Consider the following 144179-nt stretch of genomic DNA (forward strand, 5'->3'; position numbering starts at 1 on the left):
TTTCTTTTTCTCTATCGTCTGCTTCTGGGAAAGCCCTCCTCTGATCAGGCTCTCCTGCTTTTTCACCTTTTTTGAGCCCTTCGTCACCGTTACTTTCGTCAGGCTCTTTATCACTTTCAGCTGCTTCAGGTTCTTTGTCACCTTCAGCTGCTTCAGGCTCTTTGCTACCCTCAGCTGCTTCAGGTTCTTTGTCACCTTCAGCTGCTTCGTCGCTGTCTGAACTTTCTCCTTGGTCTCCCCCAAGCGAGTTGGTCTCTTCGTCCTCAGAGAATATCTCTCTCTCTCCCGTTTCTGCCTGTTCGCTTTCAGTTCGGTTTTGCTCTGTCTCAGCACTCAGCACTGTTTTGTCAGGCACTGGTAGTTTCAGCGCTTCAACTTCCTCATCTGTGGGACACAACACCTTCTTTGTGTGACTGGCGTGAATCCAGTTGGGAACCCCCGCACACTTCACAGCGGTAGTTGTCGTCAGGATCACTTGGAAAGGGCCTTTCCAACGGGGTTCCAGACACGACTTTCTCACGTGCTTCTTTACCACGACCCAGTCACCTGCTTTCAGTGCGTGTCCTGGACCTTGGATCGGTGGCAAGGTGGTCGCTTCCACCTGGTGAGAGAAAGAGCGAACCACGTCAGCTAGACCCTTGCAGTAGTCTAACACCATATCATCTGTAATATTCAAAAGTGCGTTTGCGGGAACTGCAGGAAGTCTCATAGCCCTGCCCATGAGAATTTCGTGCGGAGACAATCCAGTCTTTCTATCAGGGGTGTTTCTCATTGACATTAGCACCAAGGGCAATGCGTCAGGCCATTTCAGATTTGTCGATGCACATATTTTTGCCATTCTTGATTTCAGTGTACCATTCATCTGCTCCACCAGTCCTGATGCTTCAGGGCGATAGCTACAATGCAGTTTTTGCTCAATGTTCAGCGCTTCGCAAAGTAACTTTATCACCTCGTTATTGAAGTGACTTCCCCTATCTGATTCTAAAGAGATCGGGAATCCGAAACGTGGTATTAACTCTCTCAACAATAGCTTTGCAACTGTAAGGCTGTCATTTCTACGTGTGGGGTATGCCTCAATCCAGTGACTAAAAATGCACACAATCACCAACACATACTTCAGACCTCCATGCACAGGCATCTCGATGAAGTCCATCTGCATTCGACTAAATGGTCCACTGGCTCTGCCAATGTGGCTCGCGTTCACAACCGTTCCCTTTCCTGGGTTCATCTGCTGGCAAGTGACACATCGATGGCAAACTGCTTCTGCAGCTTGACGAAATCTGGGGTTAAACCAATCAGTTTTGAACAATCTTATCATGGCATCTCTCCCTAGGTGAGCTTGCCCATAATAGAACCGCGCAAGCTGTGATAAGAGACTATTTGGCAAAACAAATTTTCCCTCATTTGAAACCCATAACTCATATGGTCTTTTTATACATTGTGATTTAATCCAGGAATCTCTTTCATCCTCCCTGACATTATTCTGTAATGCTTTTAATTCATCTATTGTATCTACGACCTTCAAGGCAAATGCTTCAGCTGGTTCGAGCTCTGGTTCACTTATCGAATTCCATTCATCTCTGAGTAATATACAATTCAGGGCACAAAATCTTGCAACCTGATCCGCATATGCATTTCCCAGAGAAACATAGTCTTGTCCTTTTGTATGAGCACTACACTTTACCACTGCAACTTCAGCTGGCATTTGAATGGCATGTAACAATTCCCTTATTCTCTCCCCGTTTTTCACTGGGGATCCTGAAGAAGTCAGGAACCCTCTCTGTGACCATAGTTGTCCAAAGTCATGCACAATCCCAAACCCGTACTGACTATCAGTGTAAATGGTAACTTTCATCAATGCAGACAGTTGACATGCTCTTGTGAGGGCTACAAGTTCTGCTACTTGAGCAGAATAGACTCCTTGAAGCCATCCCGCTTCCAGGACACCTGTTACAGTGCATACAGCATATCCTGCTTTCAAAATTCCCATCCCATCTCTTAGACATGAACCATCAACGAAAACAATTTGGTCGTTTTCATCAAGCTTAGTATCCTTAATGTCAGGTCGAGGTTTTGTGCAAAATTCAGTCACCTGAAGGCAGTCATGCTCGACGTCTTCAGCGTTCTCAATTTCAGCATTTTCTCCAGGGAGCAAGGTTGCTGGATTCAACGTAGTGCACCTTTTCAGCTGCACATTCGGTGAGCCCAGAATTATCGTTTCATATCTTGTGAGTCTTGCTCCAGTCATGTGCTGCGTTCGGGAGCGGGTCAAAAGTATCTCAACTGAGTGAGGGACCATGACTGTTACTGGGTGTCCCATCACTATTCCTTCACTCTGAGTGAGGCTGATACCAACTGCTGCTACGGCGCGCAAACACCCTGGAAGTGCTGCTGCGACCGGATCCAAAGTAGCAGAAAAATATGCTACTGGTCTGTTTACGCCACCATGGGCTTGAGTTAAGACAGACAAAGAACATGCATCACGTTCATGACAAAACAATGTGAAAGGCTTTGTGTAATCAGGCATACCTAAAGCTGGAGCCCTGCACATGCATTCCTTCAATTCAATAAAAGCATCCATCTCATCTCCTTTCAGCTCAATTTGATCCAAAGCATCCTTCTGGGTCAGTTTCAGCAAAGGCTTTGCTAGAGTCGAGAAGTTGGGAATCCACTGGCGACAGTAGCCCACCATTCCCAAAAACTTCCTCACCTCCCTCCTTGTCTTTGGTGGACTCATTTGAAGTACACTCGTTATTCTTTCCTTCATTATTCTCCGTGACCCTTTCTCTATCTGGTGACCCAAGTATTTCACTTTCTACTGACAGAACTGCAATTTGGAAGGAGACACCTTATGTCCATTCCTTCCCAAATGGTTCAACAGAGCAATGGTATCGGCTGTGCAGCCACTTTCTGTCTTTGATGCAATCAATAAGTAATCAACGTACTGTACTAGAGTTGACTCGAACGGCAATTCTAATGCTTCCAAGTCTTTCTTTAGAATCTGATTGAAGATTGATGGTGACTCAGAAAACCCTTGAGGAATTCGACACCAACTGTACACTCTGTCTAAGAATGTGAAACAAAAGAGAAATTGGCTGTCCTCATGAAGAGGCACCGAGAAGAATGCTTGTGACAAGTCGATGACTGAGAACCACTCGGCATCGCAAGGAATTTGAAACATTATCACAGCTGGATTTGGTACGACAGGGCAACATTTGACTATGATGTCATTTATTTTCCTCAAGTCCTGCACAAGTCGGACCTTTCCACTTGGCTTTATTAGTCCCATTATTGGTGAATTACATGGACTGCTTAACACTTCTTTCAGTACCCCCTGTTTTACAAATTCGTCAATAAGTTGGGCAACTTTCATGAGAGTGTCTTGTGCCATGTGGTATTGTGGGGTCTGGGGAAAGATTGCATTGGGCTTTACAGTCACTTTCACTGGTTCCACTCCTTTCATCAATCCCACCTCTTTCCCTGTCATATCCCACACTTCCCTTCCGACTGTTTCCCGTAATTCAGCTGGGATATCTTCTTCAGTTATCATTGGGAACAGACAAATCAGAGGGTAATCTTCAACGACAGTTTCCATCTCATCCCCCTCTACACTGTCCTCTTCTTCCCCATCACTGCTCGTCTGGATTTTTATTCCCTCGTTCGAACACATAATCGAACATCCCAACTTGCACAATAGGTCTCTCCCTAATAATGCTATCGGGCTTGAGTCACATACCACAAATTTGTGTAACCCTTGATAGTTACCAATGCTGACTGGTACTGGATCTGTTATTGGGTTTGTCAGGTGCCTGTTTGCTACTCCCACCACTTGAACTGTACTCCCGGAGAGTGACAAATTTGGTACTTCACTGCTCCTAACTGTTGAACGTGTGGCTCCCGTGTCAACCAAGAATGAGACACGATGACCCATTACTCTTCCCTCCACGTACGGACCCTTTTGATCAACTTCCAAGGATGCTGCAAGCACACAATCTCCTTCTTCTTCTGAACTTTCACTCTCCCATACATTGTTTATTCCACTCTCACTGTGTAATGGGAACTGTTGTACGGTGCCATTTGAACTCATTACCTGACCCGAGACCTGTGGAGGAACCATCACTTGCTGCTGACTCATTGGTGCCAAGGGTATTTGCATTTGCTGATTAGGTACCATGGGTAACTGCTGTTGCATTGGCTGCATTTGCGTCATCTGCATACGAGGCATCTGCATCTGCTGCGGCTGCATAGGTTGTAATCCCTGCAACTGATTTACGGCCTGAAAATTTGGGTTTGGACCTCTCATTTTCGGTCCCCTCATTGTCTGAAATGCATTGACATCATTGTTTTGCTGACCAACACCTGCACCTGCACCTTCCTGCACCACCATCGGGCACTCGCGTTTCCAATGACCGACAATTCCGCACACGTGACACGGCATCACCTTCTTCATTGCCTGCACACCAGTCACAACAGTGTTCAAATCCGGACCATTATTCACAAAACCTCCTCTGCCTCTGCCTCTAGGCTGTGACTGAAACGCCATGTTTCCCTGCAACTGCGGCTGCGGTTGCGGTACCTGTTGTTGGAACCCTTGCAACCCTTGCAGACCTTGCAAACCTGTCTGAGCTGCCTTAAGCTGCATCATCATCACCTTCTCTTTCAGCTTTTTCTGTTTCACCTCAATTTCGTCGCTACAGTATTTCGCATAATTCAATACTTCGTCAATCGGTTTCGACTGCCAGCAAATCAAATGCGACTTTTTCATCTGACTTATCTCTGGTCTCAACCCTTCCACAAATCTGAACACAAAATGAAGCATGTCCTTCGCCTCTATTGTTTCCGTGCCGCTGTAGTTCTTGAACGCCTTTAACAACCTCTCATAGTAACTATGAATCGATTCTTTAGCCTCTTGGGCAGTTCGATCAATCTTCTGCCAATCCACATTTTTCGCGGGTACCTTCGTCTTCAAATGCTCAATCACCTTATAGTACAAGCTCATCACCATAGGTGATGGTGCACCCGTCTCCCTGTCTCTCTCTGGTTCACTTGTCGGCCAACTTACCGCTCTTTTGCAATCCTCCCACAAATCTGCTGGAACCACAATCTCAAATAGAGTGTTCAGGTCTTCCCAGAGACATTTTGCAAGCTTCACAAACCTATCAGTCTGTTGATACCATTCAATCGGCTTCTCTCTCAGTTTGGGAAAATCGTCCGTAAAAGACTGAATATCGCTTCTGTGCCATGGTACATGTATTAATTTTCCCCCTGCTGTTTCCCTCATTGGTAACATGGTTACTGCCTCGCTACTCTGTGGCCTTTTCTCATTGTGCTCTGTAGCACTGTCCCTCCTCTTTTCCTTTCTCTTTACCCACCTGCTTTCCCACTTGTCTAAGCACCTCCACACTTGTGCACTCTGTAGCAGTTCTCTAAGGTGCGCCTTCATGCCCGCTGACCTCATATGTTCAAAATCTGTGGTCCCAAAATCCAACCTGTAGCTTCTGCTCAAGTGTTTTGTCTTGTCTATGTCAACCCCGTTTTTGTCGGCTATTTCCTGCAAGCTCTTATGTACCTTGTTCACTTCCTTCGTAATCCTGGGACATAGATACCTCAGTTCTTCTTCCGAGTAGGACTCTAACCTATTCACACCCATAGTCCCTTCCACCAATTCTTGTGCTCCAATGTTCAGCCTCATCCTATTCATATAATCTTCTCCCTTCCCACTGGCTGAGCTTTGTGTGGAATTCAGACTGTTGAACCACTGTATCAGCTGTTGCGCATTCAACCCCATAAGTGTAGCATTTACATCGACTGCTATTGATGGTTGCGGCAACTTTTCAGTGTTCGATGTTAGAGGTATTATCAGTGGGGGACTCGACCTCACCATTGTTGAATGAGCACATATGGGACTAAACTCCATCAAGGACCCAGATCCGGTTGGCTGAGCCGCTATCGGAGTTATCCCTGGAGTGTTTTCTATGCACCTTCTTTCCGTCCCATCCTGCAGCATTGATCCCTGACCGCTCATACCTAAGTTAGGCTGACTGTGCAGAGGTACCGGTGGACCTACAGTAATGGGCAGTGATATCGCATCTGGGTTTTGTCCATTTCCCATGTTCTGAGGCATGTTCATTCCCACACCATGGGTCATCATTGCCGGCATGCCCATCTGACTCCCCGTCATTTGAGCATGTGCTGTTCCCCCCTGCATCTGCTTTTGAGGCATCAAAAACTGGGTTGATTCGGCTTGTGCCAATGTCTGGTTGTGACCATTCTGTACTCCCCTTACGGTTTGTTCTAGAATCATCCCTGCACTGTTGTCACTGCTGTAGTACCCTGTCATCTGCGGCTGATAATTTGCTGCTGGTTTCAACATGGGCACATCTGGGTATATTCTCCTAACCTGCGGTATCTGCGGGGTGAACGGTAAACTCGGGTCCTTAGATCCCGATGATGCTCCTGAATTCTGAGTTTCACTGTTCTGTACCGGTGCCGGAGGGGCAGAACTGGTACTTGGACCTTGTCCACTCTCCGCATAAGGTGGTGGACGGTCGTTCAGCAATTGCATTATTAACTCCTCATCCTCTAACTCCTCTTCTCTTCTCAACTTTTCCTCTTCCTCTCTATCCTTGGAACACTTCCTGTCTGCCTTACAGGTAGCTTTCTTACCTGCCTCCCCTTCTTCCTTAGTAATTGCGGGAAACAATTTTATCCCCTGCAATACATCTGACCTCCACACCTTCTGTGCATTATCCCACCTAGCGTCCGCTAGTGTCTTTTCTACCTTTCTCATTCTGGTCTCGAACTTCTTTTGCTGTTGCTGTCTAGCCATTAGTTCCCAAATCGCTAGAGCCTCAAACTGGGCTGGCCTTGGAGGCACCTTCATGTCGTACATCGTGAATCTCAAATTCTCTAGAATCCTTATATTGAATGTCCCATGTATCGGGAACGCTACGCTCCCATGTTTCTCTGTCAGTTTGTGCCATTGCTTTAGCCAAAGACACGGAGCTACCCCCTTCTCTTCCATTACAATGTAAGCTGGTGTGCCTTCGGGCGGCGTTTCCTCTCCTACGCTCGCTTTAATGTAAGACTCCCCCTTCATCGCACTCCTAAATGCCTTAAAGAATTTCATTTTCTTGTCCTTTTATTTCACAAAGTTTGTAATCAATAGGTGACTTTGATTCCCGGAATACTCTTCGCTTGCCTTTCCCCTTCCAATCGAGCCCCACGGACTGCGTCCAATCCGTGCGCGACCCTTCTCTGCAACCAACCTATCCCAGCGCGGCTCCTAGTGACGTCACACTCACACACACTGCGGCTGACAAAGCCTCGCGGCTAGTCCTCCTTCACTCAGCTCCTCTCGTAACAACTTCTGGCGTGTATCGCGAGCTACCAAAAATAAAACAGATCTGTCGGTTTACTACAGGAAGGGTAACACAATCGCTTCAGGACCTTAGGGATTTTTCACTAGCCTCGGCAGTTATTCCATCTTTCTCGGTCCCCACGTTCGCAAGCAAATCTGACCCGCAGACCTACTCTCAACTTGTCAATGATCTATTCTAGTGCACTTAGAATTTTGTCAAAGCCCGAAGTCGAAGTTTCTTTCACTCCCTAACACACGTACCGACTCGTTGACCACGCCCGATCAACCTACTAAACCGCCCAGACCACAACATAAAACAACATACTCCGGAGTCTCTTGACCTCGCAGGGCCCGTCTCAACAACAACAACCACGTGGACCTTTTTATGCACAAAGCGCCACACGCACATGAAGTTCGACGACTTCCCTACTCTCACCCTCGGAGTCGCACCTCCGCTATTTCTATGAAGTTCGACGACTTCACTACTCCTACACTCGGAGTCGCACCTCCGCTATCCTCTAAAAAAGGAAAAAAAATCCTCGCAACCTTCTCACACAATCTGCGGCAATAAGCTGTGCAAGCGCAAAACCCTAACTTCACTCATACCATCACTAGTACCGCCAACGCCGATTCCACACCTCCATTCTCTCCATTCGCAAGCTCCGAGATCCCGGGAAAGTCGCGGTGGACCTAGCCCATCATCATTCTGTCAATCTGTTTTACCCAAGAAAAATCTAATTCAACTTCTCGAGTGGGGTCTCAAAATGCGTAACCGTTAATTCAACACCATGTACTTTAATAGTACAGGGTCCCAAAAGACGAAACCGTCCTCTGCTACCATCTACTGATAGAGCGGTACGTACTAGTAATTTACCGGTACTTTGGACGCTCTTTAGGCCGATTAATCTTTTGACTAAGTGGGACTCTCTGTACCCTATATCGATCAATTGCATCAAATCAATAATCAATAACGAACATAAGCAATACCTTGATCGACATAACACTTAACAATTAATCCAGAATACATTTTCGGCGAACCCTGACCTTTCAGTCAGGAATAACCACACCAGTTTATTCAAAGTTAGTGAATTTTATTTCTCTATATTAACAAAGCTAGCACAATATAGATGTGTCTCAACACCAAATGATAAACATATATGAACATTAATAGCTGTCCATAACGTCGAAACAAGTGCAATTTATGTAGCATTTGAATAACAAGGCATTCGATAATAGCAATGCAAATCACTAATACGATAATCTGTAATGAGCTAATTGCATACATTTAGTCAGCATAACAAGATCTCAAATTGCATTGTGCGACATAAGGAATCCTCGTCTAACCTCGAATTAGCATCGGCATGTGGGACTTCATGCAAAAACAATTTAGCAACATTAATTTAGAAAACTCCTAACTAGGGCTCTTATCAAAATCAGCAGTTGGTTACCTAAAAGAAACACAATGCAATTTTACAATTTCCTTTCATATTTACCAATTACGATCAGCATACAAGGAAGTCTTCGTCTCACAGGTACCGTTCTTCGGTCAGCATGGGTACCGTTTCGATCAGCATGGGACGGGGCAAAGGGGCAGGGGTGGACGGGGCAATTGCCTCACGGCGGCAAGGTAAAACTACTACTTCATGCAAGGGATCAAAGTTAAAGTCTCTAGGGCAAGAATCATTAAAGTCTCTTTCTCTCGATTAGAGAAAGCATCAAAGTCTCTTTCAAAATGGCGTCGCAGCAAAGTGGGCCATAATAGCTGCAAAGTCTACAAAATGGCGGGATGTCCAATAATGGCTGCAAAAGCAAATGGCTACCTTCTTCTCGTGCACCTGGTTTTTATAGACAACAGTTCAAATCCAGTAGGGTCTTCCATTGGAGGGTTCATAGGTTAGCTTCAAATTATCCAATCAAAAACGACAGTTCTCAAGCTTTTACTTAAGCATACATTATCCTTGGAGATGGGTACGCAAGTTGCAACATTTTATGCCAATTAACTCACTTTCAGAGCTTCCATTGTCCGCACCTGCAGATCGACCTTGGAGTAAAGAGAAAATATGCCAGGCTGGCACGAAACCTTAAGATAAGCATGTGAACGATCTCAGTGGAAAAGTACAGCTTCAAGCAGAAATACACGTTTAATAGCACATTGGAAAAATACGAGCATCTAAACCGTGAGACCAGGCAACTAGGCCGAAGCCTGCACTAAAGTAATGCTAAGCTAAAACATTTCAAACAAGCAAATCATAGCACACGTTTACGATTATGTCGGATTAGTGCAATTCTAATACACCACGTTATATAAAGCACGCTTATAAATGTTGGCAAACTACTCTGAGGGCACATTTTGTCCCCGTACAATCTTTATTAGTTCGGTTAAAGTCACACATGATTATTTCACACTACGTTTACGCGTTAATAAATGTAAAACCTTCATTTTCTGCTTCATCAAGTCCATGTGGTTTTTCAGTGGCCGCAGAGGCAATTGACGTATGCATGAGTTTGGTGCTTCTGTATACTAATTGGATGGCCCGGAAATTATATGACGTTGCTGCTACACAGCACGCACTTGGTGCAGGTTATTCAACTCTTCGTATTGTTTTTGATTTTTTAATGGCTAAATGTGTCTTTTTAGTTTGGTATCAGGCAGTGTTGTCTTCATTAGTCTTGATGAGGCCCATATTGACGGGCCGAAACGCTTCAACACTTTTGGATTTTTGCGCGGTTGGGCATAGAGTTTAGTCTACCTTTTAATGCCACTCTACGCAATATAAGAAGCTCTGAGAAGAAATTGAAAGGCTTTCAGCAATTGCTTGTATAGGAATCTACAATCATTGCAGTCAAGTGGATTACGACTATAATCAATCAATCAATCATAGTATTTATAAAGCGCGCTATGTACCCGTTAGGGTTTCGAGGCGCTGAGGTGGGGGGGGGGGTGGAGAGGCTGTTTAGCGGTCGAAGAGCCAGGTCTTAAGGAGCCTTCTGAATGTGAGGAGGTCCTGGGTCTGGCGTAGCGGAGTGGGGAGAGAGTTCCAGGTTTTGGCGGCGAGGAAAGAGAAGGATCTGCCGCCGGAGGTCTTGCGCTGGATTCGGGGTACGATGGCTAGGGCGAGGTTGGCGGATCGGAGTTGGCGTGTTGGGGTGTAGAAGTTGAGTCTGGTGTTGAGGTAGGAGGGTCCGGTGTTGTGAAGCGCCTTGTGAGCGTGGGTAAGGAGTTTAAAAGTGATCCTCTTGTCTACTGGGAGCCAGTGGAGTTCCCTCAGGTGTGGGGAGATGTGGCATCGGCGGGGTATGTCGAGGATCAGTCGGGCGGAGGCATTTTGGATCCGTTGGAGTCGTTTGATGTCTTTGGTAGGGATGCCTGTGTAGAGTGCGTTGCCGTAGTCAAGTCTGCTGCTGACGAGGGCCTGGGTCACCGTCTTTCTGGTTTCTGTTGGAATCCACTTGAAGATTCTGCGGAGCATACGAAGGGTGTTGAAGCAGGAGGAGGAGACGGCGCTGACCTGTTTGGACATGGTGAGGGCGGAGTCCAGGATGAAGCCGAGGTTTCTTGCGTGGTTGGCAGGGGTGGGCGGGGGACCAAGGGCGGAGGGCCACCAAGAGTCGTTCCAAGCCGAGGGAGTGCGCCCGAGGATGAGGACTTCCGTCTTGTCGGAGTTGAGCTTCAGGCGGCTGATGTTCATCCAGTTGGCGATGGATTTAAGTCCCTCGTGGAGGTTGGTTTTGGCGGTGAGCGGGTCATTGGTCAGGGAGAGGACGAGCTGGGTGTCGTCGGCGTAGGAGATGATGTTGAGATGATGTTGGCGGGCCAGTTTGGCGAGGGGGGCCATGTAGACGTTGAACAACGTAGGGCTGAGGGAGGATCCTTGGGGGACGCCGCAGATGAGGTTGGAGGCTTTGGAGCGGAACGGGGAGAGGCGGACTCTCTGAGTTCTGTCGGAGAGGAAGGATGAGATCCAGTGGAGGGCTTTGTCTTGGATCCCAGCTTCCTGGAGGCGGGTCAGTAGGGTGCGGTGGCAGACTGTGTCAAAGGCGGCGGATAGGTCGAGGAGGATGAGGGCTGAGGTTTCGCCCTTGTCCATTTGAAGTCTGATGTCATCTGTGGCGGCGAGGAGAGCAGTCTCAGTGCTGTGGTTTCGTCTGAATCCGGATTGTGAGAGGTCCAGGATTGAGTTGTCTTCGAGGAAGTGGGTGAGCTGAGAGTTGGCGATCTTCTCGATGACTTTGGCTGGAAAAGGGAGGAGAGAGATCGGTCGGAAGTTTTTGAGGTCGTTGGGGTCAGCCTTGGGTTTCTTGAGAAGGGGTTGGATTTCTGCGTGTTTCCAGCTGTCCGGGAAGGTGGCGGAGGAGAAGGAGAGGTTGATGATCTTGCGGAGTTCGGGGGCGATGGTGGCGTTTGCCGAGTTGAAAACATGATGAGGGCAGGGGTCCGTAGGGGAGCCTGAGTGGATGGTGTTCATGGTTGTTATGGTTTCTGCATCGTCCACGTGGGTCCAGGCGGTGAGGCGGCAGTCGTGGGAGGAGACGCCGGGGGTGGGGTCTGGCGGTGGGCTGGAGTTGAAGCTGTCGTGGATGGTAACGATTTTCTGGTGGAAGAAAGTGGAGAGGTCGTCGCAGAGTTTCTGGGAGGGCGGGATGTCGTTGGAGTTGGCTTTAGGATTTGAGAGTTCCTTCACGATCCCGAAGAGTTCTTTGCAGTCGTGGGCGTTGTTGTTGATGCGTTCGGTGAAATGGGTGCGCTTGGCGACGCGGATCCGTTGGTGGTGTTCACGGTTGGCGTTTTTGAGGGTGGCGAGGTTGTCGGGTGTGCGATCTTGGATCCATTTCTTTTTGAGCTTCTGGCAGATGCTTTTGGAGGTTGTAAGGTCATCTGTGAACCAGGCTGGTTTTTTCTTTCCTTGGATGGCGGTGTGTTTCTTTAGGGGGGCGAGGGTGTTAGCGCAGTCGAGGATCCATTGATGGAGGTTGATGGCGGCTGTGTTCGGGTCGGTTGCGTCGGGTGGAGGGTTGTTGGTGAGGGTGCTGGCCAGTTGGTCCTGGGTGATTTTGCCCCAGCGGCGGTGGGGAGGTGGCTGGATGCGGTGATGTTCTGTGATTTTCTTGTAGGTGAAGTGGACGCAGTGGTTGTCGGTCCAGTGGAGTTCGGAGGTGTGGCTGAAAGCGATGTGGTTGCTTGAGGTGAAGAGGGGGTCCAGGGTGTGTCCGGCGATGTGGGTGGGAGTGTTGACTAGTTGGCGGAGTCCGAGGTTGAGGAGGTTGGAGGTCAATGAAGTAGTGTTGACGTCGGAAGTATTTTCTAGGTGGTAGTTGAGATCTCCCAGGAGGATGTAATCAGTGGATGCTAGGGCGTGGGAGCTTGCGAGGTCTGCGATGGTGTCGTTGAAGGGGGCTCTTGGTCCTGGAGGGCGGTAGATCAGGGTTCCTCTGAGGGTTGTTTTGGGGTCCGTGTGGATCTGGAAATGGAGGTGTTCGGCTGTTTTGAGGGTGTCGTCCGAGTGGGTGTGGATTTTGAGGGTGGCTTTGTGAACGATGGCTATTCCGCCGCCGATCCCGTTGGTCCGGTCTCTTCTGGTGATTTTGTATCCGTCCGGTATGGCGATGGCGATGTCCGGAGCAGAGGAGTCGTTCCACCAGGTTTCGGTCAGGAAGGCCACGTCAGGTGTAGTGGTGTCGAGCAGGTCCCAGAGCTCGATGGCGTGTTTTCGTGAGGAGCGGGTGTTGATGAGGATGCAGTTCAGGTGATTGGGGTTGAAAGTTTTTGTAGTTGGATTCGTCGTCCTGGAGCAGGAGAAGTTGCAGGTGCGACAGGAGAAAGGTCCTTTAGTGAGCTTCGGGGATGCCCGGAAGCATTCAGTGGAGGGCCCGGGGTTGAGGGCGCAGAGCTCTTCGGCCGAGAAGTGGGCACGGGAGGCGCGAGGACCAGGGGGGGTGGCGCTGGGCGCGGTACAGGCACGGACGGGCGCAGACGGGCTTGCCTCTGGCGCGCCCGCTGCGCGCGTCCGCTGCGCGGACGCGCAGCGCCAGCCATTAAGAAGGGAGGGGGGAGGGGGGAGGGGGGAGGGAGGAGCAGCTGGGAGGCGGGAGGCGGGAGGGAGCGGCAAATGGGGGCGCGAGGGGGGCGGGGCCGCAGGGAAGCAGCGGCTGGGGTCGAGGAGCGCACAAGGGGCGAAAGGCACAGAAATCGGGCAAAAACAGTCACAAATGCAGGAAAAAACACAATATGGACACAATACTGGCACTAAATACGAACGGGGAGACAGCAATCAGGGGGGCACAATGGGGCAAAAAGCGCCGGCGGCGAGGCGCAGAAAAGCGGAAAAAAGCTGAAAAACAAACTTACGGGACGGCGGAAGCGGCACTCAGGTCAAGTGAGCCCACTAGCCACCAGGGATGAGGCGCAGGAGGATGCCTGCGGGTGGAGGAGGGCCTCGAACACGCAGACGGCAGCGTGGTCGTGGGGCAGAGGCAGAAGGCAGCAGGTTGGTGCTGCGGTCGTGAGGGGCGAGTTCAGGACCTGAACCAGGTCCGAATTCGCTCACTGGCGACGCGCAGCGCCAGCCATTAAGAAGGGAGGGGGGAGGGAGGAGCAGCTGGGAGGCGGGAGGGAGCGGCAAATGGGGGCGCGAGGGGGCGGGGCCGCAGGGAAGCAGCGGCTGGGGTCGAGGAGCGCACAAGGGGCGAAAGGCACAGAAATCGGGCAAAAACAGTCACAAATGCAGGAAAAAACACAATATGGACACAATACTGGCACTAAATACGAACGGGGAGACAGCAATCAGGGGGGCACAATGGGGCAAAAAGCGCCGGCGGCGAGGCGCAGAAAAGCGGAAAAAAGCTGAAAAACAAACTTACGGGACGGCGGAAGCGGCACTCGGGTCAAGTGAGCCCACTAGCCACCAGGGATGAGGCGCAGGAGGATGCCTGCGGGTGGAGGAGGGCCTCGAACACGCAGACGGCAGCGTGGTCGTGGGGCAGAGGCAGAAGGCAGCAGGTTGGTGCTGCGGTCGTGAGGGGCGAGTTCAGGACCTGAACCAGGTCCGAATTCGCTCACTGGCGACGCGCAGCGCCAGCCATTAAGAAGGGAGGGGGGAGGGAGGAGCAGCTGGGAGGCGGGAGGCGGGAGGCGGGAGGGAGTGGCAAATGGGGGCGCGAGGGGGGCGGGGCCGCAGGGAAGCAGCGGCTGGGGTCGAGGAGCGCACAAGGGGCGAAAGGCACAGAAATCGGGCAAAAACAGTCACAAATGCAGGAAAAAACACAATATGGACACAATACTGGCACTAAATACGAACGGGGAGACAGCAATCAGGGGGGCACAATGGGGCAAAAAGCGCCGGCGCCGAGGCGCAGAAAAGCGGAAAAAAGCTGAAAAACAAACTTACGGGACGGCGGAAGCGGCACTCGGGTCAAGTGAGCCCACTAGCCACCAGGGATGAGGCGCAGGAGGATGCCTGCGGGTGGAGGAGGGCCTCGAACACTCAGACGGCAGCGTGGTCGTGGGGCAGAGGCAGAAGGCAGCAGGTTGGTGCTGCGGTCGTGAGGGGCGAGTTCAGGAGTAATGGCCGACGTAATCACTACAATTTCTGAGAGAGGAGAATATTGTGGGGCAATGTGCTTGAGATTTTTATTAGATGTTGTATTGTTTTCCATTTTTATGTATCATATATTGTATTTGCTTTGTTACGGTATGATTGAGATGTATTTTCCTTTTTGAGTATTCGGATTCTTCGTCCTGTTCTAAAATGCCTTAATAAATTGTGTAAAGAAATCAGACTACCAAGAGAGTAATAATAACTCTTTGTTGACGGAAATCGGAGTATGAATCAGTCCCCTTCCTACGACCAAATTTTGTTTGTTTCTGTTTCGGCTGCTGAGTGACAGCAGCAAGGAGCTGTGCACTTGTTTAAAGTGCTCATGTCTTGCCACGGCCAGCTAGACATGTGCACTTTAAACATCATAAAACAGCTGGGTTAGAGAAGGCACAGGCCTCCAGTGCTCTGGTGAGCGCTGAGAGAGTCCGCCTCCACCAGTCCTGATGCTGGTTTCATGCTGGTTATCAGGATTTAGTAGCACTGTTTCCTAGTCCCCACGCAGGACCCACGACAAGGAGGATGCCGTTACAGAGATGGAGACCCATCGCGTCAGGTAAGTGCTTTTTTAATATATTATTATTGTATTCCCATCCCCCACCCCCCTGCCATAAATACAAACCAGCCGCCACTGGGATCCACGTCTGGGCAAACCCTTGACTACTTAGGGCATTGCATCAAACACACAAAAGAAGATGAGAGGAATGATTGAGAAAACCTAACCACTGACAATTGCTTGGTGTAGCATTACATCCCATCAATCTTTTGCCCACCATGCCACATCAGTTTGGACCCAGCCATGTGCAACTTACTCAGGAACCTGCTCCAATAGGAACAATCTAGCGGGGCTGCCAAGCGATGTCCTTCCTGAACTGCAACCCAGGATGGATTTTGCCTCAATTGGGAATCTTCAGTTGGGTGTAGTTTGGTTCAAATGGCACATTGAGCATGGGACACAAATCTTGGCATACCCTTCGCCACTTAGAAAATCAAATGATTAATTATATGTTAACCTTATTAAAATGTCAGTTCTCCTGAATGTAACACTTTTATATAACTGTATTCCCTTAAAACTCGAGAAAAAGGAATCCGAAAAATCACAAAGTGATAATAACAGTTTTATTTGGAACTCCAAAGAATCAAGTATGTCATAGACGAAACTAAGCAAAAAACTAGAAAAGGGCACTTAGATCTTCCTGACTGTCAATTACGTCACAGAGCTTCCCAATTGAAGAGTTTCACAACATTAGTCTCTTAGCCAGATAATTTTAAGTTGATGTTTCAAGGAGTGCTCGAAAGTTTTGCGGAATAAACTTACTTCCTTTATAAATTGCTATACTAATTGAAGGTCAGAGGCCAGTCCTCCTCTGCTAAATTAATGTCATGGGCTTCATGTAAATGTGGGCAAAACACTGCTTTATATATGCATGCTATATTGGCCTTAATTTGTATGCCTAAACTATAAACCTTGTGTGAAATATTTAAGTGTTTATCTGGAGTATCAATATGTATGAGTTCATCAGTTGGACCAGGGCCAGCTTTAGCGCTGGTGGCGCCCTGTGCAACAGTCTTTTTTGGCACCCCCTCATCCCATGATCACCGCCTCAGATTCACTCATTACAACCTGGCAAATGTGCCCCTCATCGCTCCATGGCCCCCCTTTTACATACATTCATTTGTTTTAAAGAGCTTGTAAAGGCTGGCTTTACTAATCCACTCAGCTTTCCACATAAAATATAGTTCTGTTCTTTGCAGCCAGCATATTAAACAACCATGATACTTTGAGTCATGGCTGCTGCTAGACAAAACTCCCATCTCTCTTCCCAGCAGGAACTTAATCACAAGAGTTATCTTGACATTTTAATTGTTTCCTGAAGGCTGGACGCACAAGGAACTTTTCAGCAGATGCTTTTAAATTGCACGTTTTGTAAGCTATTGCTAAACACTGTGCCCCCCGAGGTCAGAGCTCCCCAATCTAGGTCAGCATCCGGTGTGGCCGCAATGCTTGCTCCGCCCTAAAGCCGGCCCTGAGTTGGACTCATCACCAGAAACTCCTGGGAAGTCTGATGCACTATTGTCAATTCTGCTGCACTGTCTATCAGTGCTCTTGCTCAAGTACTGTTTCACAGAGGTATCTGTAGCTGGCATGGCCAACTTCTTAAAAAGTTGTGCCACTTTTTTCTTCTTAAAGTGAGTATTAGAATCGAAACCTTTCTCATCCCTCTTTACAACAATTTCAGGCTCTCTTCCTGATTCACTTTTCTGTTTGCTATATTCTTCTCTTCTTCAGTACTAAGCCCGACCCCCTCTCTCTATCAGAATGGGAAGAACAACGGTCAGTATATTGGTACTGCTCTGGCTTTTTAATTTTATTGTGATCCCTCAAATTGTATCCATCCTGGCCAGTCCCCTGGGCTACCGGAGATCCAGTCAGTTTTTTTATTTCTCCCCCTATGTGTCTTTTTAGCTTCAAGTGCAGGTTTTCCCATAGCTAAACACTGAATCTCACCCTTTACTTTAAAATACAGATTGATGTCTCATGTACCTAATGTATCATGACCCACAGATGTATAAACCTCAGATATCATTTTTTGTAATTACTGTTCATGTTCCTGAACAGGAGCTGCTGCAAGACTTTGGCATTTAGCCAAAGCTCACGCCTCTCCAAGAACTATGACTGAGGAAACCATACAAAAATGTTCCATCAATTTCATACCTGAGTCCAGGAATGATGCAGCCTGTGCTCATTTTGTACTTGTTTTAATACTTCTGGAAGAACCTCTGATGAGAGCGCACCATACATATTACTGTAGATACACACAAAAATACTTCCCCTGGTGTTGAACTTCTCTTCTAGTGGAACCATCCCAAGGGGAAGACAGATAGTCAGAACTCTATGCTTGTCATGGGGTGTTGTGTGAGGGTAAACTGCTTTCGTCTGGCTGGTCTTGCAGCCAATTCAGAAGGCAATTTCATCAAGTGTCTTTCCCATGATAGCTTTTATTGCCTGTGGAATGTCTGCCTATAGAGCAATATGTCCCAGTATGACTGGTCGTACTGGAGTTTGTATAGCATCCTTAGTTCATTGTGCATATTGTATACATTTCCTATAGATGGGGACTATATGATTTAAGACAACTAGGGCAGCAAAACGTTGGTGCTTTGGTTGTGCATATAGTGTATAACCAGCAAATAGAGGCCATGTAACCACTTCATTACTCAGCAGATGAAATACAACATTACTGTGTGTACGTCATAACTCAGCAGCAAATTAATTTTGGTGGTCTTGGTAAGTCAAAGACATTTTCAGGTACCGGTATTCACTATAATGTGCAGGAGGTACTACTGGGTTGAATGCCCGAAATTGCCCTGAGACAGATCTAGAGCCACAAACTTCACCCATGAGTAAAATGGTTCAAATGCATATCCCTTATATGCAACCAGTACAAATGTAACCGCCCCCTTCATAAGAGGAACCTCTATTCTTGAAATGTTCTGTAACTGCCTCTTGGTAATTAACTCCTATCACAACAGTGGCTGCCATTTACATTGAAAGGATTCAATAAAACATGAGATTAACAATACAAAACCACAGATGGGGAGTAACATTTTACATGTCAAACTTGTGGTTTTCTTGTTTTGTCTGCAGAAGGTAATCATGATTACAATTGACATTTCTGTGTGTTTCTAATGATGGTTCTTTTGAGTGTGCTCATCCAAAGACTACTCATAGGCCCAAAACATCCTGATGCCAACGCCTGTCATCATGTTAAAAATCCTGGTTTCTAAGTTCCAGATCTGCAGGAATTGAGATCTCAACCCAGGGGCGCAGGACTTAGTTCAGTGCACCATCACTGAATGGGTAATTCCGGTTTAAGTACAGCCCCACACAACTCACTGGGAATTCCTGCAGGCATGGTGCTTGGGTGTTCTGGTTTACTAACAGTCTCATAAAGGGTTTAGGAGATCAGTGGTAATTCAAATCCAAATTCATTCTTAAAATAGCCCACTCAAGCATGCCACAAAGACAGCCATTATGGCCCTAATTCCAAGTTTAGGTGCTTTTTAGTACACCTATTAAATGACGATACCATGGGGTATGTTATTTTTCAATGTGGTGAATAGCACCTATTACAAGCTTATGGGGAATAACACGAGGATTTTGGTATCTAGCACTCCAAAATCCACATGGTACGGTAATTAGCATACACATTTCCCCTGTTAAATTATTGCAGGCTTAACCTACCAACATTTAATGAAACTTGAGGTAGGTAACACATGCCATAATTATCAGCTACATTAAATACCTTTTAACTCATAATTCTGAATCATGCGTAAACATGGCTTTACGCATGGGTCATAATTAGCTGACCCACTCGTAATCAGCCCCTATGTATTTAAAGTGTTTATTTAAATAGTCTAATTCAGTTGCTTAGTATATGGATAACAAACACACGGAATATAATTACTTCACATATGTATGTTACTAGTAGTGAGAATGAAATGAGCAGTTCTAGCTTGTTTTCAGAATGTTCCTAGCATCCTATCCCCCTAGCTCTACGTCTATGTGCTGCACAATGAGAGCATGGAATAGCTAACTTGCTAGAGTTTCTAGTGTACTTGTGTACTGCATACCAGTTCACAACGGTTCAGCTCTCTTTAGCAGACTTCAGCTGGGAGACAGTGTTCCTTCAGAAGGAAAACCTACAATAGCTTGGCTTAGTTCCTCTCATCACTGGATCCACTCTTGGCAGAGTGGATGCTCCAGCAGTCTGTCAATACCTCTTGTGCAAAGGCCTCCCCTACTCAGTGGTCAATTCCAGGGGTTCAGATAGCATATTGACTACTGATTTTAAGTGCGTATTACAATCGGTCTACATCTGCAGGAGAAAAATATGTCAACTAGTAGTACATGGTTATCTTATGGGTTAATGCTAAATCTTGAGATGCAGAATTTGAATAGTTTGTGTCAGGCTTTTGTTGCTTGTTATAATAATAAATGCATTTTTAGTAGAAAATTATACTTTTACAAGTTCTGCAAAAGATAATTACAAGATGAACGCGGACTAAAAGCAGACAAGGTAACTTAACATTTTAAAAATGGAGCCTGACTTCGGAGTTCATGACAGAAGATTGCAAAGGTGTTTAAGAAAGTTGACGGGAGGCATAAAAAATGCAATCAAATTCATGTGTTCAACAGTCACATGTTTGTGGGTTGCATATCTCTCTAAAATTATTGATCAGGTTAGGTAATACTACCCTTGAAATGTTTTTTGCAAGAAAGTAAGGTAAGCTCAGGATTTACGATATTTGTAGGGGTGAACGTAACTCAGGTTATATGCCGCAGCATAATTCAAAAACATTTCAGTAAAATGACTCAATAGTACATGGAATTAGGCAAGGAGTGTAATTCAGCATTAAGCACTATTAGTGCACAAGTCAGGCTTGCATCCAAAATGAACACGAGGATACATTTTGTGCAAAGAAAATAGAGCTATATACAACAGAACATAAACAAAAGGGGCCAGAAGCTGCTCGCACTCGCTAAGTTTGTTGTTCGTGTGCTTCTTTGGTAGGATTAGTAAAAACATTTTTTATCACGTTTCGACTATTGGCTTGATCAAAGATAAGTCCCGTGATTACACCTGACTTAGTACTCTTGGAGCACAGAAGTCGTTCAGAGGGAGCAGGCTTCCTGTGGTTCCAAGGCAAGATCTAGACAGAAAGGGTACCATGGGAAACTAGATTGTTCATTAGTCAACTTGATGGTGAATGCTAACTACCAAAACATATATCACCTCCAATTTCTATATGCAGCTTTAACATTTGGTATCAGTACATGGAAAACGTAATGCACTATTGAAAAAGTCACTACATTATCTATTCGAAATGGAAAACACATTCTAATTAATATTTACTAGAGTTACTTTCGCATTAAAAGAGAACTCACATTAAAGTGGGAACGCGTGTTTTTCTATTTTTACAAGTATAAAGTCATTGCTTGCACTATAAGAAGAATTGTCAGATTTTCTTTAAAAGCAAATGCATTTTCAAACACGCATTTTAGCGCATATAATCTAGATAAATAAGCATAACAAAACTTGTATTATATTTCTTTTCGATCACATGGAAGCCTGTAATCTCCTTATCAACACCAGCCTCTCATTTCCTTATGACAGTCCAGTTGTGACATCTCTAGTAACCTGTAATAATGAAATAACATAGCTGCTCAACAATGATAAATTATTACAGTTGTGTTTATAACCTCATAATGCCAGCTGCCAGAGACAGCAGCCAAGGTGAAAGGCAGGTCACCGAGAATAATTACACCTGCAGTTTAGAAAACAAGGGCTTCATGTGATCTGCATTTCTTAAAGGAAAAGACATCAGAAGAAAGAAGATATTGAAGGCAATATTTAATTTTTGAACACTATACTCCATTCAGGAAAGATAGAACTGCTCTGTACATTCCTAAGAGCTACTGCAATTTTTTTATTGCTTTGTGAAATAAATTACTAACTGCTTTTCAGTGTGTTAATTTTTTTTTTACCGATTCTACTTTTATTCTACAATTCAGCAGCCATTCATATGAAAGAGCAAGAAACGTAGGGCCTGATTTAAGAAAAGTGGTGCTGCACGCACTGCAGCACAACTTTTCTTGCGCCCCTTAGTGCACCACTAACGCCACCATCTGTGCACTGTACGTAAGAAATGACAGACCATGGCGGTAGTTAGGGAACTAGCGTCAACATTTTTTACGCTAGTTCAGAGGTTTGCAGGATTAGCATTAAAAGTGTTGATGCTAATCCTGCTGATCCCAATGAGACCCATTGTAAACAATGGTGTGCCTTCTTTTAATGCCTGCTCTGAGCAGGCACTAAAAGTGCAGAAAAAAATAACAAAAAGAAATCTCTTAGATTTCTTTGGCCCATTTTTTGCCCCCCCCCCCCCCCCAATGGGGGAAAACCCCCTCTGCATACATGCGTAGCGCAAAGGGTTACAAAGTGGAGCAATGCACGCATTGCGCCAATTTGTAAATTTGGAGCAGCACCTTTGACCTTGTTGGGCCACATTAGCATAAAAAAAATTGATTCTAATGTGGCACAAGGAGGCATTAGGGGCTGTTAAATCTTCCCCTCAGCATTTAAGCAGTTTCTGGGTAGATTAACAATGAGGCCATGTTCTATAGGTGTGAGAAAACAGGGCTGATTGCAGAGTCCCCCAGACTTTTTGCCCCCATTTTTCACTTTTTGCTGGTGTTTTCCTGACTCTAATGATACTCTGGGTACTGCCAACCAGTCTCAGGGCCTGTGCTCTATGCAAATAAGGCTAATTATAGTTGGCTGAGTCAACGTAGTATATTGTAGGGCACGTAGGTTTAGGGACCCCAGCATAAGTGGTGCCCCCATAGGTGCTCTGCTGAGGTGCCCAGTGTCATTTTAAAGGCAGGCCTGTCTTGCTGGCTGCTTTTAAATTAAAGTTACATGCAATTTCGACTTTAGAATTAAAAGTAGTTCCAAAGTCTTAAAATACCATATTTTTACATATAAGTCACCCCTACGGTGTGCCCCATGTGCCCCTAGGGCTGAGTGCCCTGTAACTATAAGCAAGGACCTTTTAAAAATAGTATTCTAAGCCCTGGTGAGGTAAAACAGCCAAATTAGTTTTTCCCTCATTGTAGTGAATGGCCTTCATAGGCTAGAATGGGGACACTTCATTTTAATCTTAAAAGCCCCCTTAAGCAACAGATACCACAAGCTTGGTATCAAATTAATAGTTATAATAAATTCCACAACTTCCAGTTGTTGGATTTAATATAACTTGTTCAGGTAAGGAGGTTTAAACTTTACCTGAAAAGTTGCCACCTTCAGCCCTGTAGTGTTTTTGTTTCTTTGCTCTGATTGGCCAGCCTCTGGCAGCCTGGCCAGGCTGCCTCTATGAGGTGTGAAGTGGCTCAACACAAAGAGATGTGCCTGGGGAGGAGATCTCCCCTCAGCAGATGGGGAAGCAAAAAGGGGGAGGGCTGTCAATCTGGTCTTCAAGGGGAGGGAAGGACATTTGGAGCAACACCCTCACATTCTGCAAACCCAATTAGGTGCCCCCTTGATTAGATTAGGAGAGGGCAGAAGAGGGGTGTGTATAGGATTTTTAGCCACACCAGCGGGTGGGCACAGCCAGATGTAACCTCCAAAAATCACTTTCAGCCATGATGGCTCCCTGGGATTGATTTTGCCACACTTCCCAGGAAGTGGTCATCAAAGGGGGAAGGACCCTGCCCCTGATTGGAGAACCAGGACCCTCTGTTTTTCACCCAGGAGCAAGGATAAAACTGGCAGACCTGCACCCACACCTCAGATCCCTATCAGATTCCAACAAGGAAGAACTACAGAACAAGAAGGACTGCCCTGCTGGACCCCTGACCTGCACCTGGACACTGCACTCAGAAGGACTGCACCAGCTGCACACTTGGGATTCACCACAAGAAGGGCTTTGCCTGGCTTCAAGTGGTTCAAGGAGGGACTCCCTGTGTGCTACAGGTGAAAACTTGCTAAGCAGAGTCCCCTGCACTAACTCCTGAAGAATCTGACCAGCTGACCACTGTCCAGTTGCCAAAAAGGAGTTTGCTCCAGGTGCATTCTGGGAGTTGTAGTTTGCACCCTCAAGGAGCATCTCAGAGCTTCTGGAACCTTGGGGTGAGCTGTGAACCTTAAAGGAACCTCAAATGAACAACTGGAAGAAAATTCAGAAGTTTGGAGAAATCTGGAGAACTTTTGTCAAAAAGCTCAATATAGAGACCGACCCGCTGCGGCAACTCTAGCCGGCTTGCCTCAACCACGATCCGGCCTGACTTGCAGGTTCGTCCTGATGAAGAAAAAGTGACTAAGTGTGAACGTAGGAAGTTGACCGGGACCTCCCAGGCAGTGTATCCAAAGAGGGTTCCAAGGACGTCTAATCAACATTCAGGTATGTCCCGATGAAGGATTTTCACATCGAAAAAATGACTAAGTCAAAGGTAAAAATCTCCACCGAGGGCTCCCACGACGCGTATCCAAGGAAGAGTTCCAGGAGGTCGGATTGGACTGGCGACTTGGTCCTAAGGTAAACTTTTGACCGAGGCCTCCCGCGGCCTGTAGCCGAGCTGGGCTCTATCCCGGTCGGCCTGAAACTTTGATTTTGCCCTGGTCGAGGTGCGACCAGATGACCAGATTGGCGCTTTTTGTTTATATGCGCTAGAAAGCATTAATGCTTTAAAAATTCATATCTCCGGTTCTCCTTGTCTGATTTTATTCGTTTTGGTGTCATTTTAAAGATAAAAATATAATCTATTTTTATTAATTGGTGTTGGATTTGTAGTTTGTTCTGTGTTTTACTTATTTACTGTTTTGTGATTTTTAAATGCTTTACACATATATCTCCTAAATTAAGCCTTGTAGCTCGTTGCCAATCAACCAAGGGTTGAGCTAGTTTAATTTACTGAGACCTAACTGGACCTAAGTGGAGGTTAGTGGCCTATTGCTAAGTGTAGGTACTTACCTGCCCTTACCAATAACCCATTTTCCAACATTTTTGGCAGCAACAATGGGATCCAGTACTTGTGTTTAATATCACACTACAGTTTTAAATGAAATAAGTTAAAAATCCTCTAAAATTGACCTAGAGCAAAAGTATTTTTGATTTTTCAAATTTGGACTAATTGTTTAATTATTTAATTATTTATTTTTCTAAATTGTTCTGATCAATTGGTGCCAAAGTTTTTTAAGTGACACAAAACTTAAGGGAGACCATGGAGCTTGATCTGGTTAGCCTATCCACACTTACTGCAGCTGAGCTTAGGGTGTTGTTAGAAAGAGGGGATTACCTGCTACTAACAACCTTAAGAAGGCTGTGATGGTTAAGTCCCTTGAAGCCTGGGTAGCACAGAAAGAGACAGAGGAAGCTTCAGAGGTAGGAATGGTGAGGGAAGATGTCCTCTCCAACCTCCAGGAGGAGGAGGATGATTGCCTCATTGTGATATCAACAGCTAGTGCCCCATCCAGAGCTAGTGGGAGGGGAGGGTCTGTGGAATCAGACCAAGAGGAATCAGAACTGGGCCTCAGGAAAAGGGAACTTGAGGCCCAGGAAGCCCTCATAGCATGCCCTTTGCTGTCACCACAAAATTCCATCATGTTATCGATTGATGACTACCAAATCTTTATACTGTACAGTGGGGGGTTACTGTATCCTATGTGTTACAAACACCAGCAAAAATGAACTTTGAAAGTCTCAGCTTGCAACTTAATTTGTTTTGTACTTACAGTCTGTTTCTAAAGACTAAGACCCTCATTATGACCCTGGTGGTCTTCTGACCGCAAGGGCCACAGTGATGGTTTCACCACGATGGGCTGGCAGTGAAGACCACCACATTATGAGTGTGGCGGGTTGAACTCTGCTAACCCGCCACATTCCCGCCTGTACCAGTAGGGCGGTTGGCCCCGTTGGGCCAGAGATTAGCATTTCCAACCAGGCGGTCCAGTGAAGATCGCCAGCGGTATCAGGAGTCGGCTTTCCACCAGGGTTTCGGCAGCGGTAGCACCACCACAAAAACCCTGGCAGAAAGGCTACCAGTGACTGGAAATTTCTTTCCTGTCACAGGCAGATGACTCACCCACCCCCCAGCATGCCTAATAACCTCCACCCCCTCCATATGAGAACCCCCTCCTCACCCCCTACAAGAACAGAACCCCCACCCCCTTCTAGCACAGCACACCCTTCCCCCACCCCCTTCCAGAACAGTGCCCCCACTCCTCTTCTAGTACAGCACCCCTCCCCACCCCGCATCAGAATAGCACCCCTCTCCCCCACCCCCTTCCACAACAGCACCCCTCTTCTAGCATAGCACCCCTATCAGAACAGCACCCCCCTCCTAGTACAGTGCCCTGACCCCCTTCCCCTCATACACGCACACAGGCACCCAAATGCACCCTACTTACACTCATTCACGCACCCCGCATACACTTATTCATCAACACTGTCATACATGCATTCACTCACAAGCATCCATCTACGCATTCACTCACATGCATACATACACGCACTTACTTCAACATTCCTACACCCACTCACATCAACATTCCTACACGCATTCACTTCCACATTCATACACACACTCACTTCAATATTCCTATACGCACTCACTGCAACATTCAGGAACGCACTCACTTCAGCATTCATACATGCATTCACTTCATTATTCATGAACGCAGTCAACCACGCATACACACATGCATACCCATACCCACACACACATACACACACCCATGCATTCACACATACACACAGCCATACACGCACGCATACACACAGCCATACACACATGCATACAAACACGCACACACACTTGTATTTACACATGCAGACAATACCCACTCACACACTCATACACAACACCCTACACTCTCCCATCCCCCTCCCCTGTCAGACAATCAACTTACCTTGTCCGGCAAAGAGGTTGCCTGGCAGGGAACCAGCGCTTCCACTGTCGACAGCGCCCCACCAGCAGGACACCGCCAGGCTGTATTGCAGGTCGTAATAAGGCTGCTGGAGTTCATTTGGCAGGGCTGGGCTGGTGGTGGAACTGCCCCTACGCCTCTGACCGCAGGCACGACTACTGGAGGATTTCCACCCAAAATGTGGTGGAAATCCTTCAGTACTCTTGATATGTTGAGCGGAAGACTGCCAGCAGTCTTCTGGCACCAGCGGCGTTGGCTGTGTTGTGAAAAGACTGCCAAATTCGTAAGGAGCACCTAAATGATCATCTGCTTACTCACTGGCTGCAACTCAGAGAACATTTCTAACAAAAAACTTCCATTTTGAAAGTATGTGTGTTTTAATGTCTTTTAGAGTCATTGCTAAATATCTTTGACTATGTTCCAACACTGCACAATGTCAATCTTCATTAAAAGTGAACATGAAGGGCAACAGGGAGTAGAAAAACAAAACAAACTTCGGCCTGATTTCGGCAGATAGGCTACTCTGTCACAAACATGATGGATATTATGTTTGGCGTATTACTGGTGACATTAGATCTAATGCACTTGCAATTGAAAGGGCATGATATATGTCAGGTTTGGAACAGAGTAACCTATGTGCCCAACTCTAATTCATGCCATTACTTACCTTGGCACTCTTCAGACAGCTTCTAAAACCAGTGCTCCATGTCCAGAACGTCCTTGTGCTTATGACACTGACCACCGTTGAGGCGTTTATGAACCTACAAAGCAATATGCAAGGTGTGGTCACATGATTGTTTGATTATGGGATTTCAATCAAACTATGGATTGCACAAACTAGGGAACTGCTGAGGGAGTGATCTGCCATATATATTACTTAGAGCTGGGGCATGAAATACTCCACTGGCATTTCAAACAAGAGACAACAACCTGTTTACACAAATTAAAAATGTAATTGCAAAATTATTTTTCACCCTATCAGTCTGCATCTTCCACATATAGTAAGAGGAAACCAGTCAGACAGGTCATTCAGGTGGTTTATCACAATTGTAAATGCAGAGTAAATAAAATAGTATTCCCCTTTTTGGGCTCACAGGTAACTCTTACAGACTTTTCATCCCTATGTTATTGCCCACCCCACATTCAGATCCAACAAACAGCACAGCTCAAAGTCACGCTTTGGAGATACATTGCAGTCAATGTGGCAGGGAATGCTCTGCCTCCTAGGTTAAAATTGCATGGCGACCTGTCATGCAAACACACTCACAAAAATTAGCAGGCAAGGGACAAATTCAATGATTATTTTGAGAAACCAATATTGGCTCTTGGTTTCGAGAGGTAAAGTTATTTACTCTTATTTATTTCTTTTAATTATAAACAACAGCATCCGATTCATAGGAAAGCAGCCTATCTCTAATTCTATAACATTAAGCGAAGATATATACAATTCTATATACATTTACATTTATAACAAACATATATAACAGACAATACATGGAAGATTTCAAACATAAGAAAACATGTGCCCAACTAGAACACTTTATATGATAGTCACTATAACACGATAAACAATGTGATCTAATGCCATAAAGTGACCAAGGGTCTTGCACCCAGCTGTACAATACCTAAATATTATTTAGAAAGGTATTATGTAGTGCTAAACAAATTTTGTAAATCAATTCCTTATCACTCAAGACCCCTTGGTCCCACTAAAAAGATGTCAACGCGTTTCGGCCTTAACACTCAAGGCCTCATCAGGACTGTCGGAGGGCACTGGCACCACTACAAAAATTGAACAAACAAATTAAAATCAACCTAATTTAATCAATCTCTACACCAACCAACACCACATGTGACAAGTATCAGTAACAAATTCAAACTACTAGATCCCAGTGTCCCTTTGCTAGAAACTCTATATTGCTCTTTAAAAGAAACTCCCATTTAGTAACTATATTTCATTGGTTTATGTCAATCCCAAATTAAACCAGAACCGTATAGCCATTCCAGGGTGCATCACTTTCTCTGTCACTAAGTGGTACAACAATGTAACTGGCTTCAACATTTTCCATGGTCCATTTGGAATTTAGCATTGTCCTTAGAATTTCCATCACCTTTTTATCAGCCCTCTTTTTCCAGTAGTTTAGTTAGAAAATAGATCAGACATAGTGCAAGGAAAAAAAATGTGAATGGGGAAATACTTGAACATTTTCTTTGCCTCTGGTAATCTCTTGCAACACCAGGCTGATCCTTCTTAATGACAAACCTACTGTTTACAGATGTCATCTTTATGTTCACAAACACTCAATGGAGCAATTAGAACTGAAGAATACCTTTAGAATGAGTCATTTTACAAGTTTTTTGGTTAAAAAAAAGGCTTTTGAGTGAATGTGCAATGTTTGTGGTGTGATTACTAGCCAGATCTCCAATGCAGGACACTTTGGAGATTACACATAAATCTGGCACATACAAAGTCAGTAATGTGAAGACATCTATCTGAAAGATTTTTGGCATGTTAAGTCCGGATTGTCATGATAAGTTCTGTAAAATTTAAATCAACAAAGTATGAGACACAATGCAGTTCCTAGTCTCCTGAGCATGCTGAATCTTTAACCTGTACTTGACATTCAACCTTTGACTTTGTACAATGTCTGAAGCAATGAAGCGCAGGTTGGGATGAAATAGTAGGTTATTTATAGATTTAAATAAAAAAATGCAACTTGCAGTATATTTACAAAATGTAAAATGACTATATTTAAATTGTGCTGATTACAGTTTTAATTGTGGCACAACAATACCACTTGACGTGACACCACATTTCTCAAAGCACTGCACCTTATCTCTAACAGCTCCACAATTGCTCTACTATTTATGTTTTGAAGCATGTAGTTGGGCCCCAAAAAATCCAATGTTCACTCAAACCCAGCACAATGTTTAACTTTCAGATGGTATGTCCTCAGCTTTATTGCCAATAAAAAATGAAGAATGAAGAGAAGGAAATTCTCAGCAGTAACAAAGTAGGAGCTCACTCTCTAATAGAACGTTCATTGGTCACAGGAATTGTCATTGGGCCATTAGTTATAAAACTAGAAATCGTTTAGTAAAAATATTATTTTTTATTGGTCAATAGAGAACTTGACATATCAGTCATGGCAATGTTTGAAAATATTAATTGACATATACCATCGATATTTTTAAATGTGTGTTTTCGCTTTAAAATAAAAACAACAATAAATGTACAAACACAGTCCACAGTACAGAAATGTCTGAGAAGTAGGAACAAAGAGTTGGGATGCAGAGCTGTTACATGATTGCAAATATTTTGGAAATATATATAAAGAATAAACAAATAAACCACATGAACCACAATATTACAGTTCCACTCATAATAGACAATTAAAATGTATGTTAAGCTACTACACATCCAGTTCACCTAGACATGCAACTGTTGAATTAATTCAAGTGAAATTCCACTTCCAATCAAGTTAGCTCTTGGCTTTCAAGAGTATTTAGACATTGTGGAGGCCAGTCAGGAACAACTAAAATAGGAAAAGGAAACAAAACCAAGCTACAAAGTCACACCCCCACATTTTGCAATATTAACTAAAACTGTACTGCACAAGGCATCAGTCTACTTTATAAATAAAAGTGCAAAGCTTAAAAGAAGACTCAACTACAGCCATAGTCACAGCCATAGTGACAAATTGAAAGGTGGCATGGGAGTTTTCTTTATTCAGGAAGAACTATTAAAACATATATTGCATACTTATGTCTCTATTGGTAACATTGATTACCCATTCCAAAGCAATTCTAGATTTATACCTATTTATGACTTTCTGCCCACTTCAGAAACTAAGATACAAAATGGGAACAATATTCCTTCCCTAAGCTTGAAGTGCAGCTTGGATCATTACCACATATTTCTACAATGCATGAAAGATTGTAAGGGATGTGCCTCAGAAATTATTCTCATTTATGGAACTGATTCACAAAGGTAAACTTAGATCAAAAGTTTACGTTTACACCAAAAGTCTAAGTTTAGACTTAAAGTCTAAGGTTATTAGTAGTAAAGCCAGACCTTTGGTCTGAGTTTAAACATCTGGTGTAAGTTTAGACCAAAAGTCCAAACTTAGACCAGAAGTCTAACTTTACTCATAGTAAACTTAGACTTCTGGTCTAAGTTTAGATGTGACCATTACCTAACCAAGGGTTCATAGAGGGCCTCACATAGGTTGATGTTTGCGTGGGTCAATGCTGGAGGTCTACATGTGACAAGTCCCAATGACTCACCTCATGGGGTGTAAGGTGTTTGTGTCTTCTCAGGTATACATAGCTCTGTCACTCTGGTGAACTGGCACAAGTGTTCCCACTGTTGATGGAATGTCATTCAAATGAAGAATGAGGCAACGCTGTTATTAGTCCACCCTTGACACACTCCACGCAGGCCACTTCAAACCATGCAAAGTAGTCTTCTGTTGCCTTCTAGACATGATGTACTGGTGTGTGTAGCTGTAGTTGAACAAAGAGTGATCCTCCGGGCCCTTGAGGGGCTCATTAAGGTGTCCCCAAGTGCATCATGGAGAGACTGAGTCACAACCTATTCCTAATTTCCTGGCATGGATACTTGCTGACAAAATGCCAGGAAACAACTGTTAAAGTCATGTTGTTGGTGAGGGGTGTCCTGATACCAGTAGGCTTCCATTTTGGAAGTGTGGTAGCGGGTGGCAAGTTGGGTGTAGGGGAGCGGAAGACTATACATCTAGTTGTTGAGCATCACATCATCAAAACAGTAAAGCTTTTCCACTTGCACAAGATGTGGGCTCCTTTAGTACTGTCAATCTCCCTTTGCCAACAATATCACAAATGATTTAACCTCTGAACAGAGGACCACAGAATGTGTGCTGAGTAGACATGCCCTCAAATGTCTGGTAACATAGAACATGAAGTTGTACATGTACCTTTGAAACACAAGTCAAAGGGTAAGTGCACAGCAGAGATGGTTGCCCTCACAGTCGTCCATAATTAGCAATGTTAGGGGGGTTAATTAAATTGCACCCATTGCTTGGTTTATAATTGTGTATATCAAACATGTAACTGTCAATGTATTGACAAAAACCTATGTGCAACAATTGCCCAGCTCTGCATATTCTTGACGACTCATTAACAAATTAGCACACATCTCATCATACTTAGGATGCATGACATCAATGAAAATGTAAATGTGTGCAGACATAGCCAGTGCTTGGTGTAACTTGTAGATCACTGGTCCATATCTCTAACATGTACATGTGGAATCATCACCATCATCCTTTGCTATCAGTAATGGATATGCAGGTTATTTTACAGATGCTGCCAGTACAACATCAGTGAAAAGGATAATATCATCCAGGGGTTTAGCAGACATCCTGGCTCCAGCAGTCAAACCCACTTCCATCCGCCGGTCAGGTAAGTGTCTCATATTATGCGATAACCTATTGATAGAAACCAGGTCACATGTGGATCATCTGTTGAATTGAAGATGTTATTTGACCAATACATGGGTTGCCCTGCATCATATTGTAAGCCACATACTTGGCCTGTTGCAAACTCAGTCTCACAGGTGGTGATGATGAAGATCTGAGTCCAGATGGCGGAGCAATCCGACTGGCAACCCCACTTCTCTTCCAAGTTGCCTTGTCAGCTTCCAGAACAACACAGGATGGGAGGCGGAGGAGGAAGTAGAGGAGGAGGGAGATAAGGGGCTGAATCCAAGTAATGTGAAAGCCAATCCCATGACCACACCATTTGGCCCATGCAGCTCACAAACAAAGCCCACATCTGCTGTGTTTGGCATCGTGCCTCCTTCTACAACACAGAGGACTGCCAATTCCCTACAGGCCCCAACCCACAGCTCATCACTTCACAGCCCTCACATCCAGGTCAGACATGTTGGTTTTCATACACCCTCTATGGAAAACAAACTAGTCACAGGGAGGGGGAAAGAAAAGTCCAGGCCAAAGCAAATGTCCAGTCATCTGTCATTCTGGTCACCCTCTTTCTCCATGACAATGAGATCCTCTATCATTGTGGCCTCATCCTGGCTGGCCATAGTAAGACCTGACACCCCACGGGACTGAGACACATGAGGGTTACGAGGGGTAGGAAAGAAAACAGAGTGGGAGGAACGACAGGGAGACACATGGGAGGGACACTTAGACAGGGCAGAAATCAAGGCTCCACCCAAAGTAGTGAGGATGGCATTGATGGAATCCAGGGAATGGGTCAAGTCCTCTCAGGTCCTATGCCGTTTTTCTATTATCTGCTGAGGACCCGCTCCCCCTCAGATGCCACCATCCCTTCCTAGGATGCAGCCACGGGGGTCACAACACAGTGAGGGGTTTGGGTACCACAAGAGGGATGTGGGGTGTTGGCGACAACGGAGCTCCCAGTGGCAATAGGGCAGACACATGGAGTGGGACTGGTAGGAGGGGTGGCATCTATGGGCCCCGTTGACTGGGGGCCTCATGTTTTAGGGAGAGGATAGAGCCAGGGACAGATGTTGGAGATTTCAGCTCTGGGGACACCTCTGGCTGATCAAAGTCTTTAATGTCTGGGGAGAGGTGACATCCTCCCTCTCCTGGCCAGAGGTGTCCAGATCAAGGTCCCCTTCTAGAGTCTCTATAGCTTCTATCCAGGCATTGTCCTCAGTGTCTGTCCGGGTGGGCGCACTTCTCCTGCCTGCAGATCGTACTCTCTTCTTCTTCAGTAGACAAGAGAGGTTGTGCCCGCTGTCGTCCCCAGGTAGCTTTCCTCAGTCCTCTCCTTGGTCTTCTTGGCCAGGTTGGTCCACTGAAATGGAAGTGAGAACTTTATGTTGTTGGTGTCCAAATCATAGCAAGGCACATGAGTATCAGAAGCAAAATCTGACTTTGTCATCCTTTGATCTCACTGAACATTTGCAGGTGACTTCGATTCCCAATAGAATGTGTACTATCACTAATATGTCCAGACATAATTCACACATTGACATCTTTCACAATTGTGGGTAGTATTGCCTACTGTAGTGACAAAGCCTAACGTTAAGCAAAACCTGAAAATCTTCTCCAGATTCTCAATGACCATAAAAGCTGTACATGTGAATTATTGGACTTTAGTTCAAGATACCCACATATATTGGGACAGAGGTATCCTGTACTCACTACCTAGTTCTCTTCACAAGTCAATCTATAAGTGGAAATGGAACATGGTCTGGATTGAGCTGTCTGCCCCAAAGCCATGGACCTGATTCACAAAGGTAAACTTAGACCAAAAGTCCAAACTTAGACCAAAGGTTAAGCTTACAATGAGTAAAGTTAGACTTTAGGTCTAAACTTAGACTGGTGGCCTAAAAATAGACTTTTGGACTAAGGTCGCCTTTGTGAATATGTTCACATGTGTCAATGATCACCATGCCAAGTGCGTGTCATCAGCTGTGTAGCATGGTCTGATTCCACATAAATACTTGAATGGGTGTACAAGTGCAAACCAGCCAGTGGTCCTGACCTTTGCTGAGCTGTGAGTACATGCATTGGAGGATGCCTGATACTATCTGCCAATCTACATGGCATGTGCCACATTTGGCAGTTCAAGAATGCCTGTTGGTGCTGCACACTACTTGTCACATGTGCAAAATTGGCTAAGCTAGTTAGCTATTAAATGAGACCGATGAGCCACTGTTGTAAGGACAAGGGCAGTCGTTCAACCTTGGGGATTCCGGAACCATTTTGTGAGAGGCAGGTATTCCAAAGTCAGACAGTACTCCAAGATACAAGAAATTATATTTTACACTGATGATACACACAACCAAGGCATGCATGTCACAGCATTTGACACAAGAAATGTGTCTACCTGACCTCACACTGGACAGTGTCAAGCCCATCCATTTGCCATTGCACCCAGCAGTGATAAGGCCATTGCTTCCCCAGTCATGGTGGAGGCATTGCATTTCCTCACATAAAAGCATGAGTGATGGCTATTTCCCCTGTGCCCAGCAGACTACAAGTCCAAGAATACACTTTGGTCAGTGCTTCCAAAGTAATCCCATGGGGCATTGGCCCTATGACTGCTGCTACAATTGCTTTGATTTTGTTGAAAGAGACATGAGAGGCATAGAAAGAGCATGCATGTCACAGCAACCAACACAAGAAATGTGACCCCTTGACCTCACACTGGACAGGGACTGGCCCATCCATTTGGCATTGCACCCAGCAGTGATAAGACCCTTGCTTCCTCAGTCATGGCGGAGGCATTGCATTTCTTTACATAAAAGCATGAATGATGGCTATTTCCCCGGTAGTGACCAGCACTCTACAAGTCACAGAATGCACATTGGTCTGTGCTTCCAAAGTGTTCCCATGGGGCATTGGCCTTATGACTGCTGCAGCAAATCACCAGATTATGTACATGATGATATGATACATGTTTTTACAGCTCTGTTACCACTAACAACATGCTACCAGGCACTGCATGCAGGCAATGCACTCAACAGATCTATGCTGATCCAACTTCTCCAGCTGAGCATGGAGAGTCGACCAGCCTGTACACAAGACCCTCCTATACAGTGGCGTGAGGCGGGGTTGGTGCACATGGAGCTGGGAGGAGTGCCCCAACAGTTCTCGGGCCCTCAGACGCACCCAACGTTTCAGATCCGCCCGCTGGTGGTTTATGTCAACTGCACTGCAGCGCTGAGCAATCTATTCCAAGATCCTGGCACACGCTGTATTGCTCAACTGGTCCTTGTGACCCCTATAAAGCTGAGGCTTGTGGTTCAGCTTGTGGGGGGTGCCCTCTCCTCAACACCCTCAGCCATGCTGGGGGAAGTAAGGTTGGACTAAGCAGCAGGATGGCAGTGGAGCCTCTCTGTAGCAGAGGATAACTCAGAATGACTAAAACATGGCTGCCTGCACATTCCTATCAGAGATTTCTTGCATTCCATTTCCTCTATGTCACTTACTGTTAATTATCATTGGGTTCCAGCCCGTCATCGGTTTCTACGCCCAGATTGCAGATTATCCATACCTGAAGCGCACACTACAAATGTGGAGCATAGGATCCACTCCACACTGTAATCAGAATGGAAATCCTCAAAAAAAAATGTTGAAATGAAAAATAGAAATCAAATGTGACATATGCAAGTGTCTAGGAAGGGCAAGAATACTGAGGGAGGTATGGAATTTTTTGTGGTTACACTTTACACTACAGGACTTCCCAGTACAGTTTTGCACTTTGTATTGCATTATGGTACATGTGGTCAACATATCTTACTCACATCTTGGGAAATTGTGCTGTATCACCAATCCAGGTTCAGGTTGTGATGTTGATCCCTGGACACATAGTAACAAGTACACCAAGGGCCAGAAGAAGAGTTTAAGACTGGGAAGCCATTGAAACACTGACTATTTTCCCACACCAGCCCCAATACAGAAACTGTAAGTTCAAGTGTGTAGCTCATGCAGGATTGCTGATTTTGAACTGGTTGCACAAATTGGCATGCCAGTTCTGAAACAATATACCACAGTGAGACCTGCCCCCTCCCCTTCAGTGCCTGTGACAAAGGACATGCCCACGTCCTACACACTGCTGGCAGTGGACCCTCAATCATTGTACCTGGGGTACAATTACTACACTGCAATATCTCATGGCAGGAAATTCACCTGGTTACAGGAAGAGACCCTCAGATGTGGCACCTTCACCTCAATGGGCAATGCCCTTTGTGGAGCAGAGGCCTCTTGTGACACAATCTAGGGAAGTCTCACACATTCTTAGCTTTGATCCCCAGAACCAATGAAGCCTTAAGTGAAGTTTGACACCCTAGTCCATGACAGATACACATGATAACATGCACAGACAATCTTTTGACTCCTGGGGACAGCTGTTGTACACAGACATCATTTATGAGTCTCATAGATGTCTCAGGATGGCATACGCGGACAGAGTGTTAAATGTCCACCAATCATCATTGACAACAGACTGCAAACCACATGAGGCCATGCCACAACATGTTGCTCAGGTGAAAAAAGTGTCAACTAGCTGGTCGCGCACCTGTGTTAGCGTGTCTGGCCTTATTTGGCTTCTCTTCATTAATATATATATACGTTAGAGGTTCAATGGACCTTTTGACTGAGCTTAGAGTAGTTTCCACCAGAAGACTCAAATTCAATTACCAGTCGATAACAATATCATAGGGCCAATAATCTTGGGAGTCAGTAATTTCTACACACATGACCCCTTTGGCCATGAATAACCGCACCTTTAAGTAAAAGTTGGAATGTTCACTATATTAACAATGCTAATATCACATAACTTAGTCTTAAAATCAAAGGGTAAACATATAGAAACAATACCGGTTGACAGAATCTTCTCAAGAATCTCAATTTAATCAATTCATGGATCACTACACATTCTAGAGTTAGAGTACAAATCAATAGCAAGAATAACTCTTCTTTCTACTTTTCTTCTTTCCTTATTTTTACACTTAGCAGCCATGTTCTTCTTCATCCCAGCATGCCTTTCTTTTTCCCTGCATGCCTTAGGACCCTTTTCAAAAATGGTGCCTTTCCCTATATTCTCCTATGATTCTTTCCCAATCCAAAATGATTTCTTTTTTCTTCCTGTTGGTCATTTCCGGTTTTTTGGGTATGTAAGGAGAGTGATTCTTGTTCTCCTTGCGCTGCAACACTCCCTTTGGTGGTGATCTTCACTCCTGTTGTTTTTTTCTCCAGTTTTTTCCCTTGCTTGTTCCAGTTTCTTCCAGTATTGTTTTCTTGTTGGAATATTTACCTTCTTGCTTATTTTTGTTCCAGGGAGTTCCCTGCTATAGAGGTTTTTCCCTTTGGGGTTTTTCCTCTGGGACTCCTTCTGGAGGGCAAGGACTGCCTTTTGGCGTTCCATTGTCAGCAACACCTAGGCTACCAGAAAGAGACGCCCTTACCTTGGTCTAGGCAGTACCTACAAGGATCAAGCCCACTCTGCAATTCCGATTCGCCAGAAACATAAACAACGAGTAGCCCATGACAGATTGCAGCGCCAAACGAACTAGACTTCATCGAGCAATATGGAGAATACCTCAACGGCTGCTGCAGAATCCAACCAGTCACTACTCTTAACCATTCAACAGCAAGCCCAGGAACTGCAACAACTACAAAATGAAAATGCGGCTTTATGACAAGTCTTGGTGTCCCGAACCACAGATGTCCCCACTGTCTCTGCTACTATGCCACGTTTTTCAGGAGATCCAAATAAGCTATGAGAATTCCTTGATGCTCTGACAGTCTATTTTGCCTTCTGACCAATGCAATTTGCGCAGGATAAAACGAAAGTGGGTTATCTAATCAGTGCCTTGTCTGGTCCTGCCTTGGCCTGGGCCACTCCATTAGTAGCCTCCAATGAATCTGTGATGTCTGACTATTCAGCTTTTGTCACTGCATTTAAACAAATGTTTAAACACCCGGGATTGGAGTCATCCGCAGAAGAAGCTTTATGTGATATTCAGCAATGTACCCATTATGTTCTCCAATATATAATGTGCTTTAGACAACTGGCAGCAGACACGACATGGGTAGAACATACTCTTGTGACTCTGTTTCGTAGAGATCTTTGAGATGAAATAAAAGATGAACTAGTACATTGAGCTAGAGTGGAAGATTTACAAGGACTGATGGACTTAGCCCTCTCCATAGAGTATTGTCTACAGGAACGCCGTCTAGAAAAGAGGAAAACTCGTTGACCTTCTCATACAGGAAACCCACGTACAATCGTCCATCATTCTGAAGAGTCTCAACCTGAATTAAGAGAAGCAATAGAAGGGGAACCAAAGCAAATAGACACTGCTCGTGGCCCTCTCACTGCTATTGAGCGTGAAAGTAGATGGAGAAAAGGGCTATGTCTATATTGTGGAGCTGCTGGCCACTTGCTTCTTACTTGCCCAGTCCGTCCAGTGAAGTACTCAGGGAACGCCAATTCACATCCTCTTTGAGAAGGGTGGGGACGGGATTCTCTGAGATACCTTCTATCTGTTCTTCTAAAGAAGATGCAACGGCCTTGTTTTTGTTTCCTTTTTTCCTGCAGTTGCCAGAAGGTCGGGAAGAAAGAGGACTGGCATTATTAAAATGTGGAGCCAGTGGAATTTATCTGGATGAGACCTGGGCCACGAAACAAAAATTCCACGACTACCGAAGGACATTCCACAACAGGTTCATTCCGTAGATGGATCCTTATTAGAGTCCGGTCCGGTCACCAGTATTACTCCTACCCTATGTCTACACTTTGGAAAGCATTAGTAACATGTCTACTTTGATTTAATCTCCTCTCCTAATCATACAATAATTTTAGGAATACCCTGTTTTCCACGGCACAATCCTTATATTAATTAGGAAACCAGAAATATTTCTCTGTCTTCCAAATTCTGTCAAGACCATTGTTATGCCTCCAAAACCTATTGGTCTCCTAAGAACATGTTGTCCATAGAACCCGAATTAGGGTGTTCCATAAACTCTATTCACGGGGTACCCTAACCACTGTCTGGATTACATAGACGGGTTCCAAAAACACATGAAATCAGTACTACCTCTCCATAGAGACTATGATTGTACCATTCTCCTGGAACCTGGAGCGGTTGTCCCCTTTGGTAGAATGTACTCTCTTTCGAAACCTGAAAAGAAGATACTCAAGGAATACCTGCAAGAAAATCTACAGAGTGGTCTCAGTGCACCATCTTCTTCTCCAGCTGGGGCTCCCCTCTTCTTCGTGCTCAAAAAGACAATGGATCTACGTCCCTGTATAGACTTTTGTGGATTAAATAAAATCACTATAAAAGACTAATATCCACTACCTCTCATCAAAGACATATTGGAAGCTGTTGGAGGGGCACAGATCTTTTCAAAGTTAGACCTTCGGGAGCATACCATCTTTTAAGGATTAAGGAAGTTATGAGTGGAAGACTGCTTTTCGTACACCTTTTGGTCATTACGAATATAGGGTAATGCCCTTTGGTTTAACAAACACCCCCTCTATTTTTCAAAGATTCATGGATTCAGTATTTTCTGATCTGTTAAATCGCACTGTCGTGAATTATTTAGATGATATCTTAATATATTCCAAACACCCCGAACTTCATACCAAACACGTAAAGCAAGTACTAGACAGACCTATGCAACATCAACTCTACTGTAAACCTGAGAAATGTGAATTTGACAAGACAGAGGTAAAATATTTAAGATATCACATTAGTCAGGTCGGTATCTCCATGGATCCAGAGAAAGTGCAGGCCATCCTGGATTGGCCGTCCCCCTCGTCCATCAAAGAAACCCAGTGTTTTTTTTAGGACTGGCCAACTTTTATCGACAATTTATTTCGGACTTTGCTCAACAAAGTAGCCAAATCACACAGACTCCTAAAAAAAGAAAGTTCACGAAACAGTTTCATCTGGATGGATGTGGCTGAAAATGCTCTCCAAAACCTAAAACAAGCTTTCACCCAAGCCCCTATACTACGGCATTCAGACACCAGCAAACAATTTATCGTAGTCACTGATGCTTCAGCAAGAGCTATTGGGGCAGCATTATTACAAAGACAGGACGACGACTGATTAGAAAATCCGATATTTTATCTCTGATATATGCTCTCTGATTCTGAGCAAAATTAATCAGTGTTGGAAAGAGAACTTCTATCTCTAAAAACAGCTTGTCAAGAGTGGAGACAATTCCTTATGGGTTCTAAGGAACCATTTGAAGTGAGAACAGACCATCATAACTTACAATGCCTATAAAACTTTCAGTGCCGGAACAGTCACCAAGCCCGTTGGGCTTTCTTCTTTAGTCAATATTTCACCTATATTCCAGGATATTAAAATATCTTGCCGGACGCTCTGTCTGGACGCTACCCTGAAAGTACAAAAACCCCTTCACAACACCTCATTGAACCAGACTAAATTATTGGTATAGTCCAGTCTTTCCTTGATAAATTATGGTCTGAGTACTCAAACCTCTTAGAAGAAGAGATGAAGGAGTTGCGTCTAAAAAAGTCAAGGGGACTACTTCCATAAAGACACATTGGGGGTGATTCTGACTCTGACGGGCGGCGGAGGCCGCCCGCCAGAGTTCCCCCCTCCAAAATACCGCTCCGCGGTCGAAAGACCGCTGAGGGTATTTTGGGTTTTGCACTGGGCTGGCGGGCGACCGCCAAAAGGCCGCCCGCCAGCCCAGTGCAAAACACCCTTCCCACGAGGACTCCGGCTCAGAATTGAGCCGGCGGAGTGGGAAGGTGCGACGGGTGCAGTGGCACCCGTCGCGAATTTCACTGTCTGCAATGCAGACAGTGAAATTCTTTGTGGGGCTCTCTTACAGGAACAGGATGGCGGTATGGGGTGTCAGAATCCCCATGGCGGCGCAGCGAGCTGCGCCGCCATGGCGGATTCTTTTGGGCAGCGGAAAACCGTCGGGAGACCGCCGGTTTTCCACTACTGACCGCGGCCAAACCGCCGCGGTGGACCGCCGGGGTCAGAATGACCCCCATTATTCCTACCTTCTAAGATAGTGCAAAGAAAAGCACTACAAATGTGTCACGACTCCCCTGTGGCCGGTCATCGTGGTATCAAAGCCACACAGGAATTACTCTTTCAGTCTTTTTGGTGGTCTACACTTAAGCAAGATACTGAGAGTTACGTGGTATCTTGTTCCATCTGTGCCCAAGCTAAGATACCCCATACGAGGCCTGCAGGACTACTTCAACCTTTACCAGTTCCACCTGTCCCTTGGCATACTATATCAACCGATTTTCTGTGTTCATTACCACCCTCAGGAGGAAACCAAGTTATCATGGTGACTGTAGACTCATTTACAAAGATGGCTCATTTTACTGCCTTGAAGAAGGCACATCCAAAGAATAAGACTTCAGGAAAGAGGTCTTTCGTCTCCATGGCCTCCCTCAAGTTATTGTTTCAGAACGTGGCCTTCAATACATATCACATTTTTGGAAGCATTTCTGTAAAACACTAAATATCGAGGTAGCCTTAACTTCTATATTCCATTCTCAAACTAATCGGCATTTGGAATGTCTAAATCAAGGACTCGAGCAATATATCCGCTGTTTTTGCAATACCACTCACAGTAACTGGTCCACGTATTTACCCATTGCTGAATTTTCCTGTAATAATAGGGCCTCAAAAGCCATTCCTTTTTTCTGCTCATTTGGATTTCATCCCAAATATTTTCCTGTTAATCCTAAAACCGCTTCTACACTTCCTGCAATCACCTCCTTTTCCCAAAAATTACATAGATTATGTAGTCTAATCTTTGTTTCCTATGGACCACTGCCTGCTCTGAAAAAATGAAATGAAAACGTTTCATTTTTTAGTTTTGTAATGCATCTCATTTTCCTTCAAGGAGAACGGGCTGCATTACAAAAAAAAAAAACTGCTTTATGTAAAAGCAGTCACAGACATGGTGGTCTGCTGTCTCCAGCAGGCCACCATCCCTGTGAGTGATGCCACTCACAAGGGGGTCGCAAATTGCGACCCACCCCATTAATATTAATGAGGTGGGCCTTTGCGACCCCCTTGCGAGTCGCAGATGGCGTCAGGGACACCATCCTACATTCTGGATTGCGACTCACAAAATGCCAGTCGGTCTGACTCGCAATTTGCGAGTCATAATCCAGATTTTTGCTACATTTGGCCCTAAGTCTCTTCCCAATAGGGATACAGAACTTGAATCGCACACCACATATCCAAGCAATCCTTGATAATTTCCGATTTCAACTTGCACTGGCTCTGTGATTGGGTTGGTCAACTGTCTATTCTCCACACCCACAACATGAACTGTCCTGCCTGAAAGAGGAAGATTCAGGACTTCTATGCTTCTTGCTGTAGAGCGCGTAGCTCCTGTATCCACTAAGAATGAGACCTTGTAGCCCATCACTTTCCCCTTCGCAAAAGGTCCTCTCTGATCTACTTTTAGGGAAGCGGCAAGCATAAAAGCTCCTTCATCCGAACTGTCACTCATCCATTCTTCGTTTATTTCATCCTCACTGTAAAATGGAAACTGATGCACTGTGTTATTACTATTGTCTTGTCTTTGACCTGTGACCTGCTGAGTAAGCATCACCTGATGCTGCTCCATCGGGGCTTGAGGTATCTGCATTTGCTGTCTAGTTACCATAGGGACCTGCTGCTGTACTGGTTGTAATTGGGTAAATTGTGCGTGTGGCACCTGCATTTGCTGCACTGGTAAGAAATTCTGTCCTTGATTCTGAACATTAGCAATGAATCCTTTCATTCTTGGGACTTTCACAATTTGAACTGTACTGACATCACCTTGCTGAACAACACCATCCTGCACCATCAATAGACACTCCCACTTCCAGTGTCCCACGTTTCCGCATAAATGACACAGTAACATCTTTTTCATTCCCTGCATGTCATTCTGGACAACCACAGTCCCTAAGTCTGGACCACGCATCATGTCAACTCCACGCCTTCTACCTTTCACTTGAGGCTGAAACATAACAGCTCTCTGCTGCAGCGGCATAGGTGGTACTATAGCCCCTTGTACTCCTGTTTGGGCTGCTTTTATTTGCATCACCATTGCTTTTTCTTTCAACTTTTTCTGCTTCAATTCAATCCCATCGCTACAGTATTTTGCATACTGCAACACCTCGTCAATTGGTTTCGCCTGCCAGCAAATCAAATGATTCTTAATCATCTGCCCTACTTCTGGTCTCAAACCTTCGACGAATCTGAACATAAAATGCAACATGTCCTTCGGCTCAATTGCTTCCTTACCACTGTACTCCTTAAATGCTTTCAACAATCTTTCATAGTAGGTATGTATTGACTCTTTAGGCTTGGACCGTTCTATCAATCGGCTGCCAATCAATGTTTTTGGTAGAAATCCTTGTCTTCAGAAACTCTATCACCTTGTAATAATTTTTCATTACCTCGGGTGAAGGTGCACCTGTTACTTTATGCCTTTCAGGCTCACTTGTCGGCCAGTCTACTGCTTTCTTACACTGAACCCACAAGTCAGCTGGCACCACTATCTCCAATAGCGTGTTCAAGTCTTCCCACAAACATTTGGAAAGCTTCACAAATCTCTCTGTCTGTTGATACCACTCAACCGGCTTCTCTCTCAATTTTGGATAATCATTTGTAAATGACAATATATCACTCCTGTGCCATGGAACATGAACACACTGCCCTCCTGAAATTTCTCTAATTGGAAGCATCTTAACTGATTCTCCATTGTCTACACCTTCAGACCCTTCTTGTGAATCTCGTTTTTGGTTATCTTTTTTCTTTGTCCATCTACCTTCCCACTTCTCTAATGCTCCCCAAATCTCTGCACTCTGCAGCAATTCTCTCATGTGCCTTCATTCCTGCTGATCTTATGTGTTCAAAATCCTTTGCCTCAAAATCTAATCTGTAACTTCGTTTTAAATGCTTTGTTTTCTCAATCTCAATATCATGCTCCTCTGCTAATTCTGCCAATTTTGGATGTATTTTACTCACTTCTCTTGTAATCTTTGGCCATAAGTACCTCAGCTCTTCTTCGGTGTAAGATTCCAATATGTTCACACCTATTGTTCCCTCAACTAATTTGGTTGCTTCTATATTCAACCTCACACAATTTATCTGATCCTTGCCCTTAGATGCATTTTGAGGTGTATTTAAACTATCTAACCACTCACTCAACTGCTGAGCTGACAATCCCTGCAATGAAATATTACTCGCATTTGGCACTGGTAGCTGTTGCACCACTTCACCTGAAGTTTGCGGGGTCAAAAGTTTCAAACGCTGACTCGCATTCGGGCCATTCACTGTATCTAGAAATGCTACAAGTAGACTAAGATCCATTAAAGGCCTAGATCCATTGAAAGTCTGTCCTGCAGATGACATCATTTGCACAGGATCACTCACTCCCCTCCTCACGAGACTGTTTCATTTCATTCTGTTCTCCTGTGTCTGATTTCTCCGGCCAAATAAGGGTACCACTGGATCAATAGTAATTGGTAGTGATATTGCATCTGGAACTGCCCTAACACTTGCACCTTGCGGGAAGGTTACCCCATTGCCTGATTCATGACTGGTGTAATATCTGACTGTGTTCCTGTCAGTGGTGTAAACTTCAGCAAACCCTGCGCTTGTGCTGCAGGCAATAACATTGGTGTTGGATCTGTCTGAACCAACATTGACTTCGGAAGCACTTGCTCCCTCGGTACCATTATGCTCGAGACTGTCTCAAGAACTGGCACATCTGGATAAATTATCTGCACCAAAGGTGGATGTATCTGCGCTTGAACTACAGTAGTAGTTCCTGCATTAGGTGTGCTCTGTACTACCCGTGGTATTTGTTTGCCTTCTGCCTGTACAGCTCCCTTGGCTCCCTGGGCTTGTGCCAGAGCAGCTGTAGTGGCGCTAGTACCTAGACCCCCCAAATAGGTTATTAAAGGTGGAGATCGATCTCTCAACAGCTGCGTAATGAGATCCTCAACATCAGAATCTTCATCATCAGCATAATACTTTCTCTTTTTCTTTCTTCCTGCACTCACATCCTCTTTAGCACTATCTTCCTTCTCTGCCTCATCTTCCTCCATAATTGCAGGAAACAATTTGACATCCTGTAATGTCACTGCTCTCCATTTCTTTTGTTCCCAATCCCATCTAGCTTTAGCTAATGATTTCTCTACTCGCTTCATCCTCCTTTTGAACTTCATCTCTTGTTGTTGTCTGGCCACTAGATCCCAAACCACTAAAGCTTCAAACTGTGCTGGTCTCGGTAATGGCTTCATGTCGTACAATGATATTCACAATTGATCCAAAATTCTCAAATTAAACTTTCAATGCTCCGGAAACGCGAAAGACCCTTGGTTTTTAGTTAACTTACACCATTGCTTCAACCACAAACACGGTGCTACACCTCACTCCTACATCACAATGTAAGCCGGATTTTCCGGTGGGATGGGGTCGGCTCTCCCACTGATGCTTTAATGTAAGTATCACCCTTCATCGGACTCTTAAATGCCCTAAAAAAACGTCATTTTGCCTGCTTTGTTTACTTTTGATTCAATAATGAAATGACTTTTTACTCCCAAGATTCCCTTCATCCTCTTACTCAACCAATTACCTCTTACGGATGGCTGCCAATCCGCTCGCTGCTCTTCTCACTAACCAACCTATCCCAGCGCGGCACACTCTGACATCACACTCACACACAGCGGCTGACAAAGTCTTGCGGCTCATCCTCCTCAACTCAATTCACACAACTAATGCAAATTATTGTGAGCACTAACCAAAACCAATAACTAAAACAAACCTGCTGGTTTAATACAGTAAGGGACACAATTGCTTCAGTGACCTTACGGATTTTCACGAATGGCTCTGTTGGCTCATATAGCTATTCCTTTTTCTCAGTCTCCCACATTCGCAAGCAAAGTTTGACCCGCAAATTTTTACTCTCAACTGATCAATGGTCTGTCCTGGTGCAGATAGAACGCGCCAAATCTCAGTTTAATTTTCTTTTACTCAATTTTTACACACAATGATTTGTTGACCACGCCCAATCAACCTACTAAACCAGACAGATTACAACATATAACCAAGTGTCTCCTACACTTGTCAATATACTCCGGAGTCTTAGACCACGCAGGGTCCGTACATCACCAACAACCACGTGGATAATTTTTTAGCACAAAGCACCACACACATATGAAGTTCGAAGACTTCCCTACTCTCATACCACAGAGTACACACACTCCTACTGACCTCAACTGGAGTACGCACACTCCCCACTTACCTCACTGTGACGGGTCGGACCGTTCCGACCCGCACGCAATTGCGCCTAGTGCTGTCTCTGCTGGTGGTGACCCGGAAGCAACCCAGAGGGCCGCCCTTCCTATTGGCTCTACGTGGTGCCAGCGGGACAAGAGGGCCGTAAAAGGGGAGGTCCCGGAGCATCAGGGGGAGATCGTCCAGAGCGGAAACCTCCAGGAAGCGGCAGAGGAGCGGACCCAAAGGAACGAAAAAACCAAGGAGCAGAGGAGTCTACGGTCGTCAGGAGTTCCTGGGGAGAGAACCTGACTGGAACCAATAGCCCTCCCGGTCCCAACCCGGGACGAAGATCTCCGGCCCCGGGAAGCAGACGCCTAGGACCTGCCACGCTTCAGGAGAAGCGTGGCCAAGCCAGGTACGGAGCTAGGGACGGGTAGGGAGGGCGGGAAGCGGGAAGAGGAGGTGGTACACGGGGAAATAACACGAGCACGGGCACTGGGCGGGAAATATAGAAAAGGGGGGGATAAGACAAACAAATGGGGAAACACTATGAGCACAAACTAGGTGATTGATCAGGAAAGAAACAGTGGCAGTCCCGGCAGGAAGGACCAAATAGAGAGATTAACAACACAAAGAAAAGAAGACTCAAGAGCCTAAGAAGAAGGGAAAGAGGAGAAAGACACAGGAGAGAAATAGAAAGCAGTCGGAAGAAACACCCAAACAGACAGGGATAAGAAAAGACAGAATACAGGAGAAGAAAGGAAAGACCCGAAACCAGGGCTAAGGAAGAGCCAGTAAGAAAAGACGAGACAAGAGCGGAAGACAGGAAAAGGGAAAGAGAAAGTAGAGAATATGAACCTAAAGTGAAAGGAAGAGAGAGAGAAAAGGAAAAGAGAGCATTTAAGCAATCACTTACCGTGCCTATTCTTCTTCTGTCCCCACATGCTTCCCGAGAGGCCCATGGAGAGGAAAGAAAGAACAAGACGAGATTAGCACCCAGACGAGAGGAGACATATGCAACCAACTACCTCAGACTTACTCATCAGAAAGTACTCTGTAAAACAACAATAAACCATATTTACCTATAGACACATTCAGTCGGGTGTACTTGATATCGGTCAACCTACGACACTCACATACATTACAATTCACCTGCGATTTTGCTTAAGCCTGTGCAAGCCCAACCTACCCCTTTCACACTATCTCAATATGCGCCGAGAACATACCCAACATTACTAGCAGGATTCAGGATCTGGGAAAGTCATTTCTGGGCTTAAGGGGACATGATCCTTGCTACAATTGCCATTTCAGAAAAAACTAAATTCAAATCTCATAAAAAATACGAACAACTAACCCTAACTTAGACTAATACCATAGCCAGTAATCACCACATAACTCGTTATCCAAGGAAACCAACCATCAAGCTGATACCAAAAACTGATCCTTAGTAAGTAAACTTACAAGGGGACGCGTATAGGTCGATGAACCTTTTGAATCGCATGGAGTATCCTAGTCATGCAGTGACCACTGAACCAGTAATCAACATCAATAAACAAGATAAACACTTTATGGAACGACAATAGAAACCATATTAATCAAAAATAACCACTACTCATGAAAAGGGTTAACAAGTTTTATTCCCTATTGCTTACAATTCTAATTATCTGATAATTCAAATCAATTCTTTATTAATTCATCAGTTATAAGACATTATTTCTAAAACATTTGCAGCAAAGCAACACCATAAGCTATGAATATTCAGCATTAATAATGTAATTCAGCAAATAAGTTCGTCAGCCATTTGTCACCGTCAACGTCACCCCTAACAACTTACCTAACCAAGATTACCATTAGCATGGGGGTCTTCATGCAAAAACAATTTTGAGAAAACATTAATTTGGAAAAATCTACCTGAGTGTGAATCTCTACAAAACAGAGCAGTTGGTACCTAGAAGGAAAGGCACAAAATCGTCAGTCACATTTTCATAGCTACCTATCCAGGATGGATCAGCAACAAGTCAGTCTTCGTATTCAGGTAATCAATAGTCAGCTACAGGCCAGGCTCACAGAGTGTGAGCCCAATATCAGCACCTCAGACAGCGTCTCCTGACATCATCAAATTTCTTCCTGCAGTTCTGATTCCTCACCTCTTGTCATGACTTTTTATTAGGGTCTCCCAGTCCATCCCACTTATTGCTAATTGGTCAATCAGTCAGAAGATATGAATCTAACCTATAGTTTTTATTTACCAAATCATATTCTTATATTTCACAAAACGCTGATTAGTTCTTCTTGCGATGAGGACATCATCCGGCTCTTCAGGTATCAAAATTGTTGCACATGGTTCTCTAGTCAGTGCTTCCATTGTTCAAGTCCTGGAAAAGTACATTTAGCCTACACTACACATAATTGTTTCAAATTGTTTTCACCATCTCCTGTCTGTCGGTACATTGCAGAATGTTCTAGCTAAGTGACTTGAACTCTGAGCTGTTCAAGGTCTCTGCTTCCAGTTACCAGTCCTTTGCAAGGCGTTCAAATTCTCCATGTTCAGAGCGAGCAAGGCCCAGTGAAACTAGTCCTCAGGTACGGCTAACTTAAACTATTGAATTCATACAAAATATAGGTTATACATCTCATTATGACATATTAGTACATTTTTCTCATATATTTTTCATTATTTTGCACATTTAGTCACTTTAGTACATGTGGTGATCACCCCCCGAGGGCACATTTCTAAACACGCACATTATTTTCTACTATTAATTTCTCTATGCCTTTTTCTCATTAGTATACAAACATATAAGTCATTAGAAATTTCTTAATTAACATATCTGCTCAAACACGCCAAACCATGTCCAAGGTGATTTCAGGGGGAAAACTGTATATGGCCAGGACATCTTGGCTGGACATCCCAAAGAGGTTTATCTTTTGTCTAAAGATCCTCTCTATTCTCCTCGTTTGTGGATCCCCAAAGCAGAGTCAGCCTAAAAATGTATTAAACAAAATTGTACTTGAACTCGATGTGCTATCCCCTCAATCTCTACCCTTTTTTGGCCTTTTCCTGTTGCAGGCACCTTGGCCACCCAAACAAATGAGGTATCATTTTTATCGGCAGACCAATGGGAACATTGGGTGGTAGGAAATTTGTACTGGCGCAGTGATCTTACTAAGAAAGGTGTTGAAAATGTTTGAGCTTTGCAGAGGAGTCTGGGTAAGAAAATGTTGGAGGATCCATGCAAGCCACACCTCCCTGTTCTCTACCCGGTGTCTAGTTTTAAAAAGTGTCTGGGTTTGGTAGGTTTCCCTAGATGACTAAAGATGCCGGTACCAAATGCAGGTGCCCTTCTGCAAAAACAGAACAGAACCTGGTGAGAGCCCCACAAGTCCCACATTCTGAATTCCCCTAGTTGTCTAGTTTTCAGAATTGTCCAGGTTTGCTAGGTTTTTGTTGTTGCCGTCTGAGCTACAGGCCGAAATCCACAGCTTGGCACTTTGCAAAAAACAGGAGGTTTTCTTTGGGAAAATGTGATGTGTTCATGTTGTGTTTTGGAGCATTTACTGTCGGGAACACTAGGCCTACCTACACAAGTGAGGTACCATTTTTATATGGAGACCTGGGAGAATGCTGGGTGGACAGAAATTTGTGGCTCCTCTTCGATTCCAGAACTTTCCATCACCGAAATGTGAGGAAAAAGTGTTTTTTGCCAAAGTTTGAGGTTTGCAAAAGATTCTGGGTAACAAAACCTGGTGAGAGCCCCACAAGTCACCCCATTCTGAATTCCCCTAGCTGTCTAATTTTCAGAAATGTCTAAGTTTGCTAAGTTTTTCTAGGTGCCAGCTGGGCTAGAGGCTAAAATCCACAACTAGGCACTTTGCAAAAAACAGATCAGTTTTTATTGGGAAAATGTGATGTGTCCATGTTGTGTTTTTTGTAATTTTCTGTCTCAGGCACTAAGCCTACCGATACAAGTAAAGTACAATTTTTATCAGGATACTTGGGGGAATGCTGATTGGAAGGAATTTTGTGGCTCCTCTGAGATTCCAGAGTTTTCCATCACAGAAATGTAAGGAAAAAGTGTTTTTTGCCAAATTTTCAGGTTTGCAAAGGATTCTGGTAACAGAACCTGGTGAGAGCCCCACAAGTCACCCCATTCTGATTTCCCCTAGGTGTCTAGTTTTCAGAAATGTCCAGGTTTGCTATGTTTTCCTAGATGCTGGCTGAACTAGAGGCCAAAATCCACAGCTAGGTACTGTGCAAAAAGAGGTCAGTTTTCTTTGGGAAAATGTGATGTGTCTATGTTGTGTTTTAGGGCATTTCCTGTTGCGGGCACTAGGCTTACCCCACAAGTGAGGTACCATTTTTATCAGGAGACTTGGGGGAATGCTGGGTGGAAAGGTAATTTGTGGCTCCTCTTTGATTCCAGAACTTTCCATATCCCAAATGTGAGAAAAAGTGTTTTTTTGGCCCAATTTTGAGGTTTGCAAAGGATTCGGGGTAACAGAACCTGGTGAGAACCCCACAAGTCACCCCATTCTGAATTTCCCTAGGTGTCTAGTTTTCAGAAATGTCTAGGTTTCCTACGTTTTCCTAGGTGCCAGCTGAGCTAGAGGCCAAAATCCACAGCTAGGCACTTTGCAAAAAACAGATTAGTTTTCATTGGGAAAATGTGATGTGTTGTGTTTTGTGTCATTTTCTGTTGCGGACACTAAGCCTACCCATTCAAGTAAAGTACCATTTTTATCAAGATACTTGGGGGAATGCCGGGCGGAAGGAAATGTGTGGCTCCTCTGAGATTCCAGAACTTTCCATCATCGAAATGTGAGGAAAAAGTGTTTTTGGCCAAATTTTGAGGTTTGCAAAGGATTCTAGGTAACAGAAACTGGTGAGAGCCCTACAGGTCACCCCATTCGTAATTTCCCTAGGTGTCTAGTTTTCAGAAATATCCAGGTTTGCTAGGTTGTCCTAGGTGCTGGCTGAGCTACAGGCCAAAACCCACAGCTAGGCAGTTTGCAAAAAACAGGGCAGTTTTCTTTAGGAAAATGTGATGTGTCCATGTTTTTTGTTTTGGAGCATTTCCTGTTGTGGACACTAGGCCTCCCCACAAAAGTGAGGTACTATTTTTATAGGGGGACCTGGGAGGACGCTGGGTGGAAGACAATTGTGCCTCCTCTTAGATTGCAGAACTTTCCATCACCGAAATGAGGAAAAAGTGCTTTTTGTACCAAATTTTGAGGTTTGCCAAGTATTCTGGTGACAGCCCCACAAGTCACCCCATTCTGATTTCCCCTAGTTTTCTAGTGTTCAGAAACGTCCAGGTTTGCTAGGTTTTCCTAGATGCCGGCTGAGCTAGAGGCCAAAATCCACAGCTGGGCACTGTGCAAAAAACAGGTCCGTTTTCTTTCGGGGAATGTGAGGTTTCTATGTTGTGTTTTGGGGCATTTCCTGTTGCGGGCACTAGGCTTACCCACACAAGTGAGATACCATTTTTATCAGGAGACTTGGGGGAACGCCTGTGGAAGGAAATGTGTGGCTCCTCTTAGATTCCAGAACTTTCCATCACCGAAATGTGAGGAAAAAGTGTTTTCTTGGTCCAATTTTGAGGTTTGCAAAGGATTCTGGGTAACAGAACCTGGTCAGAACCCCACAAGTCACCCCATTCTGAATTCCTCTAGGTGTCTAGTTTTCAGAAAGGTCTAGGGGCCAGATGTATCAAGCGATTTTGCATTCGCAAACGGTGCGAATTGCAAAATTCGGCCGTTTGCGAATGCAAAAATGCCTTTCAGAATGTATGAAAGGCATTCGCAGTGCAATTTTAAGGAATCGCTAAAATAGCGATTCCTTAAAATTGCGACCCCATTTAGAGAATCACAAATTGCGATTCTCTAAATAGGAAATCGCAAATAAGGAATCCTTATTTGCGATTTCATAAGCACACGTATAGCATTTCCTAAATGCAAATTGGGCATTTAGGAAATGCAATTACCACCAACAAAAGTTTGGTGGTAACCATGTGCAAATTTTAAAAATGCATTTTAAATGCATTTTTAAAATTGACATGTAGCGCACACATGCCCCTAAGGCATGTGTGTGCTTCACATGTCCGTAAAAATATTTGTGGGATGCAGCAGAGGGGGCCTTAGGCCCTCAGCACCCTGGGATTTGCATTTCCTAAATTGCTAATTCCTAACTGGAATTCGCAATTTGGGAAATGCAAAACCATTTGCAGCAGGCCCATAGGTGCAAATGGAGTTGGATTCTCTATTTGCGATTCGGTAATAGCATTTGCGAATTTTAAGAAATCGCTATTACCGAATCGCAAAAATCATACAAACCATTTTGCATTTCTTAACTAGCGATTTCTTAAAATTCGCTATTTAAGAAATGCAATTTGGTTTTTTGATACATCTGGCCCTAGGTTTGCTAAGCTTTCCTAGGTGCCAGCTGAGCTAGAGGCCAAACACCACAGCTAGGCACTTTGCAAAAAACAGATCAGTTTTCACTGGGAAAATGTGATGTGTCCACGTTGTGTTTTGTGTCATTTCTTGTCACGGGCACAAAGCCTACCCATCTAAGTAAGGTTCCATTTTTATCAGGAGAATTGGGGAAATGTTAGGTTGAAAGAAATTTGTGGTTCCTCTTAGATTCCAGAACTTTCCATCACTGAATTGTGAGGAAAAAATAGTTTTTTTCCAAATTTTGAGGTTTGCAATGGATTCTGGGTAACAGAACCTGGTGAGAGCCCCACAAGTCACACCATTCTATATTTTACTAGGTATCTAGTTTTCAAAAACTAGGTTTCCGTAGGTGCTGGCTGAGCTAAAGGTCAAAATCCAGAGGTAGGCACTTTCCAAAAAACATGTCATATTTCAATGTAAAAATGTGATGTGTCCATGTTGCATTTCCAGTCACGGGCATTAGGCCTACCCACACAGGTGAGGTGCCATTTTTATCAGGAGAGTAAGGGGAACACAGAATAGAAGAACAAGTGTTATTGCCCCTTGGCTTTCTCTACATTTTTTCCTTCTAAATGGAAGACGGTGTGTAAAAATAAAACTCTGAGAAATGCCCTGTAGTTCACATGCTAGTATGGGGACCCAGGAGTTCAGAGATGTGCAAATAAACACTGCTTCTCAACACCTCATTTTGTGCCAATTTTTGAAATACAAAGGTTTCCTTGATATCTATTTTTCACCAAATGAATTGCTGCATACCCGGCATTTAATAATCTGTAAACTTTGCACTGGTAAAGTGGACTACTCACCCATTAGGGTATCAAGGTGCTGTACGCAGACTGCTGTGGAACCCCTCCTGGCTTTTCCCTCTGCAGCACCCACTCCTGGACAGCCCCAGGGATCCAAGTGCTGTGAGAGCTGTTGTGGAAATTAAGCAAGCTGTTGCCAAGAGTGGGACCCATTAATTAGATGAGGCACTGAGGCGATAATTATCTGGTCCAAGGAAATTGAGCCAAAGACCCACTGAGGTGGGAATTTAACCCTGGTCCTGGGCCAGATCTCTGCATTAGGGTCTGCTGCTCTAACCATTGTGCCACACTTCTCCACATGTAAACCCACTGCACGGTGCAGCTCCTTTATTGGCTCTGCGTACCCAGGGGTCTTGTTGAACCTACAAGCCCTCTATATCCCTGCAACCAGAAGAGTCCAGGAGACGTAGCGGTATATTGCTATTGAAAATCTGACATCACAGGAAAAAGTAACAGAGTAAAACGTGGAGAGAAATGGCTGTTTTTTTTCACCTCATTTTCAATATTTATTTATTTCAGCTGTTATTTTCTGTAGGAAAACCTTTTAGGATCTACAAAAATGACCCCTTGCTGAATTCAGAATTTCGTAAACTTTTCAGAAATGTTTAGCTGTCTGGGATCCAGCATTAGTTTCACACCTATTTGTGTCACTAACTGGAAGGACGCTAAAAGCACAAAAAATAGTAAAATGGGCTATGTCCCACTAAAATGCCAAAATTGTGTTGAAAAATGTGGATTTCTGATTCAAGTCTGCCTATTCCTGACAGCTGGGAAGATGGTGATTCCAGCCCACAACCTCTTTGTTGATTCTTTTTTAAGGGAAAAAACACAAGCCTTCTTCTGGAGCCCTTTTTTCTCATTTTAAAAAAAACACAAAATCTTCGCTTTATTATGGTTAATTTCTTGGTCACACTATGGAAACCCACAAACTTTGGGTACCTCTAGAATCCATAGGATGTTGGAAAAAAAGGACTCAAAGTTGCGTTGGTAGCTTATGTGGACAAAACGTTATGAGGGCCTAAGCGCAAACTGCCCCAAATAGCCAAAAAAAGGCCTGGCACATGAGAGTGAAATGGCCTGGCAGTGAAGGGGTTAAGCACAGCATTACTTTGACAAGAAAAACATTACATCATTCTAAAATGATCATTTGCCTCTCCAGGGAATGCAAACTTACTATACAGTGACAATAATCTATTTCTTCATAAATACATACGTGTAAAAAAAGAAATGGAAATTCTCAACTACGAAGGCAGGTCTGTGAGCCCCACCTTCATGTCCCTGTTATGCAGTTATATAAAGTATTGCGTGTAAAATAGTGCATATTACAGATTGCTATCTCTGCTTCATTTTGAAGGATTGGTTCGTTCGCTTAATGATACTTGACTTAATGATATTGGTTGTTCAGTTCTGTTTGGTATTGTTATAAGTATCAAATGCTACTAATTGATCTTGTGAGATCCCTTAATTTAACATGTCTGAATATGTATGTAGAATTCATAAAACTTGTCTTTGCTTGGTAATTTCAAAAGCCACTTCATAAGTTGAAAGTACATACTGTAGTGTTTTCATTGACACACTTGAAAATAGCAATGATATTTTTTTCATTGTGTCTCGTCAGTTTAGTTTGTAATGACTAATGAAGTTTGGTTTGCATAGTTTTACCAAACCGTGCCAATAACCTTCAAATCTTTCAACTGCGCAGTACATTTTGTTGGTATGCACATTGTTGGTCAATTTCATATTAACTCATGTTCTCCAAGGGTCAACATCATTTTTTGTAGTAGCAATTAATGAGATTAGTTACTATGACTAGATCGGGGGATAATTTCAACACTTTCAACATACTACTACTCGAATAGCCATTTTGATGAAGTACAAGAAATTATTACACATGGGCTACGAGAAAAAAAAGTATGCACGGGTTCTACAAATTATAACCTTTCCTGTGCATACAGCTACTGGATCAAGAATCCAGCAGAAATGAATCCTACAATACTGTGTATGACCTTTTACGTTTGTAACCTAAGATACAACTTGTCATTTAGAACATGTTTAGGGATAACTGCCTAAGAAGAGAAGATTCTCAGAATCCAGTGAACTATGATAGAATGTGATTACTAGTGAAACTGATCTCTAAATGTCTGGTGCACCCAGCTCAAAAGTGTGACTTGTATTGATCCATGAGGTATAACTACACTAGAAAAATGAAACTGAGGCCAGCAAACATTTTATCTGTGTGAGTGCCTTCAATCCTGAAGGCAATAGACTAAGAACCTAGAACGTAACACCTGGGACATATAAGAGACAATAAACAAAGAGCCACCTACTATTCATGCTTGATCTGAACAGGAGCATAAGGGGCTATATGGCATGGAGCACAGAGAACAAAAATCTTTGCAGTTCATTACAACACAATGGTGTTTGGATCCTGCAGTGGGGCACAACATATGTGGCAGATGCTCGATATGTAAATTCACAATTAGCACTAAGGCCCTCATTACGAGCTGGGCTGGTTTTTGATGTGATAATCATCGCATGGGTATGTTAAGGCACTGATGTTCTTGTAATTTATCTATGTGATAATTATCATCTATTATGGGTTTTGCCCCTGGAATGGGTCATAACATACATATGTTGGGGCTTACCACAACAAAATCTGCAAGTCTCAGTAATTACCAGGCATTATTCTCCCTTTTAATTCTGGTAGGTTTGACCTGATAAAATTTAACAAGGGATGTACTTTTCATTGTATGCATTATGTACAAAATATGTCAAAAAATGATAATACACATAGGTGGTCATTACAACCCTGGCGGACGGTGTTAAAGCGGCGGTAAGACTGCCAACAGGCTGGCGGTAAAAAAATTGGAATTACGACTGTGGCGTAAACCGCCAACAAAGACAGCCACTTTAACACACCGACCGCCACGGCGGTACAGACAAACAGCTTGGCGGTCACCGCAAACAGACAGGCAGAGGACAATGTACCGCCCACAGTATCACAACCTACCAATCCGCCACCTTTTCCAGGGCGGATTCCCCGCGGACAAAAACATGGCGGAAACAGGACTTCGAAGGGGAAACGCTCACCTCTATATACCCCACGAGGAATCCGGACGCCATGGAACCCGAGCTGCACATCCTGCCAGCTCTCCTCTTCTTGCTCCTCTACCAGGAGCACGAACGCCGGCAGCGAAGACAACAGTGAGTACTGAACCTACGACACAGGGGAGGGGGAAGGGAAAAACAGGGACACACACATGCAACACCCCCACCCCCACCCTCACCCACTACAACACACACACTAATACATATTTATACATTATAGTTACACCCCCAACCCCCCGGAAGAATGCAAAGACAAAAGGAAATGAGTGTAACCATAGTAATATATTAAAATCAAGTACGCAAAAATATATATACACCATAACAAATTATACACCAAGCCTAGTAGTCCTGGTAGTGCTCCAATGAAGTCCGTGGAACACTGGGCCCACACGGTATGGGCGAGGTCCACACAAGATCCCGGACCATGACGGAGAGAACACTGCAGGGGCACCAGAGAGCAAGAAAACAGACACCTCAGGGGAAGGGAAAGGGGGGCACCTCAGCTGGTTGAGTGCACAATGCCAAATCCACGAGGGGGCCACATGCCCACTGTTCCATCCTGGGGAGTTGAAAGCCACAGTCTCTCAAGTCTATACAGTGGGTGGGTTGCCCACTGTGCCATTCTGGGGAGTGCAAAGCCACAGTCTCTCAAGTCTCTACAGTGGGTGGGTTGCCCACTGTTCAATCCTGGGGAGTGCAAAGCCACAGTCTCTCAAGTCTATACAGTGGGTGGGTTGCCCACTGTGCCATCCTGGGGAGTGCAAAGCCACAGTCTCTCAAGTCTATACAGTGGGTGGGTTGCCCACTGTGCCATCCTGGGGAGTGCAAAGCCACAGTCTCTCAAGTGGATGACAGTCTCCACTGGTTCTGGAGGGGGCATGGTGCCCAGAGTGCTTCATCCTGCTAAGGACAGAGGTAGTGGATGCCATTCTCCACTGGTTCTGGCAGGGGCATGGTGCCTAGAGTGCTTCATCCTGCTAAGTAATGAGGTAGTGGATGACAGTCTCCACTGGTTCTGGAGGGGGCATGGTGCCCAGAGTGCTTCATCCTGCTAAGGACAGAGGTAGTGGATGACAGTCTCCACTGGTTCTGGAGGGGGCATGGTGCCCAGATTGCTTCATCCTGCTAAGGACAGAGGTAGTGGATGACAGTCTACACTGGTTCTGGAGGGGGCATGGTGCCCACAGTGCTTCATCCTGCTAAGGACAGAGGTAGTGGATGGGAATATCCACTGGTTCTGGAGGGGGCTCTGTGCCCAGAGTGCTTTATCCTGCTTGTGACGGACTCAGTAGCGTCAGTACCCTTGGCGCTCATGGGCAAGCTGTTCAGAGGTGCTTGTAGTGGCAGTGCCCTGTTTAGCAGTGCTTGTAGTGGCGGTGCCCTGTTCAGCGGTGGTTGTAGCGGCAGTGCCCTTTTCAGCGGTGCTTGTAGAGGCCGTGCCCTGTTCAGCGGTGCTGAGGCGGCAGTTTCCTTTGCAGTGACTCATCTGTTGGCAGTCCTCTCTGTCCCAGCGGGGCTTGTGCTGGCAGTCCTCTCTGTCCCAGCGGGGCTTGTGCTGGTGGTCCTCTCTGTCCCAGCGGGGCTAGTGCTGGCGGTGGCCTCCTGGGCAGCAGGGCAGGTGCTGGTGGTGGCCTCCTGGGCAGCGGGGATGATGGCGGTGGCCTTCTGGACAGCGGGGATGATGGCGGTGGCCTCCTGGACAGCGGGGATGATGGCGGTGGCCTCCTGGGCAGCGGGGATAATGGCGGTCTCCTCCGCCGTGCTGCTCTTCCCAGACTTTCCGGGTTTCTTGTGGCCCTTCCCCACCTTGGAAGGTGTCGCAGCTGACTCCACACTCCCACCGGGACCCCTGGGAGTGGCTTTGGTGGCTGGAGTCTTCCCCCTCTCCCGCCGGGCACTGGCCAACTTTTGATGCTTGACAGGTGGGAGACTGTCTGTGCTGTGGCTCCGTGACACACTGGCTGCCCTGGTGGCCTGTGCACTCCAGATTCCGGTGACTACAGGCACCACTGGTCCCGGAGATGTTGTGGCTGAGGTGCTAGGTTGGGACCTGGAGAGTCAGGCCCTAGGACACGGACGGGGTGGGGGAGGTGTGGGAAAGAGGTCAAGGTTGGACAGGAAAAGTTTTTGGGAGACACTGGGACGGGTAGCTGGAGGGGGTTTGGGAGTGGAGGAAGAGGTTGTGGTTGTAGGAGGTGTTCGTTTGGTGACTTTGAGTGAAGGTGCATGCGCTGGAGGCTGTTGTGAGGTGGATGGCTGTTGAGTGGGTGTGTGGCTGCGTTTGTGTATCTTGGGATGTGGCGTCACAGACACACTGGGAGAGGACACAGGGGACATGTGAATGGTAGTGGGGGTGGTGACTGCACGTGAGCGGGGTGTGGTGGTGTGGGTGCTGGTGATGGCAGTAGTGTCTGTAAATGTAGTGCATGCAGGTGTGAGTGTAGACGAGACTGGGAGGGAGACGATGAGGTGGGGGACACAGTGGAGGCAGTGGATGTTGGTGTGTCTGCATGTGTGTGATGCTTGCGTGAGTGCCTGTGGGATGTGTGGTGCTTATGTTTGCCTGAGCTTCCCCTGTGTATTGACGTGTGTGCATGCTGGTCTGAAGGTGTGCTTGGGATAGGCTGGGGTACAGGTGATTGGGTCTGGGTGGAGGAAGTAGGAGGGGGAGGCTAGAGACAGGGACAATGGCTGCCATCAGTGCTGAGGCTAGAGTCTGAAAAGCTCTCTGAAGGGCCGCCTGACCAGAATGAATGCCCTCCAGGAATGCATTGGTTTGTTTCAACTGCCTTTCGACACCCTGGATGGCATTCAAAATGGTAGACTGCCCAACAGTGAGGGACCTGAGGAGGTCAATGGCCTCCTCACTGAGGGCAGCAGGGGTGCCTGGGGCAGGGGCTGAGGTGCCTGGGGCGAAGGTGATGCCCACCCTCCCGGGTGAGCGGGCACTGGGAAAAGGCTGAGGGGCTGCTGGGAGGGTGGTGCTGGTAGGGGGGGTGGCGGCTGTACTTGTAGATGCGGGGGGCACGGATATTGCTGCCACCACAAGGGAGCTCCCATCAGAAGACGAGTCCGTGACGCTGGTCTCAGCTCCTGTCCCTGCCGTGGAGCTCCCCTCGCCCTCCGTCCCACTAGTGAATTCAGACTCCGTAGTGTCGCCCTCCAGGGCCATGTGGGATGCAGCTCCCTCGTGCTCCGGTGCCACTGCTCCTCCACCTAATGATGCTAATGCTCATGCGCACAAGAACAGGGAGACCAAGACAGAAGAAAGACATGTTGAGTGCATGCATTACCACTACCGTTGGCGGACACAACAGACACAGAAGCCCCCATCACTACGCCGCGCTCTTGGGCTCCACTGTTCAATCCCTGGGAAATGGCCTACTAGGCTATGGACGACATCTGCACACATGGATGACACAGGGGCATGACTAGGTGTACTTGGCACTCTACAGAGGTGGGTTGGAGTACCACATGGGCTGCCTTACGGAGGGACCTTGCCTACTAAACTCGCCCTGGCCTAGGGAAACCCACAGCCCACCTCCCCCACCCAGACACCTCCACTGCGCTCAAAATCGGCAGGATGAGAGTGTACTCACCCCCTTGTGGCTGCTGTGATGCCCTCAAGCGCCCATCCAACTCCGGGTATGCCACCGCCAGGATCCTGAACATCAGGGGGGTCATGGTGCGACGGGCACCCCTCCCACGTTGGGAGGCCATCCCCAGCTGAGCCTCTGCCATCTTCTTGCTCCAGCAGCGAATGTTCTCCCAATTTTTCCGGCAGTATGTGCTTCATCTGTGGTAGACCCCCAGGGTCCGGATGTCCTTGGCGATAGCACGCCAAATATCTTTTTTCTGGTGGGCGCTGACCTACATGAATTGTACATGGGGAAAAGAAAAGTTATTACCAACTGCACCGTCACAGTCATTGGCCCCCATCCCTACTCTTGCCATGTGGCACATGCACTCACCCTCGTTTCATGCACGCCGCAATCTCCCACCCCTTCTTGCATCCACCCCACTCCACACAGGCATAGCCCATACAGCATGCTCCCAGAGTACTTACCTGTTTCTCTGGAGGACCGTAGAGTAGCGTATACTGGGGGAGGACCCCTTCCACGAGTTTCTCCAACTCCTCCGATGTGAAGGCAGAGGCCCTTTCCCCATACACTTGAGCCATTTTCTCTTCCAGACCGAGGTAACAGCAGCACTTGCAGAGTAGGTCCTCTCCTGTCTGTCGAAGATCAGGTATCGAGTGATTGAACAGATCGAAAATGGCAGTCACGTCCGCGGCGGTGCGTACCGTCACCGCCGGCGTACATCGTCATTGGCTCCTGGGACCCATAGGGTCCAATGTTAACCAATGCAGCATTGCACCTCAGTCTTCGACCGCCTACCGCGACGGTGTACAACGCCAGCGCAGTTACCTCACATCCCATTGTCCCACATTAGAGGTCAGGCAGCCGCCATTTCAGGGGCCCACATGGCTTCATTTTTAAGTGTGTCACACATACCTAGGCCTAGACTCAACACACATACAGGCCACTTTTCGGATTATAATTTGTGTTCTGTGTAAGCTGTGGGTAGTGAGTTGTTTGACTCTGTGCTCGCTGTTGTCCTTCATAGGCACCGTCCGCTGGGACATGTGAGGAGATGGCGACATCCTCCAATGTACCGACCGCTGGTGGACCTGTCGACAATGGAGGAAAGACATGTGATCATCACATGCAGGCTTGACCGTGCCACAATCCAGGAACTGTGTGCTCAGCTGGAGCCAGACCTGATGTCAGCTATCCGCCATCCCACAGGAATCCCCCCTCAAGTGCAGGTGCTGTCAGTGCTCCATTTCCTTGCAAGTGGGTCATTTCAAACAACAGTGGCCATAGCATCAGGGATGTCCCAGCCTATGTTTTCAAACGTGTTGTCCAGAGTGTTGTCTGCCCTGCTGAAACACATGCGGAGCTACATCGTTTTTCCTCAGGTGGAGGATTTGCCCACAGTGAAAGGTGATTTCTATGCCCTGGGACATATCACTAACATCATAGGTGCCATTGATGGGACACATGTGGCTTTGGTCCCCCCCGCAGGAGTGAACAGGTGTACAGAAACCGGAAGAGTTATCATTCCATGAATGTGCAGATGGTGTGTTTGGCAGACCAGTACATCTCCCATGTGTATGCCAAGTTCCCTGGCTCAATGCATGACGCCTACATCCTGCGGAATAGCACCATCCCTTATGTAATGGGTCAACTCCAGAGGCACTGTGTGTGGCTATTAGGTGAGTACCTGGAAGCAAGACAGAGGGAATGGTTGTCTGGGTTATCCCTACAGGTTAGTGTGTGTCTAACAGTTGTCCCTCACCATTTGCAGGTGACTCTGGTTACCCCAACCTTTCATGGCTACTGACCCCAGTGAGGAATCCCAGGACAAGGGCAGAGGAACGCTACAATGAGGCCCGTGGGCGAACACTGCGGATAATCGAGCGTACCTTCGGCCTCCTGAAGGCCAGGTTCAGGTGCCTCCATATGACAGGTGGATCCCTTTTCTACTCACCAAAAAAGGTGTGCCAGATCATCGTGGCCTGCTGTATGCTTCACAACTTGGCTTTGCAATGACAGGTGCCTTTTCTGCAGGAGGATGGTCTAGATGGGCGTGTTGTTGCAGCTGTGGAGCCTGTGGACAGTGAAGACGAGGAAGCAGAAGAAGAGGACATGGACAACAGGGACTCGGTGATCCAACAATATTTCCAGTGAGACACAGGTAAGAATACAAACCTGCCTACTACATGTACTTTAACACTACTACCTCTCTACTGTCTGTCGTTTTCACCCAGTGTATGGTCACTGACTTGTCACTTTCCCTTACGATTTCACAGATGGTGAGGGGTGATGGCGGAGGAATGTCCATGGCTGAGTCCAGTCTATTAGTCTCACAGGTGCATTGCCCAAATGGGCATGGGAAGTGGAGCTCTGGCAGTTTAAGGATGGACAGGGTGACAAAGTGGGACAGAAGGATGACATTCAGGATGGTCTCATTTCTTGGCGGGGGTCTTGGCATCGTTCTCTGTCTTTGTCCTGGATCTCAGGGACCGTTTGCGGTGTGGTTCTTCCTCTGCAGGGGGTGGAGTGCTGGTGTGGTGGTCCTGTGGCAGTGCCTCCTGTCCACTAGTGCTGGCGGAGGTGAAGGGCAGTTCATCGTCCATGCTAGTGTCAGGGGCCCCTTGTTGTGCGACAGTGTCCCTCCTGGTGTTGAGTACTTCCTTCAGCACCCCTACGATGGTGCCCAGGGTGGAATTGATGGATCTGAGTTCCTCCCCGAAGCCCAAATACTGTTCCTCCTGCAGGCGCTGGGTCTCCTGAAACTTGGCCAGTACCGTTGCCATCGTCTCCTTGGAGTGGTGGTAGGCTCCCATGATGGAGGAGAGGGCCTCGTGGAGAGTGGGTTCCCTTGTCCTGTCCTCCCCCTGTCGCACAGCAGCCCTACCAGTTCCCCTGGGTTCCTGGGCCTCTGTCCCCTGGATCATGTGCCCACTGCCACTGCCCCAAGGTCCCTATTGTTGTTGGGGTGGTGGGTTAGCCTGGGTTCCCTGTAGTGGTGGACACACTGCTGATTGACGTATCCTGGGGACAGAGGTATAGGCCAGCTGGGTGGGTGCTGTGCTGGTGTTTCCAGAGGGGGGAAGCTCTGTGGTGGCCTGTGACTGTGTCAGGGGAACCGACTGTCCTGAGGTCCCCAATGGGCCGGGCTGGTCATCTAGATCCAGTTGGCCAGAGCTGCTGTCATTACTGTGGGCCTCTTCAGTTGGTGGTGTGGACATGTGTGGACCCTCCTGTCTGGTGACGTTGGTTAGGGGTCCTGCAGGGGTATAAAAGGATGTTTATTACATCTGTGTGTGGCATGGTGTGCAATGGGTGGGTGACCGTGTACCCCAGTGCTTGCATTCCTGTGTGGAACCTTGTGTGATGATGGTTTAGGGGGGTGTATGGGTTTGTGCAGTGGGCATGCTTTGGTGATGGGTGTCCATGCTTTAGTGTTGCAGGGCTTGGTGTTGGGATGTGTAGTTTGTGATAGTGGGACATCTGTGAGGAGTTGGAGTGATGGGGGTGAGGGTGAGGGTAGGGGTATGTGATGGCATGCAGGTAGGGTGGGGATGTAATAGTTGACTTATGTAAAGAAATGGCTCCCTGTTGCAGTTACCCCCCACTTTTTGCCTGATACTGATGCTGACTTGACTGAGAAGTGTGCTGGGACCCTGCTAACCAGGCCCCAGCACCAGTGTTCTTTCACCTAAAATGTACCATTGGTTCCACAATTGGCACAACCCTGGCACCTAGGTAAGTCCCTTGTAACTGGTACCCCTGGTACCAAGGGCCCTGATGCCATGGAAGGTCTCCAAGGGCTGCAGCATGTCTTATGCCACCCTAGGGACCCCTCACTCAGCACAGACACACTGCTTGCCAGCTTGTGTGTGCTGATGGGGAGAAAATGACTAAGTCGACATGGCACTCCCCTCAGGGTGCCATGCCAACCTCCCACTGCCTGTGGCATAGGTATGTCACCCCTCTAGTAGGCCTTACAGCCCTAAGGCAGGGTGCACTATACCACAGGTGAGGGCATATGTGCATGAGCACTATGCCCCTACAGTGTCTAAGCAAAACCTTAGACATTGTAAGTGCAGGGTAGCCATAAGAGTATATGGGCTGGGAGTCTGTCAAAAACGAACTCCACAGCTCCATAATGGCTACACTGAATACTGGGAAGTTTAGTATCAAACTTCTCAGAATAATAAACCCACACTGATGCCAGTGTTGGATTTATTAAAAAATGCACACAGAGGGCATCTTAGAGACACCCCCTGTATTTTTCCCAATTGTTCAGTGCAGGACTGACTGGTCTGTGCCAGCCTGCTGCTGAGAGACGAGTGTCTGACCTCATGCGGTGAGAGCCTTTGTGCTCTCTGAGGACAGAAACAAAGCCTGCTCTGGGTGGAGGTGCTTCACACCTCCCCCCTGCAGGAACTGTAACACCTAGCAGTGAGCTTCAAAGGCTCAAGCTTCGTGTTACAATGCCCCAGGGCACTCCAGCTAGTGGAGATGCCCGCCTCCTGGACCCAGCCCCCACTTTTGGCGGCAAGTCCAGGAGAGATAATGAGAAAAACAAGGAGGAGTCACTGGCCAGTCAGGACAGCCCCTAAGGTGTCCTGAGCTGAGGTGACTCTAACTTTGAGAAATCCTCCATCTTGCAGATGGAGGATTCCCCCAATAGGATTAGGGATGTGACCCCCTCCCCTTGGGAGGAGGCACAAAGAGGGTGTACCCACCCTCAGGGCTAGTAGCCATTGGCTACTAACCCCCCAGACCTAAACACGCCCTTAAATTTAGTATTTAAGGGCTCTCCCTGAACCTAGAAACTAGATTCCTGCAACTACAAGAAGAAGGACTGCCTAGCTGAAAACCCCTGCAGAGGAAGACCAGAAGACAACAACTGCCTTGGCTCCAGAAACTCACCGGCCTGTCTCCTGCCTTCCAAAGAACTCTGCTCCAGCGACGCCTTCCAAAGGGACCAGCGACCTCTGACTCCTCTGAGGACTGCCCTGCTTCGACGACGACAAGAAACTCCCGAGGACAGCGGACCTGCTCCAAAAAGACTGCAACTTTATCCAAAGGAGCAGCTTTAAAGAACCCTGCAATCTCCCCTCAAGAAGCGTGAGACTTGCAACACTGCACCCGGCGACCCCGACTCGGCTGGTGGAGAACCAACACCTCAGGGAGGACCCCCGGACTACTCTACGACTGTGAGTACCAAAACCTGTCCCCCCTGAGCCCCCACAGCGCCGCCTGCAGAGGGAATCCCGAGGCTTCCCCTGACCGCGACTCTCTGAAACCTAAGTCCCGACGCCTGGAAAAGACCCTGCACCCGCAGCCCCCAGGACCTAAAGGACCGGACTTTCACTGCAGAAGTGACCCCCAGGAGTCCCTCTCCCTTGCCCAAGTGGAGGTTTCCCCGAGGAAGCCCCCCCTTGCCTGCCTGCAGCGCTGAAGAGATCCCTTGATCTCTCATTGACTTCCATTGCGAACCCGCCGCTTGTTCTAACACTGCACCCGGCCGCCCCCGCGCCGCTGAGGGTGAAATTTCTGTGTGGGCTTGTGTCCCCCCCGGTGCCCTACAAAACCCCCCTGGTCTGCCCTCCGAAGACGCGGGTACTTACCTGCTGGCAGACTGGAACCGGGGCACCCCCTTCTCTCCATTGAAGCCTATGCGTTTTGGGCACCACTTTGAACTCTGCACCTGACCGGCCCTGAGCTGCTGGTGTGGTAACTTTGGGGTTGCTCTGAACCCCCAACGGTGGGCTACCATGGACCAATAACTGAACCCTGTAAGTGTCTTACTTACCTGGTAAAACTAACAAAAACTTACCTCCCCCAGGAACTGTGAAAATTGCAGTGTCCACTTTTAAAATAGCTATTTGTGAATAACTTGAAAAGTATACATGCAATTGAAATGATTCAAAGTTCCTAATGTACTTACCTGCAATACCTTTCAAACAAGATATTACATGTTAAATTTGAACCTGTGGTTCTTAAAATAAACTATGAAAATATATTTTTCTATAACAAAACCTATTGGCTGGATTTGTCTCTGAGTGTGTGTACCTCATTTATTGTCTATGTGTATGTACAACAAATGCTTAACACTACTCCTTGGATAAGCCTACTGCTCGACCACACTACCACAAAATAGAGCATTAGTATTATCTATTTTTACCACTATTTTACCTCTAAGGGGAACCCTTGGACTCTGTGCATGCTATTCCTTACTTTGAAATAGCACATACAGAGCCAACTTCCTACAACTTACCAGAGTCCAGTCCGCCATCTACTCCTGTGAGGCCCTCAGGATGCAGAATTGTCAAGCCCTGCTCCTCCCATGTTGTTAGTTGTGGGGGAGGAGGTGGGGGTCCGCCGCCAGTCCGTTGAACCGCAAGGTGGTGTCTTGAGACCACGGAACGCACCTTCCCCCAGAGGTCGTTCCACCTCTTCCTGATGTCATCCCGATTTCTTAGATGCTGTCCCACTGCATTGACCCTGTCGACGATTCTGCACCATAGCTCCATCTTCCTAGCAGTGGAGGTGTGCTGCACCTGTGATCCGAATAGCTGTGGGTCTACCCGGACGATTTCCTCCACCAATACCCTGAGCTCCTCCTCCGAGAACCTGGGGTGTCTTTGCCGTGCCATGGGGTGGTGTGGGTGATGTGTGGGGTGGGGTGATAAGTGTGCTGATATGTAGTGGGGTGTTGTGTGAGGTGCGTGGAAGTTATGTGGGTGATGGTGTTGTGTGCTTGTGGATGCTAGTATTGTTGATGGTGGTGTCTCTTTCTGCTTCTTTCTCAATTGTGATCGTAGGGGTTTGTGGGTGATGTGGGTGTGTGTTTTATATTGTATTGGGTGTGAGGGAGTGGTGTGTGTATGTGTATCTGGTGTGTGTATTTGGATTTGTCCAATGTGGCTGTGTTTTGTATGTGTGTGTGTATTTTGAGCGTGACGGTGTGTACCACCAATGGAATACCTGACCTTTGGTGTGGCGGACTTGTATGGGTGTCTGAATTTTGGCGGATTCCTTGCTGTGGGTTATAATAGCTGTGGCGGATTTCCGCAGCCGCGACAGTGTGTTGGCTGTCTTCTGCACGGCGGTAAGTGGCTTTTACTGCCAATGTTGTAATGAGGGCCATAGTTCCGATATGTGCAGCAACATTTAGTTACTGCACGTATCAGCAATAATCAGCTTCTCATAACGAAGGCCTAAGACATATGAATAGAGAGGTCACAAACATGTGCTTGACACTTTCCCAAGTTGTAACACCATGATTGCAGAATATGGTGTCTCCTGTTCTTGTTAACTGTTCTCCATTGGACAAACCATCCCAATAATCAAGCACACGATCTGCCAACACAAAAGCCGAGTGCACTGCTCAGTGACTAATGCACTATTTGTGTAGCAGTTACACGCAAATAATCACGCTACTGACGTTCTACAATGACATGTGGTGGAGGTGATTGTAGTATCTGCACACATCAAGAACTAGTCTTGCAGACTAGTAAGTCAAGAAGCATTTATTATGTACATCATCCATACAGGTCTAAGCAACGACTGCCTAACAATCCTTTTTCAAGTAACACAGTCTAAGGCTACATCAAGACATTCTAGAGCTTGCTCTTGATTATATGATATGCCCATTTCAATGTACAACATATACCAAAAATCTCCCTCCTGTAATCAAAACTCCCATGGATAAAACCAAGAGATGAAGTGGCAATACAGACTAACCTAAGAAGTATTCTAATCTAAGATCAAAACGTACAAGACAATAGGAAGGTATAGTAGTAACACAGTTCTACCAGCATTTAATCCACAGGACATAAAATATGCTTGAAAACTAAATTAAAGAATAATACATTCTTGAATGTGCCATGCCCGCAGAGCTACATACACACAAAATACTGATGGATAATCATTTTACAATTCAAAGGAAGGATTCTCCTTACTGATTGACATAATCTTGCAAGTAAGTTGGCCATTTCCAAATCCCATCACCCCTCCTGTCCATTACATAGTCATGTACACCCTGATCAACAATTACTTGTTCTGCATACCTCAACCACTGCCTTACATTTATTCCCTATAGCAAGTTTTATATAATTCTCCGAAGTAAAGATCTGAAATACATTTTTTGTTTCATATTTACCCGTCATGTGATTTCACAGCATGCTTAAGCAATTTTAAACATATTTACAACTTTAAAAACTCTGATAAATTTAGACCACAATTCTTATCCCACAGGAGCTTTCACTCAATCACCCATCTTTACTGTCAGCTCCTTCACTTTGCTCTCTCATCAAAATCCCTTTTTGTTTTGTTTTATTTTTCCGGCTCCTTTTACCTCCACTCACCTATCCCATTAATGCCCTTATTCAAAAAAATCTATTCTGGACACATCATAAAACAGGATAACTTTTGTTTAAGGAATTTGAACAGAGTTGTTTCAGTTGAAGAATGACCTCATACATGACATGCTGTAATGATATCTTGCTATGCTTTCCTCCAATCTAAGTTATTAGCTCTTGCTAATTGTATACTTTCCTGTTTTATTAATCATTTCTACACATTCATCTGTCTCAGGATGGTACACAGAACTTTTGTCATGTACAATCAGCAACCTTCAAGATATAACTCTGTGTCACTTGAACAAAACTGAGTATCATTATGTGACACAATACATTTAGGGAACCTCTCCCTCTCAAACACTTCTTCCAAGAATTTAATAGTACCAGATGATATGTCTTTGACACATGAAACTTCAACCCATCCAAAAAGGTCCATTAGTACTATTAAAAAAAGTATAGCATGCCTGCCTTTAAAATGACCCATAGAAAACTTCCTGACCTTGAGTATTTTGTCACTACTGTTGCATTTCAAAAAACCCTAATCTCTTAGCACTTGTTCAGCTTCCAAGTCAACACCAGGGCACTAAACATTGGCTCCTATGCACTTCTTAGACTTCACAATACCCATGTGGGCATCATGAGCTAATTACAAGTTTCAAATATGCTAAAGGTCACTATCAATTTTTTGATCCCTAACTGAACACCTTTATCATTTGATCATTTTCCAAGATTTTTCCACCTTGGATGATTCAGCAAACTTTATGAACTCTAAAACATTGCTCAAAACAGGATCCCTGCTCAATTCCAGCTCTTCATCCTCCATTGCCCCAAATGTTATTTCACAGACATTAACCTTTTCCTCCACAAATTCTTCAGTACTTTCTGGCTCATCCTCTTCTCTGACCAGTGTTGATAAACAATTTGCAAACAAACTGTTGAACTCCAGAAATATACTTCACCGCAAGGCTATATTCCTGTAGAGAAATCATAAACCTTCAAATCCTCTAAGTAGCATCCAAGCCTGTTTTTAAAAAAATATCCTTATTTAACAGCTTGATGTTCCCCAACTTAAATTATTAGGTTTTGTCAGGGCTTAGTAAATTGCCAATGTCTCCCTTTTGACGACATAGTAATTGCCCTCCTAATACTTCAAAAGTCTTCCAGTAAAAGTAAGTAAATGTTCTGTACTTTGCCTTCAAAGACCTACGGATACAAGTAAGCAAATGTTCTGTACTTTGCCTTCTCAACTCCCACTACTTTTGCACATGTCTGTCATAATATTAATCTCTGCATAAGGAACAAATGCTTGCAAGCACAGTGCTGTTTCTAAGTAATATCTCAGCATGTCAAATTCACTCTGTCATGCACCATTGCACACAAATTCTTTCCTGGTAATATTCCCAAATTGGAGACTTTGCCTGCATAGTTTCTGATAAATTTGCTACTGGATCAATCATAGAAATTAAGTTAATTCCTCCTTATTGTAAATGTCTTTTATACCTATAACAGCACCCAAAACAGGGAAATATAGCATAAGTATTTTATTTCATTAGCATTAAATACTATTTCTGATTAGAAAGCTAATTTGCTTGTGATTTGAAAATGCGTGACTGTAATTCTTGAAATTCTTCAGGTTTCCAGAGTTTACCTCCTTAAAATTAAAGACCACTTATTCTGATACAATGTCAATGCAGTGACCTACTGCTGTGAGATAGACAAACACTGAAGTACACAAAAAACTGATTGATGAAATGCTTGAAATAATCTAAGTCACTAGTAATTACTTGGTCCGTATCCTGTCTGTTATTATTTTGCACACTGTGCCACCTAAGTTTGGACCCAGCCATATACAAATTAGCCTTGACCCAGCTCCATTAGGATCGGTCCAGCCCAACTGCTAGGCCCATCCTTCCCTGAAATGAACCACAAACAACCCACGTCTGGTTTCACACTTATTAGGACTCATTTGTTGGGTATAATTTTGTTCTGATGGCACCCATGTTGTGCATACCCGTCTCACTTTCAGTGTCCAGCTCAAGTACATAAAAAAGTGATGGTTGGAATGCCTGAATTAATCTGGGTCACCGGCAAGTAGCTGGGCTGCATCCCACTTCATTGTTATTTTGCACATCATGCTTTTCAATTTGTACCTAGCCATATGCAAATCAGTATTGACCCTGCTCCAATACGAAAGGTCCAGTTGAACTGCATGGCTAGAACCTCCCCTAACTGGAACACAAGTAACCCAATTCTGTTTTGTCCTTATTAGGGCTCATCAGTTAGGTAATACTTGGTTTCAGTGGCATTATGTGCAGGGGACCCCCATCTGGGCATACGCATCCCACTTATGATGTCAAAGTAAAGTATTCAAAAAGAAGATGGCTGGAATGCTTGAATTAATCTCAGCCACTGGTAATTGTTCTGGACTGCATTCAGTCCATCATTATTTTGCACACCATGCCACTTCAGTTTGGACCCAGATATATGCAAATCAGCATTGATCCTACTCCAATAGGAACAGGCCAGCTGAACTGCCAGGCAAGGTCCTCCATCAACCAGAATACAAGCATTCCAAGACTGGTTTCACCCCTATGAGGTCTCTTTAATCAGGTACAGCTTTGTTCCAGTGGTACAGTTTACATGAGACCCACATCTGGACATACCTGTCCCACTTAGAGCCAACACCAGGTCAGTACCAATTGAGCTACCTGTGTGCAATTTCAGGGCTGTCCATAATGATAGTCATGATGTACAGACATGTGCATGCACACATATTCATGTGTAACCAGCCTAATGACTAGGGGTGTGAGGGGAGCTCTGCCCTGCTGGCAGAAGTAATAGAGTTTTTGGAACTCTGCACTCTGCTTGGAGCATGGACTTAGTCCAAAAACTCTGCTAGCTCCAACAGTGGGGCGGAGCTCACCCGGTGCGCACTGCAGCCCAGTTATGGGCTGCACAGCGCAAGCACAGAGAGTCTGCGATTGTGCTGTGCAGCCCATAACTGGGCTGCAGCGCACACCAGAGCAGAAGCCAGAGGGAGACAGCCGCTGCAGACTCGTTGCCTTCGGACGACGAGGAGAGGATGACCCCCTAAAAGACCCAGGTAAGTCATTGTCTCCTTCTTTTTTCATTGTTTGTGCACATTAGTGCACAAACAAGGACTTGAACGGTACTGGTCTGAATTCAGACTCAGCCCTTAGGCAGCAACAAAAAAAAGTTGCCATTTCAGTCTTCTTGTGCACTGGCCTGCCCCGTGCGCACTACACACAGGACAGGCCGGTACACAAGAGGCCTGAAATAGCAGCTTTCTCTGCCTACGGCTCTTTCTTGAATGTGGCTAACCAGGCCCGACCCTACTTATCGCTTCCAAGATGTGTTGCATTCAGTGCTCCGCAGTCACAGAACTCTGCCTCCATAGCATTCCAAAAAGGTTTTATTCAACTCTGTGGAATTCCGTGGAGTCGGCCTCCATGAACTCCACCCAAGCCTACTAATGACCCTTACTCAAGCAACGCAGCCGTGGCTTTATCTTTAAATGTGGATACTAACAGCTAACATGCTCAGTTCAATTACTATGGTGGTCATTCTGACCCTGGCGGTCTTTGACCGCCAGGGCGGAGGACCGCGGGAGCACCGCCGACAGGCCGGCGGTGCTCCAATGGGGATTCCGACCGCGGCGGTAAAGCCGCGGTCGGACCGGCACCACTGGCGGGGTCCCGCCAGTGTACCGCGGCCCCATTGAATCCTCCGCGGCGGCGCAGCTTGCTGCACCGCCGCGGGGATTCCGACCCCCCCTACCGCCATCCAGATCCCGGCGGTCGGACCGCCGAGATCCGGATGGCGGTATGGGGGGTCGCGGGGCCCCTGGGGGCCCCTGCAGTGCCCATGCCACTGGCATGGGCATTGCAGGGGCCCCCGTAAGAGGGCCCCTACATGTATTTCACTGTCTGCTGCGCAGACAGTGAAATACGCGACGGGTGCAACTGCACCCGTCGCACAGCTTCCACTCCGCCGGCTCGATTCCGAGCCGGCTTCATCGTGGAAGCCTCTTTCCCGCTGGGCTGGCTGGCGGTCTGAAGGCGACCGCCCGCCAGCCCAGCGGGAAAGTCAGAATTACCGCCGCGGTCTTTCGACCGCGGAACGGTAACCTGACGGCGGGACTTTGGCGGGCGGCCTCCGCCGCCCGCCAAGGTCAGAATGAGGGCCTATGTGTAGCCCGGTGTCAGAAAACCAGGCTACTTACGGCGCCAATTCACAGAGCGAGAAGAGCCCCGGGGGTCCCACAGAGAAGGACGCAGCGGAAGCAGGGAACCCGGATATCTGGGTTCCCAAATGCCTCAAAAGAAACAACGGACAACGCACGCACGTCTTGGAGAGAGAGGAAGACGCGGGGAGGAAGGACACCGAGGTCGCCGAGGGAGAACCAGCTACCGGAGGTGCAGTGACGTCCAGAGATGACCCCACGGAGGGACAGGAAGGTCCCAGAAAGCAGGAGATCCACCATGTCCCTGGAGGGGCGTGGCTACAGCAGGTACGGTCCTGCCTAAAGGATAAATTAAGGGCTATAGTGGGAAGGGAGGAGGGTGTAGGAGGTGAGTAGAGGGGGGTTGGGAGGGGATTTGGGAGTATAAAGTGTTTCCAGCACGAGGGGAAGCACTAATCACCTAAAACTGAACAAGAGTGATTATATTGTTGGGAAAAGGGTTTTGGAATCCACAGAGGTGAAGGAACAGGATCCTATAACTCATACCCATCAATTCCTATATTTCTTTTCCCTTTTTCCTTGGATTAAAGTCTTATACCACATCACCACCACTCACTCTCTCACTCTCTCTCTCTCTCACTCTCTCTCTCTCTCTCTCTCTACACCACCTCCTAACACTAAATCATACAAACCAGTCACCCAGACATTCCACTTACCTACCTTTCGTTCCTTTTTCCGGTCTGCCTGACGACACCACTGCCGGGGAACCACCATCTGCTACCGGGGACCCTGCAGAAGAAAAGGACAAAGGATATCACCAACATGCCGAGAAAAGACAGCGACTGTTACAAAGACACCAGTAATTTACAATAAAACCAATTATATCCAATCTCCCATCTGAGTGTCTCATTGTTCCCTATCGCTATACCCACTGCCACAGTGGTGTCAGAAGTGGGATGTGAAGTAGCGATAGAGGATAGCCCATTGAGAACATTATAGAACTGAATCCCACCATAGAGGATATGATACAACAACTCGCCTAAGGCCAGCTCATCTTCAAATGGTATGGGAAGCCCAACAAAGGGAAGCCAAGGAGGATAGAGAGGCCCTCCAGAATGCACTAAAAAGCCAGGCCACTGTTATGGCAAATAATCAGTTGGTGCACGAGACAGCCCTCCAAAAGTTAACGGACACCATTGCCGCCAGTAAGGTCCACCCCAACGTACCAAGTTTGGTCCTCCAAAAATTCCAAGAGGGGGAGGTCCCCGGTGCATTCTTTACAAACTTCAAAAGGATGGCTTCCTCCGACCAATGGCCCGAAAAGCGATGGGGTCGGTATGTAGCTCCCTTATAAACGGGCATCTTACAAACAGCATATCAGGCAGCCAATCCGGATGGGACAACCCCATACAAAGAAATCAAGAAGAGTATCCTGTAACGTGTGGGACACGACACGGAGTACTACCACCTAAGATTCAGTAAAATAAAATGGGCCCCCACCGAAGACCCCAGGACACTGTATTATAGGGTAAAGGACCTATGACTTAAATGGCTAGGGCCAATAGGAACGGAAAGGGAAGACGTCATAAAAGCAGTCCTGCTGGAACAGTATTTGGAATCCCTTCCCCCGCTCACATGTAGTTAGATCCGACAGCACCCTAACGTCGATACCACAATGGTCATTGACCTGGCCTGCGCCTACCACCGGTCGACTGAGTTCAAGAGTGGACCTGCTCGGTCCTTTTCCCGAAAGATGGTTGAAGACACTCCTTTGCCCAGAGCAGGTGAAAAACCTCCTATGCAGCAACCCCAATGCTACAGTTGTGGTGAATGGGGACACATAGCTCGGGCATGCCCTCGTAAGGAGGACAAGACAGAGCCCATGGAAATTGGGATAACACGGGGAAGAGTCATTTGCACAGGGAAGGGCAACCCCAGATATATGCAGGAGATAAGAGTTAACAGCAAAACCATTAAAGCCCTAGTAGACTCAGGATGTAGTCAGTCAGTCCTTAGAACAGGTTTGGTTGAACTACCCGAACATCAGCCACAACAATGGGTTTCCATATGCTGTATTCACGGAGATAAAAGGGAATACCCCTTGACCTCAGTTCTTCTCGAGTTGGAAGAGAAGCAGGAGGAGGTCCCAATGGGGATTATGGACCTCCTGGTCGAGGAGTGTATCATAGGGATGGATTATATACTGTACATTTTCCAGAATTATTACAGAGGGTACGAACAAGAATCCAGTTAGACTCTTGGTGGGCAGAGGCTCCCTTTTCGGACATCCCAATAGAGAGCGAACCTCCCCGTTATAGACCTACTAAACGGGAGAAGAGGCGCGAAAAGCAACTATATTGGACACAGGAGAAGGAAGAGAATTCAAGGAAGGTTTTGGGCACTGTCCTGACCCCCTTACCCTCCTTTCGTAGCAGTCAACGGGAAGACCCGTCCCTTCAACATGCTTGGAAAGGAGCCAAAACTGAAAGAACAGGCGAGGTGGGTCCCTATTTCCTTATAAGCAAAAATCTCCTGTACCGAGTTATCAAACATGATAATCGTGAAAAAAGACAATTAGTAGTACCCGAGCCATACCGAACACAGGTTCTCTACCTTGCTCACAATCAACCGGGGACATTGGGGTAGAGAGAAAACGGAGGAATACTTATTACGTCGGTTTTATTGGCCAGGAGTTTATGCTCATGTCCGACAGTTTTGTACCCAATGTCCCAAATGCCAACTAGTAGACCCAGGACCCCAGAGAAAAGTTCCCTTACAACCCTTACCGATAATAGACATTCCCTTTTCCAGAGTGGGAATGGACCTGAAAGGCCCCCTCCTCCCATCCACCAAAGTGCATACCTACATTTTAGTCCTCGTCGATTTCACCACCAGGTATCCAGAGGCCATACCTCTCACAAGTATGACAACCAGGAATGTAGCCCAGGCCATGATTGGCTTCTTTTCCAGAGTCGGGTTCCCTAGCGAAATCTTAACTGATCAAGGCACACCATTCATGTCAGCCTTAATGGCACACGTCTGTAAACTATTGGGAGTCAAACAACTTAAAACATCGGTATATCATCCACAAACCGATGGCCTTGTCGAAAGGTATAACCGTACCATAAAATCATTGTTGAAGAAAACCGTCTCAGAATCAGGGCGAGACTGGGACAGGAAGCTCCCACTGGTCCTCTACGCCATAAGGTCCCACGAACAAGCCTCTACGGGACACAGGCCCTCATTCCGACCCTGGCGGTCATAGACCGCCAGGGCCGTGGGTGACGGAAGCACCGCCAACAGGCTGGCGGTGCTTCCTTGCCCATTCTGACCACGGCGGTAAAGCCGCGGTCAGAAACCCGGTCCGGCGGTTTCCCGCCGGATTTCCCCCGGCTGGGCGAATCTGCCATGGCGGCGCTGCAAGCAGCGCCGCCATGGGGATTCTGACCCCCTTACCGCCATCCTGTTTCTGGCGGTTTTTACTGCCAGGAACAGGATGGCGGGAATGGGTATCCTGGGGCCCCTGGGGGCCCCTGCATGCTTTTCACTGTCTGCCTAGCAGACAGTGAAAAGCGCGACGGGTGCAACTGCACCCGTCGCACACCGGCAACAAGGCCGGCTCCATTCGGAGCCGGCTTCAGTGTTGCAGGCCCCTTTCCCGCTGGGCCGGCGGGAAAGTTGGAATGGCCCCAGCGGTCTTTTGACCGCGGGGCGGCCAAATGGCGGTTCCCTCCAGCCGGGCGGCAACCGCCGCCCGCCGGGGTCAGAATGACTCCCTTAGTCCTTTCGTGCTGGTCTTTGGCCGACAGCCCCGTAGTTTATTAGATATGGAGGCCGAGACATGGGAAGAAGAAGAAGAAGGCAAAAAATCCTTATTAGATTACGTCCAAGAACTCATGTCCCAACTACAAACGGTATGGGAAGACGTTCGTAACCATATGGAAAGGGCCCAGAGCAAACAGAAGAGTTATTATGATGTGGGTGCTAAAGTAAGACAGCTCTAGCCCAACGATAAAGTCCTCATATTACGTCCCAGCTCCGACAACAAGCTATTAGCCAAATGGCAAGGTCCCTATACAGTTGTAAAACCGGTCTCTCCTGTTACATACCTCGTAGAATTATCTCAAAACCCAAGAAGAGTACAGATTTATCATATCAACCTGCTTAAGAAGTGGGAAGAACCCACTATTCTTTTACCCCCTGTAGCGATGGGTTTTATGGTAACACCAGAGAAACCCGTAGATATTGAGCTATACCCCACAAATCTAGGTACATCCTCGGAACGTCCCCAGATCAATCCCGATATACCAAAAACCCAACAGAGACAGCTGTATAGCCTCCTGGCTCAGCATACCAGATTCTTTCCGGGAAAGCCCGGCAAGACAACCTTAATACAACACCATATCAAAACCCCAGAGGGTCAAACAGTACGTCTCCAACCCTACCGTATCCCAGAGGCCCAACGACATCTAATTGAGCAGGAAATAAAAAACATGTTGCAAATGAAAGTGATAGAACCATCCGTCAGCCCCTGGTGTTCACCGGTCGTATTAGTCCAGAAACCGGATGGCTCGATCCGTTTCTGTATTGACTTTTGCCTGCTGAATGCCATCTCCCAATTCGATACATACCCTATTCCCCGGGTCGACGATTTACTTGAAAAATTAGGCAAGGCCCGATATATGTCAACCCTCGACCTAACCAAGGGGTATTGGCAAATACCACTGGCTCCAGCGGACTGGGAAAAGACGGCTTTCTCGACACCCTCAGGGCTTTACCAGTTCACAGTGCTTCTGTTTGGCCTGTATGGTGCTCCTGCTACCTTCCAAAGGTTAATGGACCACCTCCTAAGAACCCTCCAACATTGTGCAGCCGCCTATTTAGATGATATAGTAATCTTTAACGAGTCTTGGGGAGCCCACCTCGACCACCTAAACCGTGTTTTCCATGTCCTAAGTGCGGCAGGCCTTACAGCTAACCCGAAGAAGTGTCACTTAGCCCATGACCATATCGCATACCTCGGGTACTTTATAGAGTAGGGACAACTGCGGCCTCAGAAAAACAAAGTGGAGGCCATCCAACAGGTCCCAGTTCCAACAATAAAAAAATTACTTTGTTCCTTTTTGGGGTTAATAGGCTATTACAGACGGTTCATACCCAATTATTCCACAATAGCAGCACCCCTTACCGATCTGTTACAGAAGAACCAACGATCCAAACTATCAGTCTTGACTGCAGATCAAACGTCTAGTTTTCAACATCTAAAATCCAGCCTCATGAATGAACCAGTCTTAAGATGTCCCGACTTCACCAAACCCTTTCACCTACAAACCGATGCCACGGACGTGGGGTTGGGGGCAGTATTGTCTCAAGCAGATGAAAACGGGCATAATCACCCTATAATATTCATAAGTAGAAAGCTGATACCTCGGGAACGACATTATCCAATGATCGAGAGGGAGTGTCTAGCCATTAAGTGGGCCATTGAGAATCTACAGTACTACCTTCTGGGTCATTCCTTTATTCTATATACCGACCATGCTCCTCTCACCTGGTTGGCCTCCCACAACAACACAAACTCACCCATCCTCAGGTGGTTTATGGAACTCCAACCCTATTCATTTCAGGTTCGTCATATCCCAGGGGATCTCAAGTGTACTGCGGACTATCTATCCCGTTATCCTTGGACATCAGAACTGCATCAGTCCCGTTCTTGGGAAGGGAGATGTCGCCGGGTGTCAGAAAATCCAGCTACATACAGCACCGATTCACAGAGCGAGAAGCACCCCGGGGGTCCCACGGAGAAGGGCGCTGCGGAAGCAGGGAACCCGGATATCCGGGTTCCTGAATGCCTCAAAAGAAACGACGGACAACGCGCGCGTGCCTTGGAGAGAGAAGAAGACGCGGGGAGGAAAGACGCCGAGACCCGAGAAGAGAATGCTACTGAGGAGGACGCGAACGAGAAGAGCACAGACATTGACGAGGAAGAACCAGCTAACGGAGGTGCAGTGACTTCCAGAGACAACCCCACGGAGGGACAGGAAGGTCCCAGAAAGCAGGAGATCCTCCACGTCCCTGGAGGGGTGTGGCTACAGCAGGTACGGTCCTGCCTAAAGGATAAATTAAGGGCTATAGTGGGAAGGGAGGAGGGTGTAGGAGGCGAGTAAAGGAAGGTTGGGAGGGGATTTGGGAGGATAAAGTATTTCCAGCACAAGGGGAAGCACTAATCACCTAAAACTGAACAAGAGTGATTATATTTTTAGGAAAAGGGTTTTGGAATCCACAGAGGTGAAGGAACGCAATCCTATAACTCATACCCATCCATTCCTATATCTCTTTTCCCTTTTCCCTTGGATTAAAGTCTTACACCACATCACCACCACTCACTCTCCCACTCTCTCCCTCTCTCTACATCCCCTCCTCACACTAAATCATACAATCCAGTCACCCAGACATTCCACTTACCTACCTTTCGTTCCTTTTTCCGGTCTGCCTGATGACACCACCGCTGGGGAACCACCATCTGCTACTGAGGACCCTGAGGAAGAAAAGGACAAAGGAAATCACCAAAACGCAGAGAAAAGACAGTGACTGTTATAAAGACACCAGTAATTTACAATAAAACCAATTATATCGGGTAGGTCGCTTCCCCGCCGCTGCAGCTCCACCTGCCCAGGCTCCTGCCACCCCCAGCAGACCGTAAGTACTCCTTTGCGTTCCCCCCGTCCAGCCCCTCATTTTCTCTTCTGTCTTCTGTGCTCTCTCCCTTGTCTAAACTCCTTTCGTTTTTCTGCTGTCCTCTGTCTTAGTCCAATTTCCTTAGTTTTTCTGCTGTTCTCTGTCTTTGTCCATTTTCCTTCATTTTTCTGCTGTTCTCTCCCTTGTCCATTTTCCTTCATTTTTCTGCTGTTCTCTGTCTTTGTCCAATTTCCTTCGTTTTTCTGCTGTTCGCTCCCTTGTCCATTTTCCTTCATTTTCTGCTGTTCTCTGTCTTTGTCCAATTTCCTTCATTTTTCTGCTGTTCTCTCCCTTGTCCATTTTCCTTCATTTTTCTGCTGTTCTCTGTCTTTGTCCAATTTCATTCATTTTTCTGCTGTTCTCTCCCTTGTCCATTTTCCTTCGTTTTTCTGCTGTTCTCTCCCTTGTCCACTTTCCTTCGTTTTTCTGCTGTTCTCTGTCTTTGTCCAATTTTCTTTGTTTTTCTGCTGTTCTCTGTCTTTGTCCATTTTCCTTCGTTTTTCTGCTGTTCTCTCCCTTGTCCATTTTCCTTCGTTTTTCTGCTGTTCTCTCCCTTGTCCACTTTCCTTCGTTTTTCTGCTGTCCTCTGTCTTTGTCCATTTTCCTTCGTTTTTCTGCTGTTCTCTCCCTTGTCCATTTTCCTTCGTTTTCCTCTGTTCTCTCCCTGTCCTTGCTCCTCATTTTGCCTCCATCTCCTGTGAACTTTTCCCTTTTTTTTCACACTTTCCCTTATTTCTGGGCCCCCTGCCCTCTGCTTTCCCGCCTCCGCCACCCGTGCGGCCCTGCCTCCCCCCTTCTCCCATTCGTAGCCCTCCCTCCCGTCTCCCGCCCCCAGCTGACCCCTCCTCCCCCCCACCTCCCTCTTATGGCGGCCGCTGCGCGGCAGAGACAGCGACCCTTGACCCTAGGGTAGGTTCCCCCGCCGCTGCAGCTCCACCTCCCCAGGCTCCTGCCACTTCCAGCAGACCGTAAGTACTCCTTTGCGCTCCTCCCTGTCCAGCCCCTCGTTTTCTCTTTTGTCTTTTGTGCTCTCTCCATTGTCCCAACTCCTTTCATTTTTCTGCTGTCCTTTGTCTTTGTCCAATTTCCTTCGTTTTTCTGCTGTTGTCTGTCTTTGTCCAATTTCCTTCATTTTTCTGCTGTTCTCTGTCTTTGTTCATTTTCCTTCGTTTTTCTGCTGTTCTCTCCCTTGTCCATTTTCCTTCGTTTTTCTGCTGTTCTCTGTCTTTGTCCAATTTCCTTCGTTTTTCTGCTGTTCTCTCCCTTGTCATTTTCCTTAGTTTTTCTGCTGTTCTTTGTCTTTGTCCAATTTCCTTCGTTTTTCTGCTGTTCTCTGTCTTTGTCCATTTTCCTTCGTTTTTCTGCTGTTCTCTCCCTTGTCCAATATCCTTCGTTTTTCTGCTGTTCTCTCCCTTGTCCATTTTCCTTCGTTTTTCTGCTGTTCTCTGTCTTTGTCCATTTTCCTTTGTTTTTCTGCTGTTCTCTCCCTTGTCCAATTTCCTTCGTTTCTCTGCTGTTATCTCCCCTGTCCATTTTCCTTCGTTTTCCTACGTTCTCTCCCTGTCCTTGCTCCTCGTTTCACCTCCATCTCCTGTGAACTTTTCCCTTTTTTTTCACACTTTCCCTTCTTTCTGGGCCCCCGCCCCCTGCCCTCTGCTTTCCCGCCGCCGCCACCCGTGCGGCCCCGCCCCCCACTGCTCCCATTCGTCGCCCTCCCTCCCGCCTCCTGCCCCCAGCTGACCCCTCCTCCCCCCCACCACACTCTTATGGCGGCCGCTGCGCGGCAGAGACAGCGACCCTTGACCCTAGGGTAGGTCGTATCCCCCGTCGCTGCAGCTCCACCTGCCCAGGCTCCTGCCACCTCCAGCAGACCGTAAGTACTCCTTTGCGCACCCCCCTGTCCAGCCCCTCGTTTTCTCTTCTGTCTTCTGTGCTCTCTCCCTTGTCCAAACTCCTTTCGTTTTTCTGCTGTCCTCTGTCTTTGGCCAATTTCCTTCGTTTTTCTGCTGTTCTCTGTCTTTGTCCATTTTCCTTTGTTTTTCTGCTGTTCTCTCCCTTGTCCATTTTCCTTCGTTTTTCTGCTGTTCTCTCCCTTGTCCATTTTCCTTCGTTTTTCTGCTGTTCTCTGCCTTTGTCCAATTTCCTTCGTTTTTCTGCTGTTCTCTCCCTTGTCCATTTTCCTTCGTTTTTCCATTTTCCTTCGTTTTTCTGCTGTTCTCTCCCTTGTCCAATTTCCTTCGTTTTTCTGCTGTTCTCTCCCCTGTCCATTTTCCTTCATTTTCCTCTGTTCTCTCCCTGTCCTTGCTCGTCATTTCGCCTCCATCTCCTGTGAACTTTTCCCTTTTTTTTCACACTTTCCCTTCTTTCTGGGCCCCCCGCCCCCACCCTCTGCTTTCCCGCCACCACCACCCGTGCGGCCCGCCCCCCGCTCCCATTCGTCGCCCTCCTTCCCGCCCCCAGCTGACCCCTCCTCCCCCCACCTCCCTCTAATGGCGGCCGCGCCAAAGGCGCATCAAAGGCAAGCCCGTCTGCCCCGTCCGCGCCTGGACCGTGCCCAGCGCCAGTACCCCTGGCTCCCAGCACTCCCAAACCCCGCAGCACTGCTACAACGCCACCTCCCTCCACGCACTCAACCCGGGACGTACCACAACCTGCTACCAAGCCAGCCCGAAACGCACTCATGGACCCTTAGCATGTCAAACCTGCAAGCATACCTTCCACTGCGACTGCACCCCGCCCACCAGCCCACACGCCAATAACCACCTCAAGTGCACGCTCCGTCCACAAGCACGCCATTAAACTATGGGACCTCCTGGACTCTACCGCACCGGACGTCGCCTTCATCACTGAGACCAGGATGAACGCCTCATCGGCCCCCGACATCGCCATAGCCATCCCCGACGGCTACAAGATCGCCAGGAAAGACCGCACCAACCAAGTCAGAGGAGGAATCGCCATCATATTGAAGAACTCCATCGACGTCACTACCTCCAATGAAGACACCCCCCTCGCCGCCGAACACATGCACTTCCAGATCCACACCGACCCCAGGACCACCCTCAGAGGAACTCTCATCTACAGGCCCCCTGGACCACGCACCCTTTTCAGCGAATCCATCGCAGACTTCATCTCCCCGCATGCCCTAGCCTCGCCAGACTACATCCTCCTCGGAGACCTGAACTTCCACCTGGAGCAGAACAACGACACCAACACCACCACCCTGCTCGACAACCTCGCCAACCTCGGTCTCAAGCAACTGGTGAACACCCCCACCCACATCGCCGGACACACGCTCGACCCCATCGTCTCCGCCAGCAACCATGTATCCTTCAGCCACTTCTCCGAAATACACTGGACCGACCACAGATGTGTCCACTTCACCTTCAGACGCAAGACTCTCCACCTTCGCACACAACCTATCTCACGCAGACCTTGGAACAAAATCTCCACAGAACAGCTACTCTCCACTCTCAACCACAACCAACCTGCGCTGACAACCTCGCCCCCCTCAGATGTCTCCCAAGACAGACCAACACCAGGAAACCTCAATGGTTCACAGACGCCCTCAAAGAATCCAAGAAAACCTGCCGTACCCTTGAGAAAACCTGGCGCAAAGATCACACCGCAGAAAACATGTCAGCCCTCAAAATCGCCATCCGCGAACACCACCAGCTGATCAGCACCACCAAAAGAGCATCCTTCAAAGAAAGGCTGGACAAGAACACTCACAACAGCAAAGAACTCTTCAACATCGTCAAAGAGCTCTCCAATCCCAAAGCCAGCTCCAACTCCATCACGCCCTCACAAGAACTCTGCAACTCCCTCGCTACCTCCTTCCATCGAAAGATCACTGACCTACATGACAGCTTCGGTCCACAGACCCCGATGACCACCACGGAACCCACAGCCCCAGCCGTCACCCTCAACGCCTGGACACCCATCAGCGCCGAAGAGACCAAAACTACCATGAACACCATCCACTCCGGTGCCCCCTCGGACCCTTGCCCACATTACATCTTCAACAAAGCCGACGACATCATCGCCCCCTATCTCCAGACCATCATCAACAGCTCGTTTGCATCTGCCACCCTCCCCGAGAGCTGGAAACACGCGGAAGTCAACGCTCTCCAGAAGAAACCAACGGCGGACCCCAGCGACCTGAAGAACTTCCGCCCCATCTCGCTCCTCCCCTTCCCGGCCAAAGTCATCGAGAAGGCCGTCACACAAACAACTGACAATCTTCCTCGAAGACAACAACCTGCTCGACCCCTCCCAATCCGGATTCCGGGCCAACCACAGCACGGAAACCGCCCTCATCGCAGTCACCGATGACATCCGAACTTTGCTGGACAACGGAGAAACAGCCGCCCTCATCCTCCTCGACCTCTCGGCTGCCTTCGACACCGTCTGCCACCGCACCCTAATAACCCGCCTCCGCTCCACCGGTATCCAAGGACAAGCCCTCGACTGGATCGCCTCTTTTCTCTCTGACCGCTCCCAAGGAGTCTACCTCCCGCCGTTCCGCTCGGATCCCACTGAGATCATCTGCGGCGTCCCACAGGGCTCCTCGCTCAGCCCTACTCTCTTCAATGTCTACATGAGCCCCCTCGCCAACATCGCACGCAAACATAACATCAATATCATCTCCTACGCCGACGACACCTAGCTGATACTTTCCCTCACCAAAGACCCAGCCACCGCCAAAACCAACCTGCAGGATGGAATGAAAGACGTCGCAGAATGGATGAAACTCAGCCGCCTGAAGCTGAACTCAGACAAAACGGAAGTCCTCATCCTCGGAAACACCCCGTCCGCCTGGGACGATTCCTGGTGGCCTACGGCCCTGGGCACCACACCGACCCCCTCAGACCACACACGCAACCTCGGATTCATCCTGGACCCCCTTCTCACCATGACCAAACAAGTCAACGCCGTCTCGTCTTCTTGCTTCCTCACACTCTGCATGCTCGGAAAGATCTTCCGCTGGATCCCCACCGACACCAGAAAAACTGTGACCCACACCCTTGTCACGAGCCGCCTAGACTACGGAAACACCCTATAAGCAGAAATCACCGCAAAACTTCAGAAACATCTTCAGCGAATACAAAACGCCTCTGCACGCCTCACCCTCGACGTACCCCGCCACAGCCACATCTTCGCCCACCCGAGACACCTGCACTGGCTACCCGTCAACAAAAGGATCACCTTCAGGCTCCTCACACACGCACACAAAGCCCTCCACAACAAGGGCCACGAATACCTCAACTGTCGCCTCACCTTCTACACGCCCACCCGTCAACTTCGTTCCACCAGCCTCGCACTCGCCGCCGTCCCTCGCATCCGCCGAACCACTGCAGGTGGGAAATCCTTCTCCTACTTGGCAGCCAAGACGTGGAATGCCCTCCCCGCCCACCTCAGGACCACCCAGGACCACCTCGCCTTCCGGAGGCAGCTCAAGACCTGGCTCTTCAAGCAGCAGTGACCCCCACCCCCTAGCGCCTTGAGACCCTCACGGGTGAGTAGCGCGCTGTATAAATATGATTGATTGATTGATTGATCCAATCTCCCATCTGAGTGTCTCATTGTTCCCTATCGCTATACCCACTGCCACACTATAAATCTACAGTGAGGGCGACTCAGGTTGTGAGGCTCGCTCACATTAAGAGTAAAAAAATGGATGGTCAATTGTGAAATATGCTGGTGGACTAAATGGGCGAGACTTTTCTACAGTTGGCATATTGTAACTCTAAAGTAGTTGTAGATGCAACCTCTTTGGAGTCCCTTTCCTTTTGGCCGCTTTAAATTGGCGTCAATGCCAAATTTTAAGATGTTTGTGCATTAAAGATATCACAAAGGAATATTTTTCACATTGTCCCGGATCGATTTTTACATGTGACATATCTGAATGAGAGCTTTTTAAAATGATCAGCGCTATGATTTAAACTGTCATTAAAGATGCCAACATCTTATGGCATTGAAGGCAATCATGACCATAACTTCACGTTAACCTTTGGGGGCATATTTTTGCAGGGGCGGTTTGTCCGTAGAAGGCACCAGGGCGTTGACCTTCCCTCTTGCTCAGCCAGTAATTGCTTTCCCTGTCACAGCTTTTACATGAGAACAAACACATGATCTCATGGATCATTTGTTTTCATGTAAAAGCTCGATATCAGTTTGGCAGCATAAGAGGGCCCCACAAGTTGTATTATGCATGTGTCAGGTGGGGGCTTTCACGGCCCAGCCTTACACAGACATTATACATGGCTGCCATGGTGCACTAGTCACACAGTGCAGCATGTCAGATAAGGGAGATACAGGGCTTGTCAATCATGCTCCCTGTGGCCTTATTAGAAGTCGGAATAGAGGAAAAGGGTCTACCTCTGATAGCGCATCCAGTCTTTATAAATTACTTATACTTGGATACGCCGGAGGTCGGTGAACCTTTTGACCGAGTTGGGTTCTCCTCATCCAAAAATAGTCGGATCACTCAAATCAATATTCAATAACCATTTATAATCAATAACCAATACTAAATTAATAATCAAACAACAAATTAGTTAAACAGAAAATCAGTAATTAGACACACCATGACCTTTCAGTCATGAATAACCACACCTGTTTATTAAAGGTTAATGAGTTTATTTCCCTATATTAACAAAGCTAACACAATATAAGTAAGTCTCAAAATCAAATGATATACGTATACGAACATTACCAGCTGTCCATAGCAACGGACGAAACGCAATCTATGCAAAATCTGGATTATAATGCACTCGGTTATAGCAATGCAAATCACTAATATAAGTAACTGAATTTGACTAATTGCATACATCGGTCAGCATAACAAGATTTCAATTCAACATGGTGCATCAAATGAATACCTCAACTAACCTCTAATTAGCATTGGCATGTGGGGCTTCATGCAAAACGAATTTAGTCAACACAAATTTAGAAAACTTCTGGCTTGGGCTCTGTCAAAATAAGCAGTTGGTACCTAAGAAGGAAAACACAATGCATAATACAATTATCTTTTCATAATTACCAAATACAATCAGCATTCAAGGAAAATCTTCGTCCTTCAGGTACTGGTTCGATCAGCATTGGGCAGATTTCAAAGGGGCAAAGTTAAAGGCAAGTTTTCCTTGCAGAGGCAAGGAAAATGGGGCAAAAGTTACTGCATGGACAAGACCAATGAATAGTGTCTTTCTCTTAGTACTCATTTATGCATAAGGTGTCCTTGGAGTTTTGGAACACAAGTAGCAACAAAATTTGCCAATTATTTCTGTATCAGTGTCTTTATTGTCTGCACCTGCAGAAACTGACCTTGCTTCAAAGGGGATGAAACATGCCTAGCACGAAACCTTGAGATAAGTGTATTAATCATTCTACTGGAAAAATACAGCCTTTACGTTTAAAATATGTTTTTGTTAATACAAGTGAAAACCACGCAGTTAAATTTGAGACCAGGCAACTAGGCCAAAGACTCTGCTAAATTTAAGCTAAGCATATAACAGTTTCAACAAGAAAACCATAGAATACATTTGCAATTATGACGGATTACTACATTATCAATTCTTCATGATTAATTAAACTCGTTTATAATAATGGCGAACCACCTCGTGGGCAAATTTTCCCACATACATTATTTTTCTTTGCTAAAATCACACTACCTTATACGATTTTGTTACATAATATATGAATATTTGTTAGCCTTTCTTTTTCTGCTTCATCAATCCCTCCTCTGATGACTAATTATGTCATCACATTAAATCTTCCATCACAAATTTTATTTCATTAAAATTCTGTTTTAGTAATTTGGCACTTCAGTCCTTTTGCTTCTTGATTTCAATATTTTAATAGCTTTCCATATTCCCCAAATACCTATTAAGCAAATTAATATTATTAATATTCCTTTTACTATTTTCAGTAATATTCCGTTCCAAATGTTGCTGAGCCAACTTCCCACGGAAGCAAATCCTTTTCCAATCTTTTCCCATACTCCTGGTTCTTTAAATTCTTTCAAATCTGCACTCTCGTTAGTTATATTTGTAAGCATTTTCCTAATTTGCCCACTGTTGTCTGGTATATAAGAACAACAGTGACGTGCACTAAGCATTTTGCAAACGCCGCCATTCTTTGCTAAAAAGAATGTCTAAAGCAAGCCGGTTTTGAAGAGTCATAGCTCTTTCTGCAGCAAATTCAGCATCAATCAGGATCATGGCTCCTGAGATTTTTGTCAGCATGTTATCCACAATAGTAGACAACTTTCGTATTTAATTCAATATAACTCCTACGTAAGGAATCATTGCTCCAAATATATCTCCTATCACACCAGAAGCTGTCTCCCTTTTCTGAATACGGTGTAATTCAGACAGCTTTGGAAATTTCTTTAAGTCGTCCAGTTGAAAAATCTTTGGAAATACTATTCCCAAATAACATCTCCCATACCATCCTTTTGGAAGACGATAATAGGCATTGAGTCCACAAATATAGTATACTCCTGGAGTAGCTGGATCTAGGCCATTTAACATGAACGTCCATTTAGCCTGAAACAAAAACACATGTTTACATTCACTCGTTCCTACAAAGATTGTGTCATAATATGAGTTAGGTCTATATATACAAAGCTTCCCTATGTGTATTGCATCTAAAGCTAATTTCCCTTGTGGCTTTATTGCGGCAAAAGCATAGTTATCTACAGATGTCCTTTTGTGTAATTCCCCTTCTAATTTCTCCTTTACCACTTTCCTTCTATCTTCAGTGTGATCTAAAAAACTTTCTCTATCGGTGAAAGCAAGCATGTAAGGTTTTCTCTATGAGCTTGAGCTGTGGAAAAAGGTGATAGTGGTTCAAAGAAACCCCTAACTATTTTTATATAATAATCTCTTGCTACTTTACTCAAGTAGTCTATTATGGGGACATATGAAAACATGACATCATGATTGGAATAGAAGTATTGAATAGACTCCTGGCCATAAAATCTGGTCAGTAACAAGCTACATGTTATTCCATACGTAAGAGGCATGCTATGATATGTCACTCCTTCTATTACTGAGGTAGGTATTTGTGTGCACACATAACAATCTTTCGCATCCATTGTCTCAACAAACTCATTCAGCAAGCGATAGAAGATGTAAGAAGAAAGTTCTTTCTTGTTGTGTAAATATGTCTCATCTTGTTCGAGTTTCTGCAAAGGAGTTAATTCAGTAGTAATTTTAGAAGTAGAAGCATCATTCGCGTCTCTTTCATTTTCTCCATGCATTCCAAGAATTATTGCCATAATTATTAGTACACATGCAGTTATTAGACCTATACACATGTATTTACAATATTTCATTTTGTGTCCTTGTGTAGTACTGCCTGGTATGGTCTATATAGAATCAGAAAGTTGAAGACACTTTATCAAATCAAATTTTGCAGATATATATAAAGGTTGAACGAGGTCAAAGTACACACGGTTTTCTTTAGCAGCTTAGTCTCTTGTCGGTTTAGCAGCTTTGTCTCAAATATGGTTTCAAAGTCAATCAAGTTATCAATGTCTTATTTGGTTCAAAAGTCAATCAGGTTGTCAATGTCTTATTCGGTAATGTTCATGAAATTTCACTTTTCAAGTACCAAAGTGACGTTCTGCTTCTTCGTTTTCAAGACTGAGAGATAGAAATTCATCTGACCAATCGTTAGTGGCTGTGTATGCCCACTCTGCACCAGAATATCTTCTGCTCGGTATTCTTTTCCTTTTCAATTTTGCATCTCCTTTCGATTCTCTTTTGCTTATGTCTTGTTCTTTGGCTGTGTCTTTTTCTTCATTCGATGTTGTTATTACGATAGACACTTCTTTTCTTTTCTCCTTCAACTTTGGCCTTTCATTTTCTTTTAATGTTTCTTTAGTCTTTGATTTCACTGGCGATATGCTTTGTCTCCATTTCGCGATGCTTTCACCTGATGGACCTGCAACCGGTTCTGGAAGAATTTGAACGATTTCACTCTGCTCTGTCCTGTCTCCTTCCCCTAGGAGGTCAATCAGGGTTTCTCCGTCTTTTCCTGTATCGTCTGCTTTTGGGAAAGCCCTCCTCTTATTAGGCTCTCCTATTTCTTCACCTGAGATAGGATCTTTGTCACTTCCAGGATCTTTGTCACCTCCTGAGGCTTCTTCTCTGTTGTCCTCAAAAGGGTCGACTTCGTCTTCCTCAGAAAATATTTATTTTGTCTCGATTTCTTCTCGTTCGCTTCCATGCTCTCCTCATTCTGTCTCAGTGCCTGGTACTTTCCTGTCAGTTGCTGGTAATTTCAGCGCTTCAATTTCCTCTTCTGTGGGACACGTCACCCTTTTCGTGTGACTGGTGTGAATCCAGTTGGGAACTCCTGCACACTTCACAGCGGTGGTAGTTGTCAGAATCACTTGAAAAGGTCCTTTCCAACGGGGTTCCAAGCACGACTTCCTCACATGCTTCTTTATCACCACCCAGTCACCTGCTTTCAGGGTGTGTCCTGGACCTTGGATCGGTGGCAAGGTGGTTGCCTCCACCTGGTGAGAAAAAGAGCGAACCACATCAGCCAGACCTTTGTAGTAGTCCAATACCATATCATCTGTAATATTTACAAGAGCATTTGCAGGAACTGCTGGAATTCTCATGGCTCTGCACATGAGGATTTCATGCAGTGATAGTCCGGTTTTTCTATCAGGTGTGTTTCTCATTGACATTAACACCAAGGGCAACGCGTCAGGCCATTTAAAGTTTTTGGATGCGCATATTTTCGCAATCCTCGGTTTCAATGTGCCATTCATTTGCTCCACTAGTCCTGATGCTTCAGGGTGGTAGCTACAATGCAATTTTTGTTCAATGTTCAGTGCTGCACACAATAACTCGATTCCTTCGTTATTGAAGTGACTTCCCCTATCTGATTCTAAAGAGATCGGGAATCCGAAACGTCGTATTAGTTCTCTCAAGAGTAATTTTGCAACTGTGAGACTGTCATTTCTGCGTGTATGGTATGCTTCAACCCAGACACACAATCACCAACACATATTTCAAGCCTGCATGCATAGGCATCTCAATGAAATCTATTTGCATCCTGCTGAATGGCCCACCTGCTCTTCCAATGTGGCTCAAATTTACTACTGTTCCCTTCCCTGCGTTCATTTGTTGGCAAATGACGCAACAATGGCAAACTGCTTCAGCAACTTGGCGGAATTTGGGATTAACCCAGTCACTTTTGAATAATCTAATCATGGCATCTCTTCCAATGTGTGCTTGTCCGTGGTACAGCCTAGCTATTTGTGTCAAAAGGCTGTCTGGCAAAACCAATCTCCCCTCACTTGAAACCCACAAATCATCTGGTTTCTTTACGCATTGTAATTTACTCCATGAGAGTTTCTCATCCTTACAGACATTATTTTGTAGGAATTTTAATTCTTCGATTGTGTCTACCACTTTTAGAGCAAAGGCTTCACTTGATTCAAGTTCTGGCTCATTTATCAAGTTCCATTAGTCTCTGAGCAATATACAGTTCAATGCGCAAAACCTTGCGACTTGATCTGCATATCCGTTTCCCAAAGAAACGAAGTCTTGTGATTTTGAGTGTGCACTGCATTTTACCACTGCTACTTCTCCTGGTAACTGGATAGCATGTAACAATTCTCTTATTCTTTCACCATTTTTCACTGGTGATCCTGAAGAGGTCATGAAGCCTCTTTGTGACCACTATTGTCCAAAATCATGCACTATTCCAAATCTGTACTGACTGTCAGTGTAAATGGTGACTTTCATTAATGCGGAAAGTTGGCAAGCTCTAGTAAGGGCTACTAGTTCTGCTACCTGTGCAGAGTAAACTCCCTGAAGCCAAGATGCTTCCAGAACACCAGTTATTGTACATACAGCATATCCTGCTTTCAATATTCCTAGTGCATCTCTTAAACATGAACCATCAACAAAAATAATTTGATCATTTTCTTCCAATCGGGTGTCTTTGATATCAGGTCTTGGTTTTGTACAAAATTCAGTCACCTGAAGACAGTCGTGCTCGATATCATCCGCATGTTCAATCTCAACATTTTCACTGGGAAACAAAGTTGCTGGATTCAATGTGGTGCACCTTTTCAATTGCACATTCGGTGATCCCAAAATTATTGTCTCATACCTTGTAAGCCTAGCAGCAGTCATGTGCTGTGTTCGGGAACGCGTCAAAAGTATTTCGACTGAGTGAGGGACCATAACTGTTAAAGGATGTCCCATCACTATTCCTTCACTCTGATTTAGGCTTATACCAACTGCTGCTACAGCACGAAAGCATCCTGGTAAGGCTGCTGCGACTGGATCCAAAATAGCTGAAAAATATGCTACTGGTCTGTTTATGCCACCATGGGCTTGAGTCAAGACAGACAAGGAGCATGCATCACATTCATGACAAAACAATGTGAATGGCTTTGTGTAATCAGGCATACCTAAAGCTGGAGCTCTGCACATGCATTCCTTCAATTCAATAAAGGCATCCATTTCATCTCTTTTCAACACTATTTCATCCTGCGCATCTTTCTGGGTCAGTTTCAGTAAAGGTTTGGCTAGAGTCGAGAAATTGGGAATCCATTGGCGACGGTAGCTCACCATTCCCAAAAACTTTCTCACCTCTTTTCTCGTTTTGGGTGGACTCATTTGAAGTACACTCGTTATTCTTTCTTTCATGATTCTTCTCGACTCTTTTTCTATTTGGTGACCCAAATATTTCACTTTCTTTTGGCAGAATTGCAATTTTGAAGGAGACACCTTGTGTCCATTCCTTCCCAAATGGTTCAGTAGAGTAATAGTGTCAACTGTCCAGTCATTTTCTGTCTTGGATGCGATCAGTAAATCGTCAATATACTGTACTAAGGTTGATTCAAATGGTAATTCCAATGATTCCAAATCTTTCTTTAGAATCTGATTGAAAATTGATGGTGACTCTGAAAACCCTTGAGGAATTCGACACCAACTGTAAACTCTGTCCAGGAATTTGAAGCAAAAGAGAATTTGGCTGTCCTCATGAAGAGGCACAGAAAAGAATGCTTGTGACAAGTCGATGACTGAGAACCCCTCTGCATCACAGGGAATTTGAAACATTATTACAGCTGGATTTGGTACTACGGGGCAACATTTGACTATTATGTCATTTATTTTTCTCAAATCTTGAACAATTCGGACCTTTCCACTTGGTTTTATTAGTCCCATGATTGGTGAATTACATGGACTACTTAGTACTTCTTTCTGTACTCCCTGTTTCACAAATTCGTCAATGAGCTGGGCGACTTTCATGAGAGTGTCTTGTGACATATGGTATTGCAGAGTCTGAGGAAAATTTACATTGGGTTTTACAGTCACTTTCACTGGTTCTGCTCCTTTAACCAATCCTACTTCTTTCCCTGTCATATCCCACACTTCTTTTTCAACTGTTTCCTGTAACTCAGCTGGAATATCTGCTTCAGTGAGCATAGGATATAGAGTAATCAGGGGATACTCTTCATCAACAGTTTCCATTTCGTCTTCTCCTAAACTGTCCTCTTCTTCCTCATCACTGTTTGTCTGAATTTTAATTCCATTATTTGAGCACATAATTGAGCATCCCAATTTGCACAATAAATCCCTCCCTAATAGGGATATCGGACTTGAGTCACACACCACAAATTTATGTGACCCTTGAAAGTTCCCAATTCTGACTTGCACTGGATCTGTGATTGGGTTTGTCAGATACCTATTTGCTACTCCCACTACTTGAACTGTTCTCCCTGAAAGTGGCAAATTTGGTACTTCGATACTTCTGACTGTAGAGCGTGTAGCTCCTGTGTCAACCAAGAATGAAACACTGTGACCCATAACTCTTCCTTCCACATATGGTCCCTTTTGATCAACTTCTAAAGATGCTGCAAGCATACAATTTCCCTCCTCGTCTGAACTTTCACTCTCCCATACATTGTTTATTCCATTCTCACTGTGTAATGGGAATTGGTCTACTGTGTCATTTTGATTCAATCCTTGACCCGTGACCTGTTGAGGAAGCATTACTTGTTGCTGATTCATTGGTGCTAATGGTATTTGCATTTGCTGATTAGGTACCATAGTGTGAGAAAACAGGGCTGATTGCAGAGGCCCCCTAACTTTTTGCCCCCATTTTCCACTTTATGCTGGTGTTTTCCTGACTCTGATGGTGCCCTGGGTACTGCTAACCAGTCCCAGGGCCTGTGCTCTGTGTAAAATCAATATGCAAATTAGGCTGATTATAATTGGCTAAGTTAACCTACCTATAAGTCCCTAGTATATGGTAGGGCATGTAGGTTTAGGGACCACAGCATAGGTAGTGCACCCATAGGTGCTCTGCTGAGGTGCCCAGTGTCATTTTAAAGGCAGGCCTGCCTTGCTGGCTGCTTTTAAATTAAAGTTATATGCAAATTCGACTTTGGAATTAAAAGTAGTTCCAAAGTCTTATTTTTACATATAAGTCACCCCTAAGGTGTGCCCTATGTGCCCCTAGGGCTGGGTGCCATGTAACTATAAGCAGGGACTTTATAAAAATAGTTTTATAAGCCCTGGTGAGGTAAAAACAGCCAAATTCGTTTTTCCCTCATTGAAGTAAATGGCCTTCATAGGCTAGAATGGGGAGACTTTATTTTAAATTTTAAAGTCTCCTTAAATGTTGCATACCAAGAATTTGGTATCAAATTAATTGTTGTAATAAATCCCACAACTTCCAGTTGTTGGATTTAATATAACTTGTTCAGGTAAAAAGTTTTAGACTTTACCTAAAAAGTTGCCAATTTCAGCCCTGCATTGTTTTTGCTGCTGTGCTCTGATTGGCCAGCCTGCAGCAGCTTAGCCAAGCTGCCTTGATGAGGTGTGAAGTGGCCTGGCTTCACACAAAGGAATGTGCCTGTGGGAGAGAATCTCCCCTCAGCAGATGGTGAGGCAGGAAGGGGGAGGGCTGCCAAACTGGTCTTCAAAGGCAGAGAAGGACATTTGGAGCAACCAGCAACACCCCCACATCCTGCAACCCCAGACAACTAGTTGCCCCCTTGATTAGATTAGGAGAGGGCAGGAGAGGGGTGTGTTTATGATTTTTAGCCACACCAGTGGGTGGGCTCAGCCAGATGTAACCTCCAAAAATCAGATTCAGCCATGTTGGATTTTTAGAGAATGTTGCCCACTGGGATGGATTTTTGCCACACTTCCCAGGAAGTGGTCATCGCAGGGGGAAGGACCCTGCCCCTGATTGGAGAACCAGGACCCCCCCAGCTTTTCACCCAGGAGCAAGGATAAAACTGGCAGACCTGCACCCACACCTCAGATCCCCACCAGATTTCAACAAGAAAAGAACTAAAGGAGAAGAAGGACTGCCCTGCTGGACCCCTGGCCTGCACCTGGAACCTGCACTCAGAAGGACTGCACCAGCTGCACACTTGGGCTTCACCACAAGAAGGACTGTGCCTGGCTTCAACTGGTTCAAGGAGGGACTCCGTGTTTGCTACAGGTGAAAAATTGCTAACCAGAGTCCCCTGCACCAACTCCTGAAGAAAGCGACCAGCTGACCACTGCCCAGTGGCCAAAAAGGAGTTTGCGCCAGGTGCATTCTGGGAGTTGTAGTCCGCACCCCCCCAAGGACCATCTCAGAACTTCTGGACCCTTGGGGTGAGCTGTGGACCCCAAAAGAACCTTAAAAGGACATCTGGGTGAAGCCCCAGAAGTTTGGAGAAGATTTGAGTTTTTTTTTTAAAAAGCTCCATAGAGGGACCGACCCGCCGCGGAAATTCTAGCCGGCTTGCCTCAACCGCGACCCGGCCTGACTTGGTGGTTCGTCCCGGTTTAAAAAAATATCCAAAAAAGAGACTAAGTCCAAAGGTAAAAAGTTGACCGGGACCTCCCAGCCATCGTATCCGAGAAGGGCTCCATGGACGTCGGATCAAGTTCCAGGTTTACCCCGGTCTAATGATTTTCACCTCGAAAAAACGACTAAGTCCGAAGGTAAAAATCTCCACCGAGGATTCCAGCATCGCGTATCCAGAGAAGGGCTCCAGGAGGTCGGATAGGACTGGCAGGTTCGTCCCGCTGAAGAAAATCTTCAAAATAAAGACTAAGTCAGAAGGTAACTTTTTAACCGAGGCCTCCAGCGACCTGTAGCCGAGCAGGGCTCCATCGCGGTCGGCCTGAAACTTTGACTTTGCCCCGGTCGAGGTGCAACCAGATGACCCGATTGGCGCTTTTTGTTTCTAAGCGCTAGAAAAATAATAATTCTTTAAAAATTCATATCTCCGGTTCCCCTTATCCGATTTTATTCGTTTTTGTGTCATTTTAAAGATAAAAATATAAACTATTTTTATAAATTGGTTTTGGATTTTTAAACTGTTTCCTGTGTTTTATTTGATTACTGTTTTGTGATATTTGAATGCTTTACACATTGTCTCCTAAGTTAAGCCTTGACGCTCGTTGCCAAGCTACCAAGGGTTGAGCTGGGGTTAATTTACTGAGACCTAACTGGACCTAAGTGGAGGTTAGTGGCTTGTTGCTAGGTGTAGGTACCTACCTGCCCTTACCAATAACCCATTTTCCAACACATAGGAAACTGCTGTTGCATTGACTGCGATTGTACCATTTGTACACAGGGCATTTGCACCTGCTGTGGTTGTATGGGTTGTAGACCCTGCATCTGATTCACATTATTTTGGAAATTTTGATTTGGACCTCACAATTTCGGTCCTCTCATATTCTGAAATGTGTTGACATCATTGTTTTGCTGACCTACACCTTCCTGCACCAACATTGGGCACTCCCGTTTCCAATGCCCGACGATTCCGCACGTGTGACATGGCATCACCTTCTTCATTGCCTGTATACCATTAGGAATCACAACAGTACCTAAATCAGGACCATTATTCACAAAACCTTCTCGGCCTCTGCCTCTCATCTGTGGCTGAAACATAGCATTTCCCTGCTGTTGCTGCTGCGGCAACTGTTGTTGGAAACCTTGCAAACCTTGCAAACCTGTCTGACCTGCTGTAATCTGCATCACCATCACTTTTTCTTTCAACCTTTTCTGTTTTGTCTCAATCTCATCACTGCAGTATTTTGCATAGTTCAACACTTCATCAATCGATTTTGACTGCCAACAAATCAAATGCATTTTAATCATCTGGCTGATTTCGGGTCTCAATCCTTCCACAAATCTGAACACAAAATGGAGCATGTCCTTTGCCTCAATTGTTTCCGTGCCACTGTAATTTTTGAATGCTTTCAACAATCTCTCATAGTATGCATGTATCGACTCTTTAACTTCTTGTGCTGTTCTGTCAATTCTCTGCCTACATTTTTCGACGCAACTTTTGTTTTCAAATGCTCAATCGCCTTATGGTATAAACTCATTACCGTAGGCGATGGTGCACCTGTGTCCCTATCTCTTTCTGGTTCACTTGTTGGCCACCCTACAGCCCTTTTACAATCTTCCCACAAACCTGCCGGAACTACAATTTCAAATAAAGTATTCAGGTCTTCCCAAAGACATTTTGCGAGTTTCACGAATCTATCTGTTTGTTGATACCATTCGATCGGTTTCTCTCTTAACTTAGGGTAATCACCTGTAAAGGATTGAATATCACACCTGTGCCATGGTACATGGACAAGTTTCCCCCTGCTGTCTCTCTCATTGGTAACATGGTTATAAGATCATCATTCTGTTGTACTTTCTCATTCCGATCCTGGGTACTTTCTTTCTTCTTATCCTTTTTCTTAACCCATCTGCTCTCCCATTTGTCTAAACATCTCCAAACCTGCGCACTCTGCAGTATCTCTCTAAGGTGTCTTTTCATTCCTGCAGACCTCATGTGTTCAAAATCTTTTGTCTCAAAGTCTAACCTGTAACTTCTGCTCAAGTGTTTGGTTTTACCTATGTCTACTTTGTATCTGTCTGAAATTTCTTGTAACCTCCTTTGTATGCTGCTTACTTCTCTTGTAATTCTAGGGCAAATGTATCTCAGCTCTTCTTCTGTGTATGATTCTAACCTGTTCAGACCCATCGTTCCCTCTAATAGTTCATCTGCTTCCATCCCCAATCTTATTCTATTCAAATATTCTTCTCCTTTCCCGCTGGGTGTACTCTGTGGGGAGTTCAGGCTGTTTAACCATTGTGTTAACTGTTGTGCGTTCAGGCCCATTAATGTGGCATTTATGTCTACTGCTACTGATGGTTTCTGTAACATTTCTGTTTTTTAAGTTAGCGGTACTATTAGTGGTGGACTTGACCTTACCACAGTTGACGGAGCACAAATTGGAATTGGACAAAATTCCAACAAAGACCCAGATCTATTTGACAGTGTTCCTACCGGAGTCGTTTCTTGAGTATTTTCTATGCTTCTCCTTCCTGTCTCATTTTGTGTCACTACCCCTTGATCGCATACACTCGGCTTTGCTTGTATATACAATGGTACTGGCGGTCCTACGGTGATACGCAAAGATATGGCATCCGGATTCTGTCTGTTCCCCGAATTCTGTGGCATGTTAATTCCCACATTATGGTTCATTATTGCTGGCATGTCTGACTGGTTTTCTGCTGTTTGAATGTACTTTGGCACTTGCATCTGCTTTTGAGGCATCAAAATTTGTGTTGATTCGGTTTAAATCAATGTCGGTTTTTGGTAATTCTGTCCCCCCTGCACCATTAAATTAGAAGTAATTTCCAAATTATGCTCATCATAATAGCGTCTTGGAACCTGTGGCTGATAATCATTAACAGGTTTCAGTTTAGCCACGTCAGGATATATTCTCTGAACTTGTGGTATCTCTGGTGTAAAAGGCATATCGGGACTACTTTGCCTCAACGATATTCTCAAATTCAGTGTTACAGTACCCTGTATTGGTTCTGGAGGGGCAGTACTAGTGCTTGGGCCATTTTCACTTTCCACATATGGTGGCGGGCGGTCATTTAGCAATTGCAGAATGAACTCCTCATCGTCTGATTCGTCTGATCTTTTCAAATTTCTATTGTTTTCTCTATCTCTGGACTTACTCCTGTTTGTTTTATAGGTAGCTTTCCTTCCTTCCGTCTCTGCTTCGTCAGTAATTGCTGGAAACAATTTAATTCCCTGCAATATGTTTGATCTCCAAACCTTTTAAGTACTATCCCATCTAGCATCCGCTAGTGTCTTTTCTAATTTTCTCGCTCTTGTCTCAAATTTCTTTTGTAGCTGCCTCCTAGCCATTTGTTCCCAAATTGCTAATGCTTCAAACTGTGCTGGTGTTGGAGGTACTTTCGTGTCATATAGCGCAAACCTCAAATTCTCCAAAACTCTTAGGTTAAATGTCCCATGGATAGGAAACGCTACACTTCCATGTTTTTCTGTTAATTTGCACCATTGCTTTAACCAAAGACATGGTGCAAACACCCTTTTCTTCAATTACGATGTAAGCTGGTGTACCCTTGGGCGGTGTTTCTTCTCCTACATTTGCTTTAATATATACATCTCCCCTCAAGGCACTCTTCAGTGCTTTGAAAAATTTCATCTTTCCGTCTTTTATTTTCTTTAAATGTAGTCAATAAGTGACTTTAATTCCCGGAATACTCTTCGCTTGCCTTTCCCCACCAATTGCGCTTCACGGACTGTGTCCAATCCGTGCGCCACCCTTCTCACCAATCAACCTATCCCAGCGCGGCTCCTAGTGACATCACACCCACACACTGCGGCTGACAAAGTCTCGCGGCTTGTCCTCCTTCATTCAGCTTCACTCAAAACTAATTTCTGCAATATATTGCGAGCACTAATCAAAAGAAGAAAACAAATTTGTCGGTTTACTACAGGAAGGGTAATACACTCGCTTCAGAAACCTAAGAGATTTTTCACTAGCCTCGGCAGTTATTCCATCTTTCTCAGCTTCCCACTTTCGCAAGCAAAATTTGACCCGCAAACTTTACTCTCAACTGATCAATGAACTATTCTTGTGCACCTTGGAATTCGTCAAATCTCAAAGTCGAAATTTTCTTTCATTCCTCTATATTCATACTGACTCGTTGACCACACCTGATCAACCTATTAAACCGAACAGATTACAACATCAATCAAGTGTCTCATACACTTTTTCAACATACTCCGGAGTCTCTTGACCTCGCAGGGCCCGTCTCAACATCAACAACCACGTGAACAATTTTCTGCACAAAGCGCTACACTCATATGAAGTTCGACAACTTCCCTACTCTCACACTTTGGAGTATCACTCCTCTAAAATTTTGATTGGATTTCATAACCCCCTAAAATCCTCACAAACTTCACAATTCATCTGCGGCATAAGCTGTGCAAGCGCAAAACCCTAACTTCATTCATACCGTCACTAGAAACACCGAAAACATTCTCACACCTCCATTTCCTCTATTCGCAAGCTCCGAGATTCCGGGAAAGAAATTGGGGATTTAGGGCATCATCATCTCTCCAACTTGTTTTATCAAAGAAAATTCTAACTTGAATCCATCTATTGTTCGGATGGGATCCTAAAGGGCTAAACCATCAATCTCTGCTACCATCTACTGATAGCGCGTCCAGTCTTCATAAATTACTTATACTTGGACACGCTGGAGGTCGGTGAACCTTTTGACCGAGTTGAGTTCTCCTCATCCAAGAATTGTCGGATCACTCAAATCAATAATCAATAACCATTTATAATCAATAACCAATACTCAATTAATAATCAAACAACAAATTAGTTAAACAGAAAATCAGTAATTAGACACACCATGATCTTTCAGTCATGAATAACCACACCTGTGTATTAAAGGTTAATGAGTTTATTTCCCTATATTAACAAAGCTAACACAATATAAGTAAGTCTCAAAATCAAATGATATACGCATACGAACGTTACTAGCTGTCCAAAGCGACGGAAGAAACCCAATCTATGCAAAATCTGAATTATAATGCACTCGGTTATAGCAATGCAAATCACTAATATAAGTAACTGAATTTGACTAATTGTATACATCGGTCAGCATAACAAGATTTCAATTCAACATGGTGCATCAAATGAATACCTCAACTAACCTCTAATTAGCATTGGCATGTGGGGCTTCATGCAAAACGAATTTAGTCAACACAAATTTACTGGCTTGGGCTCTTTCAAAATAAGAAGTTGGTACCTAAGAAGGAAAACACAATGCATAATACAATTATCTTTTCATAATTACCAAATACAATCAGCATTCAAGGAAAATCTTCGTCCCTCGCGTACCGGTTCGATCAGCATGGGGCAGATTTCAAAGGGGCAAAGTTAAAGGCAAGTTTTCCTTGCAGCAGCAAGGAAAATGGGGCAAAAGTTACTGCATGGACAAGACGGGGTAAGTTAAAGTTAAAGTCTCTAGGGTGAGAATTCTTAAAGTCTCTTTCTTTAGGAGAGAGAAAAGGCATCAAAGTGTCATTTAAAATGGCGTCTTGAATCTGGCTTCAAAATGGCATCAAGAAAATGGCTGACTTCTCTTTGTCCGGTGGGTTTAAGTAAGAAACGTTCCAAATTCGTCAGGGTCTTCCATTGGAGGGTTCATATGGTGGCTTCTTTTTGACCAATGAATAGTGTCTTTCTCTTAGTACTCAGTTATGCATAAGGTGTCCTTGGAGTTTTGGAACACAAGTAGCAACAAAGTTTGCCAATTATTTCTGTATCAGTGTCTTTATTGTCTGCACCTGCAGAAACTGACCTTGCTTCAAAGGGGATGAAACTTGCCTAGCACGAAACCTTGAGATAAGTGTATTAGTCATTCTACTGGAAAAATACAGCCTTTACGTTTAAAATACGTTTTTGTTAATACAAGTGAAAACCACGCAGTTAAATTTGAGACCAGGCAACTAGGCCAAAGCCTCTGCTAAATTTAAGCTAAGCATATAACAGTTTCAACAAGAAAATCATAGAATACATTTGCAATTATGACGGATTACTACATTGTCAATTCTTCATGATTAATTAAGCTTGTTTATAATAATGGCAAACAACCTCGTGGGCACATTTTCCCACATACATTATTTTTCGTTGCTAAAATCACACTACCTTATATGATTTTGTTACATAATATATGAATATTTGTTAGCCTTTCTTTTTCTGCTTCACCACCTCCAACTCTATTCCGACGGGAGAGTTGGAAATCGGGGATCCTGCAGAGAAAGAGCATGCTTTGGGGACACTTATTGGGAGTGTCTGCACCTGGTACGTTTTGTGTTCAGGAATGGCCAACTTTATGTGTGTTTGTCTGCGTGCTTGCACTATGTGTATATTCTTTGTACACGTGCCTGGGATATGTGTATATGCATGTTTGCATACTTGAAAGTATGTTTAGGTTTATGCACGTGTGAGAAGGGTGCCACTTGTGTTTTATTTAGTGAAACTCTATAAAGCAATATTTGCCTGAAGGAATTGATATTGCTGTTTTAAAGGCCTCAAGTCAAAGGTTTGTTTATGGACTTGTGCTTTTGAGTTCACAACTGTTCTGCGTGACAAGCACAGTAGTTCAGATAGCGCTATAGCAAACTGTTTTCAACAAAGATTTCATTATTCGAAGAGCTTGCCTTTCCAAATGATATATCAGCATCTGGAGTCGGTGATTTATCTGTGTTATGCCTCAGTTGCACTGCTGTAGGAGACACCAGGGGCAACATGTACAAATCATTTTGCACGGCACAAATGGCGAATCGGCAATTTAGGATGTACAGACCCATTTTTGCGATTCGGTAATCTATTTATCGCAATTGCGAGTCGCAATTAGGAAGGGGTGTTCCCTTCCTAATTGCGAGTCGTAGTCCCATGTATGATTGTTTTGTGATCGCGAATACAGTCGCAAAACAATCGCAGTTAGCACCAGTTTCAAACTGGTGCTAACCCTTTTGCATGTGACCCCATGTGACCACTTCCCCTTTGTGAATGGCAACAAAAACATTTTATATTTTTGAAATGTATCTTGTTTTCCTTTAAGAAAAACAGGCTGCATTTAAAAAAAAACTGCTTTATTTAAAAGTAGTCACAGACATGGTGGTCTGCTGTCTCCGGCAGGCCACCATCCCTGTGAGGGCGGCCATTCCCAATGGGGTCGCAAATTGCGACCTACCGCATGGATATTCATGAGGTAGGTTATTTGCGACCCCCTTACAAGTCACAAACATTGACACTATTGCACATAAGGTTTTGCGACTCGCAAATTGCGAGTCGCTCTAACACGCAATTTGCGATTCGCAAAACCTGTATTTCGTACATGTGGCCCCAGGTGACATGCTAAATACATAACATGTATATTTTTAAATAGAGGTTGGCAAGCCAACAAGTTGACAGAGAAAGCTGAGGCAGATGGCTGAGCTTTAAGATCCCACGTACAGGCCAACCCTCGAAAATGTTTGCCATGTAAATCACACAACAACCATTACTTTATAATATATCTTCAGAACTAAAACAAAATGTAACTTTTTGACAAGCAGAAGCGTTTAACCTTATTACATCAAATTGTCTCCCTGCATTGAGAAGTATTTATTAACATGAACTGAGAAATTTTCCTGCCCCCGATGACAATGCTAATTGTGAACTGAGGTAAGGTAGGGGTCATGTCTACCATATAGTTGGCTTATATTACTATTACAGAATAACTAACGTTTTATGTTATTAAACCAAAACCTAGTCATGTTTATACATTGCATATCTTGATCTCTTTGAATGTGCTCTTATACGTGATGAAGGAAAAAAAGAAGGCTTGGTGAAATTAAATATTTGCCTAGGATCACACAATTTGGTAAAACAGTGAAGCTGGGATTGATCCCAGGTTCTCTGGTTTCACACTGTGCAATTCAAGATTTTATTTTTGGGAAGTTTTTGGATAGCCCAAACCTGCCCCAGAACATTAGAGCGCTTTACAACAGTCACAGACTACAATATGTTTTTATTTTCCAGCACAGTAAGATTTGCTGGGATTTACAGGATGCGGAGCTGAGGCCAGGATTCAAACCTTGCTACTTCTGTTATATGATTGGTAAATGTAGCCACTAAGCAACATCACCTCCCTGAAAGGCTTGGCTTGTTTTGGACTTGAGGTTTCAAGTGGACCTCAATCTGAGCCAGTGCAAGCATCTGGATCGTGCCAGGTTTGGATTTAGAGTGGCTCACCCACCTTTATTATTAAATGCCGCATAGGTGCTGGCTATAGTGCTGGGTTGCCACCTTATCAACAATGAAATACCGACCACTTTTTGTTTTTAAGATTCCTGGCACAAGCCATGTCATGTTTCATAAATAATTCTATAAAATTGTCTCTTCTAAATTTTAAAATGGGCTTTCTGTTTTTGTTTACTTTAATTATCACATAGGTGTTAAAGTTAGCTGTAGAACACGTTTTATTGTGCTTTCTTCTTATATTTACTTTTTCAGCATGGTACTGAAAAGGGGAATACAATATCATCTTCAGGTGATTTTACTAATGTTTGTACTTGTTGGAACATAATACTGGCTGGGCAGGTATATAAATGGGCAGGTGGCAATCTTAATGTAGGAAATCTATGCCTAATTGAAAACATTGCCGGGCAGAGACGGTACAGCCCAGACTAGTTCCTACACCAGTCAAATTAGGACCTGCAAACTAACAATAAATTATGCACTATTAAGATGCACTGGCCTGCGTTGATTAAGAAGAGACACTTTTAGCAGACAATGGCACGGTCTAACAGAAGCAGGACTCAGCTTAAGACCAGGAATAAACAATATCAAGTGCAACAATTCTTATTTTTGGTCCTCTTGCTCATGATACAGGCTGCCCATGATGATTGTGTGTGGCTACTCCTTTCTGGCCTGTATGCAACTTATACCTGCTCAGGGTCTCAAATGCATTGTAGTGCTTACAGATGCATGAGGAAAGCCTTAGGGCCTGATTTAGAGTTTGGTGGAGTACTCTCTCGCCCTGCTGGAGTACCCACCCGCTGAATTTGGAGATGTCCGCTGGCCAAACAGACATATCTTGCTCTGGCAGGAACTGCCATTACAGCAGTACCTGTCAATGCACTGAAAGTTTGATGAACGGCTCCTTCAACATCATAGAGCCATATGGCAAACTTTCAACATTATTTTTATTTTTGAAAAGAAAATCCCAAAGCTGGATTTTCTTTATGGAAAAAAAAATTAATAATGACCCCTATGTAAGTTTCCTCACATTAGCAAAAAAGTGCATTCCCTCTCTGATTCTCACCAGATTGGCTACTTCATTGGCTATGAGTACTCCTGCCACCTAATCTGTGCTTGTGTGCATTGCGGGAGAATGATGTGTCTGTGTAAGTACAGGGTGAGCAGTGTATTTGTGAGTGCAGGATGGGTGTTGTGCCTCTGTGAGTACAAGGTAAGCAATGTACGTGAATGACTTCAGACTGCTCAGTGTACCTGTGAGTGCAGGAGTGCAGGGTGAGTGCTCTGTCTGTGTCAGAGCAGGGCAAGTGGTGCCTGTGTGTGACATTCTTTTGAAAGTGTAAGATGAGCTCTTTGCCTGTGTGAGTGCAGGGAGAGCAGTGTTGCTGTGTGAGAGCTGCCCACCTTCGTGAAGGCAGAAAATGCTGTGCATCTGTGTCAGTGCACTCAGTCTTCGGTCTGGGTTTGCAGCTTGGGGTTTGCAGGAGGGCATCATTTGCACTTTTTTTCAAAAAGTTGTACTTTTTCTCAAATTATTTTTAGTAAAAAAACACAGTTTGCATCCAACTGACAGAATTCCCCTTGTCCATCTTCTTTCAACTCAGGATTCCTCACTGCACTAGCTAAGTTGTTGTACTCAGTTCAAACAATTTGGCCCCACCACTTTTAAAATCCACCAGCCACCACTGTATTTCTGAGCAGTTTGTGCCATGTGCCATGCTTGCAACAAATAACGTGGTACATGCGTGCACAAATCACTAGGTCATATTTTTGAAGCACGCAAAGTCACTTTGCATGACTGAATGTCTCTAAAAATATGGATAAAGGCAAGGCAGTGCAAATTGCTGCATTGCCTTACTCTGCACAACAGGAGTGCTCCATGGGTGTTGCATGGGTGTTCCCATGCAACTCCCATGGGTTTTCATGTATTTTCAGACTTACCAAACTTGGTAAACCTGGGAATGTGTCAAAAAGATAAGTGTCCCCAGAAGAGGCGTAACCAGGAGAAATATCTTTATTTCTCCTTGTATTTTCTTCTTTCTATGTGTGCTGCATTGTGCAGTGCACATACAAAGAGGACAAAGCCTTTCTGGATAGTGTTTGTGCAGAAAGGTGTCCCTTCTGCACAAAACAATTTTGCATGCAATGCAGGTACCCTTGGACCATGGTGAAAGGGTGTCTGCATTGGTTCTAGGCTGCCAAAAAGGCAGAGGGGTAAAGAACAAAAATATGCTATATTGTATAAATATGGCACATTCCTGCCCTTTCCCTGTGATGCAGGGCAATGCAGCAAGGTGACTTGCTGTACTGCCCTGCGCCACAAAAGCTGGGTCTTGGTTTTTGAAGTAAACTTCTGTTTTTTCATCGTATTTCACATTGACCTGTTTTTGGATTACAATGTCTATTTACAGCTACTTATTACTACTCACAGATCATTTCTATGCCTAGTTGGGAATTACTCCATTCCATGTACACAACCTGTGGTGATCAGCTAATCACTATAGCATATGACATTTTGCCTTATGAAGCAATGCTTTGGTGCAGAGCATAACTTTGTGCAATGTCCGGTACCCTAATCTCATTAAGCATCATCTAGCCTGACCTTTTTCTCAAGATACCACTTGCAACAAAACCCCTCAGTGCACAGCTTTTGGCTGAATGCACATGAGATGAGCACAGGGCCTGGTCACTAGTCAGACACTATGCTGTAACTCCATGGGCGAATACCCTACCTGCACACAGACTTTTTCCATGTACAGTTGTAGTGAATCCTATCTTGTTTTAATGGGAAACAGGAGTTAGCTTAGCCTTCTGGTTTGAGGACCTGTGCCCCCGTCACCTAGTGACTTTTACCCTACTTAGCTTGCTCTGTCTTAGCACTGTTATTTAATTATATGCTTCCAAGATGGCTGCATTGTTTATAGTTAGGCCAATATTTTAGTTTTACGTTGTCAGTGCCCCCGCACTAAGGCATCCAATTCAAGTGATAAAGATAAACAAGCTGTAGGTATTCAAATGAGGTACTTTCCTCTTCACGCATTTGAGGGAGTTGTTTACATAAATTTCCGTCCCACGCATGTCTTGTTATCTATTGTTTGGGACAGACCTACATCAGGGGTCCAAGCAGATCCGTATAAATGCACCTCACTTAGTCAGAGGGATTCCGACCAGACGCCATCGCTGCTATCAATGCTGCATGTTGCCCTGACGTTGACCCAGTCTTCGTGTCCCTATGGAGTCTGTGTTGGAGACCTCATTCCAAGGTAATGAGGGTTTGGGGGCTCTTCTCATGGACATGGCATTGGCAGATTAGGTTTAACACAACTAGCTCTCTTTAGGTTAGAGATCAGGTTCACATTGTTGGGGCTTTAGGGCAAATTTCATATCTCATGTCATTTCATGTTATTGCAAGATGGTGGGGGTCTTTGTATTAATGACTCTTGTGTTCACAATTACATTTCTTGCAGTATTCATCATCCTTATCATGCAGCCCATACTTATCGTAGATTCCAGTTTTGTTAATAAAACCTATTGAAAACTTTACTGAATCTCCTTCATTGCCTGTGTGTGATTGAGACATGTTGTTCATCTGAGAAAGGGGTAATCTCCGTTTAACCACAACACTCTCTGAGATGTCACATTCTAGAGTCCATGCGTAAAGGCTGCCACAAATCAACTTTTACTGTTTGGGTTTTTGGTGAGGTGCTGCTTGTAAGCCGGGAGGGTTGGACGATAGTTGCGACTTGTTGTTGAATAGGCATAGTCGCCTACAAACATAAGTACAGTCATCCTTAAACCAGCAGTCTTGCCTAGAGCAAGAGTCAAACTACAGCACAGTGAAGCCGAGATGTAGGGGCTGCTGCTCAATCTCCACCTCAACTGCACACAGCCTTAAGGTATGCTCCAGGGGTGCACTTTGACCAGAGATTGTGGGTATTCAACCTCAATTTATTCACTTATTTTGTTGCTTTGACTAAATAAATTGCTGTTAATTGAAATGGGGTCTCTAGTTTGTAGTCAGTTTACACCCTGTCCAAGTAGGAACCCTCACTCTAGTCAGTGTAAAGGAGATACACACCTCAGATTACCCCTGCTCACCCCCTTCATAGCTTGGCACAAGCAGTAAGGCTTGTCTCAGAGGCAATATTTGAAGTATTTGCACAAACACATACAGTAACACAGTGAAAATACCACAAAGGACTCCACACCAGTTTAGAGAAATAGCCAATATTTAATTAAATCAAACAAGACCAAAATGACAAAAATCCAAAATACACAAGAAAAGATGTCAATTTTTGAAAGTAAAAAGAGTCTTGATCCATAAGTATCAATGGATGCTTTGTTTTAGTACAAAGTACCTGGTATGCATAAAAATAAACCCACAAAGGTGAGCGTGAGTCGGACAATCAAGCGATGCATTGATTCCTTACTTACAAGTGAAGCCGTGCATTGATTCTTTCTCCACCAATAAGCGATGCATTGACTCTTACTCACAGGGAAGGGAGGCTTTGGTTTCCGGAGAAACAGCCTCAGGTCCATGTAGTGATGTTAAAGATTTTGACACCCAGGGACAATGTGTGAAAAACCTGCATGCACGGCAATGATAAATCCACGCTGAGGAGGTGATGTGTCGATTTCACGGGCGCTGCCACAATCTTTCAGCTGTGGTGCAGGTGCTGCATCGATTTTTCAGTTGCTTGGCTCTGGTGCGTGGATTTTCACTCAGGCTCTGCCAGCTTCTCCTTCCAGGGGCCCAGGGAGTGGATGTGGCACCACTTGGCAAGTCAAGGGGTCTGAGCAAGAGATCCCAGGTGCTGGCAGAGAAAGTCTTTGATATCCCTGAGACAGGAGGAAAGCTCTGTCCAAGCCCTTGGAGAATCTTAACGAGCAGGATACACAGCAAAGTCCAGTCTTTGTCCTGTCTAAGGCAGAAGCAGCAGCTGCCGGCCAAGCCATCAAAGTACACACAACAAAGGGGTAGTAAAAGTGTTCTAGAAATCTGGGGTTTTGAGTCCACTGCTTATACTCATTTCTGCCTTCGAAGTAGGCAAATTTCAAAGGAAAGTCTTTATAGTGAACAAGACCCTGCCTCTTCCTTGCCCTGCCCCAGCCACAGTCTTGGGGGTTGGAAACTATATTGAGAGAGGCTATGCATAGCCTTTTCAAGTGAAGGTGCCAGCTCCTCTCTCCCACTCTAGCCCAGAAAGACTCATCAGGATATGCAGGACACACCTCAGCTCCCTTAGTGTCACTGTCTAGAGTGAATTCACAAACAGCCCAACTGTCAGGATGACCCAGGCATAGATTCAGCAGCCAAGCAGAGGCACAGAATGGTTAAGCAAAGAAATGCTCATTTTCTAAAAGTGGCATTTTCAATCAGACAATCTATAAAACAACTTTACCAAAATATGTATTTTTACATTATGAGTTCAGAGACCCCAAACTTCACATCTCTATCTGTTCCAAATGGGAACCTGCATTTAAAAGATATTTAAAGACAATCCCCATGTTAATCTATGGGAGAAATAGGCCTTGCAATAGTGAACAATGAATTTGCAGGATTTCACTACCAGGACATGTAAAACACACTAGAACATGTCCTATCTTTTGAGTACACTGCACCCTACCCATGTAGTAAAAGGGAAGGTTTGAACAAGGCAAGTAGGTACACTTGCCAGGTCCAATTGGCAGTGTAAAACTGCACACACACACACACTGCAGTGGCAGCTCTAAGACATGTCGACAGGGCTACTCAGATCGCTGCCACAATCACTGCTGCAGGCCCACTAGTAGCTTTTGATTTACATGTCCTGGGCACCTCTGGTGTACTTTAAAAGGGACTCACTAGTAAATCAAATAGGCCAATCATGGATAAACCAATCACCAATACAATTTAGACAGAAAGCATATGCATTTTAGGACAAGTTAGCAGTGGTAAAGAGCCCAGAGTCCTAAAGCCAACAACAACAGGTCAGAAAAAATAGGAGGAAGGAGACAAACAGTTTGGGGATGACCCTGCAAAAAGGACCAGGTTCAACAGCAGTGATATAAAAACCCACATTTCATAGTCAACTCTTTCCTAATGAAAGTCCTTTTTTGCTTCCTAGATAACTTTAGAGGTTCAGTAAATCTGCATGAAACTTTCCAAAACAAGTAGAGAGCCAAGAAGAAGGGAGGGGTTCTAAAAGTGCTTTCACTATTCTAATTCCTATGGGATTCTTGGATCATTGAGTCAGAAACAAAGGCTGCATAAAATTACACCAAATGTGGCTCAAAGGCAGAGCTTTATGCAAAGGTTGTGCTTATACAACATAGACAAAGACACTTACTATGTCACTACCACACATGAATCGACACCACATGAAACAACCATTATAATAAACTACACCACTGCTGTAAAAGTAAAAACTCAATATCAAATTGCAGTACTCCTTCCATCATTTTGAACCAATACTATTGTATAACCACACATTTCCTGAGAAATACAAGCACAACGAAAAATGTACAGTCAATCTGACTGTGACTAACATAACTAAATAAATCATTATACAGTGTTCATTTCTAATAACTGGCACTGGTCTGATGAATCTTCATATTTCACAGGCTTTTAGCAAGTTAAGAGTAGTACACAACTCACTGGTTTCTGTCAGGTCTGACAAGGAGGACAGAATTAAAAGTGGGGCAAAATAACTGCAATTTACTAATAAATTTCATGCTTTTTCAAGGAAATTTGGCAGACCCTTTGAATAGTAAGCTGATGCTTAATATATCACTTTCATGCAAATCCCCCAAGTGAGGGTACATTTGGTGGGGGGGTTCAAAGTTGCTCACATGCTAATAACTTTGCCACTGATTACTGACAGGCTGTTTAGCATGTTATCCCCTTTGGAGGGATCTCAAAGTCAACAAGATCTATCAAAAGGGGCAAAGGTTAAGGAGTGGGCAATGATAAAGGGGCTTCACTGCAAGGGAGTGCCAGATCATGTCCGGAACTTGTGGGGCTGACACCCATGGACAATGGAATTTGGCTGTAGGCACCATACTGCTGCAGACTGCCAAGCCAATGGCTTGGTCTGTGTTACCAGAGATGGGCTGCAGGACTAGACCAAAGGCCAGCCCTTCACCCAGCACTCCATGGGTGGCCAACCTCTGCTGCCCATGACCTCGATTATTGTAAATTATTCTTTATTGCATTATTCTTCTGACCCCTGAACAGCATTTTCAGTGGAGGGTACTCTCTGAAAATATTGTCCTGATGGTGACCTTATCCAATTCCAGACATTTGAGGTTAAAAATTTTGACTAGCTTATTAATCTTATTAACCAGAGTGATTCTTCTGATCATGTAAAAACTATGAACTACTATATGCAATAAGAGAAGCTGGTCAAATATTAATATATTATCTTCACTATTTTTAACTGCTTTTATTCTGTTTTCAGTGTTTTTCTCTCATCCATGCACAGTATATGCTATGTTTAATTTAATATTTCCTGTTAAATACATACATACTATTAATGAATTATACAATTCACAGTTACCTATTTATTGATTACTGGGGAAAATGACTTCAGTCAAGAAGTAAAAATTTGCCCATGTCATGCATGACACCTTCAGGAAGTTCTGTGTTTTCTGTCAACAGACATTTGGAGGGTGGTAATATTCAGTCCAAACATTCAATTTAAAAAATGAAGCTCCAAATCCTAGAATGCAATGTGATGCTGGATAAAAGTCCGGGCACATAGAAGGTGCCCGACATGACGGTGCTGTGTCTCATTTTCAATACATTTTGAAATAAAATGGAACTGCAACATTTTGCAAGACTAAACTTGAAACAAATATTTAATAATTGTGGCTGAGTTGTAAAGCTGAGTTAGTTTTCTGAACTGAAAACACAAATAAATGTAATAGTCAACACGTTCTCCTAAATCCCATAGTTCTCACTAGTTATTTATGCAGATGGTGATGCTGATATTAATAGCTGTTATTTTAGCATGCTATACTGTGGAACTTTATAATTTTTGGTCAGTTTTTCTAAGGTTTGTGCCATCTGCATACTAACAAGTGCAAATGTTACCTTGCACCGGAAAGGTGAAAATTTCACAGAGCAAAAAACGGCAAAATGTAACTTTCCATCAAGGGAGATGTTACTGGGGTGAAGCATGGCAGGCACTCATAGGTTATGATGCAAAGGTTCATAACTAATGGTAGACAGACCAGGCTTTACATAAAACATTAACACCTACTTGAGCAGGTGAAAACAAGAGAATTGTGATAATTTCTCAACAAAACTAATGTGTGTATACTGCAGTAAACCTCACACATCGAATAAAAAAAAATCAAGACACATTTAATAAGAAAAATCCACAATAAGTTATTAAAATCCAACAACAGGAACTAGAGATATTAATTTTTGAAGTTTTTCAGTTAAAAAGCTCAAAGAAATACCACAGCATCTATGGACATGGTAGACCAGGACCTAGTTGAAGCTTACCATGATGCACCTGAGTCTGGCTAAACCTAGGGGCATATTTATGAGCCCCTAGCACCAATGGAGCGTCACTTTATGTGACGCACCAGTGGCGCTAAACTCTGCTCCATATTTAGAGGGAGGTTTAATGCACTTTTTGTGGTGTTACACCTCCTTGTAAATATGAGCACCTCCGACACAGTTATCTGCATCAGAGGGGCATGCAATAGGTGTTGCCGTGGGCGTGCCAGGGGTGGCGTTAGCAAGGCACAACAAGGAGGAATTATTTTATTCCTCCTCGTTTTTTGATTTTTCTATGTGTGCTGCATTCTGCAGCACACATGGAAAGAGCAAAATGCCAGAAATTATTGTTTAGCAGCACACACAGAAGTGCCAAAGTGCCATTAGTGATTGTTTATGTGCGGGAAGGAACACCTTCCCGCACATAAACAATCACACCCCTCAACACAAAAATCCTTGCACAATGGTGCAAGGATGCCTGCATTGGCGCTGGCTGCTAAATTAGTGCCAGCGCAGGGGACAACACAACAATACGCCGTATTCCCTTAAATATGGCGCATCCCTGGGTTGTGAAAATGACAGAGCCCAGCGCTGACAATTTTGGGGCAGCGTCGTGCTCTGTCATTTTCCCATAAATATGGGCCCTAGTTTGAAGAAGTAGTTAAAGACATTCTTAGGACCTCATTGAAAGTTTACTGAACAAGACTCTCCATCACAGATATAGCCAAGTTCCCTGCTCCCCAAACCCTTGTTCTGCTTGCGCTATTTTGAGTCTGGCAGACCATCAATTTTCTGAAAGCGGTGTCCCGCTGGTACTACTGTCAGTAAACATGATATATTGGCCTGACGGAGTCGGGGACAACTGCCTAACGGCATCAGTAAACTCGCCTTTATAGAGCAAATGGTCTGGTGTCTTTTTATCTCTTCATCACTGCCAGATAAAAACCTGGCAGTCATGAACAATAAACAAAAGAACTAAAAATAACCTCAAGATAATAAGAGGAAAGTCACAAGATAAGGGAGGGGCATTATATTTTTTGATATTCTGAAATAAACTTCCACTTTGGGAGTTTGATTCTGAAAAAAATGTTGGTGTTCAGTCATCAGAAACATGGCAGGTGCTCACTCGCCTACCTTAAATCCATAATCTCTTTTCTGGAGATCAAGGCCCATATTTATATTCAGTTTGCGCTGAATTAGCTTCATTTGTTACGCTAATTCAATGCAAACCTAACTCCATATTTATACTTTGGTGCTAGACATGTCTAGCGCCAAAGTTATGGAGTTTACGTCATATTTTTTTATGTGGAAATCTACCTTGCATCAATGATGCAAGGTAGGCGTTCTTGTGCAGAAAACGACAATATGGCCTTACTGCCATATTTATCCCCGGTGCTAAAATCTAGCACAGGTCGGGGGCCTTAAATAATGGCACTAAGCTTGCTTAGTGCCATTATTTCATGCCTTTTTCCATGGTCAGAGACAATGGCAAGAGCCCACAGGTGCCCTTCCCTGGCCCCACCACACCCACACCAGGAAGACACCTAAGGATGGGGGAATCCCATCCCAGGTACGTAGAGGTAGGTATGGGTAAGTATTTCATTTTATTTTACGAAGTGCCATGGGGGGGCCTAAATTGCGCCCCATACATAGAACTGGGCCCAAGTTGGCTGGGGGCCATGACTCCTGGATTGGATTCAAGCTAACCTAGCTGATGAAGGGTGATACCCTGAAGCCGGTCATAGGATTCTTGTTTCCGGTCCAGGGAGGACCTGGCTTAGCAGTTCAGGTTAGACTGTTCCCATGGGGAACAGGGTCAAGACTGATTTGGATATTGCTGGGTCCAAACTGGGGTGGTGTGATGAGCAAAAAAACAATGGAATAAACCCAGATCTTTGTGACTGGCAGTGAATGTTTGCTTGTTCAGCATTCCGTCCATCATCTGTTCTTTTGGTAATTGCTAGACCCTTCAGACTTGTGGTGGCCGTCCCTCAACTTTTCGCCTTCACCCTCCACTTTTTTCTCAAATCATCTTTGTTGACCTTGGGACTCTGTGCACTTTACCATGGCTAACCAGTGCTAAAGTGATTGTGCTGTCATGTAGGCTCTCATTATCCTAATGAGGCTACTTTGTTTGGGTGGCAGAATCACCAGAATTGTGGAGAACTGAGTCCAATCCCACACCATGTGACAATTGTCAGCCTAATCCAGGTTTTCCAGCTAACTAGTAGGGCCTCATCTCTGTCCAAGGGCAGGGAGATTGTGGCAACTGGGCGCCTGACAAGATTGACTCCTCAGAGGAGTCGTAGTGAATCAGCTCTCATCCTTTTCTCTCAGTTACATTAGTCTCAGGTATGCAGAGACAAACAGAGGTAGAGAATTGCTCATTAACGTTTCTTGAATTAACTGTATCTTAGATAAAATGGCATTAATTGTAATAACTAGGATGATAAAACATGCGAAAAGCAAATTGGTGACAAGGAGAGTGAAACACAAGAACAGTCCCACAATACTGTCATAATGCGCAATATATGTGGTTCCTACCTAAGCTATGTTGGAGCACAGCGTGATAAACCCTAATCCACCCTTAAGGTTTCCCCATGGGAAGATATCATCCCCCATATCTGAGCAAGGAAGTCTGTTGTCTAGAAAGACACCATCCCCATGTAGGCAGGGGATCCACTAGTCTAAACAAGCAGCAGTAACGAAGGAAATCAACAATCAGCATGCAGTTGTGGTCATTTGGCTGGAATCTCCCTCTAACGTGTATGGGACAGAGATGTGTTTTTATGATAAAACAGCTGATATTCTGAGAAAATGTCCCCACGTAAGGGTGTGCATATTTCTTTGAATGTTGGAGCGTACCACTTGCCAAGCAACTCTATCTGGCTACAGCCTTGAGGAGAGCACAAAGTGAAAAGAATGGCCTGGTAGGAAATTAATGCTTTCCTAGGTGAAAGAACAACTAGATAAAAAAATAAAATAAAAAAAACAGCACCACAAATGTGGCCTGTGCTAGAAAAATAAAACAAAGTTGAATAAAATATAACTGGGCTAAAGTGCACAAGGGCAGGCTTAGTTGATAAAATAACGTGTCTAAAAACATGGCTAAAATAGCTATACAAAATCCTGCCCTTACCGGTTCAAAGGTGATTGAAAAAAAAGGTTAAAATGAAAACATAAAAGTGACTCAAACCTATTCATAAGAGCATATATACATGAATGTCAATGATGACAAGTTAAAAGACACTTAAACATGTGGAATATAAAAAAGGGGCAATTTAAAACATCAGCAATGGTGTCAATAAAACCGAATTTAAAAGTCAATGTCATTTTTAAAAGCACCAGTTATATCTGGGACAATAGAAGCCAGGAAATGTTCCACTTCGGCAGGTGGTAAGGTAGCCAAATCGTTGCCAAGGAAAACCAAGGAGCACTCATGTTTCAAAGCTTGATCTCCAGCTGAGGCAGCAACATTCCTTGTTGTGCCCAATGTTGAGTTGAGAGGTGCGTGATCCAGGAAGGGCAACTCATACACAGCCTCCCGTAGCAAACGTACCTTCAACGTGCATGTCTGGTAATGAGCCTTTAGTGAGGACATCAACCGATCAGCGTCTAGTAAAAGTAAGCGTCACGTAGAAAGACAGACCTTCAGTGCACATCCAAAAATGTACCAAAGGCATTGAAACACGAGCTGCATACAATCCAGTACTGGTCTGAATGACAGGGACCAGTAGCACTCCAGTTCTTCCAGGAGTGGTGCTCCGAAATACTGTATCCTGTGTTCACGACACAGTTGCGATGGTGGAAGCGTTTTCAGTCCTCCTTGTTGTAAAGGGACAGTCATTGCAATGAAACAATAGCAACAGCAAGATGCCACCAATTATAGCCAAAGTAATCTGAAATCCCCCAAAACATTCAAAAATATTGAGTGTATGGCTGGAGGTATTAGGCCAAATATAGAGGAAAAGGTGTGAATGAAATCAGAACCAACAGCCTCAAAGAAATGCACAACCCCAGCAGTACTGAATGGGTTAAATCTCCATTCCACAAGTTCACCAAAGTGTCTCGGAAAGTCTGTACTTAAAAGGAACTGTATTTCTGCAGATAACCTCGCAACTTGACGCATGTAGGTATCACACACAGATGTAAGCACCACATGCTTTTGAAACAATAAAGCCTTAAGTGTGCTCAACTTGTCAAAATTCACATTTGGAGTAGCAAGGTGAGGCCAAATATCTGCTACTTTTGTCTATTGTGTAGGAGGAAAACAAACATTCCTGCAACAGCTGACAATTTGAAAGACTGAAACAGCATAAGCTATTCTGGCTCTCATTCCACAACAGCTCTCAATGTTAAGGAGCACATAGATTCCATTCAAGAGCACCTGGAACGCAGATCTAATCAAGGGGACTGGACCTCCTTTAAGAAAGCAAGCTAAGTTTGCTGCTGAAGCTTTACACTCCACCTGCAAGGACAGCTGCTTACAAACCATCACATGGCTCGCAGAAGTCTCAAATTCAGCGACTAAGGAAGACCTCTTTCATGTCATAGAAACATTTGTACAAAAAGGGAAGCTCCCACACCTTGTGAATGTAACTATCTCCTAGCCTTTTATATCTGCCTACTGGAATGTGTTTCAAGCAGGATGTAAATTGAAATAGGCAGATTTATAACCCCATGTATTATCCATTCAGCAGATGGTGTTTCAGCCACAGTAAAGGGCAACTTTTCTAATTTCTCAATGTTTAGCATGACATAAGTGGCTTCCTTCTTAGCCATTATTTGTTGTTGTTGATTTGAATTAAATGTTGAAAATATGTCCCTTGCGGTAACATGTTACCAGCGAACGCAACCTGCTTTCAGTGTCTGTAGTGTTCAAACTAATTGCATAAAGGACCTTAACTGGCTCTGTCTATGTTGTAAAGATCACATGTCGCTTTGCATTATGTCTATTGCTGATGAAACAATGGGGCATATTTATACTCTGTTTGTGCCAATTTTGCATAATTTATTTTTATGCAAATTCAGCGCAAAACTAACTCCATATTTATATTTTGATGTTAGACGTGTCTATCATCAAAATATAGACGTTTGCACCATTTTTTGGATGTGTGCACCTGCCTTCAGTCAATGGGATGCAAGCTAGGAGTTCCCTTCTAAACAATGGTGCTATCCCCAAAGCCCCATATTTATCCCCGTGCTAACATAACACATGGTTGGGAGGAGGGGCTAAGTAATGGTTCAAAGCTTGCTTTGCACCATTATTTAATGCCTGTGTCAGACCTGGTGTTAGGGGATCAGTGGATCCATTTCCATCATTAAACACCATGGAATGGGTCCACAGGTGCCTTTCACCAAGCCCCAGGAACACCCACACTAGAGGGACACCGGAGGATGGGGGAACCCATCCCAGGTAAGTAGGTTAAGTATCGGTAAGTGTTTTTTATTTCTTTTAAAGTGCCCTCGAAGGACCTAACTTTGGGCCCCCTGCATGGCACAGGGTGCAATGGCCATGCCCAGGGGACACTTATTCCCTGTGCTGGCCATTGGGGTGTGGGCATGACTCCTGTCTTTCCTAAGACAGGAGTCATGTTTTTGGTGGTTGTGTACCAGGTAATGGTGCTAGTCTGGTTAGAGGCATTTCTTTGCCTCTAGCGAGTCTAGAGTCATTTTCTGATGCATAACCCCTGCCTTCCCTACCGCCACCCCCACCCGGCCTGCGTCTTTATTGAAGAAGCTAGCCCAAGTTTAGCACCAGCTTGCACTGTTCCTTTAATATGGCGCCTGGCTGGCACTGTGGAATGGCGCAAGGCGGCACTATGATTTTTGCAGCAAAACAGCGGTTACACAGTTTTGTGGCAAAAAGTATAAATCTGGGCTAATGTTGTTTAAAGTATATATACGGTGGGACTAGGTGGTAATGCCACAATCTACAACGACTGACGCTTTCTGTAAATCTTCCTTAATCTATTTGCCTTAACCGGGTATCAGCTTCTTGCTGAGAACGTTTCCAAATGTCATTATAAGCTGCATATAAGAACCACTTTCTTCGTTATCTTCTGAGGCTTAACAGGAAATCCTGCAAATCTGTATCGTTAGACAGAAGACTGAGGTGTTCTTTAACAGCATCTAATGAGGAAGTTTTCAACCATTGTTGGCATAATTTCTCTACACTGTATGCTGTTACTTTACCCGAATGTTTTGATGACACATAGCGAGTGTCTGGCCTTTTTGTTCTAAAACCCCCCATAGTGTTTACATAATGTGCATGACAACAATTGGAGTCTACTGGCCACAATAGCCACCCACCAGGATGTGAAAGTGATGTGTTAAATGCTCCTTTTTGGACCCACACATCGAGCTGACCTTCAGTTGCATTTGTGTATTTTTGCTATTTGTAAAATTTGGCAGGGGCAGGGATACTGGCCGTATTCAAGTCCTTCATTTTTGCAAAGCCTAAACAACGTGTCGTTTGTACAGTTTCATTTAAAATATAATCTGAACAAGTATTAGGCATGCTCTATATAACGCTTCCTTTCCCCCTATTTGCAAATTCTTAGTTTCCCACACACTTTTCAAGTCAATCGACTTCAGCCAATATTCATTCCCTTCTAGAGCCAACTGGGAAACAAAGGAGCCAGAATAAATCAATTTTGTATCAGTTAATAAAATACGTTGACTTTCCATGACTGCCAATTTAAAATAATACAATTCAGCATTTTTTAAAGTGTGCCCAGAAAAATATGCAAACTTTTCAGAATAAGTTTTGGAACTCCCCTCTGGTGAAGTCGGACAGTGTTCCCATTGTGTATAATTGAAATTAGTCTTTGAAGCACTTGCTCTGTGAATGAAATGATGCCCATAATAATTATAACAGAACATATCTCCATAATTTTCTCTTGATTGATATACATCAACACTTTCAAAGAAAGTGAAACATTGCAAGTCAGACATCATAGAATCAACAGTTTTTACATTCCAATCATCAGAAACAACTCCGGGTGTTATTACATAGTTCATGGAAAGTTTAAACACATATGGAATTTGGATGACCTTCATCAGGCCATATACATCAAATGATACTTTATCCCAAACTATCCCATCAGGAATTGGTATGGGTGAAATGTTTACTCAGGACAAGCGTTAAGGAAGGTAATGACCATGTATTAGTAAGAAGAAGATGATGCCAAACCCAATCCAAAGGAGAAAGGCAAGTACAGTTAATAAGGGCCACAGATAGTTCCATGGAAGAATTAAATAGTTAATTTTGAGCCAAATTATCAGCTTACGTGCTCTTGAGAGTTCTGGTGCAGAAGAGGCAGATGAGTCGATGAAAGTGTCATTGATGTTGGCAAAATATCCAGAAGCATGGAGATGAATAATTCAGTTGAACCCCTAACAAAGCCATGGCATCCCTGAAAGCCAATGATGTGAAAGTGGGGCTCTGGTCTGAGTGGAGAGCCGCAATTGCATATGTGTTGACAAAGACTTGCAAATCCTCAATGTTGGAAATGGCCTTTCTGCAGGGTCACCCCCAAACATTTTGTCTTCCTCCTTCTCTTTTTCCAACCTCACTTCTGCTGGCTTTAGGACTCTGTGCACTTTACCACTGCTAATCCGTGCTAAAGTGCATATGCTCTCTCCTTAAAACATGATGACATTGGCTCATATCCAATTGGCTTATTTAATTTACTTTTAAGTCCCTAGTCAAGTGCACTACCTGTACACAGGGCCTGCAAATTAAATGCTACTAGTGGGCTGGAGCACTGGTTGTGCCAACCACAGAAGTAGCCCCCTAACCATGTCTCAGGCCTGCCTCTGCAGTGCCTGTGTGTGCAGTTTCACTGCCACTTCGACTTGGCATTTAAAAGTACTTGCCAAGCCTTACACTCCCTTTTTTCTACATATAAGTGACCCCTAACGTCTGCCCTAGGTAACCCATAGGGCATGGTGCTGTGTAGGCAAAAGGCAGGACATGTAACTGTGTAGTTTACATGTCCTGGTAGTGTAAAACTCCTAAATTTGTTTTTAAACTGCTGTGAAGCCTGCTCCCTGCGTAGGCTAACATTGGGGCTACCCTCATATATTGTTTGAGTTGTAGCTGCTGATCTGAAAGGAGTAGGAAGGTCATATTTAGTATGGCAGAATGGTGATACAAAATCCTGCTGACTGGTGAAGTTGGATTTGAGATTACTATTTTAGAAATACCACTTTTTAGAAAGTGAGCTTTTCTCTGCACTTAAATCCTTCTGTGCCTTCCAATCCACGTCTGGCTAGGTTTAGTTGACAGCTCCCTTGTGCATTCACCCAGACACACCCCAAACACAGGATACTCTACCTCACTTGCACACATCTTCCTGGGTTGGGAGGGTGGAGGCTTGACACTTGCATGTCAAAGGACAGTGGCCTGCCCTCACACAAAGGACTGTGACACCCCCTACTGGGATTCTGGAAGACAGGATGGAACTGAAAGGGGACCTTGTGCACTTCTAAGCCACTCTTTGAAGTCTCCCCCACTTCAAAGGCACATTTGGGTATTTAAGCAGGGTCTCTGACCCTACCAACTTAGACACTTCTTGGGGCAGATACTCTACTACACAGACAATTCCTGGAGAAGAGAACCTGAACCAGAACCTGCATCCTGCCAAGAAGACCTGCCTGGTTGCTCAAAGGACTCACCTGTCCTCTTTCTGTGAAGGACTGCTGTCTTGCTGTTACCCTGCTGCCTTGCTGTTCTCTGGCTGTGGGGAAGAAGTGCTCTCCAAGGGCTTGGTTAGAGCTTGCCTCCTGTTCCCTGAAGTCTAAGGACCAAAAATACTTCATCTCTACAAGAAGGACTCCTAGTGCGGCGAAATCCAAAGGACAGCCTGCCAGAAAAGCCTTCGCTGTGAAAATTTAACTGCATGCCGAAACGGAATGACGCGGCCCAACTTCGCAATGAGAAGATCGATGCAGCACCAGCGTAATGACCGGAAATTGAATGCACGGCCTCACCGGATCGACGCACAGCCGAGCCGGAACAATGCAGCCTGACTTCCAGAGAGGAATCGACGCAGCACTTGCTGTGCGGTAGAAAATCTGACACAATGCCTACCGGATTGACGCAGCTCCTGTGACTCGTTCTGCCAGTGCTGGAAATCCACGCATCATCCCCGGGGCGTCTGAAAACCCCGCAACCCAAAGAGGATCCACGACTGAGCACTAGAAATCAACGCACAGCTATCCCTGCATGAAAACTAAACAACGCATGGCCGTCAACACACACCCCTTTGTTTCCACACATCTCCTCCGCTGTGGTTCTTTGCTGAGATTTTTCACGCAAACCAGATACTTTGTGCTTGAAAGAGACTTTGTTTTACTTTTAAGAGACTGAAGACACTTTGGGGCTAATTATGAACACGGCGATAAACATCGCGTGTTCATGCTGGCGGTTTTTACATAGACCGCCAGCCCCCTTGAAACCCCCCTGGCCGCATTATGAACATTGTGTTGGGCAGGCGCGCGTAAACATTGTTTCCACCTGCCGGCCCAGCAGAATGCAGGGTGGGGACATTGCCGACGGCTCCACATGGAGCCGTCGTCAATGCCTCAGTGCGGTGGGTGCCATAAATTGGTCAGTGACCTGCGCAACTGGCACTGCAGAGGAGCCCCGGAGCACCCCTTCTGCCAGCCTTTCCCTGGCGGGGCAGCCAGGGAAAGGTTTGGGGAAACAGGGTACATTATCCGGAGGGCAGCGCTTCTTGCAGCGCTGTCCTGTCGGATAATGTAATCCACCATCATCAGGCTGCCTGGCGGCGGTAGCCTGGCGGTGGCAGAGGGCCGCCACAGGCAGCCCTCCCTGTGTTTATTATATGGCGGTTGAGACAGCCATGCCGATGGCGGTCTTTTCTTCCACCGCCGGCATGGCAGTCTAAACCGCTGGGTTCGTAATGAGCCCCTTTATATCTCTTTTCAGTAATATCTAAACATATAGTTTTTGCATTTTAATCGTTTTGACCTGCATCTTATCAGATAAATATTAAATATTTTCCTAAACACTGTGTGGTGTATTTTTGGGGTGCTATATTGTGTTATTGTATGATTTATTGCACAAATACTTTACACATTGCCTTCTAAGTTAAGCCTGACTGCTCAATGCCTCGCTACCAGAGGGTGGGCACAGGATAATTTGGATTGTGTGTGACTTACCCTAACTACAGTGAGGGTCCTTGCTTGGACAGGGGGTAACCTAACTGCTACCCAAAGACCCCATTTCTAACACTTAATAACAGTTTGAATATCAATGGAGTGTTGTGGCCAAACCCATAGAAATCTGAGTCCACAGCGACTAAAATGTGTTTGTATGCACTATTAGGTGTCAGGGGACCACAATGGTCCAAGTACACACATTGTAATGGTTTGCTGGAAATTTGGAGGGATGTTTGCAATGTGCATTTAACGGTGGACCATTTTATTTGCTGGCAGCTGTCACAGCAAAGGACATACAGCTTAGTCTATTTGTATAGACCCGGCTACCAGTAGCATGCTTGTAACAATGTTATTGTAGCCACAACACCAGCATGGGCAGAAGCAACTCCTTCATGCACTGCTTTGATCAATTCTGATCTTTATTCTAGGCTTGGGATCACATGATTGCCCACCGCTAGTATTGTTACTAGGGCAGTATTGAGGCTTGATATGTGGTAGGAATATTTGGCTGGATATGCTTTTGGCATGAGCTTGCAATCAGTCGAAGCTTTCACAGCAGCCAGTGTTTCATCTTCAAATTTTTCATCAGCCAAGGTATTGCCAGCAAAATGTATTCAAACATGCTAATGTCTCAGTGTATGTACAACATGACATTGGGTAGTGTTTCCTTCAGATCTGCTACTTTCCCCCACAGGAGCCTTTGTTTGATGGTCTTACCTTTTGAATCTCTGAACCCATTCTGGTGCCAATAATGCAGATATTCATTGAAGGACTGGACACAATAGTAGGTAATACAGACCATTAATGTTAACTATTTTGGATCCGTGTGTTCCAGTGCCATCACCAGAGCCTTGAGCTCTGCTAATTGTACAGTTTAGTCTCCTAAGGCCTGTATGTAAGAATGTTGTGGATGGAATTCACCATCCTTTATGCAGCTATTCATGAATGCTTAAACAGCGGAGTATTGGTGTTTTGTGCCTCCTGTGGGTTGGGCTGAGCCATCAGTTTACATTATTATTTTAAATAGTTCAATAGGCAGTGTGTTTGCTGGAACAATGTTTTCAAGTTGATATTATAAAAAGTCATGAATTTGTAATTTTGGGTCGAAAATGTAGTCAACATCCGTGACCGTCAGAGACGTTGCCCATTGAGTCCAACATGGATGTAGTGCTTTACCATTAAGAACTCTGGTGTTGGTGACAGCCTCAAGGGCTGGGATTTGAGATACTACAATGATGTGTTTCTCCTGGGCCAGAAGGAACCTGTCTTACATGTTGTACAAGGTCATCATCTCTAAGGTAGATGTCATCTATGAAGGAAAATGCCTCAGGGTCAATGTTGTGAAAAATAGAAGTAACACCAGCTGAAAACAGTCATGGTCTGTTTTTGTACCCTTGTGGCATACGACAAAAACATTTTTTGGAGCCTAAAGCCCTGAAACATGTTAAGTCCCTACTATCAGGCGCTGTGTTTTGGCAGAAAAAAACTTTGGAAATATCTGAGGTTGTTTTATTTTTTTTGCACACTATATTGTGTGCACTTTGTATAGCAAATGTGCATGTGTGATTGTTTAAATGTCTGTAGTCTAAGACTATTCTATATGAACGGTCCGGCTTAGCTCCAGGGAACAATGATTGTTCATTGGTGAGACACAGGGTTCAACTACGTCCTTCTACTCTAGCTGTGTGAGGATTTCCCTCACAGGTGCTTTAGCTTCATGCTTTAATGGATATTAGGGTTGAGGTTGACATTGAGATCTAATTGGTATTACATGATAGGGAGAATCTTTCTCCCACCCTACGTGGTTGTTATATAACAAGGGTGCCTGCACCAATGACCATTCAATGGCGTAAGCTTTCCTGAGCTGTCTGAGAACTAGGGGCAAAAAAGAGGCTTCAATTACCTCTTCCTTATGAGGAAAATTACAGACAAATTCTAGTGGCCAATCCTTTTCGGCCAGCAAAATATCCTAAATGGTAACAACATGATCCCAAAAGATGGTGTCTATTGTGTGCTCATTGTCTCCTTCTAACTGTGTAGTTACTTTACACACTCTGTTTTGTATGGAGATGCACATGTCTGCAGTCTCAATTTGTAAGAAGTCATCAGTTGCTTTCAACACTAGATGCTCTTGAAGATTTGGGGGACCTATTGTGACCTCTGCCGTGCTGTCTAGCAGTTCCAGTGTCCACTTCCTGTTCTTCAGTAAAGCTCTCTTCCTGAGTGGCATGTCGTATAGCAATCACTGTCACTTTTTTTCTTTTTGAATTGGGTTTTGCTGGGGAAGTTTCTTTTCTTTCTAAACAGAAACTTCAGACAAGCGTTGTGAGTCCTTTCTCAGTTTCACATACTCAGTTTGCTGCTCTGACCGTCCACCTCTCTCACTCCATTTATCCGGTGAGTCCTGAGAGGAATGAGATTATGTGTATCAGTATTTTGATATCTGTCAGACATTTTTATATTATCTCTATTTTGAAGATTATAGCGATTTTGAGGGGTCTCCGAATGCCAAGATTCTCCTCTTTCTTACTTAGTTGTTTGTTTTTGTTTATCCCAACATTTTTTAGAATCTTCAGTGCTTGCTTGGTAGAGTCTTTATTCGATTTACCTTGTAGTTATGGTTTATTAGGTCTGACTCCTGACTATCTCGACAAATACTAGAGTAGGTCTCAGTGATAATCTTTGACAGCTTGCATTCTTGATCCTGTACAAGAATGTCCTGGAGCCGCATCCGCACTGCTAGTGCAACTGCTTCACTTTTAAGATTACTTAATATTATTGAATACACAATGGCAAAATTGCCAATTTGCATCCCAGACTCCAGGGCCAGGGCAGCCCCGAATTCATCTTGAATTTGTTTTAACACTTCCAGGAGATTTGCAAGTGTCAGTCTATCGTATACGGCAAATACCGTACCCCATGTATTGCAGTTATCTACTGTAGAAACCATCCCAAGTACATAGTGAGAATTATATGTTTATCCTGAGGTCCCGTATGGGGAAAGATGGCTTCCAGCACATTTATTTTTTGAGATAACCAAAACGGAATTGCCTCCTGTTTGGCAGGGGCTTTACCCATGATCGAATGTACAGTCGCAGGATCAATGCCTGACGTAACTGCATGTGGTTGTTCTGGGGCAGCAAGCGCTGGGTTTGTATTTAATCACAAACTGCATTAATAGTCTAAATACTGCCGTAAGCTCAGCGTATAAGTGGCGAACCTCAGCTACTGCCAAGGTTGCTGCATCAGGATGCGGTATATGTGGCCAATAAAGGCCAGGTAGGACCATCATTACCTGAAGGACCTATCCTAACCTGTAATATTGTGTGTGGTAGCACATCATCAAGCCAGTTATTATGGTCTTGAAAAGATAGAGGCTTCTCTAAGTATGTATAAGCTCCGTATTGTGCAGGCATGTTAGCAGGTGTGTAGTGGTGAAATATGTTAGTGTCTTAATCAACTGCTGGAAAAGTGACCCAAGAATAAAGTATTTCTGTCCTGTAGGGAGGAATGAGCCTTGACTATAGGACTCCCTGGGCTATAAGGCCATGTACTAGCAAATGAGCACTGAGGGGTTGTTGCATGCTTACTGCAGTTGCTACGCATTGTGGGTTTATCATGGTGGATATACCTGTTCAGAGATAAGGACACCTAGTGGGGATTGTTCCTTTTAAGGTCCAAGCATGAACAACCTACAGTGTTGGATAGGTATTACTTTCTAGCTGAGAAAGAAATCCTCAATACCACAGACGTCTCTGTATATAGAATTGAGGTGCCTTTAGCACAGAGTGAGACAGAAATCTGAAAATGCGTGCCTGACCAAACGCTGGCTGTGCCATGTCAAATAGGCTCTCATTATCCTTATGAGGCTGCTGGATTCAGGTAGCAGAATCACCTGAATTGTGGGGAACTGAGTCCAATTACACACCATGTTACAACTGTCGGCCTAATCCGGGTTTTCCTGCTAACTAGAAACACCTCATATCTGCCCAAGGGAAGGGATGATTGTGCCAATGGGGTACATGACAAGATTGACTCCTCAGGGAAATCATGATCAATCAGATCTCATCCTTTTCTCTCAGTCACATTAGTCTCACATATGCAAAGACAAACAGAGGCAGAGAATGGTTCAATAAGGTTTATTCAATTAACTGCATCTTAGATAAAATGGCATGAATTGCAATAACGAGGATGCTAAAACACACTAGAAGCAAAATGGTGACAAGGAGAGTGAAACACAAAAACAGTCCAACCATACTATCTCTATGCGTAATATACGTGGTTCCTACCTAAGCTATGTTGGATCACAATGTGATAAGCCCTAGTCTCCCCTACAGGTGATCCAATAGTCTAAGCATGCAGCTGTAGCGAAGGCAATCAGTAATCAGCATGCAGTTGTGCTCATCTGCTGAAATCTCCCTCTAAGGTGTATGGGAAAGAGAAATGGTTTTATAATTAAAACAGCTGGTGTTCAGAGAAAACCCATGTAAGGATGTGCATGTTTCTGTGAATGTTGGAGCCACAGCGTACTACTTTGCCTGCAACTCTATCTGGCTGCAGCCTTGAGGAGAGCACAAAGTGAAAAGAATGTCCTGCTAGGAAGGTAATGCTTTCCTAAGAGAAAGAACAACTAGATAAAAAAAATAAAACAGCACTGCAAACGTTGCCTGTTCTAGAAAAATAAAATGAAGCTGAATAAAATATGACGGGCCTACGCAGACCTAGTTGCTAAAATAACGTGTCTAAAAACAGGGCTAAAATAGCTATACAACAGTGTTCTCTACTTCACACCCAGTAACATTGACTTTCACCTGATTGGCACACGTAATTTATGTATTGGTACCTTGTAGAGTGGTGTACCATATACCTGGGGCTTGTAAATTAAATGTTCTTCGTGGGCCTGCAGCACATATTGTGCCACACAGTTAACTAGCCCCTTAAAACATGTCCCACTTCTGTTATTGCTGACTAAATGCAGTTTTGAACTACCAATTTGACTTGGCAATATAACCCCTTGCCAAGCCTCAAACTCCCCTTTTTATTGTATATATGTCACCGTAAATTAGGCCCTTGGTAGCCAGTTTCCATGTCCTGATAGTGAAAACTCTTAAATTAGTTTTTCATTACTTTAAGGGATCTCTGTCCAATAGGATAACATTGGATTGCCTTTTTACATGTAATAAGTACTACAATAATTGAGGACAGAGAAGCATTTTATTTTATGAAAGTGTGAATAAAATTTATCTCCAATTGTAAAGTTGTTTTTTAATTACAATTTCGAAAATTAAATTTCTTAGAAAGTTGGCATTTCCCTTCTGTCAGCCATTTGGTGCCTGCAGCCTCTCCTGGGTCACATGACTGGGTGTAACTGACAGTTAGACTTTGTGAATTCCTCCCAGACAGATATATAATAGAGGGATCAGGTGTGTCAGAACAGGCTATCTGTTGCGGCAGAGCTGGGCACAGCACCACTTGCAAATGAATAGACTGTGCTGTGCCTTCACACAAATGACCTGGCAATTCCATATTGCCACCACAGCCAGCTTGCAGTCAGTGCTGTGGTGTCCAGAAATTCCAAGTTCTTCAAATAGAACCCTCATGAAACTTCTCCCAACTTCAAAGAAGGTACCAGGTATGAAAATTTGGCCCTCAGACCTACTCTTCTGTTAACTTTTTGGAACCGTGGAAGGACTTTCAGAGGGCTGTCTGCTGCTCTGGCCTGTTGTGTACTCCAGAAGACTGCTTGCTGCACCTGGAAGGACTGATTTGTGTGGAGCCTGCCTTGAGCCATCAGAGGCCAACCCTGCTTTTTAATCTCTGTATTATCACCTGAACCCAAGGCTACCAGAGGGACTCCGAGGGCTAGTTTGCTAGCCTCCTGTTCAGAGCCACTGGACATAAAAGGCTTCTACCATCTTCATCCTGCATCTGGACCCAGACTGAGTGATTCTTGATCCCTCAAATAGTGTCCCACCAGTCCTGGATCCTTGGTTGTGGTGCTAAATGTGCCCAAATAGGCAAAATCCAAACTTGAGAACTTGACAAATTGTTGGCTAAAAACTACTGAGAACTGAGGGAAGACCAGGACCAACCTGCTTGTCTGTCTGCCCAAGGTGCATCACCAGTTTGGCCTGACTTCACAGTCAAATCCACTTCTTGTATCCAACACATGCTCAACAACATTTTTCAACTTTGATCAAGTCTTGCGTAACTAGATGTCTGCTGTTGGTGTTCTTTTAGGAACCAGTTTTTACTAAAAACTTTATCCATTTATTCCTCTGGTTCTACTGATCAGATCTTTGTTGGTTTCGTGCCAAATAATTAATTAAAATTTACTAAATCATTGTTGGATTTTTCTTGTGTTACATTTTCACTTTATTACTGTTTGTATGCTGCATAAATATTTTACACATTGCTTCTGAGCTAAGCGTGACAGCTTTTTGTGTCAAGCTACCCAGAGTTCAACACAGGTTAATTTAGTTAGTGATTGTTTTGTGGTTCACACTGCCATGGATTGTGGCTGGTGCTAAACTAGGGTTTACACTCAAGTCAACCAACAACACAATCTCTCACAATAGCATTATGAAATATATTTTACATATAATCCCAAAAATCCAACTCCATTGAAATAGTAAAATATAAAAGCCAGTAGTTGAATGGACTCTAGCTTATTCTAACCTAAAGTAGCATTTTAATTGTACTTTAGCCTTTCTTATAGAAACAGTTGCAGCCCCATACCATAAAATGTCCACAGTAAAATCTTACATGGGCCACTTTCAAATTCCTTGCATCACACCCTGTGGGCTACAAGGCCTACTTATTTGTGATTGATTGAAAATGTAAAAGTAACCTTGGGTTAAAATATGTGTTTTTAACATGTTTACCAAATGTTTAAAAGCTGCAGCAATTAGGATACACATGTAGGCCTGAAGCCATTTTTTTCTTTATCAACCTCATGAATGGCAAAATATGTGCTTCAGCCCACAAGTGATATTTAACTTCTATGCCACTGATGTGTTCATTACACCATATACCAAGGCCATACTAGTAAGTTAAATATGCCAACTGGGTGTTTGCCAGTTCTGTCATGATTTAGCGATAGTGGTTAAAAAAACATGCAAATAATTCACAAAAATGTGGGGGTGCCATGTAAAAAGAGTTACTCATAAATGAGAAGAAGAAATGGATGGTACCAATACAAATCCAATGCTAAATAGCAAACAGGCAACCAACTCAACTATATGGTGCAAGACTGTGTATAGCACAAGACAGCCTGTTTTGTGCCCAGAGCAGCACATCACCAGAAGCAGGCCACTCTTATGAGTCTCTGTTTTGTACTTTCTCTTTTTGAGCAAGAATGCTGTGGCCCATTGCAACAAAAACTAGTAAGTCTGGGCTCATATTTCTTAGCTTTCATTTTCTGTTTGCATATAGATATAATTTCTTCCTAATGTTGAAGTAGACTTTTGTAAGCACACTGAAAGGGAAAATTTTTAACAACTTCCAAATACAGAAAGGGAAAATCAATACTCACTCTGACTAATAAGTACCTCTCTGAAACTGATCCCTTTTTAACAGTCTCTTAATTCTTTGAAGACCTGCTTGTCCTCTCATATTACACAAGAGATGAGGTAGGAGGAGCTGGGAGTCTACAGACAGTAGGTGTCATTGGTCACATGTTACTTACATTGACATTTTACAGAGTGCACATTCTTATTTGTGCTATTGCTTTCTGCTAGTGCTTCACAATTTGCCTCTGAGATTTTAGTTACAGCTCATGCGAAGGTCATGGAATAGGTTAGTTAACAAGCCATCAATTTATTTTTGTAATCACAAAGTAGAAAACAGATAGTACTATGTGTGATTCTGAATTCCCAAACAGGTTCTGCTTTAAATTCTGTTGTCAACGTGCTTCATGTGAGGAGCCTGGTTTTCATTCACCTGGGGTATTTATTCTCTGCCAAGGTTGTCATCTTTAGTGGGTGCCTCAAAATTCAAGAGAGTGTTATCCCAGTGATGGGGCATTGCTCTTGTGTGTACCCTCTTCTTTCTTTCCCACGTAAAGCTATAGTATCAAAAGCCGACTGCCAAACTCACGGGGATAAGACCGTCGTCAACCCAGTGGAGTCACCCCCCTGTCTGACCTGTCACATGTACTGTTGATTCTGGATTCAATGCATACACAATGATACAAGTGGATAATTATCAATTCCAATTTATAGCACTGTGCAGCACATAGGCTGACCACATGCCAATGATCAGACAGTGAAGTACATCTTCACAATTCAGTGCATCTACTCACCCGTGAGGGTCCCAAGGTACTGGATGGGTGGGGGCCCTTATCTCATCTGAAGAGCAATGTCTTAAGGTTCTTCCTGAAGATGGTGAGCGATGAACTTTGCCTTAGGTGTAGGGGTACATGCCAGACTTTGTCTATCCAAATAGGCAAACAGATGGGTGCAATTTGCCTTATTACATACCCATACCATACCAACCAAATGAACATACCCCATAATACAGAGCTCAGTAAAACTGTCCCCAGTCAGGAAACCTTCCACTTACCATGGTCAGGTATATGTAGGCATGCTACTCATCTATGTCAGTCTTGACACACATGCACAGTGGCCCTCAAAGAAGAAACACAGTGACAGCTACATAAAAGTAAGATAGTACCATTATCAATCCAATGAGAAGGTTTAGTGAATTTATTGCACAGGACGACATTTATCATAGACACATGATCACACTCATGACACCATTAGACTCTCAAACCAAGGCAAACAGGTCTATTGTGTGGAACAGAACACTGCCATCCCACTGTCATGACATCCTGGACATGGAACTCATACACCACCAATATAATGTCAGACAGTACCTGGATTAGTCCATATTCACTTCACGTCAGACCAGCTAAACCCACCTGCCAGTGATAAAATTCAGAAATGTTTATCTGAGGATGGCATTGTGAAGAGATGTGGAAAATACCAATTTGGAACAAGGATTTTAGGTAAGTGAAGGTAAACATGACTTAGAAATATATGTCCCAAATACAATGGCAACTTAAAATGTGCATTGTGAGAAACACTAACAAAAAAGATCATCACAATAGTTTAAACTCCATTTACTATTCTGCATTAAAAGCTGGGCTGTGTACTGCAAAGCAATGAATAACATGTCTGAAGGTCATAGAAAGACCCTTCTCAAACATCCATAACCCCACCGCTACCACACTGAGGCAATCAAATTACAGAACAACTCATACCTACACTTAGGTGAAGCACTAATTGATGAGATCTGCCCAGATGTCTCCACCTTTATCATCATCACTGTCATCCTCACTCAGCAGTTCTGCATTCTCACCCAGTGAAAGTGCTGACTCCCCCTCATCAGGCATGTATGGGATCTGCCGCCTCAGGGCGAAGTTGTGGAGCATGCAGCAGGCCACAATGATCTGATACACTTTGGAAAGTGAGTAGAGGAGGGCTCCACCAGACTTAACAATGCTATGGAATCTTGCCTTCAGGAGCCCAAAAGTTCATTCCATGACATGCCGTGTCCTTCCAGGGGCCTCACTGAAGTCGACTTCCCCTAGCGTGGTTGGGTACCTCACTGGGTAGCCAGAGCCTCCGCTTAGGAATCATCACGTGTGTGCAAACATAAATCATAGACATCCTTAGATATGGCAGCAGACATAGGAAACTAACACACATGGCATATGTGACTTACCAACCAGCCAGGCCGCAATGGGTACTGTAGTGTCATCAGCTATGGGATACCTCTGTTCCTCATGATGAAGGCATTGTGGACTGAACCCGGGTACCATGAACATAAATGTAGAGATCCGCCAAACAGACTACTTTGGCATTAATGGAGTGGAAGTTCTTCCTGTTGCGATAGACTGCCATGTGGGGGAACCAAATCTATATGGCTACCATCAATGGCTCCCACTACATGTGGGATGTGTGTCAATTCATAAACATCTGCCTTCATCTGGGACAAATCCTCATGTTGTCAAAATCTGATGTAGCTGCCCAGGTGTTTTAACAATGCAGAGAGTACATACTTCAAGACCAGACTGAACATAGGCTGGGACATGCTGGCAGTTAAGGCCACAGTATTCTGAAAGGACCCTGTGGCTAGGAAATGCAGCACTGACATGACTTGTACAATGGGTAATAAGCTGTTTGAATGACGAATGGAAGGCATCAGATCTGGCTCCAACTGACGGCATAGATCCATAATTGTCTGCCTCTCCATGTGGTAGATCTGAATGATATGTTGATCCTCCATGGTCTGCAGGTCTGCCAGTGGTCAGTGCACTGGAGGTTGTCTGACCATTCTCATTCCAGAGTAACTATGCGAGGGATTGTGTCCCTTCTAAGTTTCAAAATATATGGCTCATAACATAATGTGACATGGCATATAATACAGTAGGAACATGGTGCACAGCCCAGAGCAATGCTAATGATGTCAAATTAGTGGAATCTCATCCCCTTCCCTCAATTATGACATGGATATTGAAACACATGATTTAGCAAGCCTCTGTTATAGGACATCCAACTATACATTACAAAAAACATGACAACATCTCACTTAACAATCTGGATATTCATACATGGTTAGTTAATGCTAGTACTCAAGACTATGCAATAGACTTGTGTCCAACCTTGTGATGCATCATGAAATTAACTTTTCTGACCATTTCAGGGCCTTAAAATGGCAACTGCCTGACCTACTGTACTGAACAATAGGAAACGACCTGTGACCCTGGCGGAAGTCGTCGTGGAGGTAGGCAGATACTACCGCGGTGGACATTGCCATTGAAACATATTGCTGTCTCTGGCTGTCTAGGGCCAATGGAGATGTCCGCCGGTGGTGATGGTCTTTTACGTGGCGGATGTGACTGCCATCTGATACTTCATCTCTCACTTGACTCCTGACATTGCTGCTAGCAAGACCTCAATGATCAAAGTTGCTGTGTAGTGCCTCTGGAAGCAATCATGCCACATCATACAGGTGATAGGGCCCCTGCCTTCTCACCCAAGAAGCTGGAGAAGCTGGTGGAGGAGGACCTACCCCTCTATGAACAGCTCTGTGGTGCACCAGAGTAGCAGATAAGTGCTCCCTGGGCACATATGTCTCATTAACTTGACTATTCTTTAATATGCTAAGGAAAGGCTGATGGGCAATGTTTCGGATTGTGTCCTTAAAGTCGTTTGGGTGCTAAAGTTGTGCTAGAATGGGTGACTTCCTGGGCATGTACTAATGTTTGGTGACAGAGTTAGAGCCCTGAGACATTGTGGAGAGTGTGTCATGTATGCTCATTGAGCCACCTTGTGACTGTTGCAGATGGTTAGTAGAGGTGTTCAGCAATCTTTGCCTGAAAAAAACTCATCTTCATATGTGTTGGGTGTCTGGTCATATGTGATAACATGACAGCTGGTCTTGAAGATACATATTGTCTGCCTCTTTTCTGCTCACATATGCTCATCTATCAGTGGAATGGATGTTCAAGACAGTCTGTGTTTGGCTTGCTGAACTGACTTTTAAATAACTGCTTGTTTTAGTGTGGGACATGTGGACATGACATTCTTTCTTGTCTTTGTCATCCACACAGGCTAACATCCATGAGAAGAAGGGGATTCAGCATGCCATCGCCAAGAAAGTGCAGATCCTGGGGGTCCACAGATGGCGCAGCACCCACTGTTGAAAGAGGTGGGAGGATATGAGGCACTGGGCCCAGAAAACCACAGAGGCCCAGCTGGGGATGTCCTCCCAACAAGGACGGGGTGCCCGCCGGACCATGACCCACCTAATGCTCGAATTTTGGCAGTGGTCTACCCTGAGTTGGATGGGCATTTGAAGGCAGCACATCAGCCACAAGGGAGTAAGTACAGACCTAACGCATGTTTGCCCTTTCACCAGGTAAATGAGTGATGGAACAGAATGTAAACTCTGACAATATGGGAAGTGCAAAGTGTCACAGATCTCCTGTGAACACATTGATGTACAGTAGCCATCTTTAGCACACTGGTGTGCACATACAAATGTATTTAGAGGCATGTTATTCAACTATGTTTTCCTCTCAGTACAATGGTACATATTAGTGCACATATGACTGTGTCGTATGTGTACCAATATACTGCTTTTTCTACCCTGTTGCTTGTCAATTCCCACCAACAGGTCAATCATCCTAATGTAATAATGGCACGGTTTGTAGGTCTTTGTTCTCTGTCCTCTGCAATGTCTCAAGATTCATGTCTATATGCTACACAGAGTCAGAAATAATCAAGTCATCTCTAGTTTTCTAATGTTTTCTGATAAGTGACAGCGTCATGTGAGGTTGTGATGTCCATCAGATATCTCACATGACATACAAGGTTAACATCTTCTCACCTGTTGCAAGGTAACCCCACTTAGTAAGTGTGGGATGTATATAGACATTTGTATTGTCTCATCAGAGTGGACAATATGCATGGTGGATACCATTGAGGTGCTGCAACATTTTTATAGGCACACATATATTTGGTATCAGAGGTAGGAATGTAACTACATTCTGATGTTCTGATAATACAAACTGGCCACACAGCTATGTCCTTAGGTATACTGGTGTAGTTAGTATACTTAGGCAGTGGTAGCCTATTCACAGCTATGACCTATACAGTAATTTGTCAACATAATGTGTCAATGGAAAGGTTCAGTAATGATTCAACATTGGTATTTGTTATGCGTGCCTGCTGTTGCTATGAAGGATAGGTCAAATGAGGCCTGTCTGTTTTGTAACCTTATGTTTGCCATGACACCTATTTGGTGCAGCTGTGGTAGTTCATTTACACCTGTGAGTAGGTTTGTAAATGTGTCCAGGCTCTTGGCTTGCATCATGGTTAGTGTACATGTTATGTTAGTATCACTTATGCTTTGGCTCTAGGAATCCTCCACAGACAGATATCAGGCATGCCATGTCTTATGTGTGGGCAGTGATGTTGTTACTCAGTCAGTGGCCTATTGATGGACTAATGGCATAGTTAGCCAAGTCTGATTCTCACTTTCATTCACAGTACAGTAGTCCATTTGATACAAATACACAAAAAGAGAGTACTGGGAGAATAGCTGGCCCACACCGTCTCCCTAGAAGAAGCTATATAATCACTGAAGGTGTGGGGTAGTAGGAACTAAAAAGGGGATGCTGTGTTGTCACGCAGAAGTCAAGGGGAGTTTCCTTTACGGACTAGGTGGTCTCACACACATAATAGTGTCTTGCTTCATCATATGACCACCTAGCCCCACCCAAGTAAGATGATACTACTTGGGAGGACTCAACCTCTTGGTTAAAAGAACCAGAGGGAGTGCTGAAATTAAACTGACTGGATAGTTACAGTGATCCAGATAGGGTGAGTAATAAAATTACCGAGCAAATCACCGATAACTATTCCTAATTTTAATGGTGGTGTATGCTGGTAAGACTAAAAAATCTATATGGGGGAAGAGAGGCTCGTTAGAGAATAATGTCTCTAGGAGTCTAAAAAGAAGTACATAGGACCAACATGTTTCTGCCCTCACTGTGTGCTGGGAAGTCAGGGGCATTCGTCAGGGTCGGAGCACATGTAGTCAGTGGGGTGCTCAAAGATAATGGTGTAGCCTACCTGAACAGGTAGTTCACGGTGGGGTAGGCCTGTGGTAGATGATAATTAGATCACAGTTATTCAAGGTGGAATAAGTGGGCACTGCACACAACACAGCAATTGGTGAGGAATAAAATAAAATAAGGTAAAAAACACTCACACACGCATGCAAATGTGACTTACCCCGGGCAGAGGGGCGGTATGCCTCAGGTCTGGCTGATGCCGGGGGGGTTTTCCCTTGTAGTCACACTCTGAGGGGGTCAACAGTTTAGCGTGGGGTCAACAGTAAAAAAGGAGATGAAAAGTAGGGGCGCAAAGTATGCAGAAGGGAGACTGGAGACCAGGGGGATTAATGAAGGGAGGGGATAAAAAGAGCGAAGGAGAGAAGGAAGGGAGGAGGGACTAATAGAAAAAAAGAGAGAAGAGAGAGGGGGAAAAAAAGGGGTGGAAAAAAGAAGAAAATAGAGGGCAGAACATGAGAAAAAGGGGAAAGGTGTCAGAGAAGGAAAGAAAGAAAACGCCAGGTTATAGAGACTATCCGAAGAAAGGTCAGAGCGTGGAAGAGAGCAAGGGAAAGGGAGAGAATTCCAAGGGGCCAGGGAGGCCATCACTTACCACTCCAAAGGGAATACCATGGGGGGTACCTACATGCCGGAGCCAGGCCGCTCTGATACCGGCTAGTAAGCAAAGTGAGTCTTTATGGTGGCTTGCAGCCAATCGGTCTGGTGCTCCTGGCGTGGGGGCGGGGCCCGAAAGGGATCAAGTATGCCGGGCAAAGCCAGGTGAGCCCGGTTCGAAAGTAATGGTGTGCCACGCCCATGTGGTTGGCCGCGCCCTCTCGGGGGCTGTGCCGTGTCATGGGCCTGGGGGCCAGCAAGGCCGTGGTGAAGCGTTGTGGTCCGCGGGACCTCTGGGAACCGGGGTCCCGTGGAACAGCCCACGGAACGTAGGCATAGTGGTATCCCTGTCGAGGCGCGGCTGGCGCACACGGGGGTGGAATCTGCAGTGACGCGGCGCGTATCGCGTCACTGCAGTAAAAAAGTAATTGATAGGCAGGGGGAAGAGGGGGAGGAAGAGCTAAGTGGGGGGGCAAAGTGGAAGAGAAGAAGAAATAGAGAAAGCAAGAAGAAAACGAAGGAAAAGGAAACCATGGAATGGATAATAAGGAGACGAGCTAAGTCGGGGGAGAAAAAAGAAGAGATGGATAGTCACGAAGAGGGGGCAGGGGAGGTGGGGGGGGGGGAAAGGGGGGAGAGAGCTACAAAGGGGAAAAAAAGGGGAGAGAAAGGAAAGAACAGTAAAGAAACAGAGGGGAAATCAGGAAATTGATAAAAAAGATAAAAAAGAGGAGGGGGGGAAAAACAAGGTGAGGAAGAAAGAGCAAAAGATAGAGAGAGAAAGGGAGACGCAGTTGAACACACAGAAGGTGGAGGAATCGGGGGGGAAAGCAGGCAAAAGAGAGGAAAAAAGAAAAAAGAGGAACCAAAAGGGGGGAAAAAACAGGAGGTGTAGGGAGGAGGAGTGATGATGGTGTAACTGACATGGGGTCTAGGGGTTTACTCAAGTATGTGGAATTGCTCCACACGGTCATGGTAGCAGGGTCCCACAGTGGGGCTTTTCAAGGTTCAATGAAACAAAAGGGGGTTCAGTGAAAAAGGGGGTCCTTAGAAAAATACAGGGGTCCTTAGAAAAATACTCAAATGCAGTTGCAAAGTATAAATGGATTAATATTAAAAGTTAAAAAAGGAAGATTTTTGGTACAGGAACGATATCATGTTGGTATCAACTGATCAGCCTAAGGCTGACCATTGGATGTTGTCATTCAGTCCTAGGGTGTCAGTCCGCAGCCTCCAGATCCATCTCTGTTCATATAGCAGGAGTTTGTGTTTGGCATTGGTTGTAGTGGGTTTAAGTTGGTCCAGTATCACCCACTGCATGTGGTCAGGATGGTGATTGCTGGAGATGTAGTGCTCGGTGAGTCTTGTGGCGTCTCTTTTACATCGGATGGTGCTTCTATGCTCACAAATGCGTGTACCCACTCTTCTTGTCGTCATCCCGATATATTTCTTGTCACAAGGGCATGTGATCATGTACACCACGTTTTTGCTGTTGCAGTTAGTAAGTTGTCTGAGTTCCCAAGGTGTTTGTAATCCCAAGTCAAGTGTAAGGGTTTTTTTGGTAAAGACACAGACACTGCAATTCCCACAAGGGTAGTGTCCTTGAGGAGGGGGAAGGTCCCAAAGGGTTTTTTGTTTGCTCGTGGTAGGGTTTGCCCGTGGGCGGGTGTGTACAATCATATCCCGAATGCTTCTGGCCTTTCTGTAGGCGTTCATTGGGGTCTCAAAAGGGAGACCCCCAGAGGTAAGGATTCTCCAGTCTTCACTGATAATCTTCTTAATCATGTTAGATGCTGGGTTGAACGTTGTCACACAGATCAATGGGTTCCCCTTGTTGGTTCTATTGCTAGGGTGCAGTAGAGTCTCTCTTGGGCTCACGCGGGCCCGTTTCTCGGCTCTCCTTAGTAGGTGATCCGGGTATCCTCGTGCTCGAAGTTTGCCAGTAAGTTGTTGGGCATGCTTTTTGTAATCCGTTATTTCGGTACAATTTCGTCGTAGGCGAAGGTATTGACCCACTGGGAGATTTTCCTTGAGGGAACGGGGATGGAAACTCTGAAACTCAAGGAGAGTGTTGCGGTCAGTGGGTTTGTAATATACTTCTGTTATAAGGCAACCATTTCTTTCAGTTATTAATAGGTCAAGAAAGGAGACTGCCGGGCTGCCTAGTGTGGCTGTGAATCTTAGAAAGGGATTCAAGGTGTTTAACCAAGTGGTGAAGTTTGTTGCTTCTTCCCTTGTGCCTCTCCAGATGATCAGGATGTCATCGATGTATCTTTTCCATAACCTGATTTGGTTAACATATGGATTCTCTTCAGTGAGGACCATTTCTTTCTCGAAATGATCCATGTATAGGCATGCCAGGCTGGGAGCAAAGGTGCTCCCCATCGAGGTCCCCTGGATCTGTAAGAAGAAATTTTTGTCAAACTGAAAGAAATTCCTAGTGAGAGCCAGGTGGGCTAGGTCCAGGATGAATTCTGGGGGGGTCATGTAGTTCCAGGTGCCTTTGTTTAGTAGGTCACTGACTACTTCTAGGGTTGCCTCTTGTGGAATGTTCGTATATAATGACTCCACATCCAGTGTCATGAGCTGTTCTTTGTCTTTATCAAATTCTAGGGTGTTTATGAGAGAGAGCACATCTGTTGTGTCTTTCAGGTATGTAGGGATTTGTTTCACGAGTGGTTGAAGGAACCAATCGCAAAATTGTGACAATGGTTCCAGCATAGAACCGATCCCTGAGACTATTGGTCTCCCAGGGGGCGGGTGCTTATTCTTATGGATCTTGGGCAGAATATAAAAATACGGAGTTTTTGGGTCGGGTTGGTTGAGGAAGGAGGCCTCATGTTTAGTAATCCAACCGTTATTCATACCCTTGTCAATGAGGAAGATGATCTCTTCCCTGACCTCTTCTGTTGGGTCCCGTGCCAGTTTTTTGTAATGATGATCATTGTTTAATAGGCGTAAGCATTCGGTATTGTACATCACCGTGGGCATTATCACTATAGCCCCGCCCTTGTCGGCTGGTTTGATGGTGATGGATGAATCATTACTAAGATTGTGGAGAGCTGTTAGTTCATCGGTACTGATGTTGTGGAAAGTCTCTCTCTGTGTATTCTGTAGAGCATCGATCCTTCTGCTCACTGATTTCTCAAATGCTAGGACTTCAGGTGGCATGAGGTGGGAGTGAACTTGGATTTGGGGCGTAGCCCAGTGTTCTTTTCGCATTGTGTGTTAGATTCGGGGTTCTGGAGAAAGAAGGTTTTCAGTCTGATCTTCCGAAAGAACTCTGCTAGTTCTATCCTTAGTTTGAAGACGTCGCTTGATACATACACTTTATTGAAAATGTGTTATTGTGTTTGGGACATTGGTCTGAGCTTACTTGGTTCACGACTGAGACTGTTTGTTTTCTGGAGACCATTTTCCTATATGCCTTGGGCCACGTTGTATTGTCACTCCTTGGTACGTCACAATTGGTGCATGCATGTGTGACATGTGTTCTAACTCCTTGACTAAAATTTGGATTGTGTGACAATTTGAGGTGTTACATGTTGCCATGTGCACATAGCGTATGGTAGTAACTATGTGAAGTGAAGAAGGTATGGCTTATTTGCACAAGGCTTGCATGCCTTTATTTTACAACACTTGTAATTGCCTGGTACATGACATCAGGGTAACGTAATTGTGTGTTGATTGTGTATTTTAGATTTGTGGTGAGCTATTTCACATTTATGAACTATTGCTTGATTGCTGCTTGACTATGTTGTTCCGGATACGGAAGCTGTATCAAGTAGCACTGTCACTTTGTTATTGTATGGTCAGTGTGATTGATCAACTTAAATCATGGTATTGTATGTGTTTGTCAGCTAGCTTTGCTGGTGTGTTACAATTTTTATTTTGAGTGACATACATTGTATTTTGTTGTGACATGATGTTGACACTTTACTGGCACATCCTGGGGTTCTTAGTGAACATGGTGTTGTGGGACTTATGTGTAATGTATGATGAAAGTGTTATCTTGTGAATGTGATGATTCTACTTCACTTTTTTGGTTTCAGCATCAGCAGCGTCAGGCAAAGGAGATGGGGCACAGCCAAGTGGGGAAACTTCTGGCCACGGGACCACCAGTCACAACACCACAAACATCGAAGGACCCAGTGGCCTGGAGGTCAAGGGGAGTACCACAGGAGAGACCAGATTTTCCACATCTTCTTCCAAATGCTTTATCCAGTGGCCACTCCCTAATGGTGGCAGACTGGATCTGGGACTATCCCAGTACCATCTCTGTCCACCACCCCCATTCTATCACTGCCCTGCCTGTTGCTCCCCACCCAGTTGGCTGTGCCCACCCATCCAAGAGAGTGGGCATCTCCTTTGCTGCAGGCACCTCTGCCCCAGCCCCTGTTAGCCCTGATGCCCTCAGTGGGGAGGCTAGTGACCTCCTGAGGTTATATCTGTGGGTCAGTCGACCATCGTGAATGCCGTCCAAGGACTTGTAACTCAAATCCAACAGAGCAATGCGTTCCAGGAAGGCATTGATGGTGCACTGGCTATATTACAGAGATCTTTTTCAGGCTCTGGCCTACACACTGAAGGCAGCCAGTCACCCCTTGTCTACTATAACCTCTCTGTCTTTCTCTTCCCAGTCCAAATACCCCCTCCCAGACCCAGCCAAAGCACACAAACAGACTTGCATGCATCCACCTCAACATACAAGGGAAGCACACACAAACATAAGCACCATAGGACACACCACCGGCATGCACACAAACAACATCCACCTGCAGACACAGCAATACTCATAACCTGCCCTGACACCCCTACCACCCCTAGCATCACAGACACAATACTTGACATGCCTGCAGACACCAGACAAGCATTCACTCATCCAGCTACCACACCTATCCTACCCACTTGCAGCACCGCAGCAGACCCTCAAATATCCACCCCAGTCATCAAACCCACAGACACCACAACCACTGACATGCCTACTTGCAGCACATCCAGCATACCTGCAGTCACCACCCTAATAGACAGCCAGCCACCCAACTGGTATCCCTCAGCACCTCTACCCTCCCTCAGCCCAAGACACATAAACACCCTCACTAACCCACCCAACAGGCACCTACCACCCACAAGCACACCTCCCACAAACACTCACCCAAGACATCCACACCAAAATGTCAAACAACCACTTACTCACCCTCCACATCCAAACCCCTCTCAGGTGACAGTCCCCATGTGTCTAACAAAGTTTTCCTTTGTGAGCTTGACCTTTTCCCTACTGTTCTCCTCGTGACACCCCTAAAAGTTCTGTTACCCTCCTCAAGGCCATTCCTTCTACCTCCAAAGCCTCCCTTAACCCCTGTCATCACCCATGCCCCTACCCTGTCAAAATGAAGTCCATCTCTCCCAAAAGAGTCTAACCCCCTCCCAAAGTAAAGCCTAAAGCCCCCCTCCCAAGCCCAAACCCAACCTCCCCCACTACACCTAAGAATCCCTGAGGTGTCTGTCTGTCCCCTTGATGCCCCTACCTGTGGAGGTTACATGGCAGTCTGGGGTCAAGTAGGGGCACAATTCTGTGTCTTTGGTGCTAATATTTGGGACTATGGACTGGCCTATGGCCTTGTACATGCATATTCCTTGCCTATTTTCCCCAATTAAAGCCAACCAGTTGTTGATGTCATTGGTTACATCTTTGTTCTGCATTTCCTTTCCTAGGTTTGAGTTGTTCCTGGCTGACATTGGTTGTGTGCCAGTATTTGTGTGTGTTGCTTATGCTTCATATATTGTTTGAGCAGCGTATGAGGGTGTCCCCCAGGGATAGGCTGTGTGATATGTGATGGGTATGCATATGTAGCTGAAATGTCGTTGGCATGATATTGTGTTGTGTTTGTAGTGATGTATATATATATATATATATATATATATATATATATATATATATATATGTGTTTGTTGTTGTGCTGGGTGGCTTTGTGTGTTTGAACTGTTTAAATCTGCGTGCATTTGTACACGGCCTTATAGGTTTGATGTGCTGTGAGTGTGTGATGATTACAAGGTTGTCTGATGGTATTTTTATATATGTTCCATCTCAGATGGTTGTACATTGTGCTGTATGTATGTCTAGTCCCTGGCCAGTGTTGGTTGTGAGTGTGACATGTGTTTATAGTTGTGCAGTTGTTGTGTAGTTGTAACAAGTTTGTATGTTGTCTGTTAATCTGTGAGCCTGGGCTGTGTTGCTGTGCGTAACTGTGTAGTATAGACGTGTGGTGTGTGTGTATGCTGGCTGCAGTGTGCGTGCTGTGGATGTGTGGGTGTCCTTGATGCAGTATGTGAGTGTGTGTGTCACTCTACTATTACGTGTGAGTACAGGACTTGCACCCCCCTCCCTATGGTGTGTTATGTAACTGTACAATTTATTACAATTGACAACTGTAACAAGTGCTTGTGTGTACTTACAGATCTTGTTGTCATTGTTTGCAATGATTCCATTGTTTTTCTGGGAACAGAAGCAGCTGGATGACGTCTACTCGTGGTTCCATGGCGGCTCAGGACATGAATGGCTTCCTGGATGTGAGTGTCTCCTCTTATACTGTTCGTTTCTGCCTTGTGGTCCTTGGAGGTTTTCTGTGTACATCACCACCAAACTCCTAATTTGGCAGTCTTTACTGCCAGCCTGTTGACAGTCAGACAGCCACCACCGACATGGCAGTCACAGGACCACCAAACTCGTAATGAGGCCCATAGTGTTTTTTAATAATGATTTTCATTGTGTTCCAAATAAAACCTGAAGTGGAGAAATCCTGTTTGAGACACTGTTTGTTGAGTGGTAGGATTTTGCATTTATCAGAACTAAGTTTATAACCTGAGAGAGGGACAAAAGTGGAGATTGTCTTTAAGAAGGGTTGGAAAGAAGAATCAGGAGAGGCCATATATGAAAGAATATCATCAGACTAAACTGGAAAATATATATTTTTGTCTTCATATTTTAAAACTTGTATTGTATTATTTTGTCGAATTTTTAGATAGTAAGGGTTCAAGATCCAGGATAAAAACAAGAGGTGATAGGGGGTACCCTTGTTGCACACCTTCGTGTAAAGAAAAAGGAGAGAAAATTAGTTAATTGGCAAACGTCGAAGCTTCAGGGAAGGTTAAAGAGAGAAACTGGATTAAACAACTTTTCTCCAAACTCAAACCATGAAAGTGTATAGAATAGACATTTCCATTGTGTCTGATCAAATGCTTTCCCAGCATCCAAGAAGATGGCTGCTAAAGAGTGTTTATAAGCTTTAGATTTACTCAAAATGTCAAAGCAAAGTCTGGTATTATCACAAAGGTGTCTACTTTTAACAAAATCATACTGTTCACTGCCAATTAAATTTGGTAAGAGAGTATAAAGATGTGATTCCAGAATTTTAGCAAAAATGTTATAATCTGAATTAACCAGGGAGATGGGTCTATAATTTTTGCATAGCTTATGCTCCTTATTATTATCTTTTTGAATAAGACATATCAAGGCTTCATAAATATTCCGGCAGCAGAATAAGAAGAAGCAAAAAAAAGTAACTAGATGATATAATTTAGGAATTCATTGTTCAGAGAAGTGAAGGTAGAATTCAATAGGAAAACCATCAGGTCCAGGAGTTTTGTGTTTTT

The sequence above is a fragment of the Pleurodeles waltl genome, chromosome 5 (assembly GCF_031143425.1).
Source record: "Pleurodeles waltl isolate 20211129_DDA chromosome 5, aPleWal1.hap1.20221129, whole genome shotgun sequence".
Taxonomy (NCBI): Eukaryota; Metazoa; Chordata; class Amphibia; order Caudata; family Salamandridae; genus Pleurodeles; species Pleurodeles waltl.